Genomic DNA, 123,746 nt, shown 5'->3' with positions numbered 1-123,746 from the left:
TCCCGGAGCCCGGCGCCCTGCAGAGTCCCCGCCCTGCTGCCCTGGTGCTGCTCCCACTGCCCTGGCACTCCTTGCCCAGCACATGGCTCCTGGGCAACGTCCCCATCTCCAGACAAATCCCCCTGCAGCAACTGGTGGCTGTGCCCAGGGCCTGCAGGCAAGGTCCTGTCATGTCTGCAGTGCTGGGGCGATGCCGGCTCTTGGCAGGCTTCCTGCAAGCGCGAGGTCATGCCCAGATAAGCCAGTTCCTCCTTCACCCTTGAGCCCAGGGCTTGGGTTCCCAGGCACCGTGGGAAGCACCAGCCTTCCCAGCAGCTGCCTACTGCCTCCCTCCCGCTCCTCTCTTCCAGGGGCTCTAGCAGGAAGCCCCACTTCTGCAATTCACCTCATATTTAATTCTCCCCTTGTCCATGCCAGACCTCCTCAGGAGAGGTTCCAGGCCCCCCTCCCCTCTGCGTGGCCCAGCAAGCCGTGCTGGGCTGTGCTGCCAGGCTGTGTCACCGCACCAGGGTGGCGGAGCTGTGGGGCAGTGGCTGCGATGCTGTTTGCAACACATCAAGCCACAGTTAGTCTCCTCGGGGGTCTCCTTTCACTTATAAAATATTTTCCCCAAGGTGCTGTATTGGGTCTGGCTGAGATGGAGTTAATTTTCCCCCTAGCAGCCCTCATAGTGCTGTGCTTTGTACTGGTAGCTAGAAAGGTGCTGATAACACACCAGGGTTTTAGCTACTGCTGAGCAGTGCTCCATAGCATCAAGGCTGTCTCTCCAACATTCCCCCCTCACCCCCAAAGGCTGTAGGTGGGCAAGATCTTGGGAGGGGACATAGCCAGGACAGCTGACCCAAACCGACCAAAGGGAGATTCCATACCATATGACGTGTGCTCAGCAGTAAAAGCTAACAGAAAGGAGGAGGAGTGGGGGGCATTTGTTATTACGACGTTGGTCTTCCAGAGCAACCACTACGCCTACTGAAGCCCTGCTTCCCGGGAAGTGGCCAGACGTCGCCTGCTGATGGGAAGTAGAGAATTAATCTTTTGTTTTCCTTTGCTTCCACGCATGGAAAAAGCTTTTGCTTTATTAAACTGCCTTTATCTTGACCCATGAGTTCTTTTCTGTCTTATTTTCTCCCCCCTGTCCTGCTGAGGAGGGAAGTGATAGAGCGGCTTTGGTGGGCATCTTGCAGCCAGCCAAGGTCAACCCACTACAGTCCTTTTTGGCACCCAACATGGGGCACGAGACAACAGCAGTTTTGTATTAAGCGTGCTATAGCTATAGCAGTTATTAAGTAGCAAGCTTCTGTGAGGGTCACGGAGTTTGTTGGCTGCGCTGCTTATCTCTTTATTTTGCTGAGCTTTGGGAACACGTTAGTACAACAATGGCTATGTGCTTTGCCCTGAATTGATGGCCTTGCTGTGCTGGGGGAGCTGTCTTGTGGAGAGGATGAATGAATAGAGCTCCCTCTTCCTACCTGGGATTGATGTGGGTGGTTTTACTGTGCAGGCTCCCGGGGTCCTTGCTCACCCTTAAGTGAGCTGTTTAATACTACCAATTAACACTGTTGGCGTATTATGGGGTTTGTGGAACCTGGTGTCGTCCTGGTGTAAGAGAAGACAACTTTTGGGTGAGGCAATACTGAAATGTTCCCTGAGGTGGCCGGTCCCTGTGTGGCAGGGTGTGTGGAAGGATTTGGGCAGGTGCCTAGCGCAGTTATCACCTCCCATTGCCTGGGACTTTACACCTGAACAGGTAAGTAACCCTGGCAAACTGACACACCACCTGATAGAAGTGTGCCTTACCTACCCCAATGAAAACCAGCAGCTTCTAGCACTGCACTGGGGCTTGGCCTGTGCCTACCGAGGACATCATAGTAGAGATAGGGACCCAAACTGCATCTGAGGACACCATAGTTAAGATAGGGACCCAAACAACAACAACAATTACAGTAGTTGTCCCGGTAGTGAAAAAGAAACAGTGGACAAGGAGGTCAATGGGTCCATATCATCAATTAGTAAGGGAGGAGGAAGAAGAAGCAGGGTTTGATCAAGAAGCTGGTTCTTCGGCAAAGAAATTGGAGGCAGGAGTGAGGGAATTCAGACAAGAAGCAGAAACTACACAGTCTCTGACCTCATCAGAACTTTGAGACATGCAGAAAGATTACAGCCACCAGCCAGGGGAGCAGATTGCTGCCTGGCTGCTCTGATGCTGGGGTAATGGGACCAACAGTCAGCAATTAGAAGGCAGGGAAGCCCAACAGCTGGGATCCCTTGCTAGGAACTGGGGAATTGAGAGAGGAATTGGAAAAGAGGCAGCAATTTTCAGTCTCTGGAGATGGCTCCTTTCAAGTGTGAGGGCAAGATACCCATTCAAGGAAGATCTTGTGAGCTCCCCAGGAAAGTGGACTACTGCAGACAAAGGCATCCAGTACCTGAGAGAATTAGCGGTGCTGGAAGTCATCTACAGTGATCTAGACAATGATGAGGTCTCCAAAGATCCAGAGGACAGCCTAGGCACATGGGCCATGTGGAGGAAGGTGATTCAAAGTGCCCCAGCGTCATATTCTAACAGCTTGGCAGCAATGTATTGCCTGGACACGGATACACCAACTGTGGAGAGAGCGCCTTCTTGGCTCCAAAACTTTGAAGAAAATCTCTGTCCCTCCTCATCCCTATGGGCCAGCACGTTGGCTGTCAAGAAGTGAGTCCCATCCTGCCCTGGTCAGAGGGAAAGGGAGTCCCAGGTGCATGCCGTGTGGTGCACTCTGGTTCTTCCCGCGTGACCAGGGGAAGACACAAGGAAGTGGGATGATAAACCCGCCTTTAAGCTGGAAGTCCGTGTACGCAAACTGAGGGGGAAGACAGTTGTTAAGAAGAGGCCAACCAAGAAGGCTGATAGCTTACTTGCTGTAGAGACACAAGAAGGCAATCAGCTGTCTCCCAGACATAGAAGGACTGAGAACATCTCCCTTGATCCTGGTGAGGGGACTTCTGGTCTGGCACTGAAAGGGTCAGACAGTGAATACTTTGACCAGAAACCGGAACAGAGGGTCCCTACCTTCAGCCAGGAGGAGGAAAGGGCTGACTGGGTGAACTGGACTGCATGGATTCAATGGCCTGGCACATTAGACCCAGAGAAGTATAAGGCTTTGGTGCACAGTGTACGCTGATGCCATCAGGGTGTAGGGACACTGAACCCATCTGGATCTCTGGAGTGACAGGGAAACGCCAAGAATTGTCTGTATTGGAGGCTGAAGTGAGCTTAACGGGACAAGTGGCAAAAGTACCCCATTGTGACCAGCCCAGAGACCCCTTGTATCCTTGGCGCAGACTACCTCAGGAGAGGGTACTTCAAGGACCCAACAGGGCACCAATGGGCTTTTGGTGTAGCCACTGTGAACACAGAGAAGATCAAACAGCTATCTACCCTGCCTGGCCTTTCAGAAGATCCTTTTGTTGTGGGATTGCTGTGAGTTGAAGAACAGCAGGTGCCAATTGCTACCAGGACAGTGCACCGGTGGCAATATCACAGAATCACAGAATGATATCGCATGAACCGAGACTCCCTGGCTCCCATCCATGAGCTGATTCATCAATTGGAGAGCCAAGGAGTCATCAGCAAGACTCACTCACCTTTTAATAGTCCCATATGGCCAGTTCAAAAGTCTGACTGAGGGTGGAGGTCAACAGTAGACTATCGTGGCCTGAACAAAGTGATACCACCACTGAGTGCTGCTGTACCAGACATGTTAGAGCTCCAATATGAACTGGAGTCAAACGTAGCCAAGTGGTATGCTACAATTGATATTGCCAATGTATTTTTTTTTCAATTCCTTTGGCAGCAGAATGCAGGCCACAGTTTGCTTTCATGGAGGGGGTGTCCAATACCCCTGGAACCGACTGGCCAGGGGTGGAAGCACAGCCCTACCATTTGTCATGGACTAATCCAAACTGCACTGGAAAAGGGTGATGCCCCTGAACATCTACAATACACCGATGACATCATCACGTGGGGCAACAAGGGAGAAGAAGTGTTTGAGAAGGGAAAAAGAGTAATTCAGATTCTTCTGAAAGCTGGTTTTGCCATAAAAGCAAGCAAGGTCAAGGGACCTGCACAGGAGATTCAGTTCTTGGGAGTAAAATGGCAGGATGGATGCCATCATGTCCCTATGGATGTGATCAACAAGATAGCAACTATGTCTTCACCAGCTAACAAGAAGGAAACAGTAGCTTTCCTAGGCCTTGTGGGATTCTGGAGAATGGCTGTTGTAGTCAGCTTGTGAGCCCTCTCTACCGAGTAACCTGAAATAAGACCTATTTTGAGTGGGGCCTTGAGTAATAACAAGCCTTTGAGTAGATCAAACAGGAGATAACTTGTGCGGTAGCTCTTGGGCCTGTCTGGACATGACCAGCTGTGCAAAATGTACACTACACTGCAGGTAGGGAGCATGGTCTCACCTGGAGCCTCTGGCAGAAAACGTCAGGAGAAACCTGAGGTTGACCATTAGGGTTTTGGAGCCGGGGGTATCGAGGATCAGAAGCCTCCTACACCCTGACTGAAAAAAAGATACTAGCAGCATATGAGGGGGTTCAAGCCGCTTCAGAAGTTGTTGGTACAGAAGCACATCTCCTCTCGGCACCGCAATTGCCCGTGCTACACTGGATGTTCAAAGGAAACATCCCCTCTACACAGCATGCAACCAGTGCTACATGGAGTAAGCAGGCAGTGTTGATCATGCAACGAGCTCGACTGGGGAAACCCAATTGCCCAGGAATCCTGGAAGAGACCATGGACTGGCCAGAAGGCAGAGATTTTGGACATTGCCTGAGGAGGTGGCTCATGCCCAAGAGGCACCACCATATAATGAGTTGTCAGAAGATGAAAGGTGTTACACTTTGTTTACTGATGGATCCTGTCATGTAGTAGGAAATTATTGGAAGTGGAAAGCTCCTGTGTGGACTCCCACATGACAAGTCGTTGAAGCCACTGAAGGAGAAGGTGAGTCAAGTCAGTTTGCAGAAGTGAAAGCCATCCAGCTAGCCCTAGAGATCGCTGAATGAGAAAAGTGGCCAGTACTCTATACTGACCCTTGGATGGTCGCTAATGCCCTAAAGGGGTGGCTACAGCAGTGGAAGAAGATCAGTTGGCAGCACAGGGGTAAACGCATCTGGGCTGCTGCATTGCGGCAGGACGCCGCTGCCCGGGTAGAAAACATTGCTCTAAAGGTAGGTCATGTAGATGCTCACATGCCCAAAAGCTGCGCCACTGAAGAACACCGAAACAACAAACAAGTAGAGACGGCTGTCAAAATTGAAGTAGCTGAGGTGGACCTGGACTGGGAGCATAAGGGTGAGGTATTTGTAGCTTGATGGGCCCACGAAACATCGGGACATCTAGGGAGAGCTGCAGCATACAGATGGGCTCGTGATTGAGGGGTGGACTTGACCATCGAAACCATCACACAGCCACTCATGAATGTGAACATGTGCTGCAATCAAGTGAGCCACACGAGTAAAGTCTCCCTGGAATAGGGGGCTGTGGCTGGGTTTTCGATATGACAAGGCCTGGCAAATTGACTATATTAGACCACTGCCACGAATACGCCAAGGCAAACACTACATACGCACCATGGTGGAAGCAACTACTGGCTGGCTAGAAACATACCCTGTAAACCTTGCCACTGCCCTAAACACCATCTTAGTCCTTGAAAGGCAAATTTTGTGACATGGTGCCCCAGAAAGAATTGCATCAGACAATGGGACTCATTTCCAAAATAACCTCATAAACTCCTGGGCCAAGAAACATGGCATTGAGTGGGTGTATCACATCCCCTATCACCCACAAGCCTCTGGAAAGATTGAGAGATATAATGGACTGTTAAAGACTATGTTGAGAACATTGGGCAACGGGGCATGGAAGCACTGGGATATAAATTTAGCAGAAGCTACTTGGCTGGTTAACACCAGAGGATCTGCTAACCGTCCTGGTCCTGCCCAGACAAAAACCCTACATACTGTGGGAGGAGATAAGGTCCCCATAGTGCACATAGGGAAGTGGCTGGGGAAGGCAGTGTAGGTTGCTCCTCCCTTGGGAAAAGGCAAACCCATTCGTGGGACTGTTTTCGCTCAAGGACCTGTGTGTACTTGGTGGGTGATGTGGAAGGATGGAGAGACCCAGTGTGTGCCTCAAGGAGAAGAACCTTGAGGTGTTCCCCTGAAGGGAAAAATAGTCTGTGATGCGAGTTGTATGTTGTAGAAAGTGATGTAGCAGGAACGACCTGAACCGACAAAGGGTGAGTTTTGCAAGGAACCAGACGAGTGCAACAATGACTCAAACCAAGCCGGCGTTGGTGCCCAACAATTGAACCTGCTGTTTCTCCTGTCCTGAGCACCCATCTTGACAGATGGAGCCCAAGTCATATCCTGTTATTATGTATATTTGGAGAAGTGGAGGAAGCCCATGAAATGGGAGAATAATATCTATCTGTTAAAGGACAGAGGATAGTAGTTAATGAGAATGCATAAATCTGTATGTTGTGTATAAAGATGGTTTAAGCGTGTAGTATAAGTTGTAAGTGTTGGTAAGAAGGGATTTCAGTAATGAGACTTAAATACAGTGGGATGGTTAGAAGATATATATACATATTAAATTATGTGGAACCTGAGCATGATGCAAACGGTATGGAATAAGGGGTGGAGGTAGCATTGGGTCTGGCTGAGATGGAGTTAATTTTCCCCCTAGCAGCCCTCATAGTGCTGTGTTTTGTACTGGTAGCTAGAAAGGTGCTGATAACACACCAGGGTTTTAGCTACTGCTGAGCAGTGCTCCACAGCATCAAGGCTGTCTCTCCAACATTCCCCCCTCACCCCCAAAGGCTGTAGGTGGGCAAGATCTTGGGAGGGGACATAGCCAGGACAGCTGACCCAAACCGACCAAAGGGAGATTCCATACCATATGACGTGTGCTCAGCAGTAAAAGCTAACAGAAAGGAGGAGGAGTGGGGGGCATTTGTTACTACGATGTTGGTCTTCCAGAGCAACCACTACGCCTACTGAAGCCCTGCTTCCCGGGAAGTGGCCAGACGTCGCCTGCTGATGGGAAGTAGAGAATTAATCTTTTGTTTTCCTTTGCTTCCACGCATGGAAAAAGCTTTTGCTTTATTAAACTGCCTTTATCTTGACCCATGAGTTCTTTTCTGTCTTATTTTCTCCCCCCTGTCCTGCTGAGGAGGGAAGTGATAGAGCGGCTTGGTGGGTACCTGGCTGTCAGCCAAGGTCAACCCACTACAGATGCCAAACAGGTTGTCACCCAGCTCAGCGAGGCAGCCAAGCTGCACAGCTGCTGAGCGCCAAACCTGCCCAGGCACATCCCTGCTCAGACAGGCAGGTGACTCTCCAACAGCTCCCAACACCTGCGGCTCAGCCCAGGGGAACACGGGTGCCCCTTGAGCACCGGCACGGTCAGCTGGGGCCACTGGGCCTGTGGTGTCCTTGGCCGCACTGCAGGGACATGCTGCCCTCCCTAAGCCCTGCACACAGCATCCCCTGAGGCTTTGGTGTTTGCCAGCTCTGCCCAGGGTGGTCCAGGGCATCAGGGCACGGCACGGTGCTGCTGCAGAGCACCATGCCCCTCTTGCCTTAGCAGGATCTGTCCTGGCGGCTCTGTCTTGCTCAGGAGGTGTCTCACCCCTCCTGGCCTTGGTATTCTTACACGCTAAATTAGATCTCTAATAAATAAATAATGACAAATAATGGGATTAAATGGCTGTCAGGCAAAGGAAGGTGGTAGGGGCAGGTGTGCTGGGCTCGGAGGCTCGCCCCAGCAGCGCGTGGCCCTGGCAGGGCTGGTGCGGGGCCCCGGATTGTTTCGGAGCAAGCCCCAGCCGGAGGTGCAGGTGACAGACCCAGCCTGCACCAGCAGCGCCCTGCGCTTCTGGCCATGGCGCTGACGTGTACCTTGGTGCCCCAAATACATGCCCAAGGAGAACCCCCATATTCCCTGGGCTCACCTGGTCCGAGACTGCCAACACCCTGCGCCCTCGGGCCCTTGCCCTGCCGCCCTCTCCTCATCCCACTACGCTTCTCTTGTTCCCTGTCTCCTCTGACAGATCGCCGAGGCTGGTATTACTATAATCCCTGGCTTAATTTAAATCCTCCTCTCATCTCATGTTTTTCTGCGGGAGGGAGGAGTGAATCGGTGCACTTTTGCGGCACCCGCTCAGCCCTGGGGCTGGTGCTGGATTCAGATGGCCAAAAAGTCCTGGGTGTCCAGGCAAGGGGTCCCTGCTCTCACCCCCCTGGGGAAGGTGCCCGGGGTGTCTTGCAGCCCGCAGCGAGAAGTGTCCCCGGGTTTTGGAGCTGTCTCTGGGTGTGCACCAGGCACTGGCGCGAAGAAGAGCCGATGATGCCCGGGAGGGGCAGGTGGCTCCTACTCCCCAAAACCCCCCTGCAGCCACCCAAGGGTCTGGTCTTCCCCTCCCTCTCCCCTCACTGTCTGCCCTAGGCTGGGGTCACCTTGCCACTATTTTTCCTTTCAACCATCTGAAATGTTTGTATTTGCTGCTCTTCACCAGAAACCTCCCTCTTTAAGACATTCTCCCTCCTGGTCCCACGGGTGATGGTGAGGGCGGGGGGACTCGCACTCCTTCGAGCAGCTGCCAGCCATTTGCCTCCCTCAGCGCTAAATGGGGAATCAGGGAGAAGCCATTTGGGGTATTTGTTAATTTATTTCTGTACGTCGCCCTCGCGCAGCAGCTGGCCCAAGGGTGGGGGACAGGCCTGCGAGCTCGCCAGGACAGGAGCGGGGGGTGCGCGGGGCTGGGGTGGACACCGCCGCCGGCCTGCAGTGACATCGTGTAGGGGACTGTGTTCCGCAAGCAGGAACACAGTCCCCTTTTTGTGGCGCTTTTTGTGGCGAGGGTGTGAGGCTTTTTTTCTTTTTTTGTGGCGAGGGTGCGAGGCTTTTTGTGGCGAGGAACACAGCGCTTTTTGTGGCGAGGGTGCCGTGGCCTTGCACAGGCTCCATGGAGGCCCCACCGCTGGATCGGGGCACCCCCTCGTCCCGTTTGCCTGACCCGGGGCAGGGGTCCCGCTGTGCCTGCCCTCCCGGCAGCGGGGCGCCAGCAGGCAGCTGGTGTGGGGGCAGCGGGCTGGCAGGAGGGGGGAATGAAGTGACAGAAGGGGGACAGGAGGGGACTGTGAGGCGACAGGAGAGGAGCGGAGGGGACGGGAAAGAGGGGGCGACAGGAGAGGGCAGCGAAGCGCCAGGCGGCGCCCCGCGCGGGGACAAGCGGCAGCCGCCGACAGCGCGCGGACACGCGCACCAGCAGCGGCAACGCCCGGCCACGCCCGGGAGGGCGCGGGGCGGGGGCGGGGTGAGGCCTGGCCCCGCCCCGCCGCCTCGCGCGGCCGCCGGCGGCAGGGCGCGTGCGCTGCGCAGGCGCGGGGTCAGCCGGCACCTGCGGCCGGCGGGTCAGGTGGGCGGCGGCGCGGAGGGAGGTAAGGGCGGGCGGGCCTGGCGCCATTTCCCCCGGCCCCCAGGCACCCCTTGGGGCTGGGGGGCTGCTCCTTTCCGCCAGTCCCTTCCCAGGGGCACCCGCTCCGGGGCTGTGGGAGGGGTGCACGTTAGTTTCTGTGGGGTGCAGCTCCTGAGCCGCGTTCCCCCTCCCGGCGCCTTTCCTCGGCCGGTCCGGCTGTGGGTCGGGCGAGGGCCGAGCAGGCAGGCAAGGGTCCGCCGGAGGGTCTCGCCTCCTGCCGAGCTGGGAGCCGGGGCCTGGGGAGCAGGGCAGGGCGAGGCCCGGCATGCAGCTCCCACGCACGCACCTCGCTGTTTTAGTCTGCAAACAGGTGCTGGCGTCCTGCGTGAGGGGTTTCCATCCTGCAAGTCGAGGTTAGCCTCTGAAATAGCTTGCAGAGGGCTAAGCAGTGAACGCAGGTTGCGAACAGCATTGCTAACGTCGGTGTCATGGGTGGCAGCATGCCTATCGGTGTCATGGCTCTGTCCAGTCTGTCAGTAGTCTGCTGACCTGCCGGACTCTGGAGTAGCCTAGCATAACCCATTAGTCATTTTTAAAACGTTTGCTAGTCACTTGCTAGCAAACCATTTCCAAATGGAAACTCTTGTCAGGGCTGATGGTGTGTGTCAGGAAGGGCTTTGGTGATGGGGCCAGGGACCATCTTAAACCCCCCTCAGTAAGGGTTTGGAAAAGGAAGAGCAAGGGTTTTAAACAGCTCACCTGCTCAGGGAAGAGTTTCCCAAAGCCATCAACCCCAGGGAGCTATGCTGCAATTCCTGTTTGTTTCTTGTGACATTTGCATGTTGTTCTTTGCTTTAGAACCACTGGGTTGCACAGATGCTTCTCAAATGTCCCATGGCCCATCAAATTAGTTCAGCTGTGCTTCATTTGGTGTGTTTCTGTGCAGGGGAAGTGAAACTGGTGAGCCTTTAGTTAGTTTCTGCACTTTCCACAGAAACTAACGTGAAGCAGAAGTTTCTGATTTTGGCTTTGTGGTAAGCACTGGTTGAAAAAGCTGCAAAAAGAGCAGAAATAAAGTTGAACAGGGCCCCCTGCAATTAATGCAGAAAGTGGTGTTTGGCCTGGAAGGAATAGGAGTGCTGATCTGAGCAGTGTCGAATGCTCCTGTTTCAGTTGATTGGAGGTTGGTCTGGTAGTGTCATTACTAAGCAGCACTACTTGTCCACACCCTTCCCAGGAATGTTGGTAGCAGGTGTAAGCAAGCCAGATCCCATCTCTTTTCATACCAGGCTCTTGCCAGCTGGCTCACTCTTCTGGTTAGCAGATTCAGGTATGTGTTCAATCCTCAGATCAGATTCCAGAGTGTGCGGGTAGGCAGGCCAAGCAGGTCAAAGCTATTGACATCCCTTGGCTTGAGGGGAGACACGGGTTACACAGTCTGCGCACTCATGCCAGAGCTCCTTCAATTTATTCTTTTCTTATTTTGGATTTAGCATCTATAATATACTGGTTCTGCCCTGGTCAGGAATGGGCTGTGTTCCATTTTACTTAAGGCAAGGGAAACTCTGTCCTCAGCACCTTGTTCTTGCCTGTTTTACTCCAGCGATCGGTACTGCACTTTCAGCTTCCTGGAGCTCTGCTGTTGTTCTTGCAGCTTGGCTCAACATTACAAATTGAAAGGCAGTGCACTGAGCAAAGCTCTGGCAACCTCACTGGCAGATGTTTGGTTTTTAGTGACTGAGTGAAGCTCTGGCAACCTCACTGACAGATGTTTGTTTTTTAGTGACTGTTATGCTGGAGGAAGGTGCTCCCTGGACAGTCCTGGAGACAGAAGCACTGTATTTCTAGAGCAGGTACAGTACAGACAGCAGCCAAACAAACCTCTTATTCCGTGCCAGGCCTTTACCTTCGCTTGCAGAATGTCCCTAGGAGGGGGAGGACTGGTTGGCACTTGGCCTTTCTCTTGTGACTGCTGACTAAGGAACCTGTGGTGTCAGGGTTGTTGCAATGTGAACTTGCATCTGTGCCCTAGCAAACTGGCCTGCGAAAAGCATTGCCAAAAAAGAGCAGCAGAGAAGCTGGATCTCTGTGCCTGGGGAACCCCTTCTGAGCTGTAGAGATCACATGCAGAAAACAAGCACAGCTCCACTTGTAAGGTGAGTCAGTGTTCTTGGGCTGATTAAGAACTGGTTTGCCAGATGACTTGTATTGATGTTATGCCTGTACGTCTTTTACATCCTTCCAGTAGAGCAAGTCAGATAGGATAAATTATTTAGCTAGTGATTGTACAGTGGAAAGGAAGGCCTGGTGACAGTGATCCCTGGTGATTTTGCTGTTTCTGTGATAGCCTGAGGACACAGGCCAGAAGATATGTTTAGCTAGTGATGGTATGTTTGGAAAAACTAGACAAGCTTTCAGATACAGAGTTTTCATCAAAAGTGGTATAATTGATACTAAACTCTCAACAGTTGTTCTCAGCTTGCAGTTACAGTGGTGACCTGCTGCTTCCATTTTGGACCTGATGGAGGACTTGTGTGCCTGAAAGCTTGTCCAGTTCCCAGCTCTAATCTCTCTAATAAGAGAGATTACCTCCTATATAAAAAAGTTGTTCAGAAATAGGTGTGGAAATAACATATTCTGTTCTTCCGTGTGTGACTTTCTGCAGAATCCACAAGTCAAATAGCTATTTTGTACTATTTCTGAACCCTGCAGATTGCCTTGGTACTGCACCCCTCCATCCTGCTGCAATGAGTGGGAAGTCCTTGCTCTTAAAGGTCATTCTCCTCGGGGATGGTGGAGTTGGGAAAAGTTCCCTCATGAACCGGTACGTCACCAACAAGTTTGACTCACAGGCTTTCCACACGATTGGTGTGGAGTTTTTAAACCGGGACCTGGAGGTGGATGGACGTTTTGTGACCCTCCAGATTTGGGACACTGCGGGACAGGAGAGATTCAAGAGCCTGCGAACCCCCTTTTACAGGGGAGCAGACTGCTGCCTGCTGACCTTCAGTGTGGATGACCGGCAGAGCTTTGAGAACCTCAGTAACTGGCAGAAGGAGTTTGTCTATTATGCTGACGTGAAGGACCCTGAACACTTCCCATTTGTAGTCCTGGGCAACAAGATAGACAAACTTGAGAGACAAGTGAGCACAGAGGAGGCCCAGGCCTGGTGCATGGAAAATGGTAACTATCCCTACCTGGAGACTAGTGCCAAGGATGACACCAATGTGGCAGTGGCCTTTGAAGAGGCTGTGCGACAGGTGCTGGCGGTGGAGGAGCAGCTAGAGCACTGCATGCTGGGCCACACCATTGACCTGCACTCCAGCTCCAAATCAGGGTCTTCCTGTTGTTAAGAGTGGCTGCTGCTTCGGGAACGTCGCTTGGGCAAGCGGCTGGATCAGAATAAGCGCAGGCAGCTCTGGGGCACTCTGAGGAGAGTGGCCACAAGGACAATAGGTGGTTTGCTCAGTGGGGAGTTGCAGCCTCACCATCTGAATTCTGGCTGGAGTTTTCGGGCACAGAGGATGTATCTGCAGGAGGGAGCTGTCAAAAGAGCATGTGAACATAGTCCTGCTTCTATTTCTGCCTGTTTCAGTAGGTTTAAAGGACTGGGTTAAAGTCCTTTAAATTCACTAAAGACAGTGAATTCTGATCTGTACCAAGAATTGCCTGCGGAACAAAGCTGAGAGTGCTCTAGACACTCTGAAGTATTTTAGTCCTGAACTCAAATAAAAAAATACTAGACCCACTAAACTCATGACCTTACTGCCAAAGGAAAGTCTGCTCAGCACACTGAACGAAACCTGTTGTAGAGACTAGCCCATGCAACTGTGAGAATGCCAAATACTGGAGTGGCTGCAATGTGTGTATCTGTTGTTTGAGATAAGTGCATTGTGTCCTGAGACTGAATTGTGCTGAGAATTGTTAGAGCTTTGATCTGAAGCAATGTACGAAGGAGAGATGGACCTGTGTTTGAATGCGGCAGCATTGCTTCTTTGTAGCTGCCCATTTCTGGTCTGTTTTTCTTCACCTCTAACTTTGTCTTCTGTGAGTTATTTTGTGGCGAGACTGTCTGCTTCTTGTTTTTAATATATGTTTCCTTGTCTCTTTTGGAGGCTCAACACTGGATTTCGCTTCTCATACCTTGAAGGCCTGGATGAAATGTACTAATGTGGACACTCTCCAGGTCATGTCAAAGGGTTTAGAGTTACTCAGGAGTTCAGGAGCATGAAACTTCAGCTGGTTTCTGTCATAAGTAATCACCGTGTCCAGATGCTATGCTCTAGCAGACCGGATGGTAGGTGGGTGGGATGTCTCCTAGTGTGCAGGTGACTGGGGGAGTCATGAGTGGATAGCTGTTAAATCCACTCACTCAGTGTGCGGGGCCGGTGACCACTGTGCTTTGTTAGCTGGCAGATCAGCTAACAAAACGCTAACAAGATGCTAATAAAGCATCTTCAGTTGCTTTAGCACGGATATTCCCATCTGGATGCTGCAACATAGAACCGTTCACTTTATTACCTGTTGTGTTAGGTGCAGTGCTGCTCAGCACAGTTAACTCATGCTGTTGCCCTGGCCCTTACTCCCTAATGGGGAATCCAGTGCATTTTATCTGTAACTCATCTGACAGACTTTACTGGTAGAGGATGTCCACTCAGTTAACTGGCCTTTGTTAATGGCTGCTGTGTTCCGTCCATTGGGGAGAGAGCAGCACTGGTTCCACCTCTGTTCAAGGTGGCTGAAAAGTGGTGGGGGAGGGGGCAGGGAACCTTGTAGAAAAGGATGCCAGGCTTTGCTGATCCCAGCTCCTGCCCCCTGCTAGGTATTAGTCCCAAGCTATCTGTGTAGCAAAGAGATGAGTGCTTGCTGACTGCTGTCTTTACCATTATAACCTCATGTCCTGCAACTTCCCGTGCAAGCCTTTGTCCAAAACTGTAACTTTGCCCATAAGCCTGCCACGGGGAGAACTTCCCCGAGTACGTACCCGCTAGCTGCTGAATGCGATTCCCACTGTGATGAGCTACTGGATGGTAAATTTTGTAGCTCAGATGGAGCAGCCTTGCCTAATGCTGCGCTTCAGAGCAGGGCAATTCCTGCCTTCATGCTGGCTGGTGGCAGCTAATCCCCATTGTCCAGCAGTCTCCTCTCGGGGAACTCAGGGTGAGCCACGTGTGGAAGGGACTGAAGCTTTAATGCGAAATGTTTTAGAGGGATCTGATTTCATATTCACGGGGATAGATAGGGAGTGCTTGCAGTCTCTGGAAAACCGGGTTCCTTGAGGTATAAGAGAAGGCACTGCCTCCGTAGATGCAACAGATTTTTATAGGATATTAAAGTTACTGTTTACCAATGTCTGACCTGCCCAGGCCTCTAGATTTTTCTTCAGTTTAACACTGCTTGATATTTCCTTCAAGATCCCAGATTCTGTGACCTGTGGTTCTGATTTACATCTCTGAACAGACACGTTCCCCTGGAGCTGGTTTGCGCAGGGATTCCAGGGTTTGGAACAGGCTCAGGCCCTTGTGCGCTGCCCAGCCCGGCCAGAGGGGCTGCTGAGGGAGCTCCCTGCAGGTGAAACTGCTGCTTCCCCAGCACGGATCTCATGGGATCTACGTAAGGACTGGCACCTCCTGTGGGAGAGGGCAGAGACTGAACAAGCAGCGGTGCAGGAGGCATGGGTGCAGCACACTGTTTGCAGTACCCTGGGTGCGTGTTGATGCTGATAGCTGAAGCTCAAGAGCCTCATTGTGCACAGGATGTGCAGACGGTGTGTATTGCTGGAGGGTGTTACACAGCATCTTTTATTCCTAACAGGCATTGGATCATCGCCTTTAAAAAAACCAAAACCTATTTTATTAGGCTTATGTGTTTTAAAAATCCATTTTAAAAAGTATAGCAATTATTTATTTAAATTGTTTAATTTATTTTAAATGATACGCACAATTTCCAAAGGAGCCAGGATTTTGGACACTGTTGCAAAGTTCAGTGCCAACAGCCATCACCTCCCTGTGTCCACTCATGTTGCTGTGGTTGTTGCTATTGCTACAGAACTGGAATTGTAAAACTGAGGTTCTACCTTTATTTAAGCAAATAAAACGTGGATGTATTCAAGTGAATTCAGGAAGTGGCTGCATTCTTGGTTTATCAAAGTTCAAGTCAGCTCCTGTTCTCCTGAGGGATATGGAGCTGGATTGGTTATAGCATCTGGCAGAGAGAAGTCACTAAGGGATCAAAGGGGTTGGGTATTCCTGAATGTACCTGGCTAGATCGGTAGTTGAGGGAATATAACTTACTTATCAGCTGAATCCAGTGACCAGTTACATCTTTTCAAGAGTGTATCGGAAAACACTTTCATAACAGAAATATTCCACATTGCTTCCCTCTGTCACTATATTTTAATTTTCAGCCTGGGTTCTCAGCAGCAAGCTGGGTACTTTTCTTTGATTTCTTCCTGTGATCTTGGAACTAGTCCCTCAGGCTCCAGGGGGTTGTAACCAGGCATGATTTCCGTAGGATGCCGAGGCAGAAATCAGCATATGGGGACTTTTCCGCTGTACTTCCAGGGTGGTCACTTATTTTGGGATGCTTTCTCTGTGTTTGCAGAGTCTGTGCCTGCTGTTTCTGTTGGCAGAACCTTTCAGTTCATTTTTCTCCTGTGTCTGCTTGCCTATCCACACTTCCAGAGACAGCGTAGGGTTTCAAGTCCTTGGAAATCCTGCTTTTTAAATGTGGGATGTAGTATCTGGGGGCTTCCAGCATCTTCATTCAGCTGTTTCAAAACACAACTGAAAACAGACAGGCAATGTGACCTGGTGGGAGATGGTCCCAGCCTTGGAGGAGTTGTGGAGGTTGGGTGAGACTGTCTCACATCAGCGAGGGTCTGTCTAAAACGATCAGAACCACTGACTCCCCTGATGTGAGACATTTGTAAGGAGCAATAGTGAGGCTATTCCTTCATTCCCCACTTTGCCACCACAAGCAATACCAGGGAGCTCAGTGGGTTTTATCATGGGTTGGCGAGAGGATGGATCCCTGGAGGGCAAAGGGGTGTCTACAAAGGAGACCAATGCACTGCTTCTGTATGGAACAAATGCTGTAGCGTATCCCTGTGTGCTTGCAAAGGAGGAGGAGTGGTGGGGAGTCTCATGGTCCCATCCATCCCTCTCTCCCACAGCCCTCTTGAGGATTTTGCTGCTCTGGGCCAGGTAGCACAGCTGTAAGGCCATGCAGTTTCTTGGTGGGCTGAGGAAATCTTCACTAGAACTGCTAGTGGAGGAGCCCCAGATGGCTGCAGATGCGCTAGAGTTGCTGTGCTCTCTTGGTGACTCGGGCTGCTGACACTGCATTTCCTGAGTGCAGCTCCTCCCTAGCTCTGGCAGCTGGCTCCTCGCAACAGTACAGCTGTAAGGTTTATGGGAACATGATCTCTCTGGGGACTGCATTTTCTTACATGAGTCTGGGCATGAGCAAGAAGATCTAGAGTCTAAAAGTGGCCTTTCAGGAGCCTCTGAACCCCACTCGAGGCTCCAGTTCTTAACAGGGAGTTTGCTGCAGCTCTGGCACCGGGGCACTGGCGTGGTCTGCTCTGGAGGAAGCAGCACTCCCCCTCTGCCGAGAAGGGATGCGGTGGGAGGCAAAGGCAGCTCCGACAGCGGTTGCCCAAAGGCCTCTGGTGAGTCGGAGTCCCTCGACTGGGAGGCTGGGGCCTGGGACAATGCATGAAGTCAGTGAAATGGAGGGTTACCTCCTGAGGCAATTGCTCGGGCAAAAGCAATTGGGGATGGACAGAGATATCCCTTGACCCCAGTGCTTGCATGGCTGGTGGAGCAGCTCTTTCCTTGTGGCTTCGAGGGGTCCTCCAGGGGCTGATGCATGTGGCCACGTGCAGCTGCAGGACTCCTGTCTTCATGAGTAGCCAAGTACAGGATCTGCCTGTACTATTGTCAGTCCTTTCCGTGAGGACTTCCCACTCGCTATTCCCTCCTCATCCCTGGGCATCTCCCTAGCAGAGCAGAACTGTGAGCAGAAACAGAGAAACCAGCTGGGTGCCTGCGAGGCAGCAGGTGAGAGCTTCCTCTAGGGCAGATGGGCGGCAGTACCATGCAGTGGCCCTGGCAGGCATGGCTGCTGTCAGCTACCGCCCCTGCCAGGCCACCGCTCGCCACTCGCAGCCCTTTCCCTGCCCTAACCGAAGCCAGGACAGGGCTGGAAGGAGCTGCTGGAGGGGAGCAGCGTGAGTGTGCCCTGCCACGGCTGGTGTGCCTGCTGTCTGCTCTGCTGAGTGTTAGTGCAGGCAGAGGGATGGAGGGCAGAGCCGAGGCAGCGGGCAGCCGTTCGGTTTGCCTCTAGCGCTGCCCTCCTTTCCCTGAGCCTTCCTGCTCGGCCCACACAGCCTTACCCCAGGGCTGAGCCCGAGCCCTTGTGAGGAGAGCCGGGTGGGAGACGGTGCCTGCCTGCGTGGCTTCGGAGGAATTTGCTACGTAGATAGGTGCTTGCAGAGAGGCTTTGAATGGCAGCATCTGAACGTTTCGTGTAGCTTTTAATTGCTATTCCCTTGACTGGACTGTGCAGGACTGAGCCCAATGTAAATGAAGGCACTAGAGGGAGACGGTGGTTATTTTTTCTGGTGCGTGGCCGGTGGGCTGGCTTTGTTTTGGAGACTCACAGGGCACCCTTAGCAGGAGACGTGCCTTTGCAGGGAGGGCTTCCTCGGGAAAGGGCAGGCAGCGCACGGGAGGCAGGGACCGGGGTTCGGTGTCGCGGGGGGAAGCCGGGCCATGACGCCCGCCTTGTCCCGCTGCACCCCGGCAGCGCCAGCCCGGGCAGCCGCCGCTGCGGCCGGTGGCCGCGGGGAGGAGACGGAGGACCGGGGATGCGGGAGCCGGTCCCGCCCCGGCCGAGGGAGGCGGCCGGGAGGAGCGACAGCGTGGCGGGGCTTCGCCCTTGGAAGCCGCCTTAGCGGAGGGCCAGGGAGCCGTGGCCCTCCCTACACGAACGCCCTTGGGTGCCACGCCGCCGTCCCCTCCCCTCTCCTTTCCCTGCGCAGGGGGGTGGCTGTCTTCACTGTCCCAAGGGCCTGCTTGCCCCTTGCTGGCAACGGCTCAGGGCCCTCTCCCGGAGGGGCAGGGCGCAGGGTGAAGGGGTGGGAGTCGCCTTGCCCGCTCGCCAGCAAATGGGACAGCCCATGGGACCTGCTCCAGGGTCCCCTTCTCTGGTCCAGCCTTTGTGGGAGCAAACCGCAGCCACGTTTCAGCCGCTAGACAGGGGGAAGTGTTTGGTTGTACTGGCTCCCCTCCTTGGAGCTCTCATGATGGGCCAATTTACAGAGATGCGGTTTGGTATGAGGCAGGGTTTATTCCCTGTCTTTTCTCAGCCAGTTCCTGGAGGGCACTGGGTGCCCACGGAAGGAGTTGTGAGGGCAGGTCCCCCGTCCCCAGGTGGGGTGGCAGCAGGACACAGCCAAGGGAACACCCGACAAGAGGCTACATGTGTCCTTTGGCCCTCGGACTTGCCCAGTGTCCTGGCCATGCTGACCACTTTCAGATGCTACCTCGCACTGCTGTCCCCAACCCTCACCCTGGCCGGGGGGCACCAGTCTCTGCCAGGGGAAAGAGATGGTGTTTTGTTCCCTGGCTCGCTCCTGCCCAGCGGCTGATCACGCATACACAGGGCCCTTTCAGCATGGGGAGAGGAGGGTGATGGCATCTGGGAACGCAGGGAACAAAGGGCTCCATTGATGCTGGCTGCAGCCCCGTGGGTTTCTGTGAGCCAGGGCAAGGCCAAGGGTGCAGGCACAGCTGTGGACTGAGCTGGGGCAGCAGCAATGCATGAGCTAAACCTCCCCCAGCCAGGCTGCATGGGAGGCCTTGCTGCCTGCCCGGAGGGGGCTGAGGCCAGGAGAGAGAGGGGAGAGTGGGATTTGGGCTAGAGTCCCATTTAGGAAGAGCAGCGAGGGTTCTGGCTGTGGGTAGGTAACAGCCTGCCAGCTCTCCGCCAGCCCTGCCACTCATGGGCACTTAGCTGTACCTGAAATCTGCCTCTTGGGCAGGTCTGCTGCAAACGGGAGCAGTGCTGGCATTTGAGCGTGGGGCTGGGAGCATTCCTCTGTGGCCTCCCTCCCTGGAAGCTCCTGAGCACAGCTCCTGGAGGGAATTTCCGAGAGAGGCAACATTTGAATTGATAATTTTTGAGTAGCTGCTGTAGAAACATGTGTCTAAGGGCAACATTCGTCGGATCAGGGGGAGAAAGACACCAGCCGATGACCTCCCCATGCACCAGCACTGTACAAGCTGTTAATAACCCTGCAGCAGATGGCATGCAGCCACCCACAGAGCACGCGGACAGGACATGTAGGGCTCTGCGATAGTCGAGTCCACTCTCGTGCCTAAACAAGACCATCCTATTTCATGCAGGGCTCTCTGCAAGTGAGAGAATTGCACATCCTGTGTGGCTCTGGACGTGCTTGTACCACATGCATTGCCTGATGCGAGCCGGCGAGATTTGCTTGAGCTGTGCCCATTAGTTTTGCTGTGGTCGTGCTGTAGGTGCTACATTAGGAGACATGGCAGAGGCTGTCACTGTGTAGGATGAGTATTAAAGGGCAGCAGCACATCACCAAACACAAGCAAGCGGCTCCTACAAGACCCCAGCTTTCCTCTGGGTGGCTGGAGGAGAAATAGAGGTTTTAAGAGCTCCCCAGCTGGGAACAAAGATTTTGAAGTCAGGGTTATGAAGCTCATAGCTGGGGTGGGAAGGAGGGGTGGGCAGAATCCTGCGGGAGCTGCTGGCCCATACATGGGGCTGGCGAGTGCTGCTCCTCTGGGACCTTCTCCTCCGCAGCCTCCCCTTCCCTGCTTTTTTTTGTCTGGGGTGGTGGGAAAGCCAGCACAACAAATGGACAGACAGACGTATATCTTGTTCAGAATGTTCTTAATTTTAATTTATTTTCTTTAATTCTTATAAAATACATCTTGTAAGATAAGTCTCTAAAAACTTGCTCCTTTTTATTGCTTGTTAACAAGTTGAAATTCTAGATCAGAAATGAAGGAAATGCTTTCAGTTGATTAACTCTCTTTTTGCATATGTGTGTGTGCGCGCGCACATGTATGCGCGTGTGTGTGTGTGTTTGGGGTCTGGGGACAAGGGTGGGAAGGAGTATCTGGTTATTTTTTGTTAAATGAATACCAAAAAAAACCAAGCAAACCCCCAAGAGAGAGAGCGTTGATGTGAATTTCCAGATCTTGACTGGTTTCTCCCCGCCCTGCCGTCCCTCCTGGCATCTCCCCCCCTCCCCAGCCCCTGTGCGTTTCTAGCCTGGCCAATCTATTTCAGCATTCCCAGTGGCAAGGATCCTTCGAACGCTCTGCTCAGCAGATCTGCTCCTTTATCCTTGCCCCTGCTGAAACCAGCACTTAAAAAAAAATATTATAATAATAATACAGACAAAAAAAAATATCCATGCAAGATGGAGCTACAGTCTGCCACTGAAAGTAGTTTCTCCAATAAATAAACACTAAGATTAGCATTAAGGAGAGGCAGGGAAGAGCAAAACAGAATACCAGTTGGCAGGGAGGACTGGAAACAGCATTTTGGCGGGTCTGTCTGGACCCATGCTACCCAGCCAGAGGGCTTTCCTCCAGCTGCCGTGGAGAGCAATCATGGGGGAGAGGTCATCTCCACCAAACCCCTTGCCCTGCTGCCCCCCTCCATGGGAAAAGACTGAACTGGCACCAGAAAGGATCTGGTTTGCAGAGATGGGCCATGTTTCTGCCCTGTGACCCCCAAACTGCCGCCTTTCCTTCCCTCCTTAACTCCTTCATGGGTCTCAGCTGGAAATGAGATGCTGCCAGTCCCTCCCACCGTGGCAGACACAAGACAGGTGTCCTGACTTGCAGGAAACATGGGAAAAAAGTGAGGGGAAGAGGGGGACAAAACAAGGAAAAGTTACATTTGACACTGGTGAGAAACAAATCAAGCTCTCCGACGCAGCGGAGGCTAGAGAAGCAGACGTCACCCCAGAGAAGAGCACCATTGTGAAGGGATGAGAGCGTGCAGCGAGTACGGCGCTTGCAGGGCAGGCGGAGGTGCGCAGTCCAGAGGGTCATTCCCTGCGTATGAAGGGATGGCTCTGGCTTTACGCTTCCGAAGCACAGCGCAGAGATGTCCCCTCTCGATCAAACCTATCTGGCGCCTCTCTGCTGCCTGGAGGGTAAAGCCAAGAGTCCCCCTTGTCTACAGAGACACCGAACTCCTTTAGGCTTTAATAGGGGCAGCTGCGTTAGGGCTTTATCAGCATTGGGGTCAGCACTCTCTTCTCCACAATGGGAAGATCCTTGCCCTGAACTCCCTTTGCCTTGGCTGCAGCAGGCAATCTGGGATAAATTCATCTTTCTTTGCTAAGGGGAAAAAAAAATCCTTCTCTTATTCTCCATCCATGGGTGGTGACAGCAGACAGCTCCAGGAGAGTCTCTAGCAATGGTACCAGGACTGGGCCAACTTCCTTTTCTCTCTAGGTAGCCTCTTGCTACTCATGGAGCAACCTACATGGATTTCCTCCTCCCAGGAGCATGAAGGCCTTTGCTCATCCCTAGGCAACATCGGGACACTGGAGTAAGTCCCTCCTCTTCTCTGGCTGGATTCAATGGGCTTGGCCTTAGAGCGAACCCATTACGGATGAGCAGAGAGAGAAAAGTGCATGAAGAGGTGTCCATTGGTGGGAAGCTCTCCTTCCTGGTCATGCTCAACACGATGGATGCAAGGGAGGAAGAGGAGAGGAGTCAGTGGTGAAGGCAGTGTTAACGCAGGAGACCTGGTGACGGGTGGCTGCAGTGTTAAAGCCTCGGGGTTAGAAAAAAGGGTGTTTGGTCTGGCTGGGCTCCACTGTGCGAGCTAGAACTTGGTGCCTCGGCCCATCAGCTTGAGGACGGCAAAGTTGTAGGTGGCGGCGATCATAAAGGTGAGCTGTGGGTGGGAAGAGAGTGAGCGAGGGGGGAGGAGGAGAAACGAAGCTCCCAGGGGCAAGGAGGGCAAGCAGGGTGGGACTCCTCGCTGGGGTACGCCCAAGGTGGTATCCCCCAGGCCAGCACCCCAACAGGGCAGTTGCCCTGCGGAGTCCCATGGCCCTGCTGCACCAGCAGGACACCGCAGTGTCTCATTGCTGGTGTAAAACAAGGGGAGAGACAGGGAAAGGCAGGGGACTCAGTGCACAGGCAGCAGGACCTCTCCCTGGTGGTCTCCTAAAGCCTCTCCAGATCCCCTCCATCAGCCACCTCTACCTTCTTATGGCCTGAATTTGCCATCTGCACTTATGTGCCAGAAAATGACACAAGCATGGGCTCTGTCACATCCATGCCCACGACCTCCGTTGTCCTCTGCCCCCACATCCTCGCCGGGCGGAGGAGAACGGCCGGGCAGGAGGAGCACCGACTCACCAGTGAGACCAGTGTGGCGGCTGCCCCCACGAAGGCCGCAATGAAGAGGTGGAAAGTCATCTGGAACTGCAAGGGAAGAGGGAGGGTGAGCTCCCGGGGTCCCACGTGCCTCCCGGGGTCCCATGTGCTGGCTGGGGAGGCCAGTGCCGAGGCCACCCACTGCGGGGAGGTGATGTGAGTTCCTCACCTCGCTAGTCTTGCAGATGGAGAGCAGGTTGGAGCCACACACCTTGCCGGGAAAAGCATTCCAGGGCAGGACGCCTGGTGAGGATGCAGGGTGCCAGGTGAGCCGGGCACAGCTGCCAGCCAGCTGCCTTGCTCAGCTTCCCGCAGCCACGTGTGTCACACACGGCCTGGCGTTTCGGGGCTCTTCAGCACTTGCCCCTGCTTTATCCTAGCCTTATCTGCCTAGACCCTCTCCTCCATCCCCTCTCCTCCACCCTGAGCCCTGGCTCCTGGGCAGCAAACCCAGCACTCACCATACATCCTGGCATCCGCACACAGGGTGCCGATGCTGGCCGAGGTCTTGCTTGGGTTGGCAATGGACTGGCAGGTGGTCCAAGTGTTAAAGTAGATGTAGACGGGCACCGCGGAGCAGGCGAAGACCAGAAGCCAGATGATGGTCAGGACGTAGGTAATGCCCACAAACTGCAAGGGGCAGGATAAGCCAGGGCAGAGCCATGGTTACTGAGCGGCCAGGGACACGGACAGGGGAGCGCGAGGGTCCCCAGGTAGGAGAGGGTGCAGGGCAGGCAGGGGACTGAGATGCTGCCTGCATCCGGCTCCGCACTGCCCACCAAACCCGGCGTATCCCCAAGCAGCCAGGCCTGGAGCAGCAGCCCAAGCTGGGCACCCCTGGGGCTCACGGGGTCAGCATCAGCCCCAGGCTCGCGGCCGGCTATATGTGCATGGGGGTGACCGGTGGCAGCAGCAGGATGGCTGCCATGTCCTGTGCAGGGAGGGGAAAAAACACAGCGACGGCCAAGGAGGGTTTGGCCTCTGCGGGAGGGCAACTGCAAAACCCACCTTGGCGTGCAAATGTGGCTCTCCTGCCCTCCCTCCGCGATGCCACCCCGACCAGCCCCCGAGGGAACCGCAGCCATCCCCCTCCACTCCCCTAGGCCACGGGGTCCCCTTGTCAGCACTTTGTCATGGTCCCCAAGCACAGCAGAGAGGACAACCCCGGGGGCACCGGGTGCCAGAGAGCCTCAGGCTGCCAGCACCTCGGGGATGCTTGTGGATCTCCCTGCTGATGCTTAAACATGAAGTGGTTTCCTTAAATGTGGTCATTTGGGCTGCTTTGGTCCCCAGGGGCCATGGCAGGCCTGGGGGGAGGGTGGCTGGGCTGCGCTTCCCTTTGGGATACCCCGAAACCCGGACGGCCGCAGTCTCCTGCCCTTCGGCCACACCAAGCGTGGCGAACCCGCTGCGGGCGCGCGAAGGGGTGCCAAACCCCGGTTAAGATCACCTTGTCAGGATGTCCTAGCCACTTTCCCAAACACTGACACACCCGCTGCAACGAGTGAGCTCGCTGGGGGCCTCGCGCTCCCCTCCCTTTCGGGCCCCCAGTTACCGTTGCGCTGAGGCCCTTGCCGCAGATGGTGGTCTTGTAGTCCCCAAAGATTTGCCGGACGGCGCCGGTGGTGTAGAAGCCTTCGGCCAGCAGCAGGGCTCCGTAGAGGAAGAAGAAGGAGGCCGTGCCATAGATGACGTACTGAAAAGCGTGGATGCTGCCGGGGAGAGAAGCGGGCAGGGATGCTCAGATGCCAGGGTGGTGCCGGGGAGCTCGGCCCCACGTGCGGCATGGCCGGGGTAGCCTGGCCGCAGCGACTTACACTCCCTGTGCCACCCCATGGGGACCAAAACGGAGGGCGAAGCCATGAGAGGAGTGAGCTGTGACAAAGCCATGGCGAGCAAGTCTGTCGGCCGCTGCTGGGTCCCCCACACCCTCCATACCTACCCAGTGCAGAGGTCCAGCACTAGCCAGGGCACCTAGCAAGGGTCAGATAAAAATAGGCGTGAAAAGGAAACAAGTGGCCGCTGGACCCTGCCATGCAGCTGTGGCACTGGCACACAGCAAATACAGCCTGGGGTCTCCAGGGGTGACAGCATCGCCCTGGACACCTCCTCCCAGCACAGAGCAAGATGGAGACGCGAGGGGCCCCGGCATGAGGGCGATGCACTGCAGCAGGGTACTTACACGTCGATGAGATACTCATAGTCCTGGTAGTTTTTGGAGAAGTAGGTCTCAATGAGCTGCTCGGTGCCTGTGAGGGCTTCGTGCCCACAGCCACAAAACAGCGCTACCCCGAAGAAGCACAAGCCAGTAGCAACCAGTGAAGCAAAGGGTGCCCCGATGAGACATCTGGCACAGCACTCGAGCAAACCTAGGGAGAAGAGAGGTGAGGTGGGATGGGACAGGACGGGGAGTGCTCAGAGCCTGCAGCTCAGGAACAGGCAAGCATGGGGGGAAGAAGGTGCCCAGTGGGAGGAGGGAAGCAGGTTGAAGGAAAACCCAGAAATGCGTTGTTGCGGTGCTGGAGAGCCAAACCCAGCAGCTTTCCCAAGAGCTCTCTAAGCAACTGGGCAGGATCGCACCCAAGTGTGCCCACGGACAGGGGGTGATGGCAGCATGGGGCACCAGGGCTGCAAGGCAGCCCCTGGGCGTGAGGTGGACGGGGAGCTGAGGTGAGCTAGTCATGCGAAACAAGATGGAAATACAAGGCAACGTAGCATAATGCCAGTGGGATCTGGCAAACAAGATGCTAATGGGCTCCCCACTGCCAGCACAGCCCAGCTGCGAGCAACGGTGATGCCAGCTGCCTGCATTTTTCTTTTGCCATCAAAGATGGAGGGGAACCCAGCACGTCCACAGAGACAAACCCCAATGGAGACCCAGCAATGTGGCCCGACCTTGAGGCAGTGCGGGAGGAGTTGGCAAGCAACCTGAGCACCCTGGGCTTCTGGGCGGTATGCCGGGATGCACTCATCCCCTCCCCTGGCACCCCGCAGGCAGCTCAGGCTGCAGCAGCCCCATTACAGGGACAGATTTGCTTATGGAGAGGAGCTGTGTTAGCTCCCCGAACATCAGTGCTTGTGTAATAGATTTAGTCCTCCAGGACAGATATTTGGCAAGAGGGCACGTGTACCTGCGTGTGGGTAGGGAAAGCGCGGGCATGTGCCCGTGTGCTGCTTGGTTTGCCTAAATGCTGGATTTTTTCAGCAGTGGGGCCATGGGCACCTGCTCCTTCTGCATGTTGGGGCTCTAACGTGCGGGATCGTTAGCTCAGGTTCCCAATGGGCTGGGTTTGGAGGTGTTCAGCCAGCCACTCTCCTGTCCTGTTTGAGGGTGAGCAGCCAGGTGGGTTTGCACCCACTGGCATCTGACTCCAGAGTGTCAGTTTGGCTCCAGCTAAGCTGCAATATCCTGCTGCCCTGGCTGTGCAACACCTGCGCAAGGAAGCTGCTCCCCTTTCCCAAGATGCAGGCTCCGACACCCCACTGTCCCAGGCACTGCGGCTGCTTGGGCACATCCTGTCTGGGCATAGCATTTGTGCCTTGAATGCCAAAAAAGGCACCCGTGGGAAGCATTCACAAACCCACGCTCCCTCCACGGATCCCACAGTACTTACGTCCTCCGTCAAAGGACAAGAAAACCGTGGGGTCCTGGCCAGCAGTGCCCTCCCCTCCCCAGTGGGAGCAAGGTCACTCGGTGGCACCAAGGACAAAGGGGGATTCTCCTGGCACTGCCACCCCAGCCGCTGCCCCATGCGGAGAGCACTCAGGGAACAAAGGCAGCACTATGGGGGAGCGCTGGGACCCCTCCCACTTGTTTGCCTTGGGCGCCGCAGGTCCAGGGGGGTCCCACTCCTCTTGGCCAGCACTGCTCCCCAAACCTCCCTGGGACCCAGCGGGACAGCCTTGCACACCCAGCGGGGTGCTGGGCGAAACACGCCTTTTTTATTTTTATTTTTGGTCACCTGGGAAGTGGCGTGGCAGGTGCCCAGGGCTGGGGCACGGTGAACGGCCCTGTTCCCAGAGGGATGCAGGTGCCAGGATGCGTCAGGGCCTGGCAAGCTCCCTGCCACAGCTCCAGCCCCTCGGGCTTTGGGAAGCTGTGCTGGGGAAGCCTGGTGAGGGGAAGGGAGGAGAGAAAGAGCCCTTGTGCCACACAATCCCGGCCCTTGTACCCGGGCTCAGCTGCTGCCGCCGGAGCCAAACAATACGCTGCAGACAGGAGGAGGAGAAGGAGGCAGGGGACTGGCAGCCTGTGGCACCCCTGGGAACAGAGCACCCCTGATGCCCTGGGGGGTATGCCGGTAAGTATTAGCTCTGGTGTATCAATAGGGAAACTGAGGCACAAGGAGTGCCTCAGTTTTCCCAAGGCTGCCGGCATGCAAGTGGCATGAGTTGTGGCAGGTCTCAGCACTCTGCCTGGACGTCTCAGCTCCCGCCAGCCCCAGGCAGGAGCTCTCATCTCTCCAGCCCATGTGGTGAGGGCTCAGGTGGGACTGGCTGTGGGGATGGCACCTGACCCCACAGACAGCGCATGAACACACGGAGACAAAAAACCGCTTTGGGAAAGAAAACACCATCCCCGCCCTGCCAAGGCATCCTCCCCCAGCAGCTCCCATGGCCAGCATGGCCACACCAGGACCTGACCAGTGCCAGAGGAAAGTTTCAGGGGGCTCTGCTTTGGGACAGGAACCCCACAGCCACCAGCGACAGCTCTCCGGGCGTCCACCACCCTCACCCCATACTCACCCATGGTGCTGGACCCGGTCAACTCCCCCGACCGCCCGCTCTGCTGCTTTGCTGCTGTCTGCGGGAGCCCTCGCCTGCCTGGCGGTCCCTCGCCCTGTATTTCCCCTTGTGGGTGCCTGTCCCGCTCTCCAGCAAAGAAAAGGGCTCTCTGAGTGACAGCCACCCCCCTTAAAGGAACAGGACCCCGCCTCTCCCCCCCTGCCCCCCCCGGCCCTCCCAGCACCCCTTGGCTGCCAGCTCCTGGGTGCCCGGCGGCTGCGTGGGCAGAGCTGCCCCACGGCCCCGCTCAGGGCTTTTGGGGGAAAAGGCTTTTGCAAAAGAGCAGCTTGGGGGGCTGGGGGATTCATGGGGTGGCTCTGGGGACCCCACCGGGCCCAGCTGGGCTGTGTTTGCCCCAGGCTGCCCGCTGTAGCAGCATGGGAGACTGGCCCACAGGACAGCAGTGACGCCCATCTGTCACCTCCCTGACCCCCCAGCGCAGTGGGGAACAGGGGTCCCCTCTCCCAGGGACCTGCTTTCAGCCTTGGCGGCTCCAAATTGGGAGCTTTCCCCCTCTTGATGGGAATCCTGCGGCCACCTTCCCTGGCCCCTTGGCCCCTGTGGGGGAACGGCGCTCAGGTGGACACAGCTGTGGGGTCCCCAAGTGATGGGTATGGCTCCAGGGCTGCAGCAGATGGAGCCAGCTCCCTTGGGTGCTCTCTCTCCCTTGGGTGCCCCATGTCCCGTGGGTGCCTCAGCTCTGATGAGTGCCCCCACCTCCCCTGGGTGCTGCGGCTGCGGAGCCAACACAGGGCCAGGGAAGCCTGCAGAGGGCAACCGGCCCCTTCCCGGCAGGCACGGGGTGGACAAAGCCCTGCTGTGTCCCTCAATGCCCTGCTTTGTGCCAGGCAGCAAGGTGGCAGGGCCTGGCTGTCCCTGGGGCTGGGGACACTGGTGGCCTGGGGGGTCCCTGGGCTGCAGCAGGCCAGGAGCGGGTGGGTCACCTTGTGGGGACCCCTGCCCCTTCCTCACCCACCCAAACAGCCACCCCTTGGCTTGCCCGCAGATGGGGTGGGGGGAAACACAGCCTGGGCAGCTGTGCAAATGCTGCCAGGGCTTCATGGTGGCCAGCTGCACCCCACACTGGTGGGACCCAGCTCCTGGTCCTCCAGCACCACTCCCTGCCTCAGTTTCCCACTGCAAGGCAGGGTGGCAGAGGGCAGCCTGGTGTCCCCAGCCAGCCACGGGATGGGAAGGGCTGGGGAGGGACAGCAGAGCAGAGAGAGCCTCTGCCACCAATGTGGGTGGCATCCTTGGGCACCTCCCTTAGCCCTCCAGGTGGCACCCAGGTGGCCTGGCAGTGATGTCACCTGGCCATCGACACCTCCTAATGGCCGTGGGAGGATGACAGCCTTGCGAGATCCCTTTGGAAATAACCCATGACCCCTACGACCACTGGAAAACAGCAGGGCCCAGCCTGCACCCTAGGGCAGTGCAGGGGGACCCCTGGACACCAGGAGGAAAAAATATGACATAAAACCCCTCCATAAATATAATACCTAAAATATAACATACTATATAAATAAAAAAAAAATTACATTGGGGAAAAAAACATAAGCCCTTCTTTTTCTTTCCATAGAAATTCCAGTCTTGCCGACTGCAATTTCTGAACACCCTGGGAGGAAGCAGCAGCTTTACACCATCAGGGGAAAGGCGGGCAGCTAAGAGGGACTGTGATTTCTGCACAAAGTGGCTTAAAGTTGTTGGTGATCAGTCACTGTTTGTCAGCAAGGATCCCTCGGTGCTGCTGCTAGCATCACCCGCTGGCAGTAGGGACCAGCTCATCTCCCGTAGGTGCTCCAGAGTGGAGCTGCAAAACAGGCTGAGGCAGAGAAGGGGGAAATCCCCTCCCTGGATTTCTAAGGCTTGAGGGAAAAGAAAGTGTGCAGGAAAGTGGTCGGGGTTGCCGTTCCTCCGCCAGAGCAGTGGGTACCCTGCAACGAGCAGCTGGGTGGGTGGCTAACAGCGCACCCCAAACACTGCACCGTCCGCCTGCCCTGGGGGGGGGGGGCAGAGCCCCAGGGGTACATGTGCCATGGGGTTGCTGAAAAGGCCTTCTTGCAGCCCTTTGCATTTCAGTTGGAGAGGCTGTGAGAGCCCCTCCTGCAAATCAGTGCGTAACCACACGCTTCCTCACGCTTGGAGCAATCCTGCAGCTCAGCCCCTTCCTGGATGAGGCCCCAAGGGCAGTGTGCGGCTGCAGGGAGCCTGCCAGCCCACATAAAAGTTTCCTTGTCGGCTTGTCCCTGCTGGAGAAAATGCTGCCATTTCTCAGGCGGGGAAGGGGAGATGCATCCCTGTTTGCCAGCCAGGAGAGGGCCGTGCCAGGCTGGTAAAAATACACATGCTTATAAATCAATCTGGATCACCTTGCAATTTGTTCTGACCCTTGGGCAGTGGCCAGTTATGTCCAAAACCACCACCACCATCCCCCCCAGGCCAATTAAGGGCTTAGCTACCTGCAGTCATTAACAGAGCCCAGCACTGCCACGCTGCCCCTTGCAAGGCGTGCCAGGGGCTAGACACGGAGAAGGCTTTCCTTCCCCAACCACCTGCAATCTGCACTGAGGCACTGGAACGGGCTGCACCAGAATGAAGTATTTAGAGGAAAATACACACGTACGTCTCCATGTGGTAAGGCCACTCTGGGATATTTGAGGGTTTTTCTCTTCTGTCCTCAGCGCTTCACAGCTGCGTCCGAGACTCAGGCTTTCCCTGGGCCATGGGGAAGGAAAGTTTGGGGCTGGAGGGACAAGCAGGTGACAGCGAATACCCACATGGGCACCGCCGATCTGCACCACTCCACCACATTAGGGCAAAGAAGCGACATGGGAAAGGAAGCAGGAGCATATGGGGCAGAGATAGAAAGCATCCTCCCTGTCCCCATCCACATATGCAGCTACCTCACCTGTAATCATCGCAGCCAGCCTGTCACATCTGCTCCCATCACACTGATGGCACAGGACAGCCTCCTGCTTGCCCTGGCCTGCCACCACACACCGGGCACGTCAGGCACACAGGCAGCCCTCCCCGGGGCGAGCCGGGAGGCAGCGGGGAGGCCAGTTGCAGTGTGGACCAGCTGGGAGAAGGTGGTTTCCTGCTCGGTCCCTGCTGCCACAGCCCCACAGTTTCAGGGAGGATTTTTTTTCCCCCCTAATTGATTTCTTTGCTTAGATCCCTGTGGGCTCATTTTCTGCACTGCCCTGGGCACTGGGCTGGGTTTTCAAAGACACACGGTGGCCAAAATCACACGCTTCAGTGGGTGCCGACCCTGCACAACACAGAAAGCCCCTCCACAATGCACCTCCAAAATGTAGGCACAGCCGTGGTACACCCAAGAGGAGCCAGCAACTGCACGTGCAGCGCCCTTATCCATCATACATGGGGCAGCGGGAGAAATCCCCGTGTATCTTGTCACAGCTGAGAACCTTGCTGCTATTTTTAGGCAGCCACTTTCCCGGCCAGGCTGAATTTCTCATTATCTGCTGCTGATTTTAACTGTCCCTCTTCACCCGCCTCGCTGCGTTGGTTCACCCGTTGGCGGGGTAAAAACACCCCGGCCAGGGAGCCTGAGATGTGTCCTGCTATCAAGTGCCCCAGGGCAGCTCTGCGGCCAGGGCCAGCCAGGCAGCTGCCCACATCAGGCAGGGATGGCCAGGGATTTTCCTGCCGTGCAAAATCTCCTGCTTTGCCAGGCAGCCCCATCCAAGCGGAGAGGAGGACGGTGGCAGTGGGAAGGTCACGGCGGCACCGGCAGCATTTGTCCAGCTGCCTCCTCCCGGCGGTGCCAAGGTCGCCCACCGGAGCCGGCCCTGCTTGCTGCTGCCCGGGCCTGGCTGCACTCACTGTCCTATTTGTATTCCTGGGTTGCTGCAAGGCTGCAAAATGTGCTAATAAAAAATAAATTAAAAAAAAAAAGAGGCTGGCAGAGGCTGGCAGCGGACAGGACAGGCACGCTGAAGGACAGACGGACAGGCTAGTGTCGCGGGACGACAGAGGAAGGGCAGGGTATGCACGGGAGAGGAGCAGGCTAAAAGCTTTGCTGGGCTCAGCCGAGGGCTGGGCAATGGGTACCAGCCTTGGGCGTGGGTGTCGGCAGCAGCAGGACCCCGCACCTTGAGCTCCCCAGGGATGCTCCTAGGCTCTCAGGACCCCCCAGCAAGCAGGGCTGCAGGCAGTGCGGCAAAGCTCTGCTGGATAACCCCCTCCTCCCTGGCACCAGTGCTTGTCTCCTGCCTGCATCAGCTGCTGGACTTCATCTGGGACCACAGCGGCAGCCACGGAGGTGCCGGGCGGCTGAGATTACACGCGAGCTGAGTTACCTCCCTGCCTAGTCGCCCTTTAGAGAAGATGAGCAGATGCCCACACCTCCTTTTTAGGTGTGCCTGGCTAATGTTTTCCCCTGCAGGAGACTGATTTTTTTAATATACCAAGTTTTAAAATTCGGAAGGTCTTCTCGACCAGCCCAGGTACCTTGCCTGGGTTCACTGGTGTAGGAGGAGCCATGAGCCCGGGGGGGAGAGGGGGCCACCAGCCCCCCAGCCATGCTCGGGGCAGGGTGTCTGGCATCCTGGAGGCAATGCATGCAGGAGCCCCGCTGCCACCCTGCTGTCCCCACGTCTTTCAGAGGCTGTGAAGCCCGGGGTGGCAGGGCCACACGGTGCAGGTGTGTGGGCACGGCTGCCCACACCCGGGGGGAAGCAGGGGTGCAGGCAGCTGCTGGCAGCACAACCCAGGGCCCAGCTGATGTCAGAGGAAGCCCAGGCGCCGGAGGGCTTGCTGGCTGCTTGCTGCTCCTTTTACCCACCAAATAGACCTGTTATTTACTGCAGAAATTGGGGATAATATGCTGGTCCAAACTGCTTTCTCACTCTAGTTTCTAAATTCTCACCAAGCTCCTCGCCCGATGCAGCGAGTCCCCTGGGTTAATTACGGGTTTGGGAAGAAGGTGACTTTTTTCCCCTGACTGATTTTCTAACGGATTTGCCTTTCACGTCCACTGCATTTCTCCTTGATTTTCTTCCTTTAGGAGGGTAAACAGACACCTCACGCTGATGTTTTCCAGGCTGTTCATTACTTTCTCGCTCTGCCATTCATGGGGTCATATTCTTGAACTGTTCTCATTTACCTGTCAGAAAATCCTGGAAGGGAAAGACAAATGTTGTTCTGCCTCCTTGGAGCTCATGGTGTCTGAGAAGAGCAAATACAGCCCAAGATGACTCTGTTTCTATTTGCCCCTGTGAAGCCGGAGCAGGCTCTGTAAAGGGAGGATGCAGGCAGTGCCGGGGCCAGGCTCAACTCTGGGGCACCCCCATCTATTTCTTGCTGCCCATGGGACTCATTTTGAAAGGCTCAGGTGACTTTGTGTGCCTCCCAACAGCCAAGGAGGTTCTAACTTGTCCCATGCTTTCCGCGAGCCCAGAGGAGGGAAAGTGATGCTGAGGGAGGTCCTGGGTTAGCCAGGACAGTCCTTGGGAAGTGGACGTTGTGCCCGTGGTGTTTTGTCTTGGATTTCTACCTGGAGTGGGAGCTTTTCCCTCCAGAGGGGAAGATGCTTCTCCTCCTGCTCGCACCCATGCCAGCTCCAGCTTGCCCAGGCATGCCGGGGTGATGCCCCTCCCAGGGACCAGGGGACAGGGTCTGGCCCGGCCACTCGGAGCCCTGTCCCCAGGCTGGCAGGACACTTCCCACAGGCAGTGGGTGCCAGCCGTGGCAAGGCTCTCCAGAGGGACAAGCAAGTGGACGCTGGGGAGGTGACGGCTGGGCTGGGTGGCAAAAGGACAGCAGTGGGAGCCCCTGGGGTGGTGTTACTGTCACAACACCTCGTGCCCGAGCCACAGAGAGCAAGCTGTGGCATTTCCTGGGGAGCAAACCCGACGGTAGGACCAAGAGGTGAGTGTGAGAGATGCAGACATTTCCTACCTGGCACCCACTGCCTCTCCTCAGAGTTGCAGACGCAGGCGGCTGTCGGAGAGTCGGCTGGAGAGCAGCAGCTGCACAACCCTCCTGCGTTCCCCCTGCAGCTGACCCAGGCAGAAACAACCCACGAACGCCACGCAGGCTCCTCTCCCGGAGTGGCTCTGGGGACGGGGGACTCATTTGCTGCTCCAGTTGTTACATTTACTTAGCTGATGCTGCTGTGCAGCCCCTCTGTGCCGGCAGCTGCACAGGGAGAATCAGCCTTGCTCCCTGGGGATGGCAAGGTGATGAGACATGGGGATGGATGAAATGCCTTTGCCAGGATGCCACTTGCAGCAGGGACCCCAGGACAGCCACCCCAAAGCCCATAACAGCGTGGGATACAGAGGACAGAGTTGGAGATCAAACCTGGGGTCACACTAGGTTCCTTGCGGCATCGTCCTCTGCAGCTACTTGACCACCACTACCGGGTGGCACTCAGCATGCTGTGTCCCCCCCCAGCGACGGCTTCGTTGTCACTGTGACACCCACCAGCTCCATGGAATACAGGTGCTATCATGGCGGCCCTGCACCCCGACTCCCACAGCCAAGATTTCCCCGGGAAGCAGCCGCTGCCTGAGACACTGCTGTTTGCGTCTGTGCAGCAGTGGGAGGATTTGCCGTCTAATTGAACAAATCCTTCATCTCCACTGCAGCGACCATGCCGGGGGGGGAAGCGGCGGGGGGGCATGGGGCAAGGGGGCTGGTTTCTTATTCCTTCTCCCCCCTGTTTGCTGCCTGATGCCACAAATGTGTAATGATTCGTTTTCCAAACTTGTCCCTCCCGGGGGTCTCTAGTGGAAAAAAAAATACCATCCAATTAGGCCGAGGCAGGCAGCCTGCGGTTAGTACCACACAACGCTACCGCGCGTTTTGCTTGCGGTGATCTCCTTCCACTGTTGTGCTTGGAGACTGCTGGGGCCGAGAGCAGGAGAGCCACGGAGGCAAAAACAGCAAACAGAGCTCATCAAACCCCACAAGTGCTCCTGCAGCAGTGAGGGATGTACATCGCCATGGCAACTGTGGCCAAGGATGCACGGAGCTGGGTACCCCAAAGTGGGGAGGAGACTGGGGGACAACACTGACCCTCTCCCACATCCCCCACCTGCCTTTGCTGATAGAACACTCCTTAGCCCGGCGCTGGCCAAGGCATCGATTTTGCACAGCAGCTCCTCTCCTTCCCAGGCTCAGGCAGGGCGAAGAGCTGTGGGGGTGGGGGGGCTAGCGGAGGCAGAGGTTAGGTGCTGGGGAGTCTTGCAGCGTCAAAATCCAGTAGATTTTCCCCAGAGTAATTGGAAATGCTGGAGGCAACTGGAGCAGGAGTCAGGCCAGTGCTGTCACCCCCAGCACCGCTTCCCACAGCCCATTGGCAGATCCCAACCCCATCCAATGGCCATCCTCACCAAGAAGGTCCATTTCTGGGAGCAGAGATGGGAGCAACCTCGGCCAAGAGAGAGCTCTGCTCCAGTCCAAGCTTCCTCCCTGTAATTCACCTCCCGCACCCCCAGCATCAGGAGGTAACCAGCCCGCACCGCAGGGCAATTTGTGGACAAGGCAGGCAGCAAAGGAGTGACACATGGGAAAAGAGAAGGGACATGAAAATGGCAAAGTGCCAGGTCACCCTGGGGGAGCAAGGCCCCCACTGAGGGTTTTGGCATCTGTGCCAGGCTTTGCTGCTGGCTCCAAGAGTCTCGCTTGACACTTATCTAAATTAAATCTCCCTGTTGAGCGTGCCTGGCTTGCCAAGGTCACAGGATCAGCCGGTACCGTTGCTCCAGCCTTCTCTCCATCTGCATTTCCCTCCGTGCTTGCTCTCTCTGCAAATACAATTCACGTAGATTATCCAAAGCAAAGCACCATTGGTGCCATGAGGCACAAGGTCTACAGCCCACAGATGGGAAAAGGCAAGTTAGGACCATCCAGGCCACTTTTTCAGGCCAGGGTGGGAGTCCCCTGCTCATACATGATGCGGGGACATACATGAAATATTTCCTTGACAATCTGCCATAAAATGTCAGAAATATGTTAGATGCATGTGGATAAGCACCTCTTAGATGAGGGGTTGGTTTTGAAGAACAAGCGCTTGACTTTCTTTTCTTTGATAGCTTTCAGAACAGCAACATCTGAAACACACCACACACACCCCTCCATAGAGGATGCCAAGGGCTCCAGGATGCTGGGCAGCACTCGGGCAGCCTTTGTGCAAGGGACGGCCAACTCAACAGAGTGCAGAAGAGCTCCCCAAGGCAACGCTGAGCTGCACGGCCACCGGCAGCATGGCTGCTGCAACATGCCCCAGCCCTTCTTCGGCCACCCAGCCAGCTCCTATCTGGCACAGCATCTGGCCCCAACAGCAGCCATGCTCTGCCCACATGGCCTCTGTCACAGCAGTCCCCAGGATGGCACGACATACCCCAAGGCTGCATGATGGCACAGGGGACCAAATCCCTATGGATCACCCTGAAAAGTCCCGTCACAGATGCAGACATGGGCCCAGGGCCAGATCCTGCATTTCTCATTGCCTGGCTCCGAGCGATCTGCTTGCGACAATAGAGTGGTGCAGGGCTGAGCTGCCCCCCATGGCAAGGAGGGTGGTGAAGGTGGATGGGGCTGGCCCAGCTGGATCCTGCCGTGCTGGGACTGCCTCCAAGCCTGGGAGAGGCTTGCTAACCCTGTCCCCTCTGGTCGCCTGCTCATGTGTCCCAAACTCAGCTCCCCAGCAGCTTGAACACACAGGCACAGGTGAGGTTCCTCAGCCCAATGCAGCCCCCCCAGCTGTACAGAGGGGCTGAGGGCACATTTCCTTAGCACATGCAGCAGCCCCACAGCAACAGTGATGGGCTGAGCTCCTCAGGTCTCGCTGCCCCTCGATGGGCAAATGAGCCCTGCTGCAGCATCCCACCCCCAGGCTGGTCCCCAGATGCACCAGATGCACCCCAAGGAGTGCCCAGAGGAGCCAGCGTGTCCTAACCACAGCTCCTAAGGAACACCCAGATGAGCTGTGTGACCCTCCGGAATCAGCAAAGGACCCAGTGCTGGGCTGAAACACAGCTCGGAGAAGTCACTGAGGATGCTCTCCCCAGCCTCCATGGTATTTTGGGGACTGCTGGCTGAGCGGTTGCATCTGGCACAGCCCTGGAGAGAGGTGCCAGGTCACCTCTGAGTGGGAGGAGAGAAGAGGTGACTTCTGCACCTGGCTGCTAGGGGAGCAGGAGGGCCAGACCCATGGCTGCTGTGGGGCCACCCCAGCCCCACTGGCCAGAAGCCGTTGGCTGGTCCCACAGCACAGAGCATCCCTCTGCAGCTGCTGCACAAGGTGCCCACCCCATGCCGTACCAACAGCAGGGGTATTTTTAGCCTGGAAAAGTGCCACAAAATCATAGAGTGACATTAGCTGGAGTTGGGACCAATGTCTCGGTTCACCTTGCAATCTCCTCCAGGTCACCCTGCCCAGCTCGGCGAGGCACTGGGTCCCACTGGCACCGCCACATAAGCACCAAGCACACACTGGGCTCCCCAGCACTGCCGCCATCCTGTCCCCTCCTCCTATGCCACGGTGCCACCTTCCCCTAGGAGCAGCCCCAAATCCCCCCGGCACCCCATGACCTTCCTGGGTCACTGGCGGGGACGTCCTGCCCTGTACCACTGGTGGCTACACCCACACCCAGTGCCCGCTTGCCCTGCTGAGACGTGGGGGGGGTTCGGGGTCTCTGCCCATGCTCTGATGCCAGCAGCGCCCCAGTCTCCCCACCAAAGCACCACTGCAGTTATTCAGTGCCATGCATTTATTGCCCTGAAAGGATTTTTGCTCCTGCTGGGAAAGGAAAGCACCCACAGCCCATTATACAGTTTCTCTGGGGAAAGAGGGGGACCAGCACAACACCAGGGAAACAGACAAATGTGCCATTAAATGAGAATGAAGTGCCCAAGCTGGGCACACACCGGGTGGCCGGGGAGAGCCACAGGCTGGCAGCGATGCACAGCCACACTCGAGAATGTGTTTTCCCCAGCATTAATTTCACACCTGATTAGACACCTCAGAATGTTTGCTTCAGAGGAACCTGCCACCATGTCCACCCCAGGGTGGAGAGGCTGTCCTCTCCCCAAATGCAGGCACATGCGGGTTTCCTATTTGTTTTGCTGCTTTCCTTAGAAACAGCGATGAGACTGTGTCTGCTTTCCCTTGCTTTCACTGGTCAGAGGATCAAAAAATGGAAAGGGGAGCTGGCATAGCCCTAAACTGAAGGCACAGAGGCCTTGAATCTTTCACAAGGAGCGCTTTGCTCCCCAGCGCTCATTAAGCATTTAAGCAATCAGTACAGAGCAGAAGCGCACAGCAGCACTTGCATGCCGGCTGGCTGGCAGAGCCCTCTGCACTCAGTGTCTCTGTTTCATGCCTTGGTCTCTGCAAAAACATCCCAGTCATAGGGCAAAAGAGGGAGGAGGATGTCCAGAGCTGGCTGGGTTGGCTGGGAGCCTTGGGAGAGGGGAAAGAAAGCAGGAGGGAATTCGGAGACAGGGGATGGAGGTGCCTGCTGTGTGGTGCTCTGTAATTAAAATAAGCAGAGTCTCCTAGAGCATCTGCCTCTGCCCTGATTAATCGCAGAATCGTTATCCTCTCTTTGGCGGGAGGCTGGCCCGCATGCTGGTCCCTCACTGGGGCTGGGGCTGTGAGATGCAGAGCACGCGACGCTCCCCAAAATGGGAGCTGCCTCTAAGCTGCTATCAAACCCCCGCCGCAGCCCCCCACCTTCTGAGCCTGCTGGAGGGGAGCTGGAGCAGGTTGCTTAAAGCCCACCACAAACCTGTGCCCACCTGAAGCTTCCGCCCCTCCTGGTGCTGCAGGTGCTCCTGGCTCCAGGGCAAAGGCAAAGCTCTGAGCTGACTCCAAAGGACAGACCGAGGAGCAGCGTGGGCAGCAGCATCCTGGCCCCCGGCCCCCCGAGTGGGGCTGCCAGCGGGGGAGCCCAGGGGGGCTTTGTGGCCCTACACGAAGCGCAAAGCATGCTCCTTCGCCCACTGCCCTCCCTCCCATTCCCCCCCCCCCCCCAACAAGAACAGCACAAAATTGATCTTACAGGCAACTGTTCATCCCGAAATCAAGCTCAAGCACCGCTCAACCTTCTCTCTGGAAAAAAACACAAACCTGTTTTCAAGGATTTTCAAGGGTTTCAAATCACTCAGCCACTCAGAATTGTGTTGTCTGCAAATGCACTACAGGGTTTATCAGGCGGGATTAAATATATAGATGTGGCAATGCGGGGGCTGAGCAGCTGAGAGGGGTCGGGATCCAGGCGGTGTGGATTGGCACAGCCCTCCTCCAGGCTCTGGATCCAGGCAGATTTGCAGCAGAGAGAGTCTGGCCCCAGGGAACAGTGTGACACGGAGGTAGCAGAGGGAAAGGGAAAAAAAGATATCACACTTTCCTCCCTGTCTTAGCAGCCCCAGCCTCTGCTGTCTGCGTCTCTCCTATTAGCAGAGCCTGGCACCATGACGGGGATGGCTTCAGGGCACGGGCAGGGGGATGCCCGGAGAGGGCCATTGCCAATCCAGCCCTGGGGACTGCACCAGGCGGGCAGGCGCTGCCCACACCCTGGGTCACAGTGTGGCCCTTGCCCTGCCTGGCCTTGCTGCCCGGGGGAGAGCGGTGGCAGGGCAGCCCGGCGGTGGATGCCTGCCTCCAGGAGCCCATCGCTGGCAGCTGCCTGCTGGCTGGCATCTTTGCTGTTTACAGAAAAACCACCTCATGGTCTGATCTGAGGAAGATCAGGGAGAAGCCTGTTCTTCTCTCTCCCAAAAATCCCCTGGCCAGGATGCAGTGCAGTGCCTGGAGTCTCCCGGGCATGGCCAGGCTCTGCTTTTGCAGCTTCTGCTCCATCCCCCCAACCTGGCTGACAAGAAAACAGCTCTGCCTTTACTTTCCCGATGGGATGCTCGCTGCCTTCATTTTCTCAGAGCTTATTTTCAGCACCGCTTTGCTCCTCGTAGTGCTGGCTGCCTGCAGAGCTGCAAGGCGGGCAGGAGGGCTACAGCTGCATGGTCGCCCACAGCCCTGCCCATCAGGGAGCCACACTGCCACATTGGCTTTACCGGTCTCTTCAAGGGCCTCATTACCTCGGCCCTGCTGCCCTGCTGACTGCAGCACGTGTGACCAAGGCTTGTAGCTGGTGCTCATGACAGCCCATGCTCATGGCTGCCTGCAGAACCAGCTCCACGGCCACTCCAACCATCCCTGGGCCCCTCGGTGGATGCAGGCGCAGATGCAGGTATGCTGCGTGGGTGCCTCAGTTTCCCCAGAGGGCAGAGAGGATACAGCTGGCTCCCCTCCTTCCGACAGTGTCAGGTCCACTTAGCTCGGACAGTCTCTGGAAGAGGAGCTGTTGCGCAGTGTGCGTTTGCTCTGCACCCCAGGGCTCCAGATCCTTCCTTGTGCCTCCCAGCACTGCGGCCCCGTAAACATTAATACCAACGGTAATCAGAGGAGACTTCTCCCGGCTCCTGGTGCTGGGAGAGCTGATGAGTGGGGACGAGGACTCCTGCACACTACCTCGCAGCTAAGTGACCACTGCCTATAGCCCCCTGTACTCTCCCCTGTGCTGAACAAGGTGCCCCAGGCTCAGTTTCACAGAGCTAGCCCTCACACTGCCTTCCTACAGCGAACCCAGCAGGGAGTTCTTGAAATCCTGCGTTGGCTTTCTGTGGAGGAGAATTCGGCGCAGACCCAAGCCCCTCACTTGACCTGGGGAGAACGGGTGCTGGGTGTACCACACTCTCCTCCTCTTCCACCGAGATCCTCCTCTGCGGACCCCTGCAGCAATGGCTTTGTACAGCAGCTCTGAGCTGTTACCAAACTGTAATTAATACAAATAAACAAGGTGAGCCAGCCACAGTAGGGTGAACAGAAACCTGAACAACATATTTGCTGGGAATCATTTATTCTGCACTTTTCTCTTTTTTTAACACTATTCGCTTCCTCCCAAATTAATCACAGATTGCCTAGCACCAGAGGCAACTCTGTGGCTTGGCCATGTGGCCCCAGGGGACAGGGCAGAGGGAGCCGAGCAGCTCAAGTCCCAGCCTTGCCTATGCCACCCTGGTTAACAAGCAGCTCCCCTCCCTCTGCCTCGGTTTCCCTCTCCCTGGCAGCCACGGCAGCTCCCTGCATCACGCAGACATGTCTGTCCATCTTGCCTTCCCACTGAGCTTACCTGCCCCTACAGAGGGACAGGATTGCCCCTCGGCTGAGCCGCCGGGAAAGGCAAGCACCGGGGTCCCAGCAGGAGCGCTGAGCCCCCCGAGTCTGTGCCCCAGCCTGCCTGCGGGCCAGCCCTGAGCTGCGGCCCCGGGGCAGGCACCGCCAGGCCAGGCGGAGGGAGAAAGGAGCCCGGCTCTTCCCAGCCGCTCCCTCCGCTCAGGGGAGCAGTACCTCCAGGGCATCCCTCAGCCCTGCACACCCCTCGATCCCAGCACGTCCCTCGTCCCCGGAGCATCCCTCCCCAGCACCGGGCAGGGCCCTGCCGCCCCGCGCCGAGGAGCCCCCACGGGGGACGTGGGCTCCAGGACAGCCCCGAAGCGGCGGCAGAGGTCCCCGAGGCGGTAGGGAGGAGGCGGGCACGGCGGCGGGGGGCTCCCCGCCGCCGCGCCCGCCTCCTCCCCGCCGCGGCGGGCGAGGCTCCGCCCGGCTCCCGGGGCCGCAGCCGGCCGGCGCCCACCCCGCGGCGGGCTCCCGCTCGCCCGGACTATGAGGAGCGGGACCGGGCGGGGGGCGGCGGCAGCGGCCCCGGTGCGGCGAGAGCGGGAGCGGGGGCGCCGCCGCCGCCGGCCGGGTCATGCCCGTGCGCCCGGGGCGGCGGGGCTGCGGGCTGCGGCGGGATGGGCACGCTCCGGGCCGGCGCCCTCGCCTTCCTCCTCCTCCTCCTCCTCCTCGGCTGCCTCCTGCCCCGGCGCGGCCCGCTCAGGTAAGTGCACGGCGCGGGTGCTCGGCGCTGCGCGTCCGGCGGGGCGGCCCCCACTCGCGGGCCGTGGGGCTGCGGGGGCCGCTGCTCTCCGCACCGCTCCCCCGGAACCCTCTGCTCCGGCACCCGGACCCCATCCCCCGGGAGCCACAGCTCCTCTCCGGGAGCCAGGCATTAACCCCCTCTCGGAGACGGATCTCTCCTGCGGGACGCGGGTATCCTCTCCCAGACCTGGAGGAGCGCCGGGACCCGCACCCCGGATCTGGAGCTCTCTCCAGGGGCGGCTCCCCCCAGCCAGAACCCTCCTAGCCCTGATCTGGACCTCCTCACAGGCCGCCAGAGCTCCCCCAAACCTGGCCTTGCCCCCTGTTCCCCGGGACTCTGACCCAGCACCCCGGGGACCTACCAGACCTTCCCCCTCCCGCCCCACCTGCACACAGCCAGGCTTTGCCTGTCCCCAACAGTCCCTGCCCCAGTGCTGGGTCCCTAATGGTCCCCCTGGCCCCAGACCAGCTGGGGACCCTTGCCACGGTGGGAGAAGGGGCGAGCTGAGCCAGGTGACAGCCCAGGCAGCTCCTTCTCCAATGCTGCAAAGCCCCTGTGATGCCCAGACCCTCTCCTGGCTCAGTGTGTTTGCGGGGGGCTCAGGACAGTCCCTGACCCAGGCCCGGGGTTGCCCAGGCCAGTGGGTGCCCCAGGTCCCATGGGTGCAGGAACAGCTCTTGGCCCACTTGGGTGGAAAATCAAAAGCCCCCATGTCCCTTTTTCCCTCTCTGGCCACCTTGGGTGCTATCTGGGAGAAGGCGGGATGCAGGGGAGAGTGGACCAGGCAGGGAGGGGTCGGGAGGCTGCAGTGCCCCTGGGCTGAGCCCACTCCCTGCCCCCACTCCCCCTCCCACCCCTCGACAAGTACGGCTGGAGCAGTGCAGGGGGGAACCACAGCATTTCTGGTGGGGAGGGAGGAAATAGTGTCAAAATGTCATCGCTTCACATGCAGAAACTGCTTGTCTCAGAGTGGCATTTTTAGGCGGATGTGAGCGTTTTCCAACCCCACCATCCCCTCCCTCCATGGAGGTGCTGAGCTCCAGAGCCCCACAGTGCCCGGGCCAGGTTAGCGGCAGAGTCCCCTGGGGCAGGCAGTGCCCAAACTGGAGAGCTGCAGCCAAACCTTGAGAAGAGCCAGGACCCAGGGGCTGTGCCCAGGGGCTGGGTGCCAGCATGGCCCCGCCAGTGACGCTGCTGGAGGTGGCTACGCCTGGGGCGTTTCTGCACTCCCTGCAGTCCCCAAGGTCCGAGCATCGCTGGGGCTGCAGATCCACCACTGCTCGGCCAGTTAGCTGAGCCTCTTCAAGGAGCTAGCTGCTGCAGCACCAAGGGAGCCTTCCTCCCACATGCTCCAGGGGAGAACCCTCATCCTACCCTCCTCTCCAGCGGAGGAGGACATGGTTCACCAAGGCTATGTGGCAGGCAGAAGCCTTATTTAACTCCTTGTTACCCTGGCCTGTCACAGCCCTCCTCCCAAAGGCGCACCTCTCTAATGCAGCTCCTGGAGGGGGAATTTCTCCCAGCCTTTTCCTCTTGGCCAGGACCAGTCTCGGGTACTCCCTGCTGCCTGTCTCCAATTAAGGGAAAACCTGCCTGACTGGATCATTTTGGGGTGGCTGTTGTGGCCATTTTCTAGCCGGCAAGGATGCACATAAGCCCCTCCAGGATGAATCCCACTCCCCTGAGAAGAGGCAGGAACAAGGTGTGTTGTTAGGAACAAGGAGGTCCCAGCTCCCAGCATCACCCTCTGCTTGTGATAATAGGGTTGTAGCTCCAAGCAGGAGTGGGACCCACCTGGGCACGGACCTGGCAGAGTTATGAGGCAGCATGCAGCAGCACCAGCAGCGTGCTCTTCCTTTGTGTCTGGAGGTCTCTGGCTAATTCCTCTCCATCACAGCCACATGCTTGGCAATGTGGTGAGCGAACGTCTCTCGCATTGTTCCTTGAAAATGATCATTATAGACTGATGGAAGGAGAGAAACTGGCAGGCTAAGATGCGCTTACAAAAATATCCCCTCTAAGGTCAGTTTAAATAAGTCTCCATCATCGCTGGGAGCGCTGCGTGGGGGAGCTCATGTCGGCTCTGCGCCATGGTCAGTGCGGAGGTGGGCTTTGCTGCTCCTCTCCTAGCCCCTGGCAAGGTGTCACAACGCAGCTGTGCTCCTGGGCTCCTCCTTGCTCACACCAGGCCAGCCCATGGCTCGGGGGGGTGGAGAGTGTTGTGTCCCCCAAGCCCCGCAAGCCATGAGTCTGTGCCAGGCAGGGTACAGAAGTTTGCTCAGCAACTGAAGCCAGGGCTGGCGACTGAACCTGGGAGGGACCTTCCCTACTTTCCCCCTCCAGCATCGTGCACAAGGCCATCACCTGCTGCGCTCTGTCCCCAGCGCAGCCCTCGAGCTAGGAGGCACCCGGCCCCGAACGCCATACCAGGGGACACAGTGGGCAGGGGCTTTGCTGGCAGGGGGACAGGCAAAATGCTGGCATGCAGCACTTGCGCCGTGGCAGGCGAAGGGGGAAGCCGCCGGGATCACAGCAGAAGGAGGAAGGGGTCCCGGGGTCAGTGCACTGACTCGGCGCTGGAGCAGATGTGGCACGGGCACAGCCGCTTCTTCTGGCAGCTGGCAATCCCCACCGGGTGCCGAAATGTGCCTGCAGACCCCTGGTGCTGGCAGGCAGCTAACCTGCCTCCTCTGCCCTGCAGGCTGGTCTCAGGGTGGGAGGAGATTAAAGCTGCTTCCCGAAGCTCACCCCAGCCCATGTCACCCTCTGATTTCCTGGACAAGCTTATGGGACGAACGTCAGGATATGATGCCCGGATACGACCCAACTTCAAAGGTAAGGGGAGGACATGAGGCTCCCAAACCTGGCAGCGACCCATGCTTAGGGCTGCCTAAAACCAGGGAATGGCAGGTATGGGTTTGGGGGCAGGACCCTGACCTACTTCCCTACGTCTCAACACCTTCCCCAGAGTCCCGGCTGCTCCTGCAATCACAGCTGCCCTGCCTGTGCCTGCTTTGCTTGACAGCACGGGAGGCTGCAGTGCTTGCAGGCTGTGCTGGGGCTCACCTCAGCACGCTACAGGGGTGACCCCAGCGGGCAGGGGGCTGCTCGTGTGCATTCATCCGCACAGCGCGTGCAGGAGGCAGCGTCCCCACGTGTGTCTCTGCGGTGCACGTGTCTCCCCAACCAGTGGCAAGAGGAGGCTCCACGCTGTTTTCCAGGTCCACCTGTCAACGTGACGTGCAACATCTTCATCAACAGCTTCGGCTCCGTCACCGAGACCACCATGGTGAGGGTTTCACCAGTGCAACAGGTTCCTGTCCCAGTGACTCATGGCTGGCGGTGGCTCTGCAGGGGAGCATGAGGGTCCCAATGCCTGAGCCCATGGCTGTGCTCACAGGGGTCCTGTGAGCCCTTCTCTGGAGCTGGCCCTGGCACCACGGTGGGGATGTGCAGAGCCATAGCAAATGGCTGTGGCTTTTCTGGGGTTAGTTAACCAGAGCTTGGCTGTGTGGGCCACATTCCCCATGCCTGACCTGGGAGAAACACCCCGACGGGACGGAGTGAAGCAGCTGGTGGTAGCTCCCTGCTGTTCACAGTCTCGGCAGGTGCTGTACAGTGCAAGCAAGCTCTGTGTTCCCACCATCCCCAGCCTCCCTGGGTGCATAAGGAACTCCTCTGAGGAAGTTCCAGGGCTTAAAATTCCCTATTCATGCTGTTGCAAAGCCTTAATGCCATCAGCCATCACATCAACCCCCCCACAGGGCCACAGAGCCCTGTGAGGAATGCTGCAGGCAGCAGCTACTGGTCCTCTTCTTCCTTCTCCTCCTCTCGGCTGCTGTGGCTTTGGCTTTTTAATTTCCCCTGGCTGCTGACAGCCTGGGAAGGCTCCTGAGCCTACCTTGCCCCATGTGTGGTTAGTGTCAGGCAGGCAGCACCTGCAGGGCTGGGCCTTGACTGAGACACCCCTTCCACCTCCTCCGCCATCTCTTCTTCCTCCTCCATCTTTTCCTCCTCCTCCTCCTCCCTGGGCACCGTGGGGTGCTCCTGGCTGACACGGTGCCCTCTGCCCCAGGACTACCGGGTGAACGTCTTCCTGCGGCAGCAGTGGAATGATCCCCGCCTGGCTTATCACGAGTACCCTGATGACTCCCTTGACCTTGACCCCTCCATGCTCGACTCCATCTGGAAGCCAGACTTGTTCTTTGCCAACGAGAAAGGGGCCAATTTCCATGAGGTCACCACTGACAACAAGCTGCTGCGCATCTTCAAGAACGGCAACGTGCTCTACAGCATTAGGTAGAACCCCTTCTCCTCCGGTGCAGTGCCTGAGTGGGGAGGCAAAGCTTTCCTCTTGCCTCCCATGGGGCAGCTTTCCCCGCCCCGACTGCCCCAGCCCCCAGCAATTCCCTCCTTTCCTCTACCTCCTCCAGGCTGACGCTGATCCTGTCCTGCCCCATGGACCTTAAGAACTTCCCCATGGACATCCAGACATGCACCATGCAGCTGGAGAGCTGTGAGTACCTAGGGGGGTTCAAGCTGTGCTTTGCCCCCCCATCCCATCCCATCCCATCCCATCCCATCCCATCCCATCCCATCCCATCCCATCCCATCCCAAAGGCTGGCATCTCCCTGCTTCTGAGGGAGGTGAGCAGGAAGGAGCAGTCATTCAGGGTGGGGATGAACGGGGTGCGCATCCCGCCCCCCCATCCCATGGCTCCCTCCATCCCCTCCAGTTGGCTATACCATGAATGACCTCATCTTCAAGTGGCTGGAGGAGCAGGAGGCTGTGCAAGTGGCAGAGGGCTTGACACTCCCGCAGTTCATCCTCAGGGATGAGAAGGACCTGGGCTATTGCACCAAGTACTACAACACAGGTGAGCACCCTAGGGACCCACTGCCATCCCCCTTCCACAGCCCGGGGGTCCCTTTTGCCCATTGGGGCCATCTTTCCCCACAGGCAAGTTCACCTGCATCGAGGTGAAGTTCCACCTGGAGAGGCAGATGGGTTACTACCTGATCCAGATGTACATCCCCAGCCTCCTCATCGTCATCCTCTCCTGGGTCTCCTTCTGGATCAACATGGACGCAGCGCCAGCCCGGGTGGGCTTGGGCATCACCACTGTGCTCACCATGACCACGCAGAGTGCCGGCTCCCGTGCCTCTCTGCCCAAGGTCAGAGCCAGCCCCACGCCTGGCTCCCATGCTGCAGCCTGCCCGGGGCAGCCAGGATGCCCGCTACCACCCCCAGTGCCCTGGGGCAGGGGCAGCCTTCCCTTGGGAATGGTTGGCTCCGTAGCCTTGCTGGCTGGGGCATCACATGTGCTGGGGGGGGGACACTGCGCTGCTCAGCTGGGTGAGCTCTGGCCCATGTGTCCCAGCTGAGAGGGCTCCTGTGCCCCTTGGCAGCAGGGCGAAGCTGGCAGTGGGGGGGATGCGCGAGGCAGGGGGCAGTGGGTCCCTGAGTCCCCTCTTGCCCTCACAGGTCTCCTACGTGAAGGCCATTGACATCTGGATGGCTGTGTGCCTGCTCTTTGTCTTTGCTGCCTTGTTGGAGTATGCAGCTGTCAACTTTGTCTCCCGACAGCATAAGGAGTTCATGCGCCTGCGCCGGCGCCAGCGGCGGCAGAGGATGGTGAGTCCTTCCCGCCACCACTGTCACGGCGTCTGCCCATCCTCAGCTGCTGAGGGGACACCCCGGGGCTGTAGGGCCAGTTTCTCAGCAGCTGCCAGGGCAGGGCTTGGTGCTGGGCTGCGTTCCGCTGCCAGGGGCTTGCGGCCAGCCCCTCCGGCACATCAGGGACCCATGGGCACTGCAGTCCTTCTGCCTGCCTCAGCAGCACAGTGCACAACACTCATAGGTGCCGCAGGCCCTGCCAGCACAAACATGCCCAGGGTGCTGTCCTCCTCCTGCTGGGACATCCTCAGGCTCTGCTTCCTCTAAAAATGCAGAAAAATAAACAGAGAGGGTGGGGGAAACAGCCTTTCCCCTTTCCTGCAGCCCCAAAGCCGGGCTCCTCGCTGTGCTGCAGCGGTGACAGGGGCTCACTGCTGCATTAGGGTGGTGAAGCACCAAGGGGACCTAGTGGCACCCAGGGACAGGGTCAGACAGCAGCGCAGCAGGGCCTGGAGAGGCATGGTCCCACATTCGTGGGACAGCCCTCCCCTCCATCAGCCCATCGGTGCAGGCATCAGGCCTGCAAGATGCTCAGGGAAGACATGCAGCTGCCCGACTCTCGTTTTCTTGCCGTAAGCGCACCATGAGACACCAGACCTCCATGGAAAACATGAGTACAGGTATACACCACACAGATTTGCAGTGCCTGGTGCAGCCAAATCCCTTTGGCATGTGCTGAAGACAGATCCTGGTGCCCAGGCACTGCTGCGACTTTTCCCTCCCACACAGAGCCCCCATCTCCCCGCCGCCCCCATTCCAGCGGCTCCCAGAGCCGCTGTCCCCAGGGCCAGGGCAGAGCCATCGGTCACCTGCTGTCCTGTTTCTGTTTGGTGCGCACTGTTGGATGCCAAAAGGGCCTGAGCAGCGGGATGGCCAGCCTGGAGTCCCTGCGGCAGCTGAGCAGCCGGCACGGCAGTGAGCACACCTACACGACGCTCTCGCAGCTCTCCAGCTCCCGGGTAAAGCACGACCCTCCAGCAGCCCCCCATGCAGTGCAGCACAGCACACCCCCAGCCAGCCTCGCTCCTTACTCCCCAAAACAAGCCCTCCAGGGACCGGCCCCGGGGGCCAGCAAGGGCCGGTAGAGGAAGCAGGGCAGTGATTTGCACAGGGGATTTGCCCATAGCATGGAGCTGCTGCTCCCTGGGCTGAAAAGCGATTTGAGAAAGGGATGGGAATGGAGCAGATCTCCCTGGAGACACCCCCGCTCTGTGCCTCAGTTTCCTCTTCTGTAAAGCAGGACCAGCACAGCCCCCTTTGCTGAGGGATGAGTGATGCTGGGGCAGACCGATGGCTGCTCCTGGGCTGCTGCCCAGCTCCCCAGGCTGTGCCCACACCTTTGGCAGGGTGAGGGCTTGCCTTCCCAGCTTTCCTGGTGCAGGCAGGTTTGAGGCACTCACGGCTGCCTGCAGTAACTCCAGCGTAGGCAGTTGCTCAGGGCACATGGGCACTTTGCAGCTCAAGACGTAGGGAGGAGCAGTGGGGCAGGGCAGGCTCCCAGGCTGGCGGGGAGGTGCTGGGGGACGACCGCAGCTCCAGGGAGGAGATCAGGCCTGGTACATCCTTGCCTCCGCATCCAGCCAGGCTGCCCCGAGCCTCCCTTCCTCCATCATCAGCCCTTGGACACCAGGAGAGGCTTCCCAGCTCCCCCCAGCACGCTCCCTTGCTCCCTGCCTTTCACAGCCCCTGAGCACCGACCCCTGAAGATGAACACCTACTCAACTGGTGCACGGAAGGGGAGGCTCTGCCGAACCCAGGAACCATCTGCTGTCTTAAAACAGACCAAAGTGCAGCTGCCCTGAGGTAGAGGCTGCAAAGCCACCCCAGGGTGCTGCTGGCAAGGGACTGAGTGCAGCCAGGAGCACCCTGAGTTGCTCAGTCAGAGACCGGAGCAGAGCCCCTCTGCCCACAGCTCTGGTGCTGCTGCTGCCTAACGCAGCACAGCCTGGGTGCTGCAGCCCGACAGCAAATCCCTCCCACAGAACCCCCAAAGCTGGGCCCAGGGAGCTCCTGGCACCCAGCGTTGGCCCCCAGTAAGCACCCCAGGGCTGCCCCAGCCCAGAGGGACCCAGCTGGGAGGACCAGCACTCCCAGTCTGCCATCTCCTCCCTCAAACACCCTGGCTGGGCGTGCTGGCTCCCCAGGCTGGGGGAATAGCTGCTGCCCCCCAGGGCATGCAGGGCACCCCGGCTCCCCCGCACTGCGACCCCCGGCCTGGCCACAAGCACTCAGCCTGGGGCAGGGGAATAAAACTCCGCTGCAAATGAGAACTAATCTCAGCAATTTAAGCGGCTGCTGCTCTTCCCGCTGGGAAATCTTGCTTAGCTGGCGGATTGCTGAGTTAAATAAAGATGCTAGGGCGCAAGCTCTCCGCATGAGAGCCCCCTTGCAGGCTGAGCGCCTGGGCAGGCTGACCTCAGCGAGGAGGCTGCTCTCCGCGGTTTGGAGGGCAATGTTGTTTGGAGATGGCATTTGGGATCTGGCACCTGGGCTGCGTGCAGGCATGGCTTGAGGAGAGGGGCTGGCCTGCAGCATGCCCCGGGAGAAGAGACCCACTGCAGCCAGATACGGCACCGGCAGGGCTGAGGGGGATGAGCCACAGAGACAAAAAGAGTGGCCTGGGGGCTCGGCGACAAGCCAGACGTGCAGCCTGGGCTTGCACGTGCTGGTCCCTCGCCAAATCCTTGCACACATAACCCCCCCTCCAAGGATAAAAGAGCTCGAGGAGGCAAGTTGCTCGGGATGTGCAGCTGGCAGTGGGGTGCAGCGCAGGCATGGCTGGGTGGCACCCGAGGGGCTGTGGGTCAAGCAGGGCTGTGCCACGAATGGCGGCTATGGGCTGTGACCCCAGGGTGAGGGCAGGCACCCGGCTCTCGCAGCACTTTTGCAGGCTTGATCATGGGCATGCAGCCCCCCCCGCCAGCATGGGGGAAGATGGGATGAGCAAGAGCAGAGAGACCAGCAAGGAGTCCAGCTCTCTCAGCCTCCCTCCTCTGCTGTACCGGGCAGTCCCTGCCAAGCAGCCATGGGGAGAAATGGGGGTCTGGGCCCCTGGGAGGACTGGGAGGCCCTGCAAGCCCTGATGGTAGCCAGGCTCCTGCATCCCTGCCCAGCTCTGCACCAGCAAGCTGCCTGCCCCCTCCTCTTCACTGGCACAGGCATGCTTCCACCCTGCAGCAAACACAGCTGCTACAGCAGTGTCTGCACCCCCAAGCTCCCTGCATCCCAATGTACCCTGCACCCCTGTGCCCTGCACCCCCATGCAACCTGCATCCCCTGCACCCCCATGTGCCCATCTCCACCCGACCCCCCCCGCCCAGTTCACCCCTGTCCCCCCAGCTACCAGAGAGCCAGGGTTCCCAAGCCCCTGAGCTGGAGCTGGGAGGAGGCCAGGCGGGATCAGTGTCAGGCTGCCGGGGTCAGGGTTGCCCTTGGTCGCACCCTTAAAACACATGCTGGATGACAAGGCAGTCGGTCAGTGCTCACCCCCACACCCCGCGCACACCACTGCCTGCCTCTGCCTGCAGCCTGCCAGCCCCGTGCTGTTGGCTGCACGCTTCGGGCTTTCTGAAAAAGTGCCTCACCTTGCACCGGGCACTTACTTGACCTTATCGCCTGGCAGGGGGGTGTATAGGATATGCAGCCACAAGTGCCTGCTCACTCTGCAGTATCGGCGCCCACAGGGTGTTCTGGCTGACAGCCTTTCCCTTCACCAGGAGGAAGAGCTCGGCCGCGAGAGCCGCTTCTACTTGCGAGGCTACGGGCTGGGCCACTGCCTGCAGCCGAAGGACAGGGCTGGGGAGGGCCACGGCATCTATAGCTCCCCCCCAGCTGGCATGCTGCTGCGGGAAGGGGAGACCCTCTTCAGGCACTACATCAACCGGGCCAAGCGCATCGACACCATCTCCCGAGCCGTCTTCCCCTTCACCTTCCTGGTCTTCAATATCTTCTACTGGGTTGTCTACAAAGTGCTCCGCTCGGAGGACATCTACTCGGTGCCCTGAGGCCCAGAAAAGCATGACTGCCTCTCGGTCCGACCCCCACAGTGTGCCCAGGCGCCACAAGCTCAGCCAGAACCATGTTTCCCTCTGTCCCAGAGCAGCGGCACAGCCGGGCTGGGCCTCGGAGCCTGGACATGTGTCAGCCCCCATGTCCCTTCAGAAGCCAGGGCACTGAGGGGGGGGGGGCGGGATCAGCAACCCCAGGTCCCCACGGTCAGCTGGAGAGAGGGACCCCTCCTGCCTCCTGCATGGCATCACTCCGGGATACCCAGGAAAGCTGTGCTGCTGGGGGAGCCCCAGGTACCCAGGGATGCTCTGCTGCCAGGGCACAGGGGAGCCCCCGGTACTTTGGGATGCTGCACAACTAGTGGCCAGGGAACACCACCTTCCAGCCAAACACCCTCCACCTCTCCACACCTTCCATGTCAGGCTGCTGCTTCTCCAGGCTGCATCACTAAGCCGTGTGCCACCACCAGCCAGGTGAGAGGCTACAGTTGTCTCTCCTCTCCTGGCCCAGAGCTCGGTTGCAGGAAACAGCAGGCAGCACCCCTGCCTCCACCTGGACTGTGTAGGGTGCTAGCTATGGCCCCATATCCCCCAGCCCAGTGACAGACGGGGCCCCTTCAGCCCCCAGCCAGCTCCAACGCACAGCAAAGCAGCGGGTCAGGGATGCTTCCTTACCCACAGAGCCCAGAGCTGTCCATGATGCCCACAGCCACAGGCAGGACTGTGGCAGGAACACTGGGCAGGAGGCTGTGTTTTCTCCAAGGAAATGCCAGCCCTGGGGCAGGCAGCAGACAGTGAATGGGCACAGACGGCCATTGCAGCTGCAGATGGGAGCCACCTGGCACCAAGGAGCCAGCACTACACTACCTGCAGGATCGGGCCCACAGCCCATCTTCCGAGGAAGATTTTTCAGGATGGAAGTAGTGGGGGCAGCTTGGCTGATCCCTCTGGAGGGGTAGAGTGAGTGGTGGCATACCCTGACTGCTGCATTCCCACGGCACCACAGTGCCAGCAGAGAGCCGGAGGTGAAAGCCGCCCCGTTCCCCAGCTTTCTCCCCACCCTGGTGCCCAGGCGCAGCATCCCCTGGGCGGGTTCACCCCCACTGCTCTTCCACCAGAGAGGAGAGTATCCGAAACCTCGACAGGACAAGCTCAGCAAGGCTTCCAGCCCTCCAGACCTGGATATCCTCTGTGCTTAGCAGGAAATAAAAGTAGGTGATGTTTATGTAGGTCCTACAGAGAGAAACGTGTTGATGCTCTCCTTTCCCCCTGCTCACAGCCAGCCTGGGGGGGTGCTCACAGCCCAGCAAGGTCTGTGCCCCCACGGCCCCCCGTGCAGAAAACGGCCCAGGGTCTTCCAGGCAGGGCAGGATGGAAATGGGATTCACCCCTTTCCTTGGAGGCTGTGGCACTACCATGGCATGGCGAGGGCCCCGGTGTCCCGTCTGTCACGGCAAAAGGGACCCTGCAGGGCAGGGGGACGTGGGTGGGAGGCCAGCACTGCCTGCTGAAGCCAAACCTGGGCAGAAACCCCCCCACGGCCCCTGGCCCTGCACCTCGGGCAGGCATCACCCTCTCCCTTGCATGACTCACCAGGAGCAAAGCCCTGCACCCCCAGCACCTAGCCCAGTCCCTCAAACCCTGCAGAGTGCTCAGCTGCATGCACCCATTTCACAGATGGGGCAAGCAGAGGAGAACCAGCCCCAGGCCATGCCTGGGACCCACCAGGACAGGCTGAGCCAGCTCCATCCCCCTGCCACTGCCATGCATGCCTTCCCCGCTGTGGGCGTCACCACGGGGTCCCACCATGTGCCCAGGCCAAGCTTTCGAGACTTGTTTTTGGGAAGGCCTCATTTGGAGGTGGAGGAAGGGGTGCACCTCGTCTCCTCGGCTCGCCTGGCACCCAGCCCTCCAAGGCAGCACCGAACAGGGAGGTGCCAGCACCCAGGCAGCACCCACAGGTGCTGGGCAGCCAAGCCACCCTCTAGCAGCGGTGGGTTTTTAAAAAGCATCAATCTTCCTATGCAAATAAAGCCTTTCTGGGATTTTTAGTCGTGTGCTGGGGGGTTTATCTCTGCCAAGGACCCTGCGGCCAGCTCCAGCTCCAGCTGCCAGTGGGGCCCCCTGTGTGTGGGAGGGACATGAGGACAAGGGCACAACAGCCCTGTGGGGACAGGAGCCCTGATCTGCAATTACACCCAGATATCGTTACCTCCACGGGTGATTTTTCTGACATAATTGGTGGTAACTGTCGGGTTTTATCTCCCACGTGGGAGATGCCAGCAGGGCCAGGCGGGAGCCCCGCCACGAGCTCCCAGGCCCAAACCCCATCACTCTCCTCCCCTCCCCCAGCTCTGTGGGGTGCTCCCCATGGTCACTCCAGCTCCTTTCCACCCCATCCAGGCTTGGACAGGGGACAGGACCCAAGATGGGGCAGATAGATGTGGGGTTGGGGGGGCTCTGGCTCCACAGCGGAGCTCAGACACCCAAACATGGGCGAGCATCCCAACGGGTGAGCCTCCCCGCGCGGTCCCTTCACACTGGCTCACTGGGTGGGTGCCAGCCTTACAGAGCTGCCAGCTGTCCCTGGGAGCTTACGCCAGCCCTGTAGTGCCATCCGGGGCTGGCGCTTTTGTCCCCAGCTGGCGTGGGGGCAGGCAGAGCCCACAGCTGAGGGCTGAGCGCCCAAGCAAACATCAATCTCCCTCTGTCCTCCCAGCCAAGTTTCACAGACTGGCTCTGTTGGTACCTCGCAGCCCTATCGCCCGCTCGGTCCCATTGGGGTCTTCTGCGGCGGGAAGGAGAGAAAGCGAGGTGCACCCACACCGGTTTGGTGCTGGGGCTTTTCTTTAGATGGGACAAACCAAACCCCTCCGAGGTCTTGTTCCTGCCCCCACCCCAAACCTAGAGAGGAGGTGGCCAAGGGGAGAGCCGGGAGCTGTTTCACACCAGCACAGTGCACCCGGTTTCTTCACTCCCTGCTCTCCTTTCTCTCCCTTGCTGAATGTCAGGTCTGGGCACCCCGTATCTGTTTGGAGATAAATGCTGTGGTCAGCCCTAAGCCACCCAGCTCCAGGAACCGGCACATCCTAGAAAAATGAAAATGCTAAAAACCCAACACATCCTTCCTAAGCTAAAGCCCCCAGGTCCCATGCACTGGCTGCAGCAAGGTGGGGGCCTCACCACTGGCACCACAGTAGCAAAGGCATGAGGGGAGCACTGCTGCACAGCCCTGCAGACCCTTGAGGTTTGGGTGTCCCTGGGAGCAGTTTTGGGATCAGGAGCAGCACACAGCCCCCACCCCTGGTCCTCCCAGCAGCCCAGGTTGGACCGGGAGCCACTGGGACACCCATATATCTGCAGGGCTGTCACTGCCCTCCAGCACACAGCTCCAGCAGGTCCCTCACATCTTGGGGACAGCAGCAGCACCCAGGCTGGAGATGCTGAGCCCTGCACCCTCCCACAAGTTGCAGTGTGGCCAGGGGCCAGCCCAGGTGGCTCCATCCTGCAGCAAAGCCCACAGCCTTCAGACTGAGTCAGTTTTCCATTTCCCGCCCCAGGCTGTGCATCGGGGGATGCTTCCCAGTCACCATGGGAAGCAGCCGTAGGCACAGGACCAACAGCCATGGCCAAGTTAATTGCTGGTTTAAATGGAAGTTAATGGAGTTACACTGGGTTAACCAGACTCCCAGACAGTAAAATGAGCATTATCGGCACTGGCAGCTTCCTGACAGCCATGCCAACAGCATGCCCAGGGCCAGGCAGCCACAGGCACACACAGGTTTGGGGCAGCATGGCCCCTCACCAGCCCCAAGGGCTCCCTGGCATGCCTGCGTGGGGCCGAGGAAACATGCCTTTGGCCAGGCACTGTAATGGCATGCCAGCCAGGTCCCCACTCCGCCAACCACAGAGGGCCTGATCCTGCTGGAGCCGAGCTCCACCACTGCGCATGGTGGCACTGGTACACCAAACCTTCCTTTCCTCCCCACCTCCCTCACCAGGGCCTCCTGCCTGCACCCACAGCCTGGAGCTGCCTTGGGGCAACACCAACTGCCAGACATTTAGCAAACCACCCTGCCCGGATGGACCGATGCCCGCAGGTCAGCATGTGCCACGCTGTTCAGGACACCAGGTTTGGAGCCAGATGAGTTCAATGCAGCAAGAACAGCCGACAGCCCTGCCGGGGCGCTGAGCACTCAACACCCTTCACACATTGCCCAGACATGGATTTTTTTTAAAGAAAATATCAAGCTCCAAAGTCAGTCAGCCAGTCCTGAGTGGGCCAGGGCTGCTCCTTACAGATGGGGAAACTGAGGCATGAGGAAAGTGCCAGGAGCTGGCCTGGCAGCGTGCCCTGCTGGGATCTGGCCACACCACGGTGCCCAGGGCCCTCACAGGACTGCAGACTCCCTGTGGCTAGCCCTGTGGGGGCAGGATCCTTCCACCACAGGGAAGGTCCAGGTGTAGGACGCTCAGGCAGCATGGCTGTGCCAGCACTCCAGCCCTCAGAACAGCTCTGCCAGCATGGACCCCCAATAGAGGAGCCTCAGGAGCCAAGGGGCACTTTGGCCCTCAGTGTGTCCTTGCCATCTAAGCTGCAGCATCACACCACAGCCTGTCACCTCTGCCTGCTCAGAGGGGCTTTGCCAGTGCCCTGTCAAACCCCATGCCCCCACTGCCACCCCCCAGCATAGCTTTGGGACCAGCCTGCATGGCTCAGGGGAAGCCAGCCAGCACATGCAGGCCACAGGGCACCCCACATGCTCCCCAGCCCAAGGGGTGTGGGTATGCCAGGTACTCCTGGGGGCAGGCAGGACACCTGGGAGGGGGCATCGAGGGAGGGCTGGAGCCCAGAGACAAGTAGCCATCAACCCTGCAGTGCTCCTGAGCCCTGGGAATACAGGATAACTGCCTGGCTCTGGGCTGTGGTTTTGCACAAGAAAAAGAAAAAAGTGATGTGGTTTTCCAGCCCCCAAAGTGGCTTGTTTTGTCTGACTTTGAGAAGCCTCTGCGCTTCAGCCCCTCAAGGGGCAGGGGGAGGACCCCATCACTGAAACAAGGAGCAATTATCAAACCAGGGCTCTGAAGAGCTTTTGTTCCCTGGATGTGCTAGAGCAGGGATCGGAGGACACCTAGCGAGATGCCTCAATGGCCCCGTGCACCAGCAGCACCCAGAGCCCAACACCATGGCAGCCCCAGCCCTGCAGCAGTACCATCCTGCTCCCCTCCTCCTGCAGTTGTGGGGCCCATGACAAGAGCTCCAGCGGGGCTGCAGGGGCTGGTCCAGCCTGGGGGGAGATGCACAGAGGGGAAGAATTGGCTCCTTGTTTCCCACTTCCCACTGCTCTCACTGCTGCCTTGGCAGTGAGGGCCTCCGTGCCTCACTGACAGGCCACACATGCTGCCAATGCTGGTACCTCCAGCAGGATAAGGCCCAGCAGTGCTCACAGCTGTGTGACTCCTGCAAAAACAGGAATTAAATCTGGCATCCATTTCAGAGACACTGACTGGGATGCAGGTGCCCCTTACAGCTCTCTGGGTCCTCCTGACACCAGCATTGCCCCTTTCCAGATGTTCTCATCTCACCCCCCCAGTCAAGCTGATTTTACTGGTGCAAACAGGGCAATGCCCAGTGCCTATGACTTATTCTTGTGGCTGAACTTGTTTGAAGAGAGACCACAATTTTTGAGTGCAAAGATCTGGATGGGCACAGGTACCCCAAGCAGAGACACGCTGGATCCAGCCCCTCAGGGATCCCCACAAGCAGGCAGGGCAGCAGCAAACAGCCTGGCCATACCCCACACTCTGTATCAGCCTCTTGCTACTGCTGGATCCAGTCCCGGGCTTCACTCTGATCTTTGGATCCCTGCAAGAGGAGAGCCAGGCTCTGCAGAGACCCCGTTCCCCTTCCTTACCTCCCAACCTACAGTACCATAAAACACCCTGAGCTCATGGTAGAGACCTGCCAGCTCCTCAGCACAGCCGAGGTACCCAAAAGCCTGTGCTCCAAACATCGCATGCAGCCAGGACAGGCAGGGCGCAAGATGCTGTCAAAAGAAACGCTGTAACACCAAACCCCTCCTCCTCCACAGATGTTGGACAAGCTGTCGCAGTCAAGGAGCTGAAGGTAAAAGGCAAAGCAAGGAAGACGAACCCAGCGGTGCATCTCAGAGAGGTGAAGGAACCCAGACGGGTAAGAGGGTAGTGGTGACAGAGGAGGAAAGAGAACAGGGGGAAGAAGGCGCTCTGAGGAGGAAGGCACCATCAGAGGGTTCATTCAGGAGCTGCTCACAGGAGGTTTTGAGGCAGGGCTGAAGACTGGAACCAAAACCAAGCCCTGGGAACATGGGGAACTAACGCCTCTTCCACAGGACCCTGTGCTCACACAGTCAGCATTGGCACCAAGAAGCACACACAACCCCCCCCACCCCTGTGCTCAAGGCAGCCCCAAGCCCCCCTCTAGGCCCCTACGGGCAACTCCAGCACCCCTGAGCCCGGGCACGGGCCGTGCTGCTGCAGGACCAGGCCTGGCAGCAGGGAGGAGGTGCGTGCATAGGCTCCCACCCCGGGCGCAGCCTCTCTAGCACCTCACGGCGGCCTCAGGGCAGCAACCGGGAAAGGCCGGCCCTGCCCGCACGTCCCCCGGCCGGCACCGAGCAGACAACCCCACACAAGCCTCAAACCGGCCACACCTCACGCCCGCCGCCATGTGCCCTTCCGCCTCGCTCACGTGACCACAGCCCCCACGTGACCGCCCGGAGAGAGGGCGGGCCGCGGTGGGCCCCACTACCCGGGATTGGCGGGAGCCGCCCGGCGATTGGTCGGTCGAACCGCCCATCGGCGCGGCGGCTCGTTGGCGGCCATGGCGGCGGCGCGGGGTGCGCTAAGCTGGGCCCTGGCGGCGGCGGCGCTGGCGGCGGCCCTGGCGCTGGACAACGGGCTGGCGCGGACGCCGCCGATGGGGTGGCTGCACTGGGAGCGCTTCCTCTGTGGCACCGACTGCGCCACCGACCCGCGCCGCTGTGTCAGGTACCGGCGGCGGCGGCGGCGGGCGGGGGGGTCCCGGGGCCCGGCCCCGGGGGAGCCCAGGTACCGGCCCTGGGGGTGTCAGGGCCGGGGACAGCCGGCCCGGTGCGATGCTCTGCGGCCCTGTCCCCTGGCACCCTGTGTGCCTTCCCCGTGCCAGGGCAGAGAGCCAGGCTCGCCCCGTGCCGGGCCCTTTCCCGCACTCCTCTGCCGTTTGTGTGCTCACAGCCGGCCCAGCCCCTTGGCGAACGGGCGGCACGGTTGCCGTGTCGGTGCTAGAAATCGGGCTGCCACGTTCTCCACTTTCTTTCCTGGTCGCGCTGCCTCCCCGTGCCCAGCGAGCGGCTCTTCATGGAGATGGCCGACGTGATGGCTGCCGAGGGCTGGAGGGATGCAGGCTATGAGTTCGTCTGCATTGACGACTGCTGGATGGCCCCGACACGGGATGAACACGGCAGGCTCCAGGCTGACCCAAAACGGTTCCCCAGCGGGATCCGCAGGCTGGCAGACTACGTGAGTGCCACCCACTGTGGTGTAGGGCAGTGGCTGCTGTTGGGGACCTGACCTGCAGCCATGCTGGGAGCAGGGGAGGAGAGGGAGGGCTGGGTGGGGACCAGCTGTGTAGCTGCTGAGCTAAGGCTTTGCCTGCCAGAGCAGCGTTTTGCTCCTTTGCAGGCCCAGCTCCGCTTCCTCCTGCTTTGCGGTTGCCCCATCCCCAGTTCTCTTTCTGTCTGCAAGCGCAGGTCCACTCCAAGGGACTGAAGCTGGGAATTTACAGTGATGTCGGGAACAAGACGTGTGCTGGCTTCCCTGGCAGTTACAACCACTACGACCTGGACGCCCAAACGTTCGCCTCCTGGGGCGTGGACCTGTTGAAGTTTGACGGCTGCAACTCTGGCACACTGGAGCTGCTGGCAGAAGGTAGGCGTGGGCTCGAGGCAGCACTGCGTCAGGGGATGGGAATATTCTGCAAGCAGCAGCAACTCGAGGCCCAGGGTGAGCTCCAGGGAGTTGCTTTTCCCTGAGCATACTCATTTAAGGCATTTGCTTACAAAAGCAGGTATGAGACTCTGTTCCCAAGGCCAATGTAGCGAGTGTTGCTGGCCCAAGTGTTTTTCACCTGTTCAGCCTCCTGGAGCTTTCACTGGTGTGCACAGCTTGAAAAAGCAGCATTGTTACACCAGAGACCGTATCATGCCAAGAATGGAAACATTGACTGCATACTCTGGGGGCTCTCTGCAGACTGCTGCCTTAGCCCTTAACGCAGCAGAGGCTTTGCCTTTTTGCAGTGCCTTTACTGAAGAGCTCAAAGCATTTCACACGCTTAACCCTTAATCCCTTTGGTGAGGCCTTGTCAGTGCAGATCAGCTTGATGCTAGAACAGCTTGTGTCAGCTATAAAAAGGGCAGTTATCAGGGCTTTTAACAGAAAAATAAGAAGGGAATTCTGGCATGAAAATCCTACTGGGGTTTTCATTTTAAAGCACACCAGTGTAAATACCAGTTCAGAAGTTATTTGCACACAGGCTGGCAAGTGAGCAGCTGAAAGCTCAGTAGCTCACTGTGTTGGGGGGACTCAGCTACAGACTCTCTGCAAGCACAGCAAATCCCAGTGCCACAGGAGCAGATTTGTGGGAAGAACGATGCAGCTCGGAAGGTGGTTTTCTCTTGACTGCACTCTCGCTGCTGGCACAGTCAGCACCATGGTATTTGGCAGCGGGAATCCTGCATGCAGTCCTGGCTCTGCCTGGCAGGGAGGACCTGCCCAAGTGACAGTCCCATTGAAGCCAGTTGGTGGGGCATATGCCAGCTGCCGCAGCCAGGAGTACAGCTCAGCACCGTGACTGACAGCCGAGCTGAAAGATCTTGTTGGATCATATGTGTAACCCAGACACAATCCAGTTGTATTGAAGCAGTTCCAGGGGAGAGAGCAAACTTTTCGTTCCCTCTCTGCTGATTAAAAGGGGCTTAACAGGGCTGTTAAGGACAGGAAAAAGCTAGTGCTTTTGCATTCCTGCCCAGTCCGTATGGCGCAAATGCCTCATGAGAACATACTCCTGCAATGTTACCCAGCGAAGCTGTTCCCAGCAGCTTGATAGATACCAACTTGTATTTCCCAGGTATCTGGAGGAAAAAATGCCACACAGCAAAACCACATCCTCTTCCCATGGCTCTATGTATAAAGAGATCAGCAGTCTTGGAGCAGTAAGCTTGCCCATGACCTGTAGCAAAGCTGTGATGCTCACTTGTCCTTGGGAGGCAGGAGACTGGCTGCAGACTATAAGCTCCCCTGTCCTCCCTCCTGTATTTCAGTCATGAGCATGTGTTCAGCCTTGATTTTGAAAGAGTTGAACTGAAACCTGAACCTGTGACATTGGATTAGTTCCTCTGTTTGACCAAGGAGATTGTGTAACCGCTGTCTGTCCTCTTCCTTTAGGTTACAGGAGCATGTCTCTGGCCCTGAACAAGACTGGAAGAAGCATTGTGTACTCCTGTGAGTGGCCTTTCTACTTGAGGCCCATGCAGCAGGTAAGGAGTGTTTCTAAAGGCTTATCCTGGGTCTGAAAGTGGGAAGAACAGAAAAGCAGTAAGACTGCAAAACAGCCTCCCGAGAAACCTGCTGCTCTCTGGTCTGTCAGAGAACAAGACTGTAAGGTGGAGGAAACCCATTTTTTCCTCTAGAGCCCTGACGTATACCTGAGACCAGTCATTACTCTGCTGAAAAGAATTCAGTAGGATCCTGCAGCATGAAGGCACAGCCCAGCTGGAGCATGTCAAAGAACACAGCAGTATCCGTCTGCTTTCCGTCTCCAAGGAACCAAGCAACAAAACATTGGCAATGCAGACACACAGCTAGCGGATAGTTCGCTGTTATTCCTCCTGGACTCAGAGTGCTGCAGAGTCAGCCTTACGGGACTAGAAGAGAGACTTTAGGACAGCCTATTTAATAGGAATTCTCCACATTCTTTACCAACAGATTTCTGCCAGCCAGGGTCCATGGCTGACATGTTGCTTTCCACCCATAGCTGCCTTCCCCTGTGCCATCACAACAGGATGCTGCCATTCTCTCCCACTGAGAGTTAAATGCATTAGTCACCAAAGGGTGTAAACCCAAGAAATGGCAGTAATTACTGGGATGTCGCAGTTTAATCCCACTGGCCCCATCACACCTTCAGTAAAATAGCACTCAAAGGAATTTCCTAACAGAACTAAGTGGCCACAACTATTCTCCCAAGGGAAGCAATAGTGTTTTCTGGAACATGGTAGACTGGAGTTACTGGGCACAAGCCATCTTAGGGAACCAACGTGCACTAGATCAGATAGCTGGTGATGGAAGGTGTTATCGTAGTTCTCCCCCAAATTATCCCTGATCCAGTCAAGCCTTGCGTATGGTCTTGTTCTTTTACAGCCAGGCTCTCTGGCTAATCACACTCATTGTTTTGGCAGCCCAATTACACAGAGATCAAACAGTACTGCAATCACTGGAGGAACTTTTTTGATGTCTATGATTCCTGGAGCAGCATCAAGAGTATCTTGGACTGGACAGCACTTCACCAGGACAGCATTGTGAAGATAGCTGGGCCAGGGGGCTGGAATGATCCTGACATGGCAAGTAGAGCAATGCCCACCTCCCTTGCAGCACCACCAAAAAATCCTTTACTCAGCTGTAGGCTGAGAAGGATGGGGAGGGAAGGGCTCTGATGGGGCCCTAGGATCAGGAACTTAATGAGAGGGTCCCTGGCTGGAAAGGGAAAGAGAACTACAGCTACGGACAGTACCAATGAAGCGCTGTCTCTGTGTGATGCAGCCTCCACAAGCAGTGCCAGTTCAGAACACAGGCACAGCAGCAGGAGACAGTCTCCAAAGTGCTGATCTCCCAGCAGAGTGAAAATCCCTGGGTGCCAGCGTTGCAAGGAAGGAATAGCTGCATCCAAAAGCAGATTCTTAAACGCTACGTAGCCAATTAAGGAACCTTCTTTACTTCCACCAGTTGTTCATCCTAAATTGCCACGCTAGTCATGCCTTGCCTTTCCCAACCAGCTGGTCCTGCTCCTGGCGCTCAGCCTATCTAACCAGTCCCCAAATAGGGGTCCCACCCTCAGCATCCTGTCATTTACCAGTGCTCAGATTGGTGGCCCAGTTTCTCCTCAGCAGGCAGCGTTACCGGGCATTTTTGTTTTCTCGTCTTAGCTGGTGATTGGAAACTTCGGGCTGAGCTGGAACCAGGCAGTGACTCAGATGGCAATGTGGGCTATTATGGCAGCTCCCCTCTTCATGTCCAATGACCTGCGGCACATTAGTCCTGAGGCCAAGTGGCTGCTCCAGAACAAAGAGGTGATTGCCATCAACCAGGATCTGCTGGGCAAGCAGGGATACCAAATCACCAAGGTACGGCAGGACCAGGCTGGGGGTGCAGTGTGGGGCACAGGCAGCCAGCCTCCTCAGAAAGGGGACACCAGGGGGCCACACGGTATAGAGGAGTGCTCAGGGTTTGGGAACAGGAGCCCAGTGAGCCCACTTGTTCCTGAAGCCTGCTTAAATAGACAGGCATGAAGAGGATCAGTTCTGCCTCCACTAACATGAGCCCTGGGTTTATTTTCTCCTTGGCAGGACAAGAACTTTGAGCTGTGGGAGCGACCCCTGTCTGGCCGAGCCTATGCTGTGGCAGTGCTGAACCAGCAGGAGATTGGGGGACCCCAGAACTTCACCTTCTCCCTCACCTTCCTCGGCAATGGGCTGGCCTGCAACCCAGCGTGCTTTGTCCGGGAGGTCCTGCCAGCCAGCAGGGACTGGGGTGTTTACAGCTGGGTGTCCTCCCTGAGCGTGGAGGTGAACCCAACAGGCACTGTGCTGCTGAAAGTAGTGGCACTATAGGAGCCACGAAGACAATCTTTTTGTGAGCCTTGGACTGTCTAAACTTCTTGTGACAAGAAGCCTGTCTCCTTCCTCCAAGTGGGGTGCCTTTGTTCTCTCCTTAGGCATTCAGCCTGATGTGACAAATACCCATCACTCCATCACCAAGAGATAACGGAGAAAAGGGCGCTGCTTCTCTTCTGTTTACCCTTTCTCTGGCATCGCACCTAATTCCTTCTCCAAGGGGCTATAAGGGCCCTAAGCAGGGCAGCAACTCCTGTTAATGACTCTGCCACTACCAACCAAAGAAATGCAAAGGATACAGCTCTCCTTGAGCATTTCAGGGACAATAGGGAAACACACCCTGGTTGCCTTGTTCTTGCTTTTCCAGTCCAGGGCACACAGTCCAAGAACAAGAAAAGCTGCTCCTATCCCCACTGAAGAAACCCAACACCCTCCTCAGAGCACGGACATCTACTACTACCTTCTGACAACTCAGGGACTGGCCTAAATCACTGCATTTGTTAGCAACTTTGTTGGCAGCTGCCTGCTTAGTGTAAATGTGATTAAGTATCATGCCTTAGGACTCAGCTTTTGAGGGTTTCTCCTTACCCCAGCAGTCTTCCTCTCACCTGTGGCTGTCACTTCCCTTTAGATGACAATTCTCTCTCCACCCTTCATGGGGCCACTGGGGTGCCCTTCCTCAGTGAGCTGCCTTCCAGAAATACCTGTGTGCTTGCCTTCCACTGCTGGCAGTAGCCTTTAGGTTGAATAACACAAGTCCTTCTGAGACGGGAGATGGATACTTCATCACTTACGCAACCAGCATGTACAAGTATGTTCTCTTCCAACTACTTACGCAATCAGGATATCTTGATTTGTTCTTATTTCTGCAATTAAGCACGTTGATTAAAATGTCCCCTAAAAAGGCTAAGCGTTTTCTTAGTTCCACTGTTCACGAGTACAACATAGTATCTGAAATGAAATCAGGTTTTAGAAAACAGGCCAGCTTGTTCAGTCACTAAGTTCTTGTGAAATTTGTCGTGGTTGCTACAAACAGCACTCAGTAAAGCTGACACGATGCAGCCCCACAGTCCATCTCACAGGCAGAGGCCAAAGCCACTGCTGCTAACAGCTTCAGCAGCAGGAGCTTGAAGACACCAATCACATCAGCCAGTACTGAATAAACAAAAATACGAATTCTGTTACTGTTTGGTAACTGAGCGCTCTCAGTCCCTATGAAGATGTCATGAGGCATTTCTCCATCCTCCAGCTCTATTTCCACTACAAGAAAGTTACTCTTAAGAGAGCTCTGCATTGCATTCCCAGCACCTGCTGACAGTGGACTTCCTACTCACAAGCTGCCACAAGTAGATGATCCCATTAAAGGCCAGAGGAGGCTGTCCTATAATGTACCATGCACTCTGTAGTTGCCCATCAGTCACCACTCATTTGAAACTTCAGTGCTGTGCTTGGGCTTTTTCTGTTAAGGAAAATTCTAAGAGGCACCAACAGCAGTCAGACGCAGGGAGCAGGCAGACGAGGCCTGTCACACCATCAGTTTCAGTGTGACAGTATGCAGCTGGGGGCATGGGCATGAAGCTGTCCCTCTCCTGTCTCTCAGCTACCATAACACAGCCACCACACGCAGGTCATAGCTGAGCCGCAGCACGTAACTACCACCTAATGGTGCAGGTGACGCTTCATCAGATGAAACCTCTTATACTGAGCCCACTAGCTGCTCCAGGGCCTTTGCTCACGTGTTGTCCCTTAGGGCAGTACAAATGTTCCCTGTTCGTAATGAGTGGCCTACCGCCAAGTGCAGGGGCTTTTTGGGGGAGTTCAGATTACTCTGGCCCCTACTGTGTTGAAACCATTGCTGGGTGCAAGGAATCTTACCTGCCTCTCCTCCCGCGCAATGGCTTAGAGAGGAAAAAGACCTAGTGAGGCAGCTCTGCTTTTTTTTCAATCACTACTTCCATCTACCAACAATTCAAATTCACCATAGCATTCCTGAAATGGAACCACTACAATAGAGACATGAACTGTTTTAAATGAAACAAGTTGCAGAAGTTTAGAGGCCCTTTTGAAGACAGCCTTCTACCATGGAAGCTCATAAATAAACCTGGAGAAAAGCAACAGCACAACGCTCACACAGAGAAGCCACTGGTGCAAAAATCCATCAAAGCCTCAGGCTCTATGTATATTCTAAAACACCTCTTGGTTACACAGTAAGGAGATCCCAGCCATCAGCAGGGTTTTTTCAAAAGCCTTCATATTACCAACTGTTCATTTACTAAGCACCTTTGCAAGCAAAACCTTCCTGTTGGGTTGATATACTTGCAAGTCCCACCCCACCAACACGATACACAAAAACAAGCAATGGATCACTTCCAAATACTTTAATATGGTCCATAACAAGCAGCAGGATGGAGCTTAGAACTGGATCACCTGGCCCTGTAAAAAGGAAGAGACAGAGTGAGTTTATTCACCACTGAATGTCACCACCCTTTCTCAGCCACTCTTGGTACACAAATATACCTTTCTCTTCTTGTCTCCTCCCAGTTCAAAGTGCTTGCACCTCTTAATGGCCAGCATCCTCTTGGACCTGCAGTTGGGCTCCACGCACTCCAGCCTCAACACGATCTTCTTCGTGGTCTTAGCCTGGGAGGAGAGTAGCAGACCGTATCAATGAACAAAATGTCCACAAGCAGACAAATTGCTGCTCTCAGGAAAAGCTTGTTATCTGCTCTCCTGAAGATTCAGCAGCTTGTTCTTAAAGTGTAAAGACTACCAATGCAGTTAGGCTCCCTCCATTAAAAACGAGAAGGCACCTTAAGGACCAGTACAGGAGTACAGTGGATCTGTACCTTCACAATAAAGGACACAGGCAAAAGCCCTCAGTGGGGCAGGGCTGGTCCCCTGCAGACATCAGCCATGCTGGAAGGAAGTCTGTGCCAGTGAACACACCAAGGAACAGCCACTTCTGCAGTGTGGGAGAACAGACTGACACTGCTCAGGAAAAGTTCAGCAGAAAGCCAGGCAGAAGAAACACCTGAAAGCGGCACCACTGACGAACTTTCCCTGGAAGGAGCAGTGACACAACATGCTCAGTGCAGACCCGCAGCTACTGAGAAGTTAGATGAAACTCAAAAGACTACAGAGGGAAGAATCTAAAGCTGCGAGGCTACTGTAGTTAGACAGAGCTGTAACCACCAGTTAAAAACTTCAGACAGTCATCCAGGTAATGCGGCAATGCTGACTGGGAAGAAACAGAAATGGGGATGGCAAGGTACAGGTGGACAGTGCCAAACTGCGAGAGCAGTATGGCTGCTTTGTGTACCCTGGTTGCAGAAGCATTTTCTGCAAGGTCTCCTCACTTCCTGGCAGAAAGTCAACTCAAATAACTGCTGTCTCATTTTCTTCTTCTTGCTGGATGACTTCCTGAACATCTCCAACAGAACACCAGGGCCTTCCAGCAGCGAGCCAAATAGCTCTGTAAGTGTAACTGAACAGTTCACACAAAAACTGTAACGAATCAGCCCATCGCGTTTTGCTTCCCTGCTGTAAATACCACAGATTTTGCCCTCCCCCCTCCCAACTCCTTGGCAGGAGGTATGTAGAGGCACAGAGGGAAAACATGCTGCAAGACTACAGTTCCAGGTACCCACACTGAAGAGGAAGGATGACAGCAGCAGGTTTCTGCAACTCATCTCTAACAGAATGCATTGCTGCCCTTCCACTACTGCTTTGAGACTCTCAGGGAAGGCTTAATGCAGCAGCTCTCATTTATTGGCTCAGTGATATGGATTTCCCTGGAGACAGCAGACTGCAAGAAAACGATGTCGTGTTCTGCAGAATGCCCAAGAGTTGCACACGCTTCACTTCTGTCATACCCTTGTCAGTGAAGGTAGCCTCACTATGCAAAGCCTCACAAACCTGGCAAAAAGCTTCAGTGATAAAAGCGATAAAGCTGTCAGTGATACTGACACTTCAAGAACATAAGGAAAGCAAGCAACAGGCTCCCTTTCCCTTCGCTGTACTCTTCCCCTTTGGCAAGCAATGGGGAAAATACTCCTTTCATTAAATCATCACTTCCAGTAAGACCCCGCTCCCCTACAGCATCAAGGTTCCCTGCAGAACCTGCTCTACAAACATATGCTACATCACTCCTGCAAAAAAAGGATCATCTACATGAGACAGGAGCAGCACGGAGGATGAGCAGATGTGGATGGGGAACTTACACTCCCCAGACAGCACTACTAGCACAGAGCTGCAGTAACACATCTTTAGCACAGGAACACCACAAGGCTGCAGGAGGCTGAAATGTCCCTCTTCAGCTGGTCGTGTGGATTGCCAAGAAAGTTTCAGGTCCTCCTTCCAGGAGCACCACTCACCTTCTTACGGAAGATGGGCTTTGTCTGGCCCCCATAGCCACTTTGCTTCCTGTCATAGCGTCTTTTTCCTACAGGAGGAAATAGCTCTGTTTAGACAACTGAGACATGCTACAAGTGCAACTGGCACTCTTACCAAACCCTAGCAGACCTCAGCCTACAGCTGCACAACCGATAGGAAGCAATCCCCCCTTATCCCACAGCCGCGTGCTCGGCCCACAACCATCAGCCTGGCACGGGGCATGACCACCCGGGCCCCACGCAACTTCCCGCGGGCCGTGCCCCAGAGCCCCCGGAGCGCACCCGTCCCTACCCTGGGCGTAGAGGGAGTCCTTCCCCTTCTTGTACTGGGTGACTTTGTGCGGCTGGTGCTTGCCGCACTTCTTGCAGTAGGTCCGGCGGGTTTTCGGGACGTTCACCTAGAGCGGCAGGGAGAAGCCAGTCAGCACGGCCAGCAGCTGCGCAGGGAGCTGGAGAGACGCCACGCCGCGCTCCGAGGGCCCCCTCGCCCCGGCGCTGCCAAGCGCCCTTCCCCTCCCCTCGGGAAGGCCCTGCGCCACCATCTCGGGCCTACGGCCTCCCCCCGCCGCCCCGACCTGGCTTAGCCGCCGGCCAAGCACCCACCGCAGCGGCCAGCGCCTCCACCGGGCGGAGCAAGCCGCCGCCAGGGCGGATGGCAGCAGATGGAGTCGGACCCGCAGCCCGCTGCCGCCAGCACTCACCATCTTGTCGGCGGCAGCCCGAAGGGAAGGAGCGCCCCGGAAGCGGAAGCAGATGGGAGCACGGGAACCATAGAGAGGAGGTGCGCGGCGAGGGCGAGCGGCCTGTCAGGCGCTGGGCTTGCAGCGCCCCCTCCCGGTGGGAGGAGAGAGGGGCGGTGGCCCCGGCGGGGGGCGCGGGGGGGCTGGGGGGTGCGGGGTTTGCGGGGTAGGGGGCTGCGGAGGAGTGGGAATGAGGGGCGTAGGGCGTGCGGGTCCGTGGCTGTGGGAGTGCCAGGGGGTGACTGGGGTGGGGGGGTCCGTGGGATGCACAGGGTGTGGGACGTGGGAAGCAGGGGCAGGCAGCCAGCAGGAACATGGCGCTGCCCCCCACCCGCCCCACAGCCCAGACGCCGGCCCCAGTCCCGGCCCTGCGCTCCGGTCCCCACGCCCCGGCCCCGCACCCCTGGCGCCATGTCCGGGCCCCCTGTCCCCTCCGTGCGGGGCAGGCCCCGGCTGCGGCCGGAGCCCTGGCGGCCCCACGGAGGTGGCCCGGCTGTCTCCAGGAGGAAACACAGCTGCTGCTTTTGAGTCAGAAACCAAAAAAAGAGGAACTGAAAGGGTGGGGTTGGCCGGCCCCGTCCTTCCTCCCTGCGCGGCCAACCCTGCCGTGCCTCCCTGCCGCCACAGCCACCCTGACCCGCCTGGGCTGCTCGGGGCGGGCGCAGGGCAGCGGGCGCAGCGGGACCCCGGCTGGCCGGAGCGGCAGCGGGAGGGCTCGGTGAGTGCGCCAGGGCGCAGAGGGCCCGGGGGATCTGTGTCCCGGCACCGCGTGGCGCAGGGAGAGGCGCGGCTGGGAGCACGAGAGTGGCGGTGCCCTGGGTGCCCTTAACGTCGCTGGGGGGGAGCCGCGGCAGCGGGAGGCAGGAGCCTCCATGTGGCACCTGCTTGTGGCCTCGCACCTCTGCTTGCCTCCTCGGTGGTGCCAGGGGCCATGGCACCTGCCAGGGGTGGGAGAGCTGTCCTGGGCACAGGCCACATGCTGCCAAGCTGTGGGTGAGCTGAGCTGGGAAGGCTCAGCCTTGTCCCGCAGCCTGGCCAGCTCTGAGCAGGCCGCATCTGACAGGGGGTGGGACAGCTGCTATGGGACCACAGTGCCAGGGGCCATGGGGGTGCAGCAGAGCAGGGTGGTGGGGTGGTGTGTGGGTGCCAGGGGCTGCAGGGGTGCACTGGAGCAGGGGGTCAGGGTGGTGCATGGGTGTCAGGGACCCCAGAGCTGCACAGGAGCGGGAGAGTGGGGTGGTGTGTGGGTGCCAGGGGCTCTGGGGCTGCAGCAAAGGATGGGATCAGGGTGGTGTGTGGGTGCCAGGGACCCCAGGGGTGCTCCAGAGCAGGGGGGCGGGGTGCTGACAGTGCCTTTGACAACCCCTTGATCATGCTTTTTGCAATGGGTGCTGCTGGAGCACAGCTCCAGGTTTGCTCCCGAGTCTCTCCCATGTGTGAGATTCCCTCCTCAGTCCCTCCCACCCTTCATTTTTGTCACCTTCCGGGCTGCACCTGAAACACGGGAGCTGTGGAGTTTGAGATTCCCAAACACCTCGTAGCCCTTCCCACTTGCCCTGAGCATGCCAGCCCCCTGCCCGCCCCCCATCAACCAGTGCTGGCAGGCAGGCTCAGCTCCTTGGCAGGACACAGGCAGCCAGGGAGCCTGCCTGTGGGGGATTGGCCCCGAGAACATGGTGGGGCACAGCGTCCAGCAGCACAGGGCCAACGGTGCGTGCTGGGCCTGGTGGTGGTGTCAGAGCACGCTGGGCTGAGGTGTGACAGTGGCAGGAAGTCACATTAGCTGGGGGGAGACACACAGGACATGCTTCCACCCACCCACTCACCACTTTTGCTGTTACGGCGTGGCAGTGATGGCTGGCTGCGGGGGTGAGTCCCACGGGGCACCCACCACCCCGAAGGACAGGCAGGGACAGTGTGGGGCTGGTGGCAGTGCTGGGGAGAGGGAGGCTGTGTTGAGGACAGGGTGGCTGTGCCATGCTGGGGCAGAACAGCCCTCTGAGATACTCATCATCCTTTCCTCTCTGGCGGCACTGTCCCAGAGGACACAGCGAAGACGTGTCCCATCTGCCTGGCACTCCTGGCAGTGTCCCAGCTGCTGCAACTCAAGGTAAAGCTTCTGGGGACCTGACATTGCAGTCGGGATGGGCTGGAGCCCAAGGCTGCTCTGCTCAGCCCCTGTGTCTGTGCCAGGGTGGGCAATGGGAGCCCTCCTGCTCTTGGGACAGAGGACCAGCAGCCACATTTTGTAGCTAGGGAAACTGAGGCATGGGGCTACAGGGGGATGCTGGGGTTGCTCTGGGCTTGCCCACCACCCTGCCAGCAGTCTGGGGTCAGTGGTCCCCCCAGCCACCTGCCCTGTCCCCAAGCAGGGGCCCCAGTTCCCTCCTCCCCAGGCCTGGATCAGCCAGCAGAGGCTGCTGGTTTTCCTAAAAGACTCTGACGACTCATTTTTTAAGTTTGGGGGGTTTTTTTTAACCACCCAAAGGAGCCGGAAAGGCCTGAGCCATGAGGGCCACAAGGGGAGGGAAGGGTGGACCCTGGGAGGAGGGAACCATGCTTGTCCCCAGCCTCTCTGGCTATAGCCACAGCAGTGGGGCAGTGTCAGGAGTGCAGCAGCAGGATCTGTGCTGGGAGGGTCTGGGCATTGCCAGCAGATGAGGGGATGCCCCTGTTCCTGCCCCTGGGCTGGGGCATGCCCTGGAGAGAGGCATAGCAGGTGGGACCAGTCCCTGGCATCTTTAGTCCCCACCTGGTCCCTGTCGTGAGTGAGCCAACGTCTGCCTCCTGCAAGGGGGAAGAAGATGGGCTGCGCAGCCAGGTAGCAGGGGGTTCAACCTCTGACTCTGGCCCACATGTGAGCTTCCCCCGGAGGAGACAGGCTGTGGGCAGCAGAGAAGGGAAAGAGCTTCTCCCAGGTTACCATCCAAAGTTGTGTTTGTAGGAGAAAAAAGGGAACAAGGTGGAGGTGAAGAGGGAGCAGGGCATGGAGGTGGTCAAGGCAGAAAACCTGGAGGAGGGCTTCAGGGGATCACAGTTCAGCAGTGGCTCCAGGTAGCTCATCAGCTCCCCGTTCTGTCCAGGCTGGAGTCAGGTGTTGGTTACAGCCCCCAGAGGAGGAGAAGCCCACAGCTCCAGCCACGCGGCTCTGTGGGGTGCTGCAACCATCTGGGTGTTGCGGTGCCCGGGTGCAGCAAGGAGGGGCACAGGGTGAGATGGACGGGCTGCTCCAAGAAATGGGCCAGGGTGGATTTCCAGCCCCCTGAAGGCAGGGCAGCAATGGTACAAGGGATGCTCATCTGAACCACCGTTTCCTGCCCTGACCATCCCTGGAGAGGCCATTTCCTGCCCTGACCATCCCTGGAGAGGCTCAGGAGTGCTTTGCTGAGGAGTGCTGAGGGAGGATTTAGCCCCTCTGGTTGCTGGCTGGAGGTAGCCCTTCGAGCCTGGCTTCTGGCAAGTGCTGCTCACGGGGGAGGAAAAGGGATTGAGCATCATCCCTGCACTCCTGTAGGCTCCATGGACACAGAGGGGAAGGATGGCTTTAGGGCTACTCTGTGCTCTCGGCAGCACAGCACTGTGGCTATTCAGGGCCAGGACATACCCACAACTTTTTAGGGACTGGCCTCCCGCGGCTGTCCCTTGCACACTGCCAAGTCAGCACGTCCCCAGTACGAAGTGCCTGCGGTGCAGCAGGAGGAAACTGCCCCCCCCCCCCCCGCCCCCGACATGCACATACAGACACACACACACACACAGAGACACACACGGGGACACACACGATGCTGGAGGGGGAGGAGGGAGCCTGCTGGGTGTCACTGCTCAGGCTCTGTGCTCCTCCCCGGGGCTATGCTTCTGGCAGCCTCCCCGGCTCCCTCCCCCTCCAACCGACTGTGTCTGTCTGTCTGTCTGCACACCCGGGGGGGGGCCCTCCAGCATCAGGCGGGAGCCGAAGCCAGCTGGGTGGTGGCTTGGTCTGCAGCGTGGCATCGGAGAGGGGACAGGAGAGGGAGAGGTCACTCTGCAAATACCCTACACTGACCTGCCTGCACACCTCTGCAAGCTGATTCCCCGCGTGGGGTTCCCAGCACCCCCTGGCTGCCCCTCAGGCAGGGGGGAGAGTGCACCTGAGCGAAGTCCAGTGGTGGGAAGGTTTTTAACTGAGCAAGTGCCGTGTCAGTGTTGTCGTGCCCACAGCAACCCAGCAAGCACGGCACGGAGGAAGCCGGGGGGGCCAACATGGCCAGCATCATCCTGGAGAGCATCTTCCTGAAGCGCTCGCAGCAGAAGAAGAAAACATCTCCCCTCAACTTCAAGAAGCGCCTATTCCTGTTGACAGAGAGCAAGCTGTCCTACTACGAGTATGACTTTGAGCGGGGGGTGAGTCGGTGGCCCCAGGGCCACAGGGGCTGTGCAGTGGCAGTGCCCATGGGTCACCAGTTGTCCCTCACCACCACCCAGCCCAAGGGGTGGTTGGATGGGGACGGTGGTCGGCTTGAGTCTCCCCGGCTCTTCCCCTTGGCGATTGTTCGAACGAGCCCCATCTCTTGCAGCGCCGGGGCAGTAAGAAGGGCTCAGTGGACATTGAGAAGATCACCTGTGTGGAGACGGTGGTGCCTGAAAACAACCCTCCGCCTGAGCGACAGGTCCCGGTGAGGAAGGTCCCGGGGTCCCTGCTTGTGTCCCCCTGTCCCCTCGCTGGGGAAGTAGGAAGAGTTGCCCTGCCCTGGGGTGGTGGGAATGGGGGACAGCCCTGTTTGGCATAGGGGTCTCTGCACCCACAGCCCGTACCATACCAGGGGTCCGGCTTGATGCAGTGCCGGGGGAGCAGGAGGATGCCAAAGGCTGTGGCTCCCTGTGGAGATGCCAGCAGCCAAGCAGCAGGATGCCATCGCCCATCTCTGCCTCTCTCTTCCAGAGGAAAGGAGAGGATTACAACAACATGGAGCAGATCTCAATCATCGAACGGTTCCCCTACCCCTTCCAGGTGAGTCCTCACTGCACCCCTTTTGCTGGTCCACCCTGCCCGGCTGCAGGGTGCTGGGGGGAGGACCCCAGAGGGACTTGGGGCCAAACACAGTATCGCTGCCCCAGTGCCAGGTGTCACGTTTGGGGATGCCCTGCTGCTGTCCGCACTGCGTGGGGCAGGCAGGTGAGCCCCTGCGAGACCCGAGGATTTAGGCAGCTCTATTTAAGGAGGCTGCTTAGATGGAAACCTGCTTCTGAGCTCTGTCCTGCCCCTTTCGGTCCCCTGGCCAATGCTGGTCGGATGCTGTCTGCTGGCTGCCCACTCAGTCCCCAACCCAGCTGCCTGCTCCTGGTGGCACCCTGCGTAGCCCCGCAGCCCCGACACACTGAAAGTCAGAGAAGGAAGTGGAAAGTCTCGGGGGAGGGGGCTTATTTATAACCTCTCCGTCATGGTCCCAAGAGCACCGTGCGGGGCCAGCACACACCGGCACGGCTTGTGCTCTGCATCAGCTGCTCAGGGTGGCCGCAAGCCTCGGCTCCCCCCATCCTCTCTGGGAGACCCCCAGCCGGGATGCTGAGGTGTGTGGTCCTGCAGGTGGTATACGACGAAGGGCCCCTCTATGTCTTCTCCCCGACGGAGGAGTTGCGCAAACGCTGGATCCATCAGCTGAAGAGCGGTGAGTTTGGGGGCTCTGCGGCTCCCTCGGAAAGCAAACACAGGCAATTGGCTGTGCGTGCGGCATGACCCAGAGTGCTGGGTTTCCGGGGGCTTGCTATCCTGTGGTTATGTTATCCCATGTCTACGGAAGAGCAAACGCTGATCAGAAACTTGTCCCGTGACGAGCACACTCATAAGGCCATGCCCCCACATGCCTGTTCCCTAACATCCCTGAGCTGACACCAGCCGCTCCAGCTCAGGGTAGGTGGACCCTCACCTCTGTTACCCTCTAACTTCTGCAGCACTACAGCCACCTCGGCTGAGGCTTCTTGCCCTCTCACAAGCCTGCTCCAAATTATCTCAAGCAAGCTTAGAAGTTACTGAGAGCAAGAGGAAATAGCAGGTGTGGCCACGCAGCTGTACTGGCATGCAAGGCGAGGATAGAGCCCCAAGTGCTTTAGGAAACACAGACAAAAAGCCTGCTGGAAGCCAGGGTGCGTCTCTTCCAGCCCATCCTGAGCCTTGCTTGGTGCTGCTGAGCTAATGCTGAGCTGCATGGATGCTACCTCCTCGAGCTGAGAGTGTGTTGCAGCAGCACTGTGCAGAGGGACTTGGGTGCTTGCAGTTGGCTGAAATCTGCTGGAGCTGCCCGTATGTGTCTCTTGGTGCATGTGTATCTTTCTGTGGCTTAGTGCTGCTGGGGTGAGATTAGCTGCTCAAATTGACACAGGGAAGTTTGCCCAAGTGAGGCAGAAGCAGAGCAGGCTGATAAGAGGGAAGTCGGTTATTTCACGAAAGCCCTGCTGCTCTGCCCCGGCAGGCAGCCAGCCCTCTCCCCACTTCCCTGCTATGGGAGGGGGGTTGCTGTGGCAGATGAAGCCAGTCTAAAATCCACAGAGAAAAGGGGAGAGAAAATGCTGGCCTTTTGCTGCTGGGATGCCCTCATCCTGCTCTATTAGAGAAGGGGCTCTCTGCACCCCACAGAGCTGCTGTGGGACAGCACAATGCTGCGGTGGTGTTTAGGCACATCCAGTTGTCCCTCTAGCTTGGGAAGAAGTACGAGGAAGCCGGGCAGTGCCTGCCTGGCAAGGGAGTGGTCTCCCAGCAAGGGAAGTCTCTGAACAGGCAGGGGATGGTGGCAGTGCCCCGCTCTCCCCATGGACAAGCCAGGCACAGCACTGGTCTCCCTCTCCACTTCTGAAAAAAAGGGTTCAAAAGAGCTGTGAGCCATGGGCCTCAGCAGCCCAGAGGATGCTGGATGTTTCAGTTGGCAGGAGGGCCGATCACAGCAGGACCTGGCCCTCCAAGCTTGCTCGTATCCCTTTGCAGAGCTGCTGAAGAGCTTTGATCAAATTTGAGAGGAAAGGCCTGACCCTCCCTGAATTAGGGGTTTTGTGGCACAGGGTTTGCGTAGCCGCAGCACTGAAACACAAGCGATGAGCTGAGGGAAACCCTAGCAGCAGGCCCACGTGTGACTGTGTATCACTAGCACAGCAGAGGGTGAAATGATTTAATGGGGCTGATCATCTGCATTCAGGGAGCAGAGAGGTCTCTGCAGCGGGCTCGGGACACAGCTCGGGGTCACACACATCTCCCCTCTTGTGCCACAGTGATCCAGTACAACAGCGACCTGGTACAGAAGTATCACCCCTGCTTCTGGATTGATGGCCAGTACCTGTGCTGCTCCCAGACAGCCAAGAATGCCATGGGCTGCCAGATCCTGGAGAGCCGGAATGGCAGTAAGACACTGGGCACCCTCCCCTTGCCCCATCCCTAGCCCCTGGGGACCACCGCAGCACGACACCGGGGATCTCTTCTCACCTTAGTCCCTTTTCTGTTCTGAAGGTTTAAAAGTTGGGCGGTCGCATCGCAAGACAAAGAAGCCTCTTCCCCCCACTCCGGAGGAGGACCAGGTAGGGGCCAGCGTCAGCATGTGGGTTTGCTCCAAGGTGTTTAAGGAAAGGTCTACCTGGGAAAAGCCAACATGTTCAACAACTGACAGGGCATTGCTCAGAGATGTACAGGCCGGGGCTGTGCTCTGGAGAAGGGATGTCAAGATGGTGCCCTAAGGGAGAAGGAGCTTGAACCAGGGGATGGAGCCCAAAGGCCTGGAGGAAAGTCAAATGATCTCACCCCTGAGGTTTCCCAGGGGGAGCTGGGAGGATAGAGAAGCCCTGATATAGGGTGGAGGAGTCATGGGTTAAGCCAAAACACTTACCTTTTGTGAGTATGGGTCTCCAAGGAGGAAATGCTGCAATAAAAAGCACTGGGGGGGTATTGGTCTCCTGGTGGAGATACATGTGGGAGCTGAGACGAATGCTGCACTAACCTGGCCTGAGCCCACTGCCCTGCCAGGTCTGGGGAGGGTCTCGCTTGGGAAACAGTGTGTCTGCTAGCCTCACCGTGTCCCATGCTCTCCCTCGCTCTGGGGAAGATGGTGATGAAGCCCCTGCCCCCCGAGCCGGCCCCCAGCACAGCAGGTGAGATGAAGAAGGTGGTGGCCCTCTACAACTACCTGCCAATGAACGCACAGGACCTGCAACTGCAGAAGGGCGAGGAGTACTTCATCCTGGAGGAAAGCCACCTGCCTTGGTGGAAAGCCCGTGACAAGAACGGGTAAGAGCTCTCACTGCCCGCAGCACTAGCCCCGCAATAGTGCCCTCTCCTGGTGCCAAGGCACTGGTGGGCAAACACACCTCTTCAGCACCGCGGGGTTTGGGACAGGCTGCCTGCCTGCCTGCGGGCTCCGGCGTGGGACGGCACATGAGGAGGGTGAGGGAGACTGAAGCAGGCTGTGGTATCAGCCCTCCCCAAGCATGAACCCAAATAGGTTTGCGCCAATGTTTTTGAGCCCATTTCTACTCAGCCTTCTGGGGCAGGAACCTGCTTTCCCCTTGGCCTCCTCCATCAGTGTGTGACCCGCCCCTTTTCTCCTGCAGGAGGGAAGGATACATCCCCAGCAACTATGTCACTGAAACCAGCAATTCCCTGGAGATCTTTGAGTGAGTAAGAGAAGGTGCAGGGACGTGGCAAGTTGCGCTTGGTTGGAGACTTTTTACATTCATTTCTGTTAACCTACGCAGTCTGTGAGCCCAGCCTGGCTGGGTCGCTCTCCCTCTTGCACACCCTTTGAGAGCCCCTGGCCCCGTGACAGCCATACCTGCCCTGCTCCCTGCACCACCTGTCCTGTCTGGGTCGGGGTCAGACCAGGCTGGGGACAGCGATGGCTGTGGTGATGTCCCTGATGACTGTGTCCCTGTTCCAGGTGGTACTCAAAGAATATCACTCGGAGCCAAGCGGAGCAACTGCTGAAACAGGAGGTAAGTGCTGACTCCCAAGGTTGGGTCCTTTCTACACATCAGCCCTCCATGGGCTGCTGTCATGTTGTGTCCAGCATGGGACCAACCCTGGCTTGCACTGGAGGGGAGTGTCGCCCCAGCAGCCCCAGGAACCATCTCTACCCCAATGTGACCTGCTCCTGGCAGGCACTTCAGGAGGTGGCCCCCCAGGCAGGGACTGGAAGTAGGACTCCTCTGACTTATCGCACCTCTCTCTAGCCATGCTGTGATCTTCACTCACTTTAAGTCTTGCCTGTTACAGTCACGCCTCCCCACAACTACCCTGTCCCCTCTTCCCTTTCTGTTTTAGGGTAAGGAAGGGGGCTTCATTGTCCGAGACTCCACCAGCAAGACAGGGAAATACACTGTCTCCGTCTATGCCAAGTCCTCTGTGTAAGTGGATCCAGGAACAGCTTGTTCCTACCCCAGAGGGCCCCTCCAGGCACTCCTCACCCTCTGCCTGTCCTCCCCATGGCCCTAACCCACATACTGTCTCTCCAGAGACCCCCAAGGCACAATCCGCCATTACGTTGTGTGCTGCACTCCCCAGAATCAGTATTACCTGGCAGAAAAACACCTGTTCAACACCATCCCGGAACTCATCACGTACCATCAGCACAACTCTGCCGGTCAGTGGGGGATAGAGTGAGGCTAGCAGTGTTTTTACTGACATGACAGTATCCTCGCCTTCCTGCGCTGAATGCAGGAGGCTTGTGTTCCCTACTGGAACGTGGCGGGTAAGCGTGATGTGGCAATCTACCTTTTTGTGTTTCAGGGCTCATATCCAGATTGAAGTACCCCGTATCTCAACACCAGAAAAGTGCTCCTTCCACAGCTGGCCTCGGCTATGGTAAGCTGGCCTGGGCTACCTCACAGTTCCCTGATTGCAGGGCCTGTCTCTACCGACAGTAAATTTCCGGGGCTGGGATCCTGGCTGTCCCATGGCAGCAGGGCTCACAGCCTTCTGAGGAATCACTTCCCAACACTCCCTGGCCCTCTGGTGACAGTACTGACCAGAGACACCACAAGCTACTTTGCTCAACATCCCCTGGAGGAACAGGTCTCAGATTTCATGGATTTTTTGGGGATGGTTTTTCAGGCAGCACATGCTTGTGAGCTCTTCTTGGGCTTGCTAGATCAGATGACTGGGAGCACCCTGCAGGGAGGTCACCTGCACCTGCATTATGCTTGCACTCTCTGTCCTAGGGTCGTGGGAGATTGACCCAAAGGATCTGACCTTCCTGAAGGAACTGGGGACGGGGCAGTTTGGCGTGGTGAAGTACGGGAAATGGAGAGGCCAGTACAACGTTGCTATCAAGATGATCAGGGAGGGCTCCATGTCAGAGGACGAGTTTATTGATGAAGCCAAAGTCATGATGTAAGTGGTGAGCAGCCTGCAGGTCAGTGGTGGATATGCCTTGCCAGAATGGCTGCACTCCTGGGTGGTGTGGAGGAATAGTCTCAGACAGCCTCACACTCTGCAAAATGCATCTGAGAACCTACTGCCTTCATGCTGATTCCCCAGTGAGCTTTTCCACCGTCAGCTGGGCCAGGAGCACCTTCCCTTCCCAAACTCTCTTTATTCACAAGATGCTTTTTTTGCTGCTTGGCCTTCTAGATGCTCAGAATTGCCCTTCTTGCCCCCAACACAGGAACCTGTCTCATGAGAAGCTGGTGCAGCTCTACGGGGTCTGCACCAAGCAGCGTCCCATCTTCATCATCACCGAGTACATGGCCAATGGCTGCCTCCTGAACTTCCTGAGGGAAACTCGGCGGCGGTTCCAGCCTGCCGAGCTGCTGGAGATGTGCAAGGACGTCTGTGAAGCTATGGAGTACCTGGAATCCAAGCAGTTCCTGCACCGAGACTTGGTAGGGCTGCTGCTGAAGGACACATCTCCAGCTCAGCAACAGCCACAGCATGTCCTAGACAGGGTCCAGCTAGTTCATCAACATGAGGAGAGGCAGCTCTGCAGCCTTCTCTACAGAACATCCCTCTAAGCTTCCCTGCCCACCTGAGCATGGGCGGGATGCTCTGAAGTCACTGCTCTGCAGAGAGTCAGTGGAGATTGCAGGAAGGTCAGGACTAGGTAGTTTTCCAGGGGACGGGAAATGCATTTGTGGCTAGGGCAGGGTTTGCATTAGGCAGCACAGGCAGCATCAGACATGAAAAGGGACTTCTCCCCGCCATGAAAAGCTGAGCCTGCAGTTTGTCAGGCCTTGGGCTGGCATTGCCAGCTTGCAGTCCTGCTAGGTGCCGTACCTGATCTCTGCCTGGTGCTGCTTTGTTCAGGCAAAATCCCACCAGGGAAGTTGCCCCTCCGTAGATAAACAGGATGCCTGGAGGCCTTTCTTGCTATCTTTGCTGAGGACTTTGTAGCTTGCCCCAGTCCAGGTGAAATTGCAGGACAAATTGAGGCAAAGTGTTAAGTGGGTGGGGAGCGAGATGAAGTTCCAGATGGTACAGGGGGATGGGAGAGGCAGGAGCAGGTAGGAGTGACTGCTTCCATATCTCCATCCACAGGCTGCTCGCAACTGTTTGGTGAATGACCAAGGAATTGTGAAAGTATCAGATTTTGGCCTTTCCAGGTCTGGTAGATACATCCTGACTCAATCCCACATTTCATCCTTCAGTCTCTTCTACGCTTTAGTCTTTGTCCCCACCATCCTCCAGCTCTGGTTTTCCTCTGTCTTCTCCTGTCTTTCTGCTTCATCTGTCTGGCTCAACCTTCTGCCTCTCCACTTTCCACAATCCCTTTCTTACTTCCCCCTTCCCTTTTCCCCCTCTCTTTGCTGCTTCCTTCCCCCACCTCTAGTCTCCTGGCTGCAGCTTTCTCTCCATATCCCCTTTTTGCTATGCTTCTGTGTCACCCTATCCCTTCCCCAATCTTGACTAACGTGTACTTGTTTGCGAAGGGACATTTCTGCACGTTGAAACTCATGTGGAGTGCAACCTCTGGTCACTCTGAGAGCTGTCAATTCCTTTTGGGCTTGCTTGGTCAGTTGCATGGAGGAGTGAAATGTGAAATCCAAGAAAGGCACCCTGATCCATTTATCTGCTGCAGGTACGTTCTAGATGATGAGTATACAAGCTCCATGGGGTCCAAGTTTCCAGTGCGGTGGTCTCCCCCTGAGGTGCTTTTGTACAGCAAGTTCAGCAGCAAGTCTGATGTCTGGGCTTTTGGTAAGAGCATGGCATTAATGACTCGGAAGTCGGGTCAACAACAGTGAACTCCTCTGCAAAACAGCTTCAGGCACAGGTGCTCCCATGCCATAAACCGTCCCTGCCATTTCCTGTAACAGGCGTTCTGATGTGGGAAGTTTACTCTCTGGGAAAGATGCCTTATGAGAGGTTTAATAACAGTGAGACAACAGAGCATGTCATCCAAGGCCTGCGCCTCTACCGGCCGCAGCAGGCCTCGGAGCGGGTCTACGCCATCATGTACAGCTGCTGGCATGAGGTAAGTTGCTCTCACCCTCGGTGATGGCGCCCAGCTGCCCTGGGGGGGCTGACACGGCTCTGCAGCTCCCCCAGGGTGCAGGGAGTGCTGGGGAGGTTGGCAGGCTCCAGCAGGGCTCCCCCCTCTCGCACGGCAGAAGGCCGAGGAGCGCCCCACTTTCACTGCGCTGCTGGGCAGCATCCTGGACATCACAGATGAGGAGCCCTGACCCCAGGCTAGGCTGGCCCGGACTGCTGACCCCTGCCTGGTGCTGGTGGCTGGTACTACTGGGCTGGTGCTGCCCCACCGTCTGCCGGGACAGATCTGCGCTCCGGACGGTACCTCAGCACCACTGTCACGGACACGGCACTGGCTACCCCCCAAGCAAGGAGGGGTCTGAGGGGCCCTCGTGCAGCCACCGCAGCCCCTGTCACCGGCACGGCCCCTCACAACCAAGGACGGAGGCAGGGCCCCTGACGGCCGCGGCGCCGGCCAGCCCCGTCGGACTCCGCAGGCGGCGGCGAGCCGGGCCTGTGCACAATAAACGGTTCCCAACGCCGACGCCTCCCTGGCTGCCGCCGCCGCGCACTGGCGCCGCCGCGCACCCGCTCCGCCCCGCCGGCAGGGGGCGCGCGGCGGGCGGGCGAACATGCGCAGTGCGCGCGGAAGGGGAGGGCGGGGCGCATGCGCGGGGCTGGCGAGGCGCATGCACGGCGGCGGCGCGGCGCGGCACGTGAAGGTCGCGGCGCGGCGGTACCGGTAATACTGGTGGCACCGGTAGTGGGATGGACGCGCCGTCCGCTGCCGGGCTGGGCGGTGCCGACCCCCAGCTACAGCGCTTCATCGAGGTGGAGACGCAGAAGCAGCGCTTCCAGCAGCTGGTGCACCAGATGACCGAGCTCTGCTGGGTACGGGCGGCCCGCGAGCGGCGGGCGGGGCCGTCGGCTCCGGTGACCGGGGCGGCGGAGGGGCGGGGAGCGGGTCGGGTCGGGGAGGCGGGGGTGGGCAGGCGGGCTGGTTCGCCGCGCTGACCCTTGCCCTCAGGGGGAGGAGGGAGACGGGGACAAAATGGAGCCGCCATGGGAGCAGTCCCAGCCCCGGCGAGCCCGAGGATCTCGGGGAATGGGGGGCCCAGGGGGACGGGCCGGGAAGAGCCCCGGCGTGGGGGTTTGAGACGCGCCCGAGAGGATGAGGTTCCCGAGGGGGGATGACGCAGGTGTGCCCGCGGATTGAAGAAGCCCAGGAGGCACGGCCCCGGTGTGCCGGGAGCGGAGGGGGGGGGGTCGGGCCCCGGTGCCTCCGGGACCAACGGGTCCCCCGCTGTGTGCAGGAAAAGTGCATGGACAAGCCGGGTCCGAAGCTGGACAGCCGGGCCGAGACGTGCTTTGTGAACTGCGTGGAGCGCTTCATCGACACCAGCCAGTTCATCCTGAACCGGCTGGAGCAGACGCAGAAGTCCAAGTCGGCCTTCTCAGAGAGCCTGTCCGACTGAGTGGGATCCGCGCCCTGGGAGACGCCGGCCAGCCCCCCACGAGGCCGAGCCCTCCGTTGCGCCGGTTCCCGGTCACTCTGCTGCCTGAATGAGCCAGGATCAGGTCTGGGGTTTAGGATTTAATTAAATGCCAGTCTCGGGGAAGTTGCAGCCAGATGAGAGCCCACGACAGAGACACGGTCACTCCTCCTTGGGGTGACATGCTGCTCCCAGCCCCGTGGGCCAGCAGCCGTCTTTGTGCTGGGACTCTGGGGCTACCGATGCTACGCAGGGAGCATTTGGATCGCACCCGCTCCACTGAACGGAGGGGTGGTGATGCTCGCGTCAGGGGCTGCTGTGAATCTCAGCTCTAGGCGAGGCCAGCCTGTGACCGCTGCCTTAAACAGTGCTGCACAAAACGAACCCTCCTGGGTAGATGCTAACAAGCCCTGCAGGCACCATCGCTATGCAGTCCGGTACAGGTACCCTTAGCGACAAGGGCATGTTGGGCACAATGCTGATCCCAGGCAGCATCACTACTGGAAAATACTTTCAGGCTTCCATAGGTAAATCATTCGTGTGGCCAAGTGACAAATTTTCAAATTGCAGCACAACTCTGTCAATACTGACTTGCTCCATTAACTACTTTCCCCTGGTCAATGCAATAAATAGTAACTGGGTCAATTTTTAACATGCGATTCTTCTTTGTTCAGGTAGACCACTGAGAATTGAAAATCTGGCCTTCTTGTCACTCCCCCTCCTTCCCAGTGATCGTGTTTATTGCAAAATTAGTAGGGAGGGGGCATAATTGACTCCTGGCCAGAAGGTCTGCTGTGAATTCTTATTTGTTGCTCAATTAATTTGGTCCCATGAATCAAACTTGTTTCTGAGAGAGGCTGTGGCCTTTCCTCCTCTTCCCCAAAGGGTTAACAGCTCCTGCTGTCCTGGACTAGTTTCTTTAGAGAGACTAAATGCAGGAAGTAACCAGCTACTTTGTAACCTCATGCACCTTTACCTGTGGAGATCACTGGAGGGAGGCCTATGGCTGCGTCTTCTGGACCTCTGCCCCCACGACACAGAGAGGAGATTCTAACTGGAAAAACAACAAACTAATGATCCGCCCTCTGGAAAGGCAGCGTAGCATTTCAGCAGCGTTTTCGTACAGCGAGGCTCTGGGAAGCCTGGAGTGACCCACTGACAGTGGCTTGGGGCTCTACACAGGAACCCGGTAAAGCAGTTCTACACACATCCATTTGCCATGGGTGGCTGGACAGGGCGTGCAAGTTCCTAACATGGGTGGCTTGTAGCCAGCAGCCTTCCTGGGAACAAATTCAGGATGTGTTAAATAGAGCTATGCAGATATAAACCCGTGTAAGTGAGGGCACAGCTGTCTAGTTATCTTTCAGAAACTTACCTCAGTAGCTAAGGACACTTAGTTCACTCCTGTTCCCACAGGAAGTGATTCCCTCTCCTGTCCCTATCCTGAGTTTCTTTCAAGCATCTGTGTGGTTCTTCCTAGCCCTGTAATCCTTCACGCCTTTCAGCACTGGCCCAGCTCTCAGTACAAACGTATCACTAGCCGCTCGGTAACTGAACAAATCGGTTTTTAATAGAATACAGCAAGCAGGTGCTTCATCAATCTGCACAGCAGACGTTGCGTGAAGAGGTTGGTCCCTCCGTAAGAGCCACAGCAGCATGTGGCAGCACCACTGAAGTTTTCCAGTTTTGGCTGTATTCTGTTCTTGGATATGAATCTGTAAATAAATTCTAGCAGAGTGAGCAAAACAAGTACTTGACGGAGGAATTTTTGAATTAATATTCTGGGTATGTCATCTTTAAAGCCAGACATCCATCTTCTCTCCATGTAATCTTAGCACCATGTTAGATTATTTTGTAACTGTTAATCTATTTTTAAAAGATGCTGTGAGGCGTCCCTAAATGTATGGTCTTCATATTCAGTAAGGGTTAGCACTGCGTTAGTGCTGCGGGCCTCTGCACAGCCAAAGCCTGTGTCCTGACGAGGGTGCATCAATTCTTCATGTAAAAGGACAGTGAAGAGGCACCGGATCCCAGGAACTGGGTGGTTCCCAGGGCTCCTGTCCGTAGCCGCAGGAGGCTGCTGTCCCTGTCAGCTTCCTGGCAGTGGCAGGTCACCCATCTCGCACCTGGGGCAGGTGGATGGTAACTACTAACTGCTGCTAGTGCAGCTGAGGCAGCATGTTCAACCTTGCAGTGGAGCAGCTCAGCAGTGGGAGCAGAAGGCTAGTGGTTCAGAGGCTTCCTCACACGCTTTCACCTTCCTCCTCCTCCTCTTCCTCCTCTGCACTCTGACAGCCTTTGTCCTCTGAGGGCAGAAGAGGCTGGTGCTGACATAAATCATGTCTGTCTGCACTCCTCCATGGGGTGTGTAGGTCTGCCCTGCTTTGCTGCAGGAAGAGGGGCAGGAGGTCGGGGGTGAAGGGCATGTCCCTGAAGGCGTGCAGGAGGAAGATGCCGGACACGATGGTGAGGAAGCCGCTGATAGTGCCGATGATGTTATCTAGCACCATGTGTTGCCACTCCTTGAAGAGGATGGCAGAGCACATCATGACTGCTGTGGTGAACAGCACATAGTAAATGGGTGTGACCACAGATGTGTTGAAGATGTCCAAGGCTTTGTTCAGATAGTTGATCTGGATGCTGATGCAGATCACCAGGCACATCAGGAGCACCCAGCCCAGTGGTTCTTTCAGGACGGGCTTCCCAGAAAACAGTTCTTTCAGGGCAATTCCCAGACCTTTGACGCAGGACACAGACAGTGAGCCGATGGCAGAGCAGACCAAAACATAAACCAGGACGTTGCTCTGTCCGTAACGGGGTCCAGCCACAAAGATAAGCAGAAGGGAGCTCACCAGGACACACACAGCAAATACAATGAATCCTTGGGAAAAGAAGAATTAAAGAGGTCTATCAGAAAACAGTAGCACCAGTGACAGATGTAACTGAACAGCAAGTAGAGATGGAGGACAGGTGGATAACTGCCCCATCAGTCTGTCTTTTTAGCCTCCACCTTTAGGGACCAGGGTTGGGAAGCAGACTTGGTCTCTGCAACTTTGCTCAGGCTGGAGACAACAGCAGCTTTTTACAGTACAGATCACAGCACTGCCCCACAGGTCAGCCTGTTGGGGGATACAGCTGCCCGTGCTGGAAGGGGTAGGGGCACAGCCAGGCTCTACGGCACTAGAGGAGGTGGGGGGCTTGTTGATCAGGAAGACGAGGGGGCACAGCTCTGGCAGGAGGCCCAGGAGGGTGGCAGAAGGCTTGGGAAGCCCTAGCTGAACTCTTGCGGGCTGTGGTGGGATAAAGAGGAACGTGCCACATCACAAGAGTGGGAGGCCCTGCCAGAGTGCTCCCTCTTAATGAGAGGCATCATCTACCTGTTACTCTGATTTGCTCTTCTCCCTGTGCTTCCTTCCTCCACCTCCTGTGACTTATTCTGACATTCGTGCTATTGCCCAAATCACATCCTTGCAACCTGACTACTTGATTTTGGACGTAACTCCTTAAATCGCTCTTTCATCTTTGCCTGAAGTTCCTCCTCTGTCTTCCCTCAGCCACACCACTGCCACCCTCTTGTACTGGAAGTCCCTCTCCTATCCTGGCACTGCCACAGGCCAACCGCTTCTGCTGGCAGCTGCAGCTAATTCCCATGCTCTTCACTTTTTGCATCTGTATCTCATAGACAGTACAAAAAAAAGCACACTTGGTAACTGTTAATGACCCAAGTTCTCATTGTTGCTTCAGCACAGATGCAGTGACTTGGGAGCATCACCCAGGCTCCCTCTCTGAGAAGTGGGGTTCCCATCTTCTCCTTTCATCTGGGGTCAAGAGGACTTGACAGTCCTAAAAAGCCATTCTGAAGCTGACATGTCCCCCTATGTTTTGAGCTAGTTAATAAGGTGTAAATCCTCTGAGCATGTGCATTAAATGCTGTTTGACTGTCACCAATCTTTCGTATTTAGAGTGTGGAGACCCCAGCCTTTTCCTACCACAGAAGGCAACCCGCAAGCTATCTTAGACACAGGGGAAAGTTTCCTCCACTGGTACGCAGAACAAGAAACAGCTCAATTACCTTTTAGTTCAGTCCTTCCCAATCTAGCCAAGTTGTATCCTCCCTTCTACTGTCATTTCCAAGCCTGAAGTTGACAGGACCCCTTTTATTTAAGTACCTGGATCTTTCAGCTTCTCTGCCATTGACTCCAGGCTGGAAACTTCTTCTTCCTGTGGAGCATGGATCACCATCACTGTGGAGCCCAGAATACTCAGGATGCAGCCAATCTTCCCATGAACATTCAGCTGCTCATTGAGGAAGGTGGAAGACAGAACTGCACTGAAAGACCGTAAAAAACCCCAAACCAATTAGGCCAAGGGATGGAGTACCTGAAGGAAGAGACAGAGGAAAGCAGAGCAACTGCTTTCACCTCTAAGGTGTGGTAGGTGAGGTAAGGGTGTTTCTGAGGCTGCTTACCTAACAAGGACACTTAGAGCACCCAGTGGAGTTACCAGCGTTGCAGGAGCAAAGGCATAAGCAGCAAAATTTGCTGCTTCTCCAATTCCCACTACAAGAGAAACTCTGTCAGGTGAGGATCAAAGTAGGAGCAATTCAGCATAATACAAGTTTGAGTGCAGTCAAAAGAGAGCCTCAGTTTCCACTTGAGTGTCCCATGTTTCTCTGAGGTATGTTATGGAACCAGGAAAAAACAGCATCAGCAAGAACAAGCAGAAGCCCGATATAGGTTCTCTTGGGAAGAGAAGGCTTTTCGTTAGTCACATGTGGCTATGCAACTGAGTAGTAACCACAGAAAAATATTTCCATATTGTCCTCAAAGCTGAAAGGAGTTTCAACCCGTTTCGTACTTCTAAGTCATGTTCGTCTCCTGGAACAGCTTTTACAGCTTTTTGAAGGGTAAATCAAGTACAACTGGTTATTAACATTGAAAAGTGTAACACAGAGCTGCTGAAATCACTGTAGTACTAAACCCACAGTGCTGGATGTGCCATTATAACTACATCACCCAGGCAGGCCATTTCAGAAGCACTTAACCCAACCCAGTTAGACCAGCTCCTCAACTCCTATTTAGCAGAGAAATGTGGTAAGGCATGAGACTTTAGAATATTTTAGAGTTACAATTAGATCAACAACATCTTCAGCCACTCAGATAAAAATCAAGCGAACAACGATCATAATAATAAAACACAAAAGCAACTGGAAACAATGACAAATACACTCTTAAATATGTCTTGCTACAGTTTTAGAGCGGGTACTTACTGCACAGCAGCCCTGCCCACCAAAGCCATTCTTGCAGGTACGCATGACCTCCTTGCCCTGAGTAAGGAAAACAGAGTAATGAGAAACCTCTGCTGAAACTACACAAAAGGCTCATTATCCTGCCAGAACTGCCTCAGAGAAGCAAGCAGGAGCAGCCTGATCTCTGTTATGTGCAAGGCTGGCTTGGGTCTGCCTGCCTTGTCACACGTTGGCCTGACCCAGACATGGGCAAGCACTGATTCTTTACCCTCAGAGCAAAGATGTTATCCCCTGGTTCTCCCACGTTTGGAAGAGCCGTTACAGGAACGCGTGCATGGTTACAGAAAGGTGTCTGTGTTGGCCAGGGGTGATGGCTGGCTATCCCTGTGGAGGAAGTCTACTTTTAGACCAAAAAGGCCCACAGGCGAGGAGGGGGGCGGCCAAGGCCCAGCGCTGGCCAGGCTGCCCGGCCGCAGGCTGACGCGGCCTGCAGTGCCCAGGGAACCCTCCTCCGGGGGCGGGGGGGCAGTGCAGTCACAGCCCGGGGGTCGTCTGCCCACGGGCCAGAGGCGGAGGTGACGGGCGTTTTGCCCCTCCCCACCCCCCCGTTAGGCCAAGCTCCCCCCGCTGAGCCCGCCCGGTCTGGGCCGGCGGTACCTGCCCTGGCGCGGCCGCGGCGGCACAGCCGGAGCAGCCCCTTCTTCTTGAGGATGAAGCTGCCGCCGATGAAGGCGCTGGAGGCCAGGGCCAGGCCCAGCCCCACGTAGAAGCCGGGCCGCCCGCCCGCGCCCTCCATGGCGGCGCCGCCGCCGCTTCCGGTGCGCCGCCAACACCCTTCCCCCGGCGCCAGCGGAAGGGGCGGCGCCAGCGGGGGCAGCCTGTGCGGAGTACCGGGCCTGGCTTCCGCCGGGCCGCCGCGGGCAGCGGGAGAGCGCGCGAGGCCGGAGGGGGCCCCAGCAGCGCGGTTTGGGGCTGGGGGCGCCCGTGAGAGGCCCTGCCGGGGGTGCCATCCCCACGGCAGCGCAGCCCCGGGCCCCGGAAAGGCCCCAGCTCTCCCCGCCGCCGCGCCGGTGCGGAACGCCCGTGGGCGAGAGCCTGGCCCTGGGGGTGCTGGGCTGGGGTTACCTTGTAGGAGCCTTCTGGGAGACGAGGTGATTGTGTCTTGTTCCCCAAGCTGGAGAAGAAGGGATGAGTAAGAGCAAGGACGATGCTCCGCATGAGCTGGAGAGCCAGTTCGTGCTGCGGCTGCCGCCGGTAAGAGGCTGTTCAGTCTGGTACAGCGGACGTGGCCACCATCACGTTTCACACACGGCTCAGTCCAGCTTGCGCGGCGAGCACGGGGGCTGGAGAGGGGTTAGCAAGGCGGGTGAAGTCAGTGGGAAATCTGTGGACCTGGCAAGGGACATGGAAGGGGCAGGATGCTTTTGGCCTGGGGTAGCCCATTCCCACTCATCTGAACAGATTTTCCGCGGCCTCCTCTTGAGAGGTGCTGCTGCGACACAGAGTAGGAGGCTTGGAAGACAACTCGGAGGATTAGGGAGGAAATTTCTGTAAGGGTAGAGCTTTAGCAAGTGCTAAAGCACTTCAGTTGCTATGGCTGTCAGTGCGCTTGATGGTATTCGTTAGATGCTTAAAGCTGAGACTGTGTCTGGCTGAGACCACAAGAGCTTGGTGAGGGGAGCTGTACCTTCCCCCAGAGCTTTGGTCCTCTGGGAGGGTGTCTCTGTCGGGGGCCTCACACTACTGTCACAGCTGTATTGTGTCGTGGGGTATGAAGGGCACCGGGAGTAGCAGAGCCACAGGGTTAACGTGTGGTATTGGGAGGAGGATGCAATTTTCATTGCAGCTCTTGCAGTTGTTTTTCTGCGTTGGGATGGCAGGGGTGTTTAAAGCTGGGTAGGTTGGACAGAAGCCTTCCTTGATTCTTGGAGGAAGCACACCCAGCCCTGATGTAAGTCTGTCCAACTTTCCCAGGAATATGCATCCACTGTGCGGCGAGCGGTACAGTCCGGGAATGTCAACTTGAAGGACAGGCTCACCATTGAGCTACACGGTGAGTGAGCAGGATCAGGGCATCTTAAAACTTCTCTGACTGCCCACAAGTGAAGCTGTGCAACTTGCATGTGTTTTCCCATGAAATTTCTGCTGCCCAGAAATGTATTGCTCAGTTTAGCTGTTTAGCAATAGCACTAACCTATCCCATGGCTTTCCGCAGCGGATGGGCGCCACGGGATTGTCCGCGTAGACCGGGTGCCACTGGCGGCCAAGCTGGTGGATCTGCCCTGCATCATCGAGAGCTTAAAAACCATTGACAAGAAAACCTTCTATAAGACAGCAGATATTTGCCAGGTATGGGCTGTCCTTGCCTGCCCCAACAGCTTAATTCCTTGCTCCCCTCTCTAGGAAAACCCTTGTACACTTTGGCAGCTGGATACCCTGTATAACATGGCCAATTTCTGTATTCTCACAATATGGGCAGTTTAAAATTCCGCACTTCGCTTGGTGTTTAGAAATCCCATTTCTGAAGCATGAAATGTGATTGTCCTTATAACATCTTAACTGCTGCTGTGTTTAGGTACGAACTGAGCTGGGTGTGAAACATTGTGTTTCTCGTACCCCGTGCCTATGAATCCTCCCGCATGCAGTGGGCCGTCACTGTTCATTTTCCAGAAAAGCTTTCACATCCTTTTGTCCTTGCGTTATGATAAACACCCTTTGTGTTTATGCGGGGATTACAGATGCTTGTTTGCACTGTGGATGGTGATCTCTATCCCCCTTTGGAAGAGCAAACTGTGAGCACTGACCCCAAGGCAAACAAGAAGAAGGACAAGGACAGAGAGAAGAAATTCATCTGGAACCATGGCAGTGAGTAGAGGCTGTGCCAAACCTCTCCATCCCACCACCCCAGTGTCCCCACAGCTGTGCAGGGCACTCACCACTGCTGTGTCCTGGCTGTGCTGCTGCTGTTTTCAGTGGTCTTTCTGTTCCTGAAGGGATCTTCTCCCTTTTGGCACATAACTCTCCCATTAGGCCATCTGTCTGACACATGCGATCTATTTCCTCTGTCACAGTCACTCTTCCCCTGAAAAATGTACGGAAGAGACGATTCCGGAAGACAGCTAAGAAGAAGGTGAGTTGCTTCTCACACAGATGCAGATGGAATAACCAAGGGATAGGAAGGCAAAAACATTAGAGCTGTAACTGTCCATTTCTTAACATTGCTTCACACGTTTCCTTGCGCGAGATGAGGGTGAAGGGAGGGTAGTAGACTTAAACACTTCTTTGGGTGCTTCCTCCGTGTTTTCCAAGATGCTCCCGAGGGGAAAATCCTCTTTGCAGAGAACTGCTGGACTCCATTCCTGGGGCTGCCTTGCCATAGCGCATCTCTTCCTGCTCATAGAGAAGAAAGGAAGACTCGCATGGAAATGAGGCTTCACTCATTCCTGCTTTCCCAGCTGAAATCTTCTCTCTATGCATGGCCTGTTCACTTCCCCAACAAGCAACACTACAAATAGAATAACTGTCACGTCAGCTGGGGGAGTGACAACAGATGGAGCTCAGAGACTATCTCTGTGCATATGCACGAGCCAGGCAAGGTGTTGGGGAGATGCAGCACTGTGAGGCTGGGAAGACTTGTTCTTCTCTGCTTTGCAGTTTCTGAGAACAGGATGGAGTGCTATTTTGCATGACATTTGGGAAGCAAATTACTTGAGACATTCTTATAGCCCACAGGAGAGATTTGATGTCAATGCATTAAGATTCTTGGCTAATTTAAAAGTGAAAAATGAAACCATCTTTTGAGTGAGATGGGAAGGAGTTGAGTTGACCATCCATCAGGAAACAGCACCTCAAGGACCTCAGGGACACACGGAAAGTCTTATTTCCTAAGTAGTATAAGTAGAAAAGTGAGAGTATACAACCCACCAAGGGGCTCTGTACAAAAAAAGATGGATTGCTTTCTGGAGGTGCATAAATTACTTTTAGGGCGAGCATGAGCAAAGGCTGAGCAGAAAGCATAAGAGAAAAATGGCTTGAAATAGGGCTCTGTCCAGAGGTGGAGGGTTGGAGTTGACCAGCACCAGCAGCTTGCACAAGGCATTTAACAGTGTCTCTGTTCTCTTTCCCCTCTCTGGCCCAGTATATTGAGTCTCCTGATGTGGAAAAAGAGGTGAAGCGTCTCCTGAGCACAGATGCTGAAGCTGTCAGTGTCCGTATCCTTTTAGGAGAAAAAAAGCTCAAGTGGGGTACAGGACACTATGTGTGACCTGGGGGGTTGCGGAAAGGAGAGACAAGTTCAGCTTTGTGTGGATGTGAGAGACTGGGAGATGAGCATACAAGAGGCACTGAAGTTTTGGAGCTTCATCTTTGCCTTGTTCAAAGCTCATTGTTTCTTCATGGTGACCTTCCTTGTGGACTGTACTGTTGTACTGAGCAGGAACTTAAGTAACAGCAGAGGAGAAGTCATCAAAAAAGGGGGCTGGGGTGGTTCATCCTGGATATCCATAGCTGCAAGGCCAGACTTGTTGGAGGGGCAGTGATCTGCAGTTTTTAGCATTCTTTCGTCATACTGCATCTTTCATGTTCCTCTTTTTCCCTTGACTCATCTGTTCCTGCTGTCAGGCTGGGAAGTCATTGCTGAAGATGAAACAAAAGAAGTAGACAACCATGGTTCGCTCACCAGCCTGGACATCTCCTCCCCAGGGATGTCAGGACATAAGCAAGGCCATGGCTCTTCAGGTGCAGTGAGGAAGGCTGTTGTTTTCTTTCTAGTCACTAAGTAATCAGTTGGGCCCATTCTCTCTGGGGTAAGCCCTAACCAGAGCGAAGGAGAGAGGGTGTTGAGACAGGCACCGTGTACTGACACGGTCCCTGGCAGGCAAAGGGTGCTTGAAGGTCATCAGCTGTGTTTTTCCTCTTCCCTTTTGCACCCCCCTAGAACATGATGAACTGCGAGAGATATTTAATGACATCAGCAGCAGCAGCGAAGATGAAGATGAGAGGGATCATCATGATGACGAAGACCTGAACATCATGGACACTGAGGAGGACTTGGAGAGGCAGCTGCAGGACAAGCTGAATGAATCCGATGGGCAGCAACAGGAGAACGAGGGGTCCAACCAGATAGGTGAGTGCGTGGCAGAGCACAGCAGAATCACCAGGGTGCCAGGCAGGCTGCACCGCCCAGCTCTGCTGCTGCTCTGGGTCTGAGCTCACTCTCTCTTCCAGTCATGGGGATCCAGAAACAGATTGACAACCTGAAAAGTAAACTCCAGGAGACCCAGGACAGGAGGAAGCGCCAGGAAGATCTCATCATGAAAGTGGAGAACTTAGCCCTCAAGGTGAGAGCTCTCCTGGGGTCTCTTCAAGTCTTCTGCTTAGCCCTGGCTTGCCATTAGATCTAGCAGGCTGATTCAGCTGTTGCCCTGGTTAATCCAGGGGCCTTTGCCTGCTCGGTTAAAAATAATTGTGGTGTGACCATACACACTCCAGCATTTCCCCATGGAGGCAAAGCAATCCATGAAACTGCAGGAGATAAGAGGGCTGGTTGTCAGTGCAGCTTGGGGCTTGCTGTGCCATTTGACATGTTATGCCAGCACCCATTCAGTTGAGAACACATTGGTAACTGTGGTCTGGCATGTTTGTCTCTGCAGACCCGTCTCCAGGCTGTGCTAGATGAGTTCAAGCAGCAGGAAGAGCGAGAGAAGCAGCAGGTGAGGCAACTCCCACAGTGGAATGGGAAGGACTGGGGCATGACATGATTCTAGGCTTGGCCTCTGAGAAATGTCCCTGAATCTTGTACCACACCAGCTGCTTTGAACTCCGGTGTTACAGGTCAGGTGTGGTTGTACCTCATCTGTACTTGCATGGAGCTTCCTAAGGCACAAGGAGATATAGGAAATGGGGTTGATTGCAGCCTTCATTCTGGAGTAGCAGTGAGCCAAAACATGTAGTCAGCAGTCCAAGGCTGCTAGGATTGCTGCCTGGGGTAAAACATGACACAGAAGTCCTTTAGCACCCATGTACAAGGCAGGCAGTAGCTGTAGGGTCTTGGCAGATTTCCTGCCTGGGCAGCTCTGCTGAGTTTCAACTAGGTACCAAGGCAGGAGGTTCCCACTCCCAGGTTCCTGTTGTGCGGCTTCATCTTGTGGACAGTGCTCAGTTCTGCCCAGGCATGGCTCCCTGTGATGTACAGGCAAAGCAGCCACTAGCGTAGGTGGAATATCTGCAGAAACACAGAAGTGCTTGGGCTGGAGCTGTCAGGAGTCCCAGCCATACTTTACTGTAATGCCTTACTCCCTCTTCCCAGATGACATCCCTACAGGAGCAGCTGGAGTCCCTCATGGAGAAGTGAGGAGCAGGACTGGGTCTTTGTACCTGTGAGCAGAGCTGGAAGTGTTGTCATCTGCCATGCTGAAGTCTGCTCTAGTCACACACCTCTGCCAGATGTGCTGACTGCCAGTGATAGAGGCTCTGTGTCCAGAGCTACTCTCACATACATCGTGCTGGGCTTGGCTGAGTGGAGCTAAAGCATTGGACTGTGTCTGTGAGAGCAACCAAAACACTGGATTTACTGTAAATATTCAGCACCATTCTCCCAGAGGGGTTTAGTTCTCCCTGGGACAGTGTGGTGGAGCTTTCTGCATCTATTGAGTCTTGGACTTGATGGGCTGTGGCGTGGTAGGAGCTTGTTCTTGTGTTTGGGGAATGCTCGTGTCTACAAACCAGGCTCAATAAAGTACCATTTCCAACCCTGGTCTGTTTTCTGTGGTCGCCGGAGCACAGACGAGCACTGCCTCTTGCCAGCTTGGGCCTGACCACACACAGCCCCTGGCTGGTGCTTGTACCAGCGTTGCTGGGCTCCTTCGCTGAAATGCTCCTTGCGTGGCTGGGTCAAAGGGAGACTGTGTGAAGGGGACTCCACAAGCTGTCACTTTGTGGGAGAAACAAGGACCTCCTGATCAGCGAGTTTCTTTAATTGCTCACAGACAAGGCAGGCAAATCCCAGATTAACCTGGCAGGGTTGGAAGAGGATTAGAAAGGCAGTTCCAGAATGCAACGGAGGGCACTGTGGGCTTCAGCAAGGGTGTGCTACAGCGGGACGCCCCTCTTGCAACCCAAAGGGCAGGGGAAGGGGAGAAGTCTTCCAAGCTCTGCCCCCAGCACGGAAAGCGAAAGGCCAGCAGCAGCCCTGGGAGAGGACATGTGTCCAGATGGTCAAGAAAAGGAGATATCTTGAGGAAGACACGGAGTTTGGGAAGGGCCAGCGCATGCGTGTGTGCCTGTGCCTGTGACCTGCTCCTGGGAGCTGGCAGGTGCAGCCATGGAGGAAACCTACCTGCTGAACGTGGAAGGGGTTAAAAAGAAGATTCTGCATGGAGGCCAAGGGGAGCTGCCAAAGTTGCAGGATGGGAGCAAGGTAAGTCATGGTTGTTAGCCCAAAGCCCTAGGAGAGGGGAGTGGGTCCAACACCGCCTACCCCTGCCCACTGCGGTTAGAGTCCCTGCTCACAATCCAAGCTCCAGGTCTGTGGTATGGGGAGATCTCGCCTCCAGGAGATACCTCACAAGGGTGGTGGAGGAAGGGCTGTTTTGGACACAGGCAGCCACATTGCCCTCACAGCGATGGCTGATACTACCCCCTGCCTTCACCTTGCATTGGTGCTGTTACCTGCCTCCTCCCTCTGTCCTGGGGCCGGTGGAGCTTGGCGGCCACGATGGATTGCTGGAAATCTGCCTTTCCTTCTCAAACAGGAGCGAGGGGTGCCAACGGGGAGCTATTGGGGGTTTCTGAGATTCCCCAGTGTGGGTTCTGCCAGGTCCTGGTGCATGCTGCGGGAGCACTCTCCGTACTGGGTTATAAAGGGGATCCAAAGAGCATCAAGACATAGCACCGATAGGCACTAAGACACTCCACCATCTGCTTGCTGTCTAAGACAAGTGGGTAGGAGGCACAATCTCCTGCTAAGGATAGAAAGCTGCCAATCAAATGAGCACCTTGCCAGGAGCAGGCTTGGCCCTGGGTCATGGCACCAGGGTAGAGGGATTGAGGGCTGGCGAGGGGACAGAGGGTTCTCACTGCATTGCCTGAGCTTTCTCCGGGGCAGATCACCTTCCACTTCCAGACGCTGAAGGATGACTTTGAGCGGACAGTGATCGATGACAGCCGGGAAGCTGGCATCCCCATGGAGATCATCGTGGGCAAGATGTTCAAGCTGGAGATCTGGGAGACACTGCTCAGCTCCATGAGAGCTGGGGAGGTGGCCGAGTTCTGGTGCGACACCATTGTGAGTGAGGGACCTGTGGGTGCCTACTCCCCTCCTTTCTGCAGAGCCAGGGTACAGGACCATGCACCCCAGAGATGCTCCAGCCTTGCCTGGTGCAAGCACAGGGGGCACATGTGTCACTTAGCCACAGCACCGGGGGACTGCCCCAGAGGAAGGCTGGCCCCAGGTGGCTGAGAGGGGTGCTCCCCCTCCTTGCAGCACACAGGCATGTACGCCCTGGTCTCCAGGGGCATGCGGAGGATCGCAGAGGGCCGGGACCCCCTGGAAGGGCAGAAGCACCGCTGTGGCATGGGCAACATGTTTGACTACCACAGCACGGGCTATGACGACCTGGACGAGCTGCAGAGGACGCCACAGCCCCTCATCTTCATCATGGAGCTGTTCCGGGTAAGGGGGACGGCAGGGATGGTTGCCAGCGTGGGGACAGCCAGGGCAGGCAGCTCAGCTCCCTCTGGTGTGCAGGTGGAGGAGCCCTCAGCATACAAGCGTGACACCTGGGCCATGAGCAAGGAGGAGAAGCTGGCGGCAGTGCCCGTGCTGCACAGTGAGGGCAACCGCCTCGTCCTCCGCAAGGAGTTTGGGCAGGCAGCAGCGAAGTACCAGGAAGCTGTCATCTGCCTGAGGAACCTCCAGGCCAAGGTGAGCAGGACCTGGCCACCTCCTGTCATCCCTGCCTGGGTTTCCCCAGCAAATCACTCCCCTGTGGGCCCTGGGTGCCCAGGAGGGCATGACCACTCTGAACCACCCACCATGGCTCCCCGGGGCAGGAGAAACCATGGGAGGATGGCTGGCTGAAGCTGGAAAGCCTGGTTACACCGCTGGTGCTCAACTACTGCCAGTGCCAACTGGAGCTGGGCGAGTACTACGAGGTGCTGGAGCACATGACGGAGCTCCTCCAGAAACACAACGGTACCCATCCCCTGCATCCCACCCCCACAGCTGTGCCCATGGCCCCCAGGGACTCTGTCCTCTGGAACCCCCATCCGTGACAATGCTCATCCCATGTCTCTCTACCTGTGATGGTACCTATGTCATCTAGATCCCCGTGTCCACTGTAGAACTTATGTCCCAGGTCCCCCTGTCCATGACAGTGCCCATGTCCCTGGTTTCCCCTGCCCATGATGGCACCTGCACCCTGAGTCCGCTTGGTCCCCCTGCCCTTGACGCTGTCCCACATCATCCAGATCCCCCTCCCCACTATGGTGCCCCTTGCCCCTGAGGATCCTTGCACCCATGCCCCCGGTGGTACGTGCATGGCCCAGGTCCCCCTGCCCATGATGGCAGCCCTGCCCACAAGTGTGTCCACCCCATGTTCCCCTGCCTATGATGGTACCTGTGCTCCATGTCCCCTGGGTTCCCAGGGTCTCCAGTTCCTGTGGCTGGGGCCCTGAGCTGCAGGACCCCCGCTGAGGGCTCTCCTCTCCCAGCAGACAATGCCAAGGCCTATTTCAAGCGGGCAAAGGCACACGCTGCTGTCTGGAATGAGCGGGAGGCGCGGGAGGACTTCCTGCGGGTGGCTCACCTCGACCCCTCCATGGCGGCCGCCGTGAAGAAGGAGCTGAAGCAGCTGGGGGAGAGGATGAGGAAGAAGCATGTGGAGGATCGGAAGCGCTACCAGGGGCTCTTCCAGCTGCCCCCGCGGGCCAGTGAGGGGCAGGAGAGCGGGGAGGTGGGCGACAGGTCAATGCTGCAGGAAGAAGCACCGCAGGGTGAAGTCAGGGTCCGGGAGCCCGCTGGGCAGGGGGAGCAGGGTGCAGGGACCGAAGAGGCAGAACACCCAGGGGCTGACCAAGCAGAACAAGGGACCCCCAGGGCCAGGTGTGAAGGGGCAGCGCCAGGAGGAGAAGCAGCCCAGGGGCAGCCTGCAGGGGCAGAGGTGGAGGTGAGGGATGAGATGGGACTGGGGGAAGAAGCAAATGTGGGCACCTGTGGGGCAGAGCCAGAGAGCTGGGGAGCAGAGAGGGGAGCAGAGAGAGGAGCAGAGGAGGAAGATGACAAAAAGGAGGAGGGAGAGGAAGAAGAAGAGAAGAGGGAGGAAGAAGAAGAGAAGAGGGAGGAAGAAGAAGAGAAGAGGGAGGAAGAAGAGAAGAGGGAGGAGGTCAAAGAGGAAGAGAGCCCAGCAGCAGGGATGGAAAAGCTGGCTGTAGGGCAATGTGGGGCAGGAGGGAGGACAGAGGCAGCAGGGCTCAGGCAGGGGCTGGAGCAGGGAGCCAGTGGGGCAGAGGGGGCTGGCACGGGAAGCATGGCTGGGGCTGAGCCAGGCAGAGCCCCAGAGCTGGGGCTCCCCAGCGAGGGGCTGGGGCCAGCTGAGGGAGAGGCAGTGGAAGAGGAGAGCTGCAGGGAGCAGCGAGCAGACAGCGGCCGAGGAAATGCTGGGGAAGGCAACATACCTGCAGACAGCTTCACCCCTGGGGCAGTGCTCCAGGCAGGGCACTTGGGGGCAGATGAGAAGCTGGGCAGAGGGGCAGAAGTACCCCCCTGCCCCACAGCAGTCCAGGAAGGGGGTGATACACCCCCAGGACAGTGTAGCGAGAGCAGAGAGCTGAGGGCCATGACCCTGGGGCACAGCCAGCCCTGAGCAGGGCTGGTTACCCCTGGATGGGGGAAAGGCTGCTGGGCCACTGACAAGGAGGCACAGCACAGGCGGCAGGGCTGCTGTACCCTGAGAGGGAGTCCTAGGCCTGGGGACTGGCCCTGCAGCGACACGGGAACAATGGTGTCCTCACCCTGCTACCACTGGGACCACCAGCCCCACTATGCAGCAGCGCCTGCCGCCTCCCTGCCCCAACTCATCAGCTCTGGCGCCTTTCAGCTGGGCTCCGCTGAGCTTTGCTGGCTGAGAAATAAAAGCTCTTCCCTGGCACCATGTGCTGGATTTGTTTCTGAATGTGACCGGCTTCCTTGATCACAGCCCGCACCTCCTGCCTTGCCCCAGAGCCTGTGGCACAGGGATGGGGTGTTTTGCTCTACCCTTGAGAGGGGGAGTTAAAGAGGCTGCATTTCACCCCCCATTTAAGCTCCTGCATCTCTTCTGTGTGAGAGCTGTCCCCGTACTTCCCCGCAGTAGCATTGTGTCAGGCCTTTGCCCAGCACCGCCAGCCCTTCCAGGCAGGGGTGACAGCAGGTCCAGCCCTACAAGTATCAGTCCTGGGCAGGCTTCACCATCTGCCAGAGCTGGGCTGCACCCTGAGAGCCCCCAGCCTTGCCCTGTGCCAGTCCTCAGCTGGGCCCCTCACTGTGCCACAGAAGCACGGGGAACATGGGCAGCACTTGGGGCAGAGGCACCTAGACACCTCTGGGCACTGGAGTCCTAATGGGGCTCCAGGGAGAAAGTACAGAGGGAGAGGACTGCCTGCCCAGCGTCCCACCGCTGCCTACCTCCTTCCTGGGGCTGAAGGGTTTCCTACAGCAGAAGTTTCTGGGCAAGGAAGAGGGACTGTCCCCACACAGCCCCTGTCACAGCCCTCAGGCTGCTGTGTGGCCCTGAGCAGACCTTTCTGGAAGAGGATGAAGGAAGATGATGCTCGAGGGATGCAGCTGTGTCTGGAGAGCCCAGGGCTCTGCTCACAGCTTCTGCTCTGCCTCAAATGGTGTGGACAGCCAGGGTGACAGGGCACAGGGACATCCATGTCCCAGCACCCTGCAGGAGTTGTGCCAGGATGGCACAGGACTGGGAGCTGCCCTGACTCAGCCGAGGTGCACGGATAGAAGAGGCCAGAGCACCAATCCAGGTCTCAGTATAAATACAAATTTATTCTCTTTCCAGAGCAGAGATGGTGTGAAGCAGCGAGGACAGCAGCACCACAGTACATGGTTACCAGAGCATTAGCCAGCCTGCTCCCCTCCCTGCCGCATCCTGACTCCCAAACACAGCCCACGCTCACCCTGTACCCAACAGCCCAAGCACTCAGCCTGGCCACCACTGCTCCCCTCACCTGGCACCAGGGCCAGCAGCTCTGCCCTCATCCTGCTCTTTCCTTCCTCCAGCTCCCCCCAGGCTGGGTACTCCTGACCTCATCCTCAGGCCAAAATCTCGCTCCTCCCTGTGCTCCCCCCATCCTGCCACTGGGATAAACAGGGGGGTCCAGCCAGGTCTCGCAGGCTGGCATGTGGTCCCTTGCTGTGGTCAAACAAGCAGCCTGACACACAGCATGGTTACAGCCAGCCTAACACCAATGCTACAGCTACTGCAGTCCCGCCACTTGCCTGGGCGTGAGAGGGGATGGCAAAGACAGCAACCCACACCGCTGCTAGCAGACACTGCAGCACGAGACCCCAAACACCTGACCGTAAGGCTCACACCGCCTAATACCCCGTGTGGGCACTGCTTCGCACCTCTGCCAACACGCCGAAGCCACCCGCCCGCACAGCCCTGTGCCCCCACATGCTGCCTTGGTCCAAAACACCCCCAACAGCTGACCACCACATCCTGTCCCAGCCAGCGACAACAGCCCCATCCCTGTCCTCGCAGCAAGCCCTGTTTTGGGCAGGATGCTTCACACCGGCATGCAGCCCTGCCTGCACCCTGCCCCAAGGGCTCAGGCATCTCATCCCTCCGCAGCCTGTGGCCCCAGAGCACCAGGGCCATCCCAGCCTCCGCTCTGGGGCACCCCACAGCACCTGACTCTACCTCTTTCTCAACATAACACAGCACGAGACATCCATCCAGCCTGAGGGAGCCTTTGGGACCAGGAGCCATTACCACTGAGCCACCCTGCCAGCTTGCAGAACAGTGTCCTCCACTGCCCGGCAGTACTCGCCTGCTTCCAACGAGTGCCTCCAGCCCCTCAGCCCAACTCAAATTGGGGGACAGCAGCACAGCAGCTGCTGGGGGTGGCAAGGAGGTGCCCTGCTTGTCCTGCTGTCTGCCTGCACCCCTATGCTCCTGCATCACAGCCCAACGTCCTCATGGCGCAAGGGCTGGAGCAGCCCCTTCCTGCAGCACCACAGGTATGGGTGGCTGCAGGAGCCGAGGCTCCCCAGAAATGGAGCCGGGTCGAGGCAGGACAGGCTTTCTGTGCCATGGCAAAGTCACAGCTCCCCAGGAAACTAGGCGGGACAAAGCACCTGCTGCCGGTCCAGCCCTCCCCAAAGCTCCCCTCACAGCAGCCCTGCTCCAAGGCAGCACCAGCAATGGGGAAGGTGCTGGTCCCCACAGGAGCAGATGTTGGGCTGGACTGAAAGTGAAGGGCAGCTGCACTTACAGTATTAGAATTTAATGGAGTGAGTCCATGAGAGTATTTAAGTACAGAATATATATATATAGTATATAGAAATATATGCAAATTAAATGATAAGGCTCTGTTATAAAGACCCTCTCAAGATAAGGCTACTAGCTGGGCTGAAGCTCTAACATGGACTCAACCCTACCCTATAAACCTCGCAGACTCTCCCCACCAGATGGTATGTGCCTGGCTGGCTGCAGAGCCCTGGGTAGCAGAGAGAGTTCAATCCGTAAGGCTGGCAGGTGGACGCTGTTAGAAAGAGTTCTTTTAAAAACTGGGTGGCTCCAGGAGTGTTTTGGTGCCCATAAACCTGGAGGCCCCTGGGCACAACTGAAGAGGATCGGGATGCTGAGCTTTGCATGCCCTGAGGGCTGCGGTTAAAGGCAGCAGCCCGCGAGCACCGGGGAAGACAGGCAGCTTTCACAGCTTCAGTTCTTTCTTCTGAACCTTTCCACCCAGGCTTGGACACTGTGGCCAAGTGACTGAGCCAGCCTCCTGGGGGGCCCACAGTCCCACTCCTGCATGACCTATGTTCCCCTGAGATCTTCTGGGGCTGGCAAGCATCCTGCACGACCAGCTCAGAGGGACTATGTGCGAGGTCTGCTGCAGCACAGGGAGCATGGCAGGGAGAGGAAGGGGAGGAAAGCAGCCAGGTAGCTGGTTAGGAAAAGCCTCTGGCTCACGGAAGGTGTTAGATAAGGGAGGTCATACCTGAAAGAGAAATGGAGAGGTCAGGAAAATAGGACCCAGAGCCACCTGGTTAGAACAGGGCTGCTGCAGAGCCAGGAGGATCCTGCTCAGGGCTGGGAGAAAGTGGGCAAGAGTCTGCGTGGGCAGAGAGGGAAGCTGTCCCCTGCCTCGTGTTAGTGCTGGCACCAAGCAATGTCTCCCCCCAGCACGCGCATGGGCAGCCTGGGTGAGGGACCAAGTGCTGCTCCCAGTCTGGAGCACAGAGGGACAGCAGAAAGACCAACACCAGACCCCACTGGGTAAGTAGAGCGCTGTCCACACACACATTCCCCAGTTCCCATTCCTGAGCAGCTAGGAGACCTTGCACCATTACTTCCATCTTGCCAGGTAACTGGAGCCTCGACCTCTCCTGGAGAAGGGTCTGGACAGGGACGAAGCAGGAGGTGGCTGGCTCAAGGTGATTGCTGCAAACTCAACGCTGGCAGGTCTGTTCATCTTCACAGTGGGGAGCCCCAGGGGGTGCGGGGTCCCAAGCAGGACAGGAGGCTGCCTTGCAGCTCATCTGGGGGCATCTAGTTGGTCCATACTCTTGGCAGCTCTGATTGCCTCTCCTTGCAGGTGTGAAACCTCCTCCTCATCCTCTCTGCACCCAGGCCATACACCAGTCCGAGCAGCGCCTTGGCACCATAACTCTTGGCTGTAGGCGCTGTGGGGGATCAGCCATCGCAGGGAAGCTGGGATCGGGGCAGGGCTCCATGGGGAAAACCTCATCTGAGGGAGCAGTAAGAGGCCAGAGAGGGGGATTTCACTCGAGTACCTCGAGAATTGGGGAAGGCGCTCCGCAACTTTTCCATTATGTCTTCCAGGCACACGCTGACTTCCTGGGTTTTGGCTTCCACCTCGTCTGCAGCAGAAATAAGACAGGGGGGGTGAACAGGCTTCTCTGGGCATCTGCCTCACCAGCCAGCATCTCTGCAGGATGGCAGGGTGCAGGCAGTTTCCTGCAGCATTGAAGCAAGGGAGCAGGACCGAGAGCTCAGCCCAACCCCAATCCTCACCTGCAGCTTTGGTGTCAGGGGTGTCATGCTCTTTCTCCTTTGCCTGGCTGCCTTCAGACTGATGTGGAGATGAAGCCAAGGAAGAGGCTGCTGAGCCATTGCCATCTGACTCTGCTGGAGGCTGGAGAGAGAAGGGAGGTTGTCATGATCCTCTGTCCTTGTCCTCCCCCCATTCTGACCATCCCTTTCTGCCATTGCCCCAGCTCTGTTATGGCAAAGTCCACCCTGAGGATGGGCTTTCCCGAATCTTTGCTCTGAGATCACCTGCAGCAGCAGCTCCCTCAGCCGGTGCAGCTGGGACTCCAGCTGCTTGTTGTGGTCCTCCAGGATCTGCATGCGGGTCTCCAGGCGGCTCTTGTGCTGCCGGAGGATTCGTGCTTCTGCCAGGAGCTCGTCATTACGTGGGTCTTGCATTGATTCAGGAGAGCCTGTAGCCAAGGTTGGAGACTCCACTGCCTCATCATGCTGCCATTTCAAACGTCTCAGCTCTCCCTGGAGGATCCTGCAAGATAACCTAGGTCAGCATCACCGCTCTCCTTTCTAGAGACTGCTGGAAACCCCCAACAGCTGCGCACTGGGGATGGCCCATGGCTCAGAGACAAAACACCGCTGAAGGCTTTGCCACATGTGAAGCTTGAGGACCAGCACACTCCTGGACTTTGTCGCTGCGCCGCAGGGTGGCCTGCCTGCAGCTCTACCCCGCTCAGGCAGTTTACAAAAAGACATGCAACTGCTTCTTAGGAGGCTGAGAGCAAGCACAGGGAAAGCATTACCTCCTCCTGAGCTGAGCTGCCCTGCCCAGAAACTCACCTCATGTGGTCCAGAGCAGCACCACCACTGTTTGTGAGGGGCTCAGGGACAAGAGAGACAGCAGTGCCTTGGGCTCACTTCAACCAGTTTGGGGTTCAGGAGGGGAACAGGTTCTGGGGATGGGGGCCAGAACATTTTGGGAAACAGAGTCTTCTCCCTTCTTTGGAGAGCACACCCTCACCAAGTGCTCCCATGAAGGTTTTAGGGTTCAGCCTAGACACCCTCCAAACCAGCCCACTCAGCTTCTCTGATTCCCACCTCCAGCCCCAGCAGCTATCCCCTGGCTCCATTCTGAGCTCTGCCACGCTTCTCCAGCCCCTTGCCCTTAGGCTATAAACCCCACTTTCAGAGTTGCCCATGCCCCTACCTGTTTTCATCCTCTAAGTGGGCCAGGATTCGCTCCAGCTCTCCCTTGTCATCCATGTTTAGGCTTCCCGGAACCTGCTGACTGCCCCCAGTCTCTCTGTCAGTGATGGGGCTGGAATGGCGCAGCAGGTACTGGTCCTCGTCCCTGTTGCAGCAGGTGGAGAAACACCTTAGTGAGGCACCTCAGTCTGAAGGGATTTGTGTGCCCTTGGGGAAGGACAGCCTGCAGTGAGGTGGTTTCATATGAGAGCTCGTTCTGACTGCTCCAGGTCTAGAGCTCAGAAGTGGCTCAGCAACCCTGGGTAGCTGGGTGTGCCCAAGAGCCTCAGACTCAAAGGAGCTGGGAAGGAAAGCATTACTGTGCCCTGGCTAAGCAGGGATGGAGCCACAGGAGCACCACAGTAGGAGGTGAGGAGGAGGGAAAGGAGGCAGAACTCACAGGCTATCATCAGGGGACAGGCTGTCGTTGAAGAAGGAACAGTTCTGGCTTTCCATCTCTGCAAGCCTGGAAGAAGGAGAAACAGGTTGAAATATGGTCAGAGACACCTTGAATGTCTGCTCAATGCACCCTGCTTACCCTGCAAGACCCCTCTCTGGCAGGGTCTCCCAGCTGGCCTGCACCACTCTGCCCCTCTTTACAGGCTCTAGAGAGTTTTGCCTTTTTAGAAAACAAAAGACACTGCTGCTCTGGGGTGACAGTCTCTGGAATAAAGGGCTGCTGCCATGCAGCCAGCTCAGCCTTCTCTCGCATAAGCAAAAGGCTGAAAGCATACCAGCTCCAGCCTAGGGCCTGAGCTACAGGCTCCCTCTGCTCCTCAGGTCCCTACTCTGCCTGGACCTGTGGTGAGGGCAGACGCATTACAAACCTCAAGGCAGCAGCAATGGGATGCGTGCAAGCAGCACTGGTGAGCGCACAGGCAGAGCAAGACATTGAGGGATCTGCCTGGTGAGAATCCAACCAGCAGCTCATACTGGGAAGAGCAGGAGGGTACATGGAGGCTGCTTCATCACTAAGACATCTGCTGTCAAATGCATGGTCTTTGCTGCCAATCTGCATGGCATCAGCCATGTCCCAGGCAGGAGCAAAGTAGCGCAGGCAGGTTTGCCTGGCCCTGCAGCTGCCTCTTCCCAGCGGCACTGCAGCCTGAGCTGACACAGCCAGCCTCTGCCTGCCAGGCAGAGGGAAGCATGGGAAGCATGGAGGGGGCTGCAGGCAGCAGGAGCTCACCATGTGTCTGCCCCAAAACCCCTCCACACCCACTGGAGTCATGCTCCATGCCCTGGCGTGACAGCAGTGCCCAGTGGTGATACCTGCTGGCAAAGTGCTCGATCCGGGAGTGGGTGTCGGCGTGTGGTAACATCGGGGAGGAGGCTGGTCTGGAAGAGACGCACACTGGTCAGTAAGGTTTGGCAGTCCTCGCTCAAAGCTAGGGCTTGGAGAGGCTGTCCTAGTCTCACCTGGGCTGAGAAGAGCCAGGGACAGGCTGGAGAGGGAGACTGAAATCTGCTCCTCCAAGAACTAGGTGCCCTATCACCCCCAGAGCAAGTGCCCCCTCCAGCCCTCCCATGGGAGCCCTGTCTCACAGCTGAGATGCTGCTTCCACCTGTGGAGCCTATGTATCAGGCAGGGTCGAAAGGCACAGCCTGGGGCCCAGTCAACTCACGTCTCGGAGAAGTCAGCCTCGAGTACGGACTGGACGGGCAGGTAACCTCTCTGCGGGTGCTTGCTGAAGTACTGCTTGGACCGAAACTTGTTCTTCAGCGTCGTGGCAAAGTCTCTCATGTTCTCACTGGACGTGGTCTGTGGAGGCACAAACATTACAAAGGTGCTGCTTAATGAAAAGTGGGGGACCACAGGTCAGCATCCGCTGGAAAGAACTCTGTTCAGGCTGAACACAAACTCCACAGAGGAAGAGGGAGACACAACTGAGGAAGCAAGGAGGGCACACGGCAGCTCTGTCAGCCTGTCATGGGGCCTGGCATCCCGCCCACCACGAGCCCAGCAGGAACACAGGCAACGTCCGGCATGCGGAGGGGAACAAAAACATGCAAGAGGTTCACTTCTGGGGCTGCACCCGCCTAAACATCGCAAGGCTGCTGCCATCGATGGGGACCTGCTCTGAGCCAAGACTCTCCCAGCCCAGCCCAGCTCCATACCGGGGTGTAGTACTCCATGATGGGGTAGTGTAGCTTGTTGCCCTTGCTGGCTCGCCCCGTGAGGAAACAAGTCTGGCAGATATCCACATTGAACTGCTTCAGGCTCCGATACCTGGAGAGATCAAAGAAGCCATATGGAGCCAATGACAGTCAGCAAACCCACATCATTTTGGAGCCCAAGGAGAGCTCAGCAGGGGACAGAGGTCGTCTGTGTTGCTCTCGCAGCACACTGAACCCACAGTGCTGATGGCTGAAGTCCCCAGAAAAGCATCCTGCTCCTTCCCCTCTGCTGGCCCCTGGTCTGACCTGCCTGAAACACTGCTGCTGCAGAGCTCTAGGTTCCCCCAACAGCACAGAGCAAATTCAGCTCCCTCCTGCAGGATACCACGCACTTCCCTCGGGGGCCAAGGTCCCATATCACAAGCCCTACCTGAAGCCCTTGATGGGGCACTGCCGGCAGACGGAGCACTTGGTCTGGTGCTTCACCTGCTCAGCCATGGTCACCCGGTGCAGCACGGCCAGCCACACCATGGACTGCGGCTCCAGGTTGGCCCACTCCAGGAACTGGGACGCCTCGATGGCAGGCTTCCCGTTGCTCTGGGGAGGGGAGAGGAAGGGGCTGCTCAGAGCTGGGACCTGGCTGCGATAGGGTGCAAGCTCCTTGCCAACTCTGGGAGTCTCTCCCCGGCATGGCTGCTACAGAGGGGACGGCACAGGCCACAGCACCCTACTCACAAAGCGGAAGCAGCTGCGGATGCTGGGCTCCACATTGCTGCCCCCGAACGCCGCCACCTCCCCCAGCTGGCGCGGGACCTGGATGGCCTCGTGGAGCAGGACGCCAAGGTGCCGCTGGTCACACAGTCCCCCGGCGTTCGCCACTTGGCTGAAGAGATCTGCCAGCAGGATGGACACACAGCCCTGTTAGACACACAGCTGATGCCCTGACACACTGGGCAGGACATAGGCACAGGGGAGCAGTGTGTGGATCAGACCAGGAGCCCCACTGCCTGTCTCTGGCAGGGAGCTCAAGTAAGAGGGAAAAATTGTGCTATGATTAAATAACCTTTACCAGTATCCTTCCAGCTCCCAATAACCAGGAGTTTAGAGTCTTCTTGAGACAGAGGTTACATACATCACTTCTTTAACAGCCACAGCTGGCCTGTCCTCTATGAATCTGCCTAATCCCTTTATTTAATCCCCTGGTGCTTCCTATGCTAACCCCTCCACAGTATCCCATGGCAGAGAGTACCATGGTTAAAACCCAGTGAGGAAAGGGGCTTCCTTTAATTTATCTGAAACCTGCTTCCCAGCCATACATCCCCAGGTTTTTTCGTTCTGAGAAGCACTGGATAACTGTTGCCTGTTTGCCTTCTTTGCACTGTTCCTTATAGTGCCATGCAAGCAAGATCACTGCTGCACCAGTCTGCAAAAATGCCTCCTAATTTAGGCGGCGTAGGCTTGGGGAGGGAGAGATGGCAATACAAGCAGATTAGTCACTGCAGGAAAGCTGTTTTTCTGCTCTTTCTGGGCAAAGAAGGGCTAAGCCAGGAAACAAAAGCACTCCCACTTTCCCCAGGTTACTCCATACCAGGCCCTGGAGGAGGGAGACGGGGGACTCACACTGAAACTTCTCCTTGACCTCTGTCTCGCACAGACATGCAATGCCCGTCTTGAAGGAAAGGGCCCTCATCTTCCCACTGCGGCCACTGCAAGGCGAGATATTGCACAGGTTTGCAAATGTTTTGGATGTTTTTTTTATGCAGGGGGGGTCAGCAAGGCAAGCCCATGCCAGGCAGTCCCCTTGCTAGCAGCCAGGATCAGCACTGCCAGCTGGAAGAGCAGCAGAGAGGTTTCCTTCCAAGCATGGTAGCCCCACAGCTCAGGGGGACACCAAGGGACTGGTACCTGTCAAAGACATTCAGCAGCCAGTTGAGGCTCATGTCCACGCAGAGCGGTACGTTCACCAGGATGCCCCGCTCCTCCTCCAGCCTCTCGTAGAGGGCAGTCAGGCAGTGGATGACCTCCACCACGTCCATCGCCCGGTCGCTGGGCTGCAGGTCATGCTCATTGAAGATTTCCAAGGCCGTGGCCAGGGTCACCATGTCCACTGCGCAGAAAGCAAAGGCAGAGAGATCAGAGGCAGAGAGGAAAATGGGAGAGGTGAGAACCAAGAGGAGGGAGACACAGCCCTGCCCTGACCTGGGGCAGTCTCAGTCCCACTACTATGCCGAAGATGCTGGCAGGATGAGCATAGCTCCCAGAATCGCTGTCCCACCTGTAAACCCCTCCCAAAATACCCACATCTCCACCTATGGTCAACTTGAGCCACCATTCTGTGTGACATTCCTTCCGTGTTGCTGTGGCCAGCCATGGCCAAGAGAACACTACCCCTGAAAGGCTCTGTGCAGAGCCGCAGGTGCCCAGAGCTGGCCTCCGCATGTGCCGTGTCCCTGCGAGGCTGATGTGGGGAGGTGAGGGGGCACAGAGCCACACAGACCCTAGAAGCAGCTGCCCAGAGATGGAACAGTCCTGTCTCCAGCTTTGACAGGCAGTGGGTGTCGAGGCACAAACCTAAAACGGGGCTGGGACAGTGTGAGCTACCCTGGCTACCCTGCTTTCAGATTTCTATGGCCACAGGTTGTATGTGCTACCGTGTTTAGCAATCTTTCTTTGCTGAAAGTCTTTCCATTTCTGAGATCATTGATGTTCTCTGTGCCCGGAGGATCACGTGTCATTTCCACACTATAACTTCACCCAGTGGAAAAGTCCTCACTTCTGTCAAAGCTGCTGACAGTTGCACTGGGGACCCCCAATTCACATGCCAGCGAGTATCGCTCCTGCTCACCCTCGTGTCCACGCTGCCCATGACTGCACATGGATCTGACATGTCCCACACTGCTTCTTTCCTATATGGCCACTCAATCCACCAAACCTCTCATCATGGGGAAGCCACCTTATCAGCCTCCTTGTCCTTCTCAAGCATGTCTTGAAGAAGAAGCACTTATTCATGTTCTTCCACATCATTTCTGGGCTGCAAAGAAGGTGCCAGCGTAGCATGGGAGATGCAAAAGGCAGGCAACCAAAGGTGCACAAGCAGCACATGGAAAGGCTCTGCTTTGCTCTCTGCCCTTTTCTTCACCATGCCTGGTGTTTCTGTGGCCGCTACTGCATGGACATCTTCGCAGGATGGCGAAAGCTAACTGCTGCTTTTCCCCATTTGCACTACATCAGCCCCGAATGTCCCCTGGTATGGGACAGCCTGGTCACCACAGTGTCATGAAACTACTCCACAACCAAGGTTCAAATCCCCTGAGTACCAAATCTCCTCTCACCTTCACTCACGCTTTAGTGGGCACAGTGATGTTGGGTTGATGGTTGGACTTGATGATCTTACAGGTCTTTTCCAGCCTTAGTGAGTCTGTGATTCACTCATTGCCTTTTTTCCAGGCCTTTCACAAGATGTCAAGGAGCACAGGTCTGCCTGGGACTCCACTGCCGCCTGGCTGTGTCTCCTCCCCATCAGGAACGATTAATTCAGGAGGGGGGTTTCCCTCATCCTGCTGCTGTTTAATTTTGACAGAGCCCTAGGCGAGAGACCTTGCCAAAAGCTCTCCAGCAGCCAAGGATGCTGCATCTATCACATTCTCATCTGCCTGCTCACTGATTCCCCTGGAAACTCTTCAGCAGTTTCTGAGGAGCCCCTTGGAGAGCCACACATCGTGTCGAACTCCTATCGCATCATATTAAACTAGCTATTAATCCTCATTTAACTGGAGTTTTATCAACAGTGCAGAAGTCAGGTTTATTGGCTCCCTTCCTCCTCTTTAAGTAGCGGAGCCCTCTCTGCCCCTGCCAGCGAGGCTGGTTTCTGCTCTCGGTTATATCCACAGCTTCTCTGGGCTCCCTTGAGCTCCTGGGTGAGCCCCTGCCTGATCCCACAGCTTTGTAACTCTGAGCTGGACCACTTTGTTCTCAAATGCCTTTGACTAACACCTGCCCTTGAGGCATTTCCACCCTAAGCCTGCAAGGAAAGGCACTGACACAGACACCTTGCCAGTAGATTCAGCTTTCCAGCCACAGGCTCAAATTCCCAGCGCTTCTCGCCTCAGCTACCTGTCCCCTGGTGGGCTCCTGCTTTTGATGTGCTGATAAAAGCTTGTGTTAGTTTAATGCCTTTATCGAGGGAGACCCAGCAGGAGGAAATACTTCCAGCACTCACATCGCAGGGCTTTCTGCACCCGTCGTAGTTTCATAGCTGTCCGATATGCTGAGAACTTGATGTTGTTCAAATCCGCTGCAATAACACAGGAAGAGAAGAATAAAACCGCAGCTCATCATCCTTATCTCCAAGACAGGAAGCAGCAGCTGCCATTCCCAGACACCAGCCCCACCAGCAGAAGCAGAGTGTGTGCCGGAGAGGGAGGGGCAGTGCCTAGCAGGGGGTCACACCCAATTGCTTTGCCGGGCCCTGTGGGCTGGGGGGATCTCACATAGCACCCCACGCTGCGAAAAGGCGGATGCTACTCAAATGGTTTTGTGGCAGCCTCCTTACCCAGCGTCTGGTACAACTCCGTCATCTTCGGGTGGTCCCAGCATGTCGTCTGGGCCTGGTGGCTGGCAGGAAAATCGAAGGAAACCAAGAGTCAAGCTGGGGATTAAGCAGCTGCCATGAGAGATTAAAAAAAGGACCCAGCTGGTCCTGGGAGCGAGTCCCCCAGTGCCTGCAGGCACTGGGGCTGCTGCACCCCAGTGAGCACACTCCCCAGCCACAGCAGCATGGAGGATGCCCACAGGAGGATGCCCCCACTTGCTGCCGGCTCCCCCTCCTTCCAGCCAGCATCCCCCCTCATCTGGGACATCTTGGCAGGCAGGGAAAGCCTGGCTCTGCCAGGTTGGGGGCAACACGCTTCGCTGGAGGTTAGTGCTCGGAGCAGTCATCTCACTGCCCCCCACTCCTAATTGGTCCAATTCCTGTTCCCCCTGGGCCAGAGAAGACCAAGGGCTGCGGCTGGGAGCACACTCACTTGATGTAGTATGGCACTTTGTTGGGGGAAATGGCTCGCTCCCAGGGGACCTGGACAGAAGCTGCAAGGAGAGAGACACAGATATCAGATCAACACTAAACGCTCCTTTAGGTTGATGCTGTTTCTGATGAGAGCCCAGCGGGACTGTGCCAGCATGTGGGTGCCTCTGAAGAGGCTGTGCCTTCCCAAATCACCAGCTGGGGGTGTTGGGGCAGGCAAGGGGATGCTACCTACAACAGAGGCACAAGACTGCTGGTCTTGTCAGAGGCGTCTTGCCTCTCTTCAGACAGGGGCTCTGAATCTGGCTGAGCTCAGAAGTTAGGAAGAGGCACTTCCTGATGCTTTTAATGATGCCCAAGGCAACACTGTGGTCACCAGTGGGCAGGGCTCATAGCAGCTGGAATTTGGGTACACACACTCCACTGCCTGCTAGAGCCAGGCTTAGGCACCCACAGCATCTGCTGTTCCCATTACTCACTCTGTGTGTCAACTGCAGTATCTCAGGAAGATGAGGACGCATGCCATACCAGTTGCCTGCCACCCTGTGTTTGTTATCTAGAGGATGAAAACCCTTTTATGACCCTCAGCTATCTTCCCTTGTCACAGGCAGCTTATCAATTCCAGCGACTGAAAAGTCACTCTTTTCAGATAGGAGGACGTGGTCTGCAGAGAAACACAGGCCAACAAACCCCACTGACATCCGGAGGCCCTGCAGGCCTCAGCATTTCCGAGGACGGACCCCAGACTCTGGAGCACAACCTGCTGCCCATCCTTTGCAGGTCTGAGAGCCGACAGCCAGCAGCAGCTCAGCTCTGTAGGAACAGCATCCCTCTGTCTCGCCACGTGAATAAAAACCTTCACGTGTGCATTTTTGGCCTCCGAATGACTAACACGGGATATGGAGGACTGCCTTTTTCTGCCATCTGTTGTCTTGCCCACCCTGTCTCTGAGGCTGGCACAGTCCCAGTATCACCTGGGAGCTGCTGCTGTGAGTGTCACAGCTCTGTGCTCCAAAGGGGGACCACAGTCATGTCCCACGCTTGGTCCCACAAGGTGAGGTAGCACAACGCTAACTTTGGGAGATGCCTCCTGCTCTGGTTCCTGTGCACCAGGCACTGGCCTGGGCCCTTTTCTAGCTGCATGCATGGCTCTGGGCTCAGCAACAGTACTCTGTACCCATTGTCCTGTGCCACAGCCCATGCTAAGCCACTCTGCAGAGTCAGCCTCGCAGCGGGAAGCCAGGAAGACCTACTCAACGTACAGGAGAGGAAGTGCTGGGAGCCTGGTCCGAAGTCCCGGTGGGCATCTTGGAGCTGCTTCAGGCGTTCGTTTACAGAGGCCTAGAGAATGGGACAGAAGAATTCAATGGCAGCCCATCAGGCATTTCAGATTGAAACCCCATTTAGGAAGGCTTGTAGATGGACTCAGACATACCCCAGCACGCAGGTCCTTTCTTTCCTCACCTGCCTCAGTATTTGCATTCCCCAGTTCGCTCAGCCCTCTACACCTCCTCCCACAGGCTGAGGCAGCACAAGTCACATCTCCAGCTCATCTGTATCCATATTTTCAGACATCAACAAACCCACAGCTGGTACTGACCCCCGCCATCAGATCCTGATTCTCCTCAGACAGCATCCTTTGTTCCTCCCATTGCCTTTTCCTGCTCAAAACCTCTACAAATTTACCAGCCACTTTCTTCATACTGAACTGATGCTCTCCTCCTCCAGGAACACCAGCTATACTATCCCTGCCATGCCAAGCCTTTATTGTCCTTGAACCTCAGCAGTGACAGCCCTTCCCCAGCATCCTCCCACCTATGGTTTATTTGCAGTGCTTGGTCCTAACTCTTTCCCACCTGTAGCTGCTTCCAGCGCGTGTTGATCTGCTCCAGCGTACGGGAGTTCTCCATAGACAGGTGGACATCTGAGATGGCAAGTTGGTGTGCAAGATCATTGACCACTTTCACCCCATCCTTCATGGGGGAGAGCTCCTCTTTGAACAGCTGGAGTCCCGTTGCCGGGGGAACAGGCATAGCGCAGGGGAAGAAGGAAAAGAAGCAGGTGACCAGTCAGGACTTGGATCTGATTCCTCTGCTACAAGCTATGGTGGGCTAGCGGCTGGCAAGATGCTGCTAACCCTCCCACAGGGTACCTTAGTAGGAAAAAAACCCCCAACAAAACAAACCAGACAGGCTGGAGATTACTTAGATCTCCTGAGAAGTGGGACATGGACAATGGCTCATCTATGCTGAGCCACTGTACCTGTGTAAGGTCTGTGCCATGACAAGGTGCTCAGCACAGCCAATTGCTCAGGACACCGCAGGCCAAATCCACCCTCACAAAGCTAGGGGGCTGTCGGAGGGAGGACCTGGCCCCTGAGACCCCAGGTAACAAGGCTGCATTGGACTGAGCAGTCAGGAGGAGCAGCACTGCCCTCCTGGGAAGCAGCTTCTCATCACCTCTGGGGCCAAGGCTGGAGCCTTCTCAGAGCCAGAAGTACCTTGGTCGACTGGATGTGCTCTGGTAAGGAGTCAATGAAGAGATCCCCAATGGGTTCCCAGGTTTCACGCACGCTTTCAGCCTGGTCCAGTGTCCTGCTGAGCTCCTCCATGGCCCCTTTAATCTCTAGCAGCTGCTCCAGTGTCCGTTCAATGTGACGGTGCTGGTCCACGCACCGGGCCGTGAGCTTCTCCCACAGCTCACTGGCCACATTTGCCTGCTTCCAGACAAAGCGGCTGATGTTTTGGATCCGGTGCCGGGGAGAGACATCTATGAAGGCAAAGCAGAAGGGGAACAGAGAGCAAAAAATGAGACCCCAGCCCAGAGGAGAGTGGGCGAGAGATGGAGGGAAGACAGGGAAAAGGGAGATAAAATCTAGGGAAAACTGGAAAGAGGGAGGGAAACCAAGTGGTAATAGTATCCACCTCTGCACCAGCTCCTCTAGGTATCCAGCCTGCCCACAGACCTCTGTCTGCTCTCTGTCTGTCCTTACAGGCAGAAGCCCTGCTGCCCTTTAAAAAACTACTCCAGAGCACATCTGATACTGTCTCATGAGATAGACACCATCATGGGCTGCACCAGCAGCCTCTGCCTTCGCCTGGGACAGAAGCACTGCTCTGCACCGGTCTGACCTTTGGCCAAAGGATTAGCAACAGCCCCGTGCATGGTGGCACCAGGCAGAGCACTGACATGCCACTTTGCGCCACACCAACCACCTCCACTCTATCCTCTCCAGTCCAGCCCAGGAGGAGCTGTGCTGTGCTAAGGGAGAACAAGGAAGGCGGAACTCCACGGACCTTTGCTTTCTGAAGTTGGTTCTTCTAATTCCTCAAATGGATGCTGGGAAAGGAAAGCCTGTGCTGACTCCAGGACAGAGTAAATGTATGGTCCCCGAGACTTCACTTCTTCCATGAAAGTCTGGAGAGCAGAGCACAGAGATGAGACAGCAGGCTGAGCTGGAGAATCGTGCCCCTGCTGCTCCCTTGCCAAGGGCTGTGATTTATTCACTCCAGGGCCCAAACCTCACTGGAGACACAGAGAGAAGTTAACAGAGAAATATTTTTGCAGTTTGGGGAAGGAATGACCCCCTGCAAGAAGGGGGCTCCTGCAGAAGTCTGGACTGCATCTTTGCTGGAGTGGGGAGGTAGAACAGTGAGCCCAGAAGAGTGTGTCAAGCCAGGGCTGTGCAAGAAGAACTGCTTTATTGATGACATTTTCACAGGCACTGCTTGGAGACGCTCCTCACTGATGCAGCGAGAGCATGGTCATGCAAACAGTCCTTCCACAGCAGCTGTTCAGCAACAGGTCCAGCTGCTGGAGGAGCAAGGAGGGGAACAGCAGGATGCCCCAAAGGGGCGTATCTGCCAGGGCAGACTTTGGAGGCTGGCGGGTTTAGGATATCCTCTCCTCCCCTCCAACTGTAGCCCCCCACTGGTGCTGTCTGCTGGATTGGCTATTTGTGCCAGGGAAGTGGCTAGCTCCAGTGAGGATGAGGGATAGCAATAGTAAGCGAAAGCTTAGTTTTGTTTTCAAGGTAAAAACAACTAAAGCCCAACAGCCACTGGCAGTGAGAAGGAAATGCTCTGATCAGGGAAGCAGGAAACTCTGATCTGATTGGGTTTACCTCAGTTTCAGACATGATGATAATGTGCTACTGCAGGAATCACTCATGTCCTGACCACCAGGTCACCTTTAGACCAACCGACCCCCTCAGGCCCCAGGATCCCCAAAGCAGAGGCCAGTGAGAGGCAATTACCTCTGTTGCAGAGGTCGGACATAAGGAGGAAACTAGGAGAGAAGTGATGGGGCCCACTATCAGCTGCAGCACCTGCAGATGACTTGAGGCTGTAATGCAGATTTATTGTCTAAAACCAGATGGGCTCTGCCTGTCACATGCCAGGGGTATTTTTGCTATGGGACTGGGGCTCTGCCTTTCCATGGGAAGCAGAGATGGAGATGGGCAAGGACTTATTCACTCATAGGCTGTGGGCATGGGCAGTGACACGAGGCAGGGGTCCCAGGCAGGGCTGCCCTCTTGCAGCTCATCTTAGCAGTGAACAGAGGCAGGGGAGGTGTGAGGGAACGTACCGTGTGCATCTCCTTTTCCTGTTGCACCAGGAGGACATCGCCCCGCAGGGGCAGCTGTGCCGAGAGCTCCTCATCCTTCTGCCCAAGCCAGTCTATGATCTCCTGGAGAGGTACTTGCAGCTTCCCACTGTGGTCAGAAAAGGCCTCCAGCCGAGCCCTGGCAGGAGAGCGAGGACAGCAGGACAGTGGTCAGATAGACAGGAGAGGAGCATGTTCCCCGGGGAGGGCAGGCACAGCACTGCAGCTGGGGTGGTGACCGCCAGGCACCCAGAGGACCCCACCAGTGACTGGCAGCATGCCTCAGCACGAGCTGTGCATGACCCCCAGCCAGCACAAATGCTGCACTGCCAGGTGGGGTGAAGCACAGAGGCACTGAGGAGAGGAAACTCTGAGGCTATTCATCACCCTGGAGCCCAGAGCAGAGGACAGAGCCACTCCGCGTTTGCCTGTGGGTCCGGGCTGTGCTCTGGCTAGCACGGGGGGCTTTGCTCTGCATTTACATGACTAGGCAGCTTCCAAGACCCTTGCATTAAGGCAGGAGACAATTAATACATCCAGTTAAGCTCTCTGTCATGCTGGCTGTGGAGCTGCAACCTCTGACGATCTGGAAGGTGCGTTGCCCCTGCGCAGTGGAGAGGGCTCCCAGCGAAGGGACAAGCGCAGAGGAGGCAGCAGGAAGGCCGTGGGGCAAAAAGAGACAAGTGTCAGGGACAGCAGCAGCAGAGGATGGAGAAAGCGGCAGAAAGCAAGCAGCAGTGAAGGAGGGGAGGGAGAGGAGGATGGGATGGGTGGAAATGGAGGGGATACTTTTCAGCATAGGGAGAAAGACTCAGAGGTCTGTGGACAAGAAGGGAAACCGAGCCAAGGTCACCATGAATTCATGTGGCTTATCAAGTGAACATGTTCAAAAACCTCCTGACAAGCACGTGCAGCAGGCAAGGCTGGAAGGCGAAGCCAGCCCTGGCGCTTGCTTGAGGCAGGGGCTCTTACCGAAGGCTGTGGGATTTCTTTTTGATCTCGTTCCAGCAAAGATTCATCTCCAGAGGGGCCTGGGGCCCAGTGACACTGCTCGGAGCTCGGTGGATTACACACGAAGGTCCTGCACCATCCTGCGAGGCTTCAACCTGGGCAGAAACAGAACCATACTACATCCAGAGATCGCTGCCCAGTGCTTACGGCACTTGCCTGGGGACACGTACCCATCTGACCCTGCCTGGCTTTTCAACTCGCAAGGGGGCTGCCGTGCTCCCGGAGGGATCTGCTAGCAGCTCCAGGGAAGCTCGTGGCTGTGCCTGGAGGAAGGATGCAGTGCTAGCTCCAGCAACACTAAGAGCAAAGATTGAAGGAAGGGCTTACTGCACATCTCCTGTTCTGGATGATTTCTCTGTGCTCCTCAGTTATCCAGCAATGAACTTACCTCACTGCTAGGTATTAAATCAGAGCTGGCTCTTGTGCGTCACAGTCCCTGCAGGGCTAATGGTGATTTCTTTCCATGCCATACAGGGCTTCTGTGCTTCAAGAAGAGGCAAGCATTGTGGGTCCTGTTGTTCCTAGGGACCAAGGGGACCTGCCAACCTCCTTTACACCATCCCCAGTACTGGGAGCTGTCACCCGCTCCTCTACAGAAACACAAGGATATTCCCTGCTTGCATAGCAAATCTGAGATGCTGCTTCTCCTCCACAGACGCTACTTCTCCTCCGCACCTCTCCAGAATGAGCAGTGGTGGGAAAGACGCTCTGAGAGGCCGAGGAGCAGATGACAGCTACATGCAGGAAGCACACTTTGCACCATGCCACACTCAGCCTGGAAAACCAGGTGCTAATCCCTGGGCAACAAATCCTCAGTGGATGGGGAAGGAATCCTCTCCTAAGCCTTTAGCACTGTATCATGCTCCTGCTCGTGATGGCAGCGAAGACATTGTTGCACTTGCTGGTGACAGCAACACAGACCAGCAGGACTGGAAGAATCTCACATAGCACTCAGTGAGTCAGAGGGGATTTCCCCTCTGAAAAACATAGTTTGTTGTGCAAAACAGATGGACACATTGCATTTCGATAAGTGAGATATTGATGTGCTTTGTTGGGGAAATAGCAGCATTTCAATCTAATGCTACTTTGATATTAGAGCTCATTTGTGATAATTATCCCCAGGTGATTAATCAGCCATAATTAACTGCATTAGCCCTTTCTAAACAGCACATACAACAGGCACCCCTTTGCCAGAGAAGTGCAGCCACCTCTGGGGGAAAGCAGCAGCTCTTCCAAGAGGAATGAGCAGATACTTGTCACTTGTCTTGTCCAAGGGCTCCTGGAGGTGTCCAGGGGACAGATCCAGCCAAGCCAAGGAGAACAACAGGCAGGAGGAAACCACCAAACGAGGAATGTGGCTGCACAGCTAAAACAATACCCCCGCCACACCAGTTCTCAGACAGAACTCAAATGATTGCTGAGACTAGTGCTAAGTTTGCTTCATCTAATAACTTCTAACACCAGGCTGTTCTCTGCCTCCCCATGAGCATCAAGAAAACAGAGAAAACCATCACCCACAGAGTTCACAGGAATCTTGGGGCCATGAATAATAAACCACTCAAGCTAAAACTGATGCTTGCACGTAGAAAAATCAATACTCTGCATGTGCACATCCTCATGACACTGAAGTAGGTTAGCCCTACATCACTGCCAGGGAACACTCCAGCCCTCCCCTCTATCCCAGGGGATACCGAAGGAGGGGATCAGTTCTAACGGCGTGCAAGTGCAACTGCAGGACAGCTCAGCAGAACAACACAGTCCTCCCAACCTTGTTTAAGATGAAGTTAAAAGCCCACCAAGCCTGCGACTCACAGACCATGTCCAACAGATGAGCCAGTGACAGTGGCCAAGCAGGGGCCAGGTGTTGAACATCTGCTCCCCTGGGACAAAACCCCTGCAAGCGAGCAGAGGGAAAAAGCAGTGCTTTCCCTCTGAGCATCCCCTAAGCATCCCTTCCCCGGAGCCCCAGCAGCAGCAGCCTGGATCCGCATTCCCCCTCCACCCTCCAACAGCTTTATTTTCAGGCGCAGAACACTCACGCAGGCTCTGGCGAGCGCATCTACCTGTGCTTAGCCACAGATCTGCTGCAGGGCGGCTCAGCTTCGCTGGAGGAGCGGGCATAGCCTGCCATCCCTCCGGGTGCTGCCAGGCAGCACCCGGCAGGGAAGCAGGGAAGCGCCGTGTGCTAAGCAGAGCAGGGCCACCCTGAGCACTGACTCCCCAGGAATCTGGAGGGGGGCGGCAGTGCCTCACAGCCAGCCTCAATCCCAGCTTTGTCCGGTGGCATTCCAGCAGCCTCCAACCTGCCTTAACCCCGGTGGTGCCACCGTGGCTGCCTGCAAAGCACAAAGCGGACAGAGATCTGCCCGCTGCAGGGCACTCCGGTGTGGGAAAGCCCCTTGCGGGAAGTTGGCCATGCACAGAGGGATTGCTCTGGGCACTGGGAAAGATCTGTCCCTGCAAGGGCATGGCAAAAGTGATGGTGGACTGGGGTGGGGTTACCAGCAGAGACCTTGCCCTCAGATGCTGGAGCACATGCAGGACAAAGAGGGGTATTTGCCAGCCAAGAGATTTACCCAGGGAATGGTCCCAGCAAGCTTTGGCTACCCGGAAGGTAAATAGTCAGGTCCTTGAGACCTAAACCCCAAGAAGCCAAAGATGCCCTCCTTGCCCCCCACATGCCCCCGCCCAGCGCTAGGTGCCAGCACAGATGTTCCTGCCCGCCTGGACTGGGTACAAATAGTTTGGTGTTGCCAGAAGGCTCTGGGCTGGTTCCTTGTGCCCCCCACAGTCCTGCTGCCCAGCATTGTTTCCATGCTCTCCTCCACCTACAGGGAGGGAATGAAAAGCTCCCTGTATCTCTCCCTCTCTTCCCCTCCTTCCCTGCCTGCGCATCTGACTGCTGCTGTCTCTCCTTCTGGGACCAGCACAGCCAGCCTCCTCTCCCCACCACCTCCCAGGCCCAACAGATGCAGAACCAGCTCCCAGACTGGACGAGGGGGCTTCAGCAAGGCCAGGGCACAACTAAGGATGGGTTGTGTGCAGCCTGCCAGGAGCTTTCAGGACAAGCAAAGACAAGAGAGGAAGGCTGTTTCCTAGATGGCAACACCTACACCTGTGAGAAGGAGGGCACGGCAGACCCTTTGAACGAGTCAGGCTGTCATTAATATTGCAGGGGTGAGCAGCCAGCTGGTACATGGCACCCAACACACTGATGCCCACACAGCAGAAAGTCAGGCTCAGGCAGGGACTGGCACAAACCTGTGATGGATATGACGTGAGCTGAGGATGTCTGCACCCTTCCTGTGTGCTGTCTTGCAGCTCAGTGGTGGTGGGTCCCACAGGGAGTCCTGTCTCAGCTCCCTTCCCCTCTCCCAGCAAACCCCACAGGGCTCTGACCCCCTTGTAGAGGCTTGGACTGCTCAGGCAGCTCAGGAGGGCATTTGCTTGCTTATCTTGTTCTATTCCTCTCCCTCCTTGCTTTATCTGCTGGGCTGTTCATTAACCATCCATGCGCTGGCCCAGTAGCAGCTACCTAACAGCCACTGCAGGGCCAGTAAGCCCTGACTCAGCTACCAAGAGCCTGCCCCAGCTGCAAGCCTCATCCTTGCATGCTGGAGCTGCTCCAGAGACAGCTCTGCCTTCCTCCTGCAGACCCTCGCTCTCTGGGGCAGGATGGGTCCAGGCTGATGGCAAGCCACGGCAGGGAGGAGCCCCAGGCCTAGCCTTTGCTCTTCACATTTGAAGCACGATGAAAAAGGGAAAGGCAGAGCCAGGGACCTCATTCATCCTGGGAACAACACTGCCAGCGCTCAAGGAAAACTTTGGCACCGTCCATAAGTCTCTTGCCAGGTGACAGGTACCCTGGGGCCAACAGCTACAGGCAGCAAAGGGGAGGCCACGCTGTAGCAAAGCTGAGGCAGCGTTTCCCTAGCCTTGCTGTCCTAGGTGACAGAGGAACAAGGTGCTAAACCAGCTTGTGACAGCTCGGTGCAGAGCGCAGCCGGCTTTGCAGGCAGTCACCAGCACACCTTTCTGTTCTCCTCCGCTCTGCCCTGCCATTTACCCCAGAATCCCGGAGATCTTCACCTCTCTGCCTGGCTTTGGTGAGGAGCCTGGCCTGCCAGCTCAGAGACCCTGGGGGAAGGAGGAAGACCAGCAGTGTGAGCACCCACTCTCCATTCCTCAAGATAACTAGACTAGAAAGAGGTCAGGCTCCTCCTCTGCCTTACAGCATTCACCAGGGGCTTATTTCCAAGCTCTTCTCTGCAACCAGGAAGATTAGAAACCTACATTTTCAGCAAAAGCTGATGTTCTTCCAAGCTTCCAGGAAAAAAGGAAACCCAACCAAATACACAAGAGCTGTTAAAGGTGGCCTCTTGCTCTTTATTTTGAAGGAAGCTTGAAATCCAGCTTTGCAGGTTGTCTCTCTTGCTCTACTTTGGGAACACTTTGCAGCCGAAATGCTCAAGGAGAGCTAACGCTCTCATTAAGCGCAAGCTGATGGGGGGCTGGAGCTAACAGCTTTCCTGCCACCAGGAACAGAGGTCCCAGTTTGCTCCACAGACATTTGCAACCACTGCTAAAAGCTGCCATGAGAAAGGCTCCCAGACCCAGCTCTTACCTGAGACAGCAGGTGAGCAGTGCTGCTGTGTTGCACCTGGTCTGTGACATGCCACTCAGGACATCGTGGGAGGACATAGGGCCATTCCTGCATCACCAGGGGCTGCATCAGAACGGATGTTCATGGGGATGGAGACAACTCTGGGCACGAGCACCTGAAAAGCAGCATGAGAGTCCCTGGGTCAGCTTGCACCTCCTCATGGAGCTGACCCGCTTCCCAGCTGCCTAGCGTGCTGCCTTCAAGAAGGCTGAAAACTAAAAGGATGCATTTTTTTAATATATTTGCACTAATGTGGCAATATTTTTTCATCTAAATGTCCAACTCCTTTTTGCATCTAGTTATACAATTTGCTGTAATGATATCCTGACTTAGTGAGTCCCACAGATTATGTCGCATTTTTTAAAAGGGTTGGGTTTCTCGAACTACAGGAGATGCCCAGAGTTTAAAAGAAGAAGGGAGAGAGGATCTCACTTTCATGACCACTTATGTTTAGACTAATAGACATATCCCTATAACAGACAATATTTTCAAACATATTATTTTTTCCTTTTATGTTCAGAAGGAAAATTGCCTAGAGCCTCAGTGCCCTAATACATGCATCTCACACTATCAGCTACCTTTTTATGAGTTTTTACTCATTATGAATTATAAAATTCCCTTTTTTATTCCATTTTTAAAACTGTATGACTTGTAAAGCCACTTAGCAGTGGCCCCTTGTCTATTCTACAGTTCTGAAATGCAACCTCTGGTCACAACGCTGCTTTTTTTGTTGTTTGGACTCTGAATAAGCTAAAATAGTGATTTATCCTACTGCCAGCATCATCTCGGCTTTACAAAAACCCATGAGAGAATAAAGCCCAAAGAAAATGGTGCCAAATTTCTAGAACTGAAGCACAATCCCACAACTCTACATTTGGCCGGTGGCAGCACTGTGAAAGCAGCTGAGCACCAACATGTTCACAGCAGGATGGAGACCTAACATAAAAAAGCTGTGAACACCATGCAGAGCTTTGCCCAGACCAGACTCAGCACGTCCGAGGTCAGATGAGCAAATCAAGAGTGATGCTTGAATACTACCTGTGATGGGTCAAGAGGCATGCTGAGGGACTGTGCTGTCTCCTGTCCAACCCACTGCCTAACGTGGTGATTGTTTTCCTACTTTTAGAAGGAAACTATCACCTGGCTCCAGCAGCCAGACCTCATGTCCAAGCAGAGGTGGGGCTGCTTCCAAGGTACAGATGGAGCAACACTGCTGGAAGAAGGCTGTTTGCTCCTTCACACCCAACTCACTTGGACCAGCTGAGAAACTTCCTGCTTGGTCCTGGCAGGGCAGGAGCAGGCAGCACATCCTGCACAGCCAGCAATCACGCTGGACAGCTGGGCAAGGAGAAAGCCCCCAGGCCCTTTTCCACGCTGCCCATCTCTCAGGCTTTCACATCCCTCACTCCCCTGCTTGAGCTTTCACTGCCTCTCCCCCCTCCATTACACACATTAAGAGAACAGCTTATCCTGTTACGATGTTTTTTTATCCCTTAGCAGTTTCTACAGCCGTAATTCTCTCCCTCTCCAGCAGAACAGCCTGTGCTAAGCTTTCCAACATGCTCATAATCCAAGGTCCTGTCCTCTACCCCTCCTGCCCATTTGCACAAATGAACATCGCAGACTGTGCATCGCAGCACCCTCACCCTGCTCCTTTCCCTCTGCAGGCAGAGTTACCAGGACACATTAACAGTTATAAATTCCAGGGTCTTCAAAGCCCCCCAGCCTCATGAGGCAAATTCACCTCATGCAACTCCAAGGGTACAGTGGATGATTTCTGCCTTTGACAGCAGGTAACCCCATGTCCTATTCCTCCAATGCTTGTGCTGTTTGGGGTCTGAGCTGTCCCTGATACTCTAAATGACCTCCTGATGAAGCTCAATCTAGCAGAGATACAATTCTCAGGGCATGAAAAGTTATTTTGCCTCAAAGACTCCATCAGAGGAATGCCATTGAGCTCTACCACATAACTGGGAAATCCACGGCCTTTGGCAATGACGTTCTGCGGTGTCTCATTGCAGCTGCCATACTGAGGCCTCAGTTTTAATGCAGCGCAATGCAATGTAATTGCAGTGATGTGTGCTGGCCAGGCAGGTTCAGCCAGCCCTCCAACACCACACACAGGGGCCCTCCGTTCCCAGTCCTCCAAGCCACTCTGCAATAGCAAAGACAAAGCCCAGATGTGGAGAACCCAAGATAAAGTGGAAATAACTCAGCTGCACGGCAGCCAGCCCAAAGGTCTCTTGTTCCTCCCACCAGCACTGCAGAACAGGAGCAATACTAGGAAGGTCACTAGCTCTGATCTGACTGCATTTT

At 56.6% G+C, this 123,746-nt stretch overlaps 11 protein-coding genes across 13 annotated transcripts; 7 read left to right on the top strand and 4 right to left on the bottom strand.

The window, feature by feature from the left end:
* The first annotated feature begins 11,275 nt into the window (after positions 1-11,275).
* RAB9B (RAB9B, member RAS oncogene family) lies at positions 11,276-13,131 on the top strand. 2 transcript variants are annotated; one of them, XM_009808026.2, is made up of 2 exons: positions 11,276-11,323; positions 12,183-13,131. In XM_009808026.2, the coding sequence occupies exon 2, from the start codon at positions 12,218-12,220 to the stop codon at positions 12,821-12,823; it is 606 nt and encodes a 201-aa protein (XP_009806328.1). In that variant the 5' UTR covers positions 11,276-11,323; positions 12,183-12,217; the 3' UTR covers positions 12,824-13,131. The 2 variants fall into 2 exon arrangements, with proteins under 2 accessions (XP_009806328.1, XP_059680474.1); XM_059824491.1 differs by lacking the exon at positions 11,276-11,323 and adding an exon at positions 11,558-11,626.
* Positions 13,132-22,358: 9,227 nt separating this feature from the next.
* PLP1 (proteolipid protein 1) lies at positions 22,359-27,658 on the bottom strand. The gene is made up of 8 exons (XM_059824571.1): positions 27,654-27,658; positions 26,818-26,840; positions 25,101-25,287; positions 24,474-24,630; positions 23,380-23,548; positions 23,088-23,161; positions 22,901-22,966; positions 22,359-22,430 (listed from the first exon to the last, which is right to left on the bottom strand). Exons 1-8 carry the CDS (start codon positions 27,656-27,658, stop codon positions 22,359-22,361), a joined length of 753 nt encoding a protein of 250 aa, XP_059680554.1.
* A 16,726-nt stretch (positions 27,659-44,384) lies between these two features.
* LOC104258888 (glycine receptor subunit alpha-4) lies at positions 44,385-51,342 on the top strand. The gene is made up of 8 exons (XM_059824501.1): positions 44,385-44,496; positions 44,883-44,950; positions 45,737-45,960; positions 46,095-46,177; positions 46,398-46,538; positions 46,622-46,836; positions 47,147-47,296; positions 51,055-51,342. The coding sequence occupies exons 1-8, from the start codon at positions 44,418-44,420 to the stop codon at positions 51,340-51,342; spliced, it is 1,248 nt and encodes a 415-aa protein (XP_059680484.1). The 5' UTR covers positions 44,385-44,417.
* Positions 51,343-58,207: 6,865 nt separating this feature from the next.
* Positions 58,208-64,133, top strand: GLA (galactosidase alpha). The gene is made up of 7 exons (XM_059824403.1): positions 58,208-58,374; positions 58,710-58,884; positions 59,115-59,292; positions 60,808-60,899; positions 61,818-61,979; positions 62,562-62,759; positions 62,982-64,133. The coding sequence occupies exons 1-7, from the start codon at positions 58,208-58,210 to the stop codon at positions 63,243-63,245; spliced, it is 1,236 nt and encodes a 411-aa protein (XP_059680386.1). The 3' UTR covers positions 63,246-64,133.
* A 1,474-nt stretch (positions 64,134-65,607) lies between these two features.
* RPL36A (ribosomal protein L36a) lies at positions 65,608-68,369 on the bottom strand. Its single transcript, XM_059824427.1, has 5 exons — positions 68,341-68,369; positions 67,932-68,037; positions 67,622-67,689; positions 65,766-65,888; positions 65,608-65,681 (listed from the first exon to the last, which is right to left on the bottom strand). Exons 1-5 carry the CDS (start codon positions 68,341-68,343, stop codon positions 65,661-65,663), a joined length of 321 nt encoding a protein of 106 aa, XP_059680410.1. The 5' UTR covers positions 68,344-68,369; the 3' UTR covers positions 65,608-65,660.
* Positions 68,370-72,603: 4,234 nt separating this feature from the next.
* BTK (Bruton tyrosine kinase) lies at positions 72,604-81,009 on the top strand. The gene is made up of 18 exons (XM_059824300.1): positions 72,604-72,759; positions 72,933-73,031; positions 73,298-73,366; positions 73,943-74,024; positions 75,616-75,744; positions 75,851-75,918; positions 76,440-76,621; positions 76,945-77,007; positions 77,271-77,325; positions 77,654-77,736; positions 77,845-77,972; positions 78,119-78,193; positions 78,550-78,721; positions 78,996-79,212; positions 79,865-79,929; positions 80,406-80,524; positions 80,644-80,801; positions 80,938-81,009. Exons 1-18 carry the CDS (start codon positions 72,619-72,621, stop codon positions 81,007-81,009), a joined length of 1,977 nt encoding a protein of 658 aa, XP_059680283.1. The 5' UTR covers positions 72,604-72,618.
* A 504-nt stretch (positions 81,010-81,513) lies between these two features.
* TIMM8A (translocase of inner mitochondrial membrane 8A) lies at positions 81,514-82,942 on the top strand. The gene is made up of 2 exons (XM_059824244.1): positions 81,514-81,688; positions 82,111-82,942. The coding sequence occupies exons 1-2, from the start codon at positions 81,566-81,568 to the stop codon at positions 82,270-82,272; spliced, it is 285 nt and encodes a 94-aa protein (XP_059680227.1). The 5' UTR covers positions 81,514-81,565; the 3' UTR covers positions 82,273-82,942.
* Positions 82,943-83,395: 453 nt separating this feature from the next.
* Positions 83,396-88,334, bottom strand: LOC104256397 (magnesium transporter NIPA2). Its single transcript, XM_059824243.1, has 5 exons — positions 88,196-88,334; positions 87,560-87,616; positions 86,759-86,849; positions 86,460-86,620; positions 83,396-85,171 (listed from the first exon to the last, which is right to left on the bottom strand). The coding sequence occupies exons 1-5, from the start codon at positions 88,332-88,334 to the stop codon at positions 84,534-84,536; spliced, it is 1,086 nt and encodes a 361-aa protein (XP_059680226.1). The 3' UTR covers positions 83,396-84,533.
* Positions 88,335-88,610: 276 nt separating this feature from the next.
* TAF7L (TATA-box binding protein associated factor 7 like) lies at positions 88,611-94,272 on the top strand. The gene is made up of 11 exons (XM_059824451.1): positions 88,611-88,792; positions 89,513-89,591; positions 89,754-89,887; positions 90,277-90,403; positions 90,610-90,668; positions 91,677-91,749; positions 92,159-92,275; positions 92,475-92,663; positions 92,765-92,877; positions 93,190-93,249; positions 93,846-94,272. The coding sequence occupies exons 1-11, from the start codon at positions 88,727-88,729 to the stop codon at positions 93,888-93,890; spliced, it is 1,062 nt and encodes a 353-aa protein (XP_059680434.1). The 5' UTR covers positions 88,611-88,726; the 3' UTR covers positions 93,891-94,272.
* Positions 94,273-94,859: 587 nt separating this feature from the next.
* LOC104264725 (aryl-hydrocarbon-interacting protein-like 1) lies at positions 94,860-99,604 on the top strand. Its single transcript, XM_059824570.1, has 7 exons — positions 94,860-94,955; positions 95,643-95,822; positions 96,021-96,209; positions 96,285-96,461; positions 96,590-96,731; positions 97,253-97,502; positions 99,589-99,604. Exons 1-7 carry the CDS (start codon positions 94,860-94,862, stop codon positions 99,602-99,604), a joined length of 1,050 nt encoding a protein of 349 aa, XP_059680553.1.
* Positions 99,605-101,738: 2,134 nt separating this feature from the next.
* On the bottom strand, positions 101,739-121,499 carry DRP2 (dystrophin related protein 2). Of its 2 annotated transcripts, XM_059824324.1 has the most exons (23): positions 121,392-121,499; positions 116,729-116,862; positions 115,739-115,895; positions 114,448-114,568; positions 113,652-113,920; positions 113,008-113,154; positions 112,414-112,492; positions 111,153-111,213; positions 110,681-110,742; positions 110,348-110,422; positions 108,034-108,235; positions 107,749-107,834; positions 106,864-107,021; positions 106,559-106,725; positions 106,129-106,240; positions 105,636-105,772; positions 105,283-105,348; positions 104,411-104,476; positions 103,973-104,116; positions 103,060-103,297; positions 102,796-102,916; positions 102,555-102,641; positions 101,739-101,758 (listed from the first exon to the last, which is right to left on the bottom strand). In XM_059824324.1, the coding sequence occupies exons 1-23, from the start codon at positions 121,497-121,499 to the stop codon at positions 101,739-101,741; spliced, it is 2,817 nt and encodes a 938-aa protein (XP_059680307.1). The 2 variants fall into 2 exon arrangements, with proteins under 2 accessions (XP_059680307.1, XP_009820207.2); XM_009821905.2 differs by lacking the exon at positions 101,739-101,758 and having other exon boundaries at positions 102,505-102,641.
* Between the last annotated feature and the right edge of the window lie 2,247 nt (positions 121,500-123,746).

The sequence above is a fragment of the Gavia stellata genome, chromosome 14 (genome assembly GCF_030936135.1).
Source record: "Gavia stellata isolate bGavSte3 chromosome 14, bGavSte3.hap2, whole genome shotgun sequence".
Lineage (NCBI taxonomy): Eukaryota > Metazoa > Chordata > Aves > Gaviiformes > Gaviidae > Gavia > Gavia stellata.
The sequence above is the reverse complement of the archived record's forward strand: the minus strand, read 5'-3'. Positions and strand labels throughout refer to the sequence as shown.

Coding starts and splice junctions, on each gene's coding strand:
- LOC104258888 (XM_059824501.1), top strand. CDS start 44,418: ATGTCACCCTCTGATTTCCTGGACAAGCTTATGGGACGAACGTCAGGA. Junction 44,497..44,882: donor GATACGACCCAACTTCAAAG/GTAAGGGGAGGA, acceptor GCTGTTTTCCAG/GTCCACCTGTCAACGTGACG. Junction 47,297..51,054: donor GCCAGCGGCGGCAGAGGATG/GTGAGTCCTTCC, acceptor TCCCTTCACCAG/GAGGAAGAGCTCGGCCGCGA.
- DRP2 (XM_009821905.2), bottom strand. CDS start 121,499: ATGCAGCCCCTGGTGATGCAGGAATGGCCCTATGTCCTCCCACGATGT. Junction 113,921..114,447: donor ACCAACTTCAGAAAGCAAAG/GTCCGTGGAGTT, acceptor TTGCCTTCATAG/ATGTCTCTCCCCGGCACCGG. Junction 107,022..107,748: donor GGTCAAGGAGAAGTTTCAGT/GTGAGTCCCCCG, acceptor TCCTGCTGGCAG/ATCTCTTCAGCCAAGTGGCG.
- GLA (XM_059824403.1), top strand. CDS start 58,208: ATGGCGGCGGCGCGGGGTGCGCTAAGCTGGGCCCTGGCGGCGGCGGCG. Junction 58,885..59,114: donor TCCGCAGGCTGGCAGACTAC/GTGAGTGCCACC, acceptor CTGCAAGCGCAG/GTCCACTCCAAGGGACTGAA. Junction 60,900..61,817: donor ACTTGAGGCCCATGCAGCAG/GTAAGGAGTGTT, acceptor TTGTTTTGGCAG/CCCAATTACACAGAGATCAA.
- PLP1 (XM_059824571.1), bottom strand. Junction 23,162..23,379: donor TGCGGATGCCAGGATGTATG/GTGAGTGCTGGG, acceptor CATCCTCACCAG/GCGTCCTGCCCTGGAATGCT. Junction 22,431..22,900: donor CCGCCACACTGGTCTCACTG/GTGAGTCGGTGC, acceptor TCCCACCCACAG/CTCACCTTTATGATCGCCGC.
- LOC104264725 (XM_059824570.1), top strand. CDS start 94,860: ATGGAGGAAACCTACCTGCTGAACGTGGAAGGGGTTAAAAAGAAGATT. Junction 94,956..95,642: donor AGTTGCAGGATGGGAGCAAG/GTAAGTCATGGT, acceptor TCTCCGGGGCAG/ATCACCTTCCACTTCCAGAC. Junction 96,462..96,589: donor TGAGGAACCTCCAGGCCAAG/GTGAGCAGGACC, acceptor TCCCCGGGGCAG/GAGAAACCATGGGAGGATGG.
- TAF7L (XM_059824451.1), top strand. CDS start 88,727: ATGAGTAAGAGCAAGGACGATGCTCCGCATGAGCTGGAGAGCCAGTTC. Junction 88,793..89,512: donor TCGTGCTGCGGCTGCCGCCG/GTAAGAGGCTGT, acceptor CAACTTTCCCAG/GAATATGCATCCACTGTGCG. Junction 91,750..92,158: donor TGCTGAAGCTGTCAGTGTCC/GTATCCTTTTAG, acceptor TCCTGCTGTCAG/GCTGGGAAGTCATTGCTGAA.
- BTK (XM_059824300.1), top strand. CDS start 72,619: ATGGCCAGCATCATCCTGGAGAGCATCTTCCTGAAGCGCTCGCAGCAG. Junction 77,737..77,844: donor GTCTATGCCAAGTCCTCTGT/GTAAGTGGATCC, acceptor CTGTCTCTCCAG/AGACCCCCAAGGCACAATCC. Junction 78,722..78,995: donor GATGAAGCCAAAGTCATGAT/GTAAGTGGTGAG, acceptor CCCCCAACACAG/GAACCTGTCTCATGAGAAGC.
- LOC104256397 (XM_059824243.1), bottom strand. CDS start 88,334: ATGGAGGGCGCGGGCGGGCGGCCCGGCTTCTACGTGGGGCTGGGCCTG. Junction 86,850..87,559: donor GTGGGCAGGGCTGCTGTGCA/GTAAGTACCCGC, acceptor TTTCTCTTGTAG/TGGGAATTGGAGAAGCAGCA. Junction 86,621..86,758: donor GCTCTAAGTGTCCTTGTTAG/GTAAGCAGCCTC, acceptor ACGGTCTTTCAG/TGCAGTTCTGTCTTCCACCT.
- RPL36A (XM_059824427.1), bottom strand. Junction 65,889..67,621: donor AGCCCATCTTCCGTAAGAAG/GTGAGTGGTGCT, acceptor CTCTCCTCCCAG/GCTAAGACCACGAAGAAGAT. Junction 65,682..65,765: donor GAGGAGACAAGAAGAGAAAG/GTATATTTGTGT, acceptor TCCTTTTTACAG/GGCCAGGTGATCCAGTTCTA.
- TIMM8A (XM_059824244.1), top strand. CDS start 81,566: ATGGACGCGCCGTCCGCTGCCGGGCTGGGCGGTGCCGACCCCCAGCTA. Junction 81,689..82,110: donor AGATGACCGAGCTCTGCTGG/GTACGGGCGGCC, acceptor CGCTGTGTGCAG/GAAAAGTGCATGGACAAGCC.
- RAB9B (XM_009808026.2), top strand. CDS start 12,218: ATGAGTGGGAAGTCCTTGCTCTTAAAGGTCATTCTCCTCGGGGATGGT.